This window comes from Rhamphochromis sp. 'chilingali' (assembly GCF_963969265.1).
Source record: "Rhamphochromis sp. 'chilingali' genome assembly, chromosome: 3".
NCBI classification, from domain to species: Eukaryota; Metazoa; Chordata; class Actinopteri; order Cichliformes; family Cichlidae; genus Rhamphochromis; species Rhamphochromis sp. 'chilingali'.
Genome location: NC_137931.1, coordinates 1,802,650 through 1,924,545, shown reverse-complemented (window position 1 = coordinate 1,924,545; position 121,896 = coordinate 1,802,650). Strand labels below are relative to the sequence as shown.

The 121,896-nt window shown below is 45.0% G+C and overlaps 7 protein-coding genes and 1 long non-coding RNA gene across 11 annotated transcripts; 5 read left to right on the top strand and 3 right to left on the bottom strand.

Annotated features, from left to right (window-relative positions):
* Nucleotides 1–3,533: 3,533 nt before the first annotated feature.
* Nucleotides 3,534–7,566, bottom strand: LOC308393889. The gene is made up of 3 exons (XR_013971053.1): nt 6,415–7,566; nt 3,731–3,858; nt 3,534–3,644 (listed from the first exon to the last, which is right to left on the bottom strand). It is a non-coding gene; the product is annotated as an uncharacterized lncRNA (long non-coding RNA).
* A 150-nt stretch (nt 7,567–7,716) lies between these two features.
* ddrgk1 (DDRGK domain containing 1) lies at nt 7,717–11,311 on the top strand. The gene is made up of 8 exons (XM_080877908.1): nt 7,717–7,905; nt 8,447–8,596; nt 8,936–9,054; nt 9,165–9,266; nt 9,347–9,469; nt 9,540–9,578; nt 9,654–9,759; nt 10,985–11,311. The coding sequence occupies exons 1-8, from the start codon at nt 7,818–7,820 to the stop codon at nt 11,143–11,145; spliced, it is 888 nt and encodes a 295-aa protein (XP_080734034.1). The 5' UTR covers nt 7,717–7,817; the 3' UTR covers nt 11,146–11,311.
* An 861-nt stretch (nt 11,312–12,172) lies between these two features.
* cars2 (cysteinyl-tRNA synthetase 2, mitochondrial) lies at nt 12,173–17,201 on the bottom strand. Of its 2 annotated transcripts, none has more exons than XM_080877894.1 (15): nt 16,847–17,201; nt 16,721–16,771; nt 16,509–16,626; nt 16,361–16,432; nt 16,088–16,193; nt 15,910–16,002; nt 15,690–15,819; nt 14,750–14,883; nt 14,534–14,601; nt 14,361–14,427; nt 14,112–14,250; nt 13,768–13,891; nt 13,090–13,185; nt 12,753–12,968; nt 12,173–12,677 (listed from the first exon to the last, which is right to left on the bottom strand). In XM_080877894.1, exons 1-15 carry the CDS (start codon nt 17,059–17,061, stop codon nt 12,591–12,593), a joined length of 1,716 nt encoding a protein of 571 aa, XP_080734020.1. In that variant the 5' UTR covers nt 17,062–17,201; the 3' UTR covers nt 12,173–12,590. The 2 variants fall into 2 exon arrangements, with proteins under 2 accessions (XP_080734020.1, XP_080734021.1); XM_080877895.1 differs by having other exon boundaries at nt 15,922–16,002.
* A 4-nt stretch (nt 17,202–17,205) lies between these two features.
* Nucleotides 17,206–23,527, top strand: atg3 (autophagy related 3). The gene is made up of 12 exons (XM_080877906.1): nt 17,206–17,413; nt 17,561–17,602; nt 17,696–17,745; nt 19,412–19,482; nt 19,675–19,782; nt 19,983–20,035; nt 20,286–20,364; nt 20,435–20,469; nt 20,544–20,696; nt 20,834–20,961; nt 21,458–21,526; nt 22,011–23,527. The coding sequence occupies exons 1-12, from the start codon at nt 17,342–17,344 to the stop codon at nt 22,090–22,092; spliced, it is 942 nt and encodes a 313-aa protein (XP_080734032.1). The 5' UTR covers nt 17,206–17,341; the 3' UTR covers nt 22,093–23,527.
* A 1,122-nt stretch (nt 23,528–24,649) lies between these two features.
* slc19a2 (solute carrier family 19 member 2) lies at nt 24,650–33,971 on the top strand. Its single transcript, XM_080877897.1, has 6 exons — nt 24,650–24,835; nt 26,261–26,827; nt 26,925–27,171; nt 27,282–27,471; nt 27,877–28,018; nt 28,108–33,971. The coding sequence occupies exons 1-6, from the start codon at nt 24,713–24,715 to the stop codon at nt 28,309–28,311; spliced, it is 1,473 nt and encodes a 490-aa protein (XP_080734023.1). The 5' UTR covers nt 24,650–24,712; the 3' UTR covers nt 28,312–33,971.
* A 6,163-nt stretch (nt 33,972–40,134) lies between these two features.
* Nucleotides 40,135–43,198, bottom strand: arl6ip6 (ADP-ribosylation factor-like 6 interacting protein 6). 2 transcript variants are annotated; one of them, XM_080877914.1, is made up of 5 exons: nt 43,131–43,198; nt 42,618–42,765; nt 42,055–42,108; nt 41,409–41,541; nt 40,135–40,315 (listed from the first exon to the last, which is right to left on the bottom strand). In XM_080877914.1, exons 2-5 carry the CDS (start codon nt 42,757–42,759, stop codon nt 40,222–40,224), a joined length of 423 nt encoding a protein of 140 aa, XP_080734040.1. In that variant the 5' UTR covers nt 42,760–42,765; nt 43,131–43,198; the 3' UTR covers nt 40,135–40,221. The 2 variants fall into 2 exon arrangements, with proteins under 2 accessions (XP_080734040.1, XP_080734039.1); XM_080877913.1 differs by lacking the exon at nt 43,131–43,198 and adding an exon at nt 42,879–43,062.
* A 1,327-nt stretch (nt 43,199–44,525) lies between these two features.
* On the top strand, nt 44,526–62,013 carry arhgap1 (Rho GTPase activating protein 1). Of its 2 annotated transcripts, none has more exons than XM_080877899.1 (13): nt 44,526–44,654; nt 51,428–51,631; nt 51,819–51,911; nt 52,015–52,102; nt 52,985–53,116; nt 54,062–54,148; nt 55,929–56,027; nt 56,801–56,908; nt 57,017–57,093; nt 57,337–57,414; nt 57,661–57,789; nt 57,915–58,018; nt 58,103–62,013. In XM_080877899.1, exons 2-13 carry the CDS (start codon nt 51,508–51,510, stop codon nt 58,268–58,270), a joined length of 1,287 nt encoding a protein of 428 aa, XP_080734025.1. In that variant the 5' UTR covers nt 44,526–44,654; nt 51,428–51,507; the 3' UTR covers nt 58,271–62,013. The 2 variants fall into 2 exon arrangements, with proteins under 2 accessions (XP_080734025.1, XP_080734024.1); XM_080877898.1 differs by having other exon boundaries at nt 51,813–51,911.
* A 29,605-nt stretch (nt 62,014–91,618) lies between these two features.
* On the top strand, nt 91,619–95,142 carry LOC308394479 (uncharacterized protein; the record flags this gene model as incomplete). The annotated part of the gene is made up of 3 exons (XM_080878836.1): nt 91,619–91,667; nt 91,811–91,930; nt 95,042–95,142. 3 exons carry the CDS (start codon nt 91,619–91,621, stop codon nt 95,140–95,142), a joined length of 270 nt encoding a protein of 89 aa, XP_080734962.1.
* Nucleotides 95,143–121,896: the final 26,754 nt, after the last annotated feature.

Genomic DNA, 121,896 nt, shown 5'->3' with positions numbered 1-121,896 from the left:
TTACTGCTTTCCAGCAGACTGCTCTGGTTAGCGAGTCAGTGACCCCAGCTGTGGCCGCCTGCTCATGCATAAGTCTGTGCCATTGCATTTAAAAGGAAAACTACAGCAGGCGGTTCAGCAGCTCTCTGCAGCGCTAACAGTAAGTGAGACTGCAGGCCTACACAAATGTGTCATCACAGCTGTGTGTTATCTGAGCAACTTGTGTTGCTTCGGTTTGTAACACCTGTCAGTGACAGGACACGCAGCTGCATCCACATCACAGCAGGTGATCCTCCGTTCAGTGCTAAAGCATCACATCGGCGCCTCTGGACTCTTTCCTTTAGCTGCCCACAGCTCTGTTATTCATGGGAGACATGAGAAATGCAAAGTGTGTTTTTGAGTGAATGCAAATAGTCCCATTCGATTCGATTCGCACTACAACCTGCTTTGCCTCTTATCTGTAGCTATTTCTATGTAATTGAATAACTGTACAGTACTCTCTGTATATAGTAGCCACTGTCCTTGATGTAAATATGTAAGAAAGGTTGTGTATGTTTCTGTCCTGTGTCCTGTTTGTTGTATATGTGTCTTTCTGGCTGCTGTTACAACCAAATTTCCCCTTGTGGGACAATTAAAGGATTCTTCTTCTATTATTTGTTTCTGTCTGCTCAGTCAGAAGTGGAAGTCATGAATGTGCATCAAGCCAGTGAGTGTCTGCTTAGCCCAGCTGTGCGAGGCTGCTGGGCTCTGTGTGTGTCCAGAATTCAGAAACACCACAAAGGCTCCGCGTACACTTAATCACAGCGTGTTAATCAGCAAACTTCTTTAGGTTCACTTTTGAACTTTGGACCCGCTCAGTCTCCTTGGTCTTTATGCTAAACTGTGCTAACTTTGCCCTTGAATCCAAAGGTAATGACATCCTTGGTGGATTTCTGACCTTCCCGGCCTGTCTGTAACTCCGCTCATTCCCACTGTGTGAGCATGGGATTAATCTGATTTGGTGCTCTGCAGTGTTTTCTCACAGCTAAATAAAGCGTAGTGTGAGCACGCCCTCTGACTGAGGTGGTGTTTCCTCATAGTAACCCGTGCTGCACAGGAGTCACCTTGGGCCTGCAGGACATTGCATCTCTTCCTGTCTTCCTCTTCCTGTCTCTCTCTGTCCAGCCCCTTCTTACTACTACCTCCTTGTTACATCACGCACACACAGAGCTGCTACACCTGCACCGTCTGCTGACTGGCTCAACTCCTCTTGGCTCAGCACTTTCCATGTAGGTTGCACTGACCTCTGGAGGTTAGACGTACCGTGGAACATCAGCCACGAGCCACTTTTCCCTGCCGGTCTTACCAGAAGTGGAGCTGCAGTAAACCCCGCCCCCTCAGATCACCTGAGCAGTGAAACAGGAAATAAAGACTGCAGCAAGTCAAGTGTCCTTCCATCACCTTCAACTTTAGATCGTCTCAGCTCTGTGACACGACATTCTTTGCAGATCACAGGAGAGCGTCTGATAGGTCGATTCTCTGCCAAACGCAGTGTTGTTTGTGTGCGAGCAGACGCACAACTGAGAGAGAGCACAGAGCACAACGCAGTGGAGTGAAATTCATCATCTGCTGTGGCATTAAGTCTGAGTACAGTGTGTACTATCAGTGTAATCACTGTAGTAAAGACACACACGGGCCATTTTTTACCAGCATCAGCAGTGTTGTTAGTAGCAACAAAACATTTCCGTGTACAGATGGAGCACACACAGTGCTAAGGCAGGTAAGAGACACAATATCACATTGCAGTGGGCGTTCAAGAAAGAGGATGTGCCCTCCAGATGTCACCGGCGATGGAAAAGTAGAGTCGCGCCCGGCCGAGCCTCACATCCTTCTGCGGGAGAAGGGATTAAACGATGAACCTGTCCTCATTTCACTTTGCTATCTGCTCTCCTGTTCTCTGCTCTCTCTGCCCAGAGGAAAAAGTGCTGACAGTGTTTCAGCTGCTGTGTACCCGGCGCTGTGTTTGCAGGCTTGTTCCTTCAGTCACGCTGGCTGCCAGAGGCGCCGTCTCATCAAACGCACCAGGACCATTTGTCTCTCCTGAGACATCGCTTTAATTAAACTGCAAGCACTGTGATTCAGACATCCTCCACGATGCTACAGCTCTCATCATGCAGCTCACACCGGCCAAGTCTTTCTGTTGTCACGTCCACACAGACTGTGTGTTGTGGTCTGAAGCAGAGCTGAGCTGCTAACATCACAGTGACATTGTCAGGGTTGTTTAGCAGAGCTTCCCTGGAGAAGAACCAAAACTGCTCATGTCAAACTGGTTCAGTCTAAAGTGAACATCTGAAGAGTCCATACTCAGCACCCACACCTCTCAGTTTGTGCTGGTTAACCAGGGTTTTGGTCCCATCAGATAGAGCTGAACTCTCACAGGGGAATGTCAAGAATCCAGAGGCTCAGAAACCTCCCATTTACACAACTGTTCATCAGTGCAGTGTATGACTGCTTCTTGATAACAGTGGGTAAAATATTTCTTTATTGAATTGTGACAGCTCTCTGCACCAAATACTAGAGACACAGTCCAGTATCAGCTGTCAGGGAGGGATTCACAGAGACCTATCAGTCTCCTCCGTCTGCAACCTTCACTCATCATAAAAGCTGAAGGCTTCTTCATTTCAAGGTCTACAACAGAGCCTGTGGACTGATTGTGTAACACAATCAAAGGCCACAATGTTTCCACAATCTCAGTTTCCAGGTGTGACTCGAGCAACCAGTCCAATAGTAGATGATGATGCTTTCAGGTGCACTTTATTACCGACAGTTCATCAGATAAGCAAGGGCTGCTTGTGTGCATGTGTGTGTGCATGTGTGCGTGCATGTGTGCGTGCATGTGTGCCTTCAAAGTGATCTAGTCCGCAGTGTTTCTGCCACCTAGTGGTGATCAGCAGGCTCTGCATGTTACACCTGTACAGCTGCTGCCGAGGTGCTGCAGGCTGGTTTAATCCGACCACAGCGCAGTTTTCAGTACCAGGAGCTTCATATAAATGCTTGTGTAGAACCAAAATGCACTTCCTATGTTTTTGCACCCATGCTTGTATGTAAAACGCTTCCTCACTGTACTCTAAAACATCATGTAGGCATGAATGTGTGTGTGTGTGTGTGTATTTCAGTCCGGCTGAGAAGTATTGAAGTTTTTGAAGTTTTGCTCTAAGCACTGAAGAATAAACACACAAGTCACCCAGCTTTTTAATTGGCTGTCTTCTAACATGTGACTTTTGCTAACCTTCTGCTGTGACAGATCAACAAATGCAGGAATGGATTCACCATCCACTGACCAATCAAGTCTTCAGAATCAGCCTCGTCTCTGAGCTCTGTGTGTAGACAGGAAGATGAGCATCAGGAAGAAATGCAGGTTCCTAAACACGCTTTTTAGCAGCAAAACATTTTATAGCAGTTTCGTTTTCAAGCATTAATATATAAATTAGAAGAGCTATTTGTGGACAATCAGTGGCAGGTTGATTACACCATGAAACAGTATCCTGTGACACCAGGTGCTGACAGTCAGGTACCTGATCAGCATCATCTGTGAGCATGGACCCTGCTGCAGCAGTCAGTAGTGTGTAGTATGTGTCTGACACATGCTTGGGGCACGTACCACAGGACAACTTCAGTGTGATGTTCTGTGACACATATAACAGAGGACGTCAGAGACAGGCCATGAGGTGGGCTTCAAGGAGATGATGCCACAAGGAGACCGTCCCCTCACCTCAGCACTGAGTATGTCTGTGAAGGTTCACAGTCATCCAGGTCATCGTAGTCAAAGGAGCTTGCAAAGAAAAGCGTCTGGACTTCTTTAAGTTGCTTGAAGACGTTTCACCTCTCATCAGAGAAGCACTGAGTACACAAGTCACAAGTAAACAGAGACCACACACGTTTAAACAAGAAAGGTTTGTTCATCGAAATTATTTACCATTCACCCCTAAAACACACACAAGTCACATGTTTATTAAAATAATCAAATTACAGCATTTATGTTAGACGACTTTTAATTAACTGCTTTAGCCCACTTACAATGAAAATTAAAAAGAATCTTGTTCCTGACCTGCAGCATGTTAACACTGTTGGAAGTAAAAATAACTTCAACTCCAATTTTGAAAACACAACTTTCTTTATTTTTTAATAAAGCTCTGACTGTATGATGAGTCTGTGGTCTGGGAGAGAGTCTGTAACTCTGTCTGCAAATACAGTAAATAATGACCAATGTTGGGTAATTAATTATATAGTTACTTCTTCAGAAAAGTAACTGAGTTTTGCAAACAACAAAGTTTTTGCAGCTGTTTACCTAAAAATGCAGCCAAGGTGTTTTTTAAACAAACATTTCAAACTATTTACAGAACAATCAGCTGTTCTGCATCAAATCTGATGCCACACAAATTATTTGTTTCACTCCAAAAATTATTTGTGTCCACTATGAGATGAAGGAGAACAACAGCCTGATACCTGCAGGCCTGACAGCAGCAGATGTGTCACTGCTGTAACACCTGTAACACTCAGCAGGCGCCTCATTGTTCTGACACACAACAACACTACTGACTACACTACACACTGACTACACACTGACTACACACTGACTACACACTAACTACACACTAACTACACACTGACTACACACTGACTACACACTAACTACACACTGACTACACACTAACTACACACTAACTACACACTGACTACACACTAACCAGGGCCGTGCAGAGAGGTTTAAAGGGGCGGGTGCTCAAAGTTAAAAAGGGGCACATTGAACCAGGCTGAATAACAACAACACACATTCATCAAGAATCTAATATGGGAAGGGCAGGGCTGTGCTGATCTGAGACTGTAGACATTAAAAAGTCCACAGGAGAGATGGTAGCTGATTAAACAAGTGTCATGAGATAATAACAAAATGCAAAGATTGGTGACAGCGCTTGGAACCATAAGGCAACGAAAAACTGTGAGAAATAAATTAGGCTCTGCCTGTGAATCACTCTTTGCTTCTCTTCTTCCTTCCATCATTTCATATATCACTCTCCACTTGCTGTCTATCTGAGAACAAGGCACAACTTGCTATTGCAATAAACTATAATCTAATTATCCACACCTAACAACTCTTGCACTTAATCTAAAATAAAATGATGACAGAAAAATGTTATAGCACTGCCTTTAGTAGCCTCACACAGCTCCTGCTGTTTCCTCCTCATGTCCTTACCAGGCATGTCTGCACAATGTTATATCATGAGTAATATTTTTTTTAAAAATCCATCTAAATAAAACACACACATGCACGCACAGTGATATTTTAGACCTTCTTCAGAATACTGTATATACTATGGGCATCATGGTGCTGATCCAGAATCCTTACATTATTATTTATTACTAGAGCTACAATAATAAAGCAAAGAAGAGGGGGAAGTAATAAATATGAAATAATGTATTTATGATGATTCCATTTGTTTCACTATCCACTCTGTGCAGGGCAAAGCTTATTACATCTTTAAACTGTAGAGATACAATCATTTTACTGCTGTAAAATCCAACTTTTGTCTTATTTAAAATATAAATCTAATATAATCTGCTTCTTAATGTATGTTCTTTAAAATACAGCGTGTGTTTTTAATATATTATAATTATAATAATGCATAATTATGTGGACATGCATATTAGATCGTTTTTAGTGAAATATAATCCCTCCAGAAAGGCAGGAAAAGCCCGGAAACTTCCTTTAAAACTAAATATGTTCCCTGAAACGGTGACAGAGCTACAGACCCATGACAACTATATGCTAAAGCATATAGTTAGGGCTGGAGCAGGTGACCCTGAATCCTCCCTTAGTTATGCTGCAATAGACGTAGGCTGCCGGGGGATTCCCATGATGCTCTGGGAGTTTCTACTTCACTCACTATGTGTTAATAGACCTCTCTGCATTGAATCATATCTGTTATTAACCTCTGTCTCTCTTCCACAGCATGTCTTTATCCTGTCTTCCTTCTCTCACCCCAACCAATCACAGCAGATGGCCCCGCCCCTCCCTGAGCCTGGTTCTGCCGGAGGTTTCTTCCTGTTAAAAGGGAGTTTTTCCTTCCCACTGTCGCCAAAGTGCTGCTCATAGGGGGTCATATGATTGTTGGGTTTTTCTCTGTACCAATGAAGCGCCTTGAGGCGACTTTTGTTGTGATTTGGCGCTATATAAATAAAAGTGAATTGAATTGAAAGCCAGGTAGCCAGCAGCTATGACCAGCACTACTTGTGCAGTTAATAAAAGGACAGGTAATGTTTGTCGCGCTGTTGCACACACAGCACGCTCGTTTGTTTCAGTTCGTCAGCTGCAACAAGACAGCTTACCAACGTGTACGTAATAAGCTAATACTCCTGGGTGCTACACACTACAGTGTGCGCTGTACACCTACTTACTGGTTGTGTCGCATCAGTCTGTGTCTCTGAGTTAACTTGTGTTTCTCCTACAGCTCCGGACCGCTAAAAATGCGCGTGCTCTTTGTGAGCTCGTTCCCGGCTCGTAACCAGCGCGTTCTGCCGTCAAGGGCGATCATTGGTTAAATGTGATCATGTGACTGATGCAAGCCAGATCCTTTTATTTAGCAAAACTGTGATTAATAGTTAAATATTATTGTTGAGGGGCACAGACAGGACTCCGCACACACATTAAAAAATAAATAAATATTTTTTTTTTTAAGTTGCCTCAACAAAAGGGCACTTTGGGCACCCATCAGGAAAGGGGCGGGTGCTCAAGCCCCTCTAGCCCCCCCCCCCCTGCACGTGCCTGACACTAACTACACAAGATTTGTGCTAAACGTCGCAAATCTGTCACATCTCAAACACGCCGTCACTCCTAAAACTTTTAAACTCTAATTTAAAAACTGGTATAAAGTCCACACTTTGTCCGTCAGTTGTTCGTCTGTCCTGCTCACGTCTCCAATGGTTGTACACGTTGTCATTAACGTGGCTTCACTCCACATCAGCCGCTTTGCTAAAACACCGGTGTCGCACATAAGGACGCTGTCATAGCCTGTCAGCGACGTTGATCAGCTGCGTATATACGAATGTGAATCGCATCATTGGCTGGACTGTGGGATAAGGTGACATCGTTCTGATCCCATACAGGAGCAGCCAGTCACTGACTCACACTGCAGAACAGGATTGTTGAAGTTTTAATTTTAATTTCAATTCAGGTGAGATTTGTTTTGTGGGCAACGCAGATTTTCTGTGCGCAGAGACGTGCCAGCAGTGCGCAATTGCGCACGCGCGCAGCTTGGAGCGAACATTGGTGGGCAATCATAATGACCAGTTTATCTCAACCCTGAGGATAAGCGGAGCATGGACGCGTGGATTTAAGCTGCTCTTCATATGTCGCTACCAAAGAGGACAGTGTTGAAAACCTCTTTTCAATACAAGCTTCAGTGCGCTTCATGTATCCATCACTAACTTGTGGGATCGGCTCGGGTGTGCTGTTCATGCCAGAGTGACCAGTACGACCAGTGCCATCCCTTTCGTGTGAACACAGTTCAGATCTGATCTCCGGTGTTCAGGTTGGTGGATACCGGATAAAGAGGACGACAGCAGAGGCTGCAAACAGATTTCCAGAAAACCAAATTAATGAATTGACTTCATTGTTTTCTGTGGTCATCACACAGCAGCTGTACTGAGAACTCCAACACAGCAGGTGGCGCTATGTCCCTTTTCTATCGGTTCACCAAAACACGCGAAGAAGAAGCAGAAGAAGGAAGAAGAAGAAGAAGAAGGAGCGTTAGTACTGAGCTGTCGGAACAGATTCCGTTCAGAGTATTTCCCGGGCAGCTATGGATGTAGCGCTGTATGTGATAGCTGCCGCTGTCCTCGTCGTTCTCATACTGTTTGCCGTGAAGGTGCGGAGGCAGACACGGGCAGGTAGGACCGCCTCACTGCGCTCGGTTGCAGCGGTGGGCCGCTGCCTGGATGCCGACATGCCGCAGTCCAGGCTGCTCGTTTCAGACGCTGTTTGGTAGATGAGCAGCTCGCACACGCTGAGCAGCACCTGTAGCTCTGACTGCTCGGATCTGTGCCGTGTTTTGGTGAAGCCCTAAACGTGTCGATCCGGCTCATAGCGCGCTGACAGCCGGTTGTAAATAATGAGTTCATCAGATGTTGGTGTTAAAGCTCGTCGGGCAGTGGGAATGGAAACGTCACGCGTGGTAACGACGTGCTGTCAGCGTGCAGCTGTGCAGAGCTGATGTGGGCCTGAACGTGTCATCAGCCCGTGGCTGAAGCCAGGACATGAGGACACGGCAGACTTACACCAGCTTTGGCCTGAATCTGTTTCTGATGGCGTTTAAACTCACCGAAACAGACACAAAACCCCAGCTTTATGTGGTCACCCCCCCAGTTTAAATATTTACTTAATTGACAAAGTGTGTGCATGGCTCATAGTTTCCTTGTGCTGTGTGCTCAGCCGACGAGGACCAGCGCAGGGATGTTGTGCGTGCAGCGGGGCCCCCTCAGCGAGCAGCAGAGGAGCGAGGAGCCGGCATGCCTCGCAGGAGAAGGAACCTGGCCAGTGTGATGGCAAACAGACGACCTCAGAGAGAAGCTGTGGAACGCGGTAAAGCCCCTGAAACAAACACGTTAGTGTGCTGGAAGAGTCTGCTCGGCTCGTGGTTGAGCTCTCGGAGCGTATGTTTCATGAGGGCCTCTCCGAGCAGAAGCACAGGCTTCCTGTGGGACAAATGTCCCTCATAATGTCCCTGCATGTTCATCACACAAAGATGAATTTCAACATTAAACTTTGGCTTTTCCCACAGTTTTTGCTGAGCATTTATAACGTGTCACATTATTTGATTTCACCCCCCTTTTTTCTGTTTCCACTTCTGCTGATCAAATGCAAAACACACAGTAAAGGTGCTGTTTATACATGAGAATGAGTGTGTCCTGCTGCTTTCAGAGGAGGAGCCTGTGGAGGAAGACGAGGCGGAGCAGCAGAGCTTCCAGCCGACTGCAAAGGTCGGAGCCAAGAAGCAGCGGAAGTTGGAGGAGAAACAAGCCAAGAAAGCCCAGAGGGAGGTGAGACACGCTCCACTGTCCACTCAGGGCTCGTTTCGATCTACTGGTTTTTAATGAACTCTGTTCTACTGCAGTGTCTTCAAAGTCACTTTACAGTTTACTATTTTCAGGCTGAGATGGAAGAAAGGGAGGAAAGGAGGAGGATGCAGGAGCTCAGAGAACAGGAGAGGCAGCAGGCAGAGGAGAAGGAGCGGCTGCTGGAACAGAAACAGGTCTCACCGAGTCTCCTCGGCAGCTTTCCTCGGGTGCTCACGTGATCAGATGCTGATGCTCTGTGCTGCTCTCCACTCAGGAGGAGCAGGAGCGCCGAGCTAAAGAGGAGCAGGAAAAGCGCGAGGAGGAAGAGTACCTGAGACTCAAGGCTTCCTTTATCGTAGAAGAGCAGGGAGAGGAGGAGCAGCTCTCTGAGGACCAGGTCAGACCGGAGACATTATGGTAAACATTCCTGTTTTATTTGGAGTAAACCTCTGCTTGTGTATTCTCAGTCACGCAACCTGCTGCAAGAATTCATCCAGTACATCGAGGTAAGGCCGCCCACTCCGCCGCTGCTCCCCTGCTGACATCAGTCGGCGTCTTTCTAACTGTCTCCTCTGCTGCAGACCTCTAAGGTGGTTCTCCTGGAGGATCTGGCTTCTCATTTTGGGATGAGGACACAAGATGCCATCAGCAGACTGCAGGACCTGCTGGCTGAAGGCTCCCTCACAGGTTAGCGCGTCAAGACCGTTCAAATACACTGAACATGTCAGATCCAATATGCCAGGAGGCCAGAAGATGAATTAATTACATAATTAATGAGGAAAATCAGGCTGACAGTTGCTGTTGTGAAGGATCATTCATCCTGAGTGAGCCCGACTGCACATCCTCCCACATGTTCATGGACGACTTCAGCTCGTTCCTGGCAGTAAGCACAGAGCTTCTGTGCTCGATGCTGCCACCAGATGTCCACGTAACTGTCTGAGCATTGGTTCTGGTTGCTATTATGAAGTGCTGATGCAGTATCTAGGAGGCAGATCCTACGGTGACCTGTGGGGTGGCTTTAGCTCAGGTGGTAGAGCAGGTCACCTAACCAGAAGGTTGGTGGTTCATTCCCAGTCTGCTGAGTGAACGTGAAGCTACGTTCACTCTGCAGGTCGTAATGCTCGATTCTGAGTTTTTGATCAAATCCGATTTTTTTTGTCTGCTCGTTCACACTACAAATAAAATGCGACAGCAAAGGCGCTCTAGTGTGAACGCTCAAAGCGGCCGCATGCGCAAAAGAAGACGTCACGCACGACGCGCTCTGTTTAGACCCAGAGCAACAGTGTTGTTTGACTGATGGCCTTAATATAAAGACTTCGGACTTCATGTTTCCCAATTTTTGCTTTAAGTTATTTTGTTATTCACATAATAATGTAAATAACCTAATAATGATCCTTATTGCTGTTTTAGAGCAGCGCTGCTTCAAAGGATAGCTGCAGGTTTCTGTCAGATAAAATGTTCACGTTTTCTCCAACGTTGTCTTCCCAACAGTTTCACGGGATGACCAGGAAGCGTTCGATGTCTTCTCCGGCGCTGATAATGGCGTCTGTCTTGTGTCAGTGACGTAAAAGACGGATTTAATGCGACATGACCATCAAACAGCAGTCGCTTTCTGAAACATCAGATGTGTGTCGGATTCAGTGCCACATACGAAAGTGACCCAGGTCGGATTTGAAAATATCGGATTTGTGCCGTTCACACTGTCACACCATGATCAGATAGATGGTCGCAGAGGGTCAGAAAAGTCTGATTTGATGCGCTTTCGCCTGCAGTGTGAATGTAGCCATAAATGGGAAGTGCTTAGAAAAAAGCCCTTGAATGTGTGAATGTGCAGAGCGCTTTGAGTGCTCAGACTGAGGAGAACGGTGCTGTATAAGAAACGATGCATTCACTGTTTACTTGTTGTCTGCAGGTGTGATTGATGACAGAGGGAAGTTTATCTCCATCACTCCAGGAGAGCTGGACTCTGTGGCTCAGTTCATCAGGCAGCGAGGCCGAGTGTCCATCACAGAGCTGGCTCAGGCCAGCAACTCTCTGATCAACCTGATGCCTGAGAGTCGCAGTGCTGCCTGACACTCTGTGGACACATCCTTGAGTGGCTGTTGACACACAGCTGGACTCTTCACTGCCATCCTGTGTGGCTCAGTACTCTTAATCACAGCAGACGTCAGGTTACAGTTGACCTCCCAGTATGAGGATTTCAGCCAAACTGGAATAAACAAATCCTGAGTTTTATCAATGACTTGTGTATTTTTGCATTTGCACAACGGCGTTTCTTCTTTACTGGAGTCGTGAAGCAACTCAGTGGCTCAAAGTAACACCCCACACTCATGTCTGTGAAGGTTCTCAGTCATCCAGGTCATCGTAGTCTAAGAGCTTGCAAAGAAAAGCGTCTGGACTTCTTTAAGTTGCTTGAAGACGTTTCACCTCTCATCCGAGAAGCTTCTTCAGTTCTAAGGTCAAATGGTGGAGAGTCCCAGATTTAAGCCTGGTGGGAGTTTCCCCCACAGAGGGACAAAAGGACCCCCTGATGATCCTCTACCTAATCACATGAGCCGAGGTGTGAAAACAGGTGTGGGTCACAATCAGCCAGAGTTTCAGGTGAGCTCATTGTGAAACCTGGCCCCACCCTGTCATGTGATGTCCTGAGGTCAGATGGCCCAGGATGTGAGTGGGCGTTAAGGCGTCTGGGAAGGAACTCAGAACTGGATTATAGATGGCAGACAGTTGTTGTGTTAAGCCCCGCCCTCTGTTCAAAGATGGTCGCTCACAGTGGACATAGATGGCTTCTTTTACTCCTCTTTGACCTTAGAACTGAAGGAGCTTCTCTGATGAGAGGTGAAACGTCTTCAAGCAACTCAAAGAGGTCCAGACGCTTTTCTTTGCAAGCTCCTTAGACCCACACTTGGGTATATTTATGGTGGGCTTTCTACGTGTGCTGCATTCAGTTTGTTCCACACATTTGTGTCAGCTCTGATTGGTAATGGTTAAACTACCCAGAAGCTTCGTGTGCTACTCATGAAGGAAGTTCTCGTTATTCTCAGACCGTGTACTCAGAGATGAATCCATAAAGAGACTGCGCAGTTTAAGGACCAATGCAGTACTTTCAGCAAAACTTTAATGTATCAATGCCAAATACAGTGGTGGTGGGGTATGCTGCCAGACCTCTGCAGCTCCTGGTGCTGTAGGATGGTGAGCATCAGCCTTGTGGGGTGAATTAAGGTGAGGTGGGTATCAAACCTTGATGATACTGCAGGTACAGCCAACTGTGAGCATTACAGCAGCTCAGACTTAGTCCAGTACTGGATAACCACCGGGTTTTAAAAATAAAGGAGGCCTGTAACATGACTGAGAGGTGGAGCCACAGTGACAGGCAGGTACAGCACGTGGCTCAGGAAACAAACTAAGAGTCCAGCACCCTGAGCTTCTGTTTTATGGCATCGTGCTGTTTTCTTGTTATTCCAAGTCTTTCCGTCGAGTCCACAAAGCTCAAATCATTGTTAGAAATGAAAAAACCTTCAGCTGGACGTCTCCTCGCCTTTGTCCTCCGGTCCTTGTCCTCTCGCGCTCATTTTGATCTCCCACGTGGAGGTGGCTCCTCTATCCTGAAAACACAAGACAATCCCACCAGTGTAGCCCGAAACAGGAAATGCACTGAGCTAACCTTCTGTGCGTCGTACCTTTATCAGCACACCCAGGGGCGCCAGGTCCTCTCTGAGGGCATCGCAGGCTTTAAGCAGAGGGAGTCTGTCAGGGTGCAGTCCAGCTCTGCTCGGGGATCCTGTGGATGAACCGTCCCGCCGAGCGAGCGCGAACTCTCGAACTTTGCTCCTGAACTGAGTCAGCTGTTCCACAACCGGCTGCAGACTGCCTCGGCTGCTCAGCACCTCAGCCTCCTTCAGAGGACAGAGACACACGGGAGACCTCTTCAATCAAGGATTATTATCATGATTCACTGACAGACGCCTCAGTGTCATGCTGCCCGCTGAAGGGACATCACAGTGAAAAAGTGCTGACCTTAGTGTGCAGGTCGATGCCAAACACATCCAAGACATCTCTGACGTAGGTGACCATTGCTCCGAACACGGCGGGGCTGCGGGCCGCCCCAGCAGGCTGAACAGAAACAGGCTCGTGTCTGAATGTGCAATACGCTTAGAACAAGTATCGCTGCTGCTCACTGACCACACTGTTGTCATAGCTCCTGTTCCTGATCTCTAGTGCAGGGGTGGGCCACTCCAGGCCTCCAGGGCCGCTGTCCTGCAGGTTTTAGATCTCACCCTGGATCAACACAGCTGAATCACATGACCAGTTCATTACCAGGCCTCTGGAGAACTTAAAGACATGTTGAGGAGGATTTATCCATTTAAATCAGCTGTGCTGGATCAAGGACACGTCTAAAACCTGCAGGAGCCCAGCCTTCAAGGCCCGGAGCTCCCCACCCCTGACCTAACCCGACGTCTGCTGGCAGAAGTTCAGATTTCACAACAGTGGGACTGTCCAGCTGTTGTGACAGAGGTGGAACTGAAGCTTGTCTATTCTGACCACTCAAAGCTCTTCAGACCAACATGTAACCCAACATACGACAGCATGATCCCAGAGCGCCAATACTGCCAGACCTGGTGGAGACCCAGCTGCTAACTGGGACTTTCCACCAACATCACTGACACACTGACATCAAACCTGTCAGACAGTTACCGTAGAAACAGGCTGAAGCTGGCAGTTTCCGTGATAAACCAGATTCATCAGAGCACTTATGGCTCTCGGTGTATCAAAGTCATCTGCTAGAGTGGACATCACAGTGGATTTAGTCTCAGCCAGCCTGAAAAGTACAAAAACACAGGAAGACAGTTTGTAGACGGAGCAGAACCTCTCAGGCATCAGCTGAATGTAGCAGGCAAGCGTCTCAGAATGCATGACTGCTGCCGGCACTAGCATCTGTCCTGTCCTCACTGCTTCAGCTAATTACAGCTGTGCGAGGAACAGGAGAGACAGAAATATGAGGAGGACACTCGGCCATGGGCGGAGGAGAAAGTGGGCACCTGCTCCAGAGCAAATCCTCCTGCACGTGTGAACACTGCAGCTGACCCTTCATGTAGGCCTGAGCATCGTGGCAGAAGGTGGAGATGGTGTCCAGAGTGCTGCGAGCCTCCAGCACGCTGCTGTCGCTGTAGTCGATAGCTGTGGAGACATTACAGGAAGTGCAGTTTAACATCGCAGCTATGCGACTCGAACTCCAATAACGAATGCATTCATGTATCAGACTGGGAAAACCTAATCGTGTGCCTCACCTGATCTGTATTTGCTCAAAAGACAAAACATCCGGAATTCATTGGCAGAATAAGACCGCAGAAAATCCTGACGAGGACGAAGACGTGATCATTTTCACCCACTCCACACAGCATAGCGCATTCAGGTATTAATGCAATAACACAAATAAGACAAGGAGTCAGCAGGACTGTACCTTGATGCTGATGTAGTTCTTTAAAGATTTAGACATTTTCTCTGGACTGCCCTTCAGGTGTAAGTGCCCTAAAAACAGCAACAACACGCTGAACAGAGCACGACACACAGCTGCTCCCAAACTCAGCTCTGCAACACGAATGACCCCCAAACACTTTCAGACAGCGTCTGCTTTCCAGAGAGCGTGCACGAGGCACGAGCCACGTCTGGCTTTTACCTGAGTGCAGGAAGTAGTTTGCCCATTGTCCACACTGGTGATACGCCTCACTCTGAGCGATCTCATTCTCGTGGTGAGGAAAAGCCAGGTCAATCCCTCCAGAGTGGACATCCAACTGTCCCCCAAACATGGAGCTGAAAGCACACGAACAGGAAACTCATCAGCGCTCAAACTCAGGCTAATTAAATCCTGCATTCAACTGTTCGACTGAAGAAACAAACATCACTGCTGGACTAACATGAAGTCAGTGTTGCTAACAGTTGCTAACACTGGGGTCTATTTTTTCACAGTATAACCTTTCATTTCACTTTTGCAGGTTTGCCTTTTAAAGCAGGCGCAGACTCATCTCAGCTGTTAGTACATCCCCTGAGGACAGCAGATATCCTTACAGTTGTAAGGATTTAAATTTGCTGTGGGTCCTTTATCCTGACATTGTAAGACAAGTGTTAAAACCTTGTTGTGTACCTTATTCTGTCCTTTACACTGTAGGCAGGTGAGCACACAAGTTCAATCTGACTTGTTCCATCTGAGACAGCTGGCCGAGGGAACGCCAAACCTTCCAGCTAAAGTCTGAACGTGTTGTTCATCTGTTCAGTACTTGCAGACGGGACTGCTGCAGTTCTTTGGTTTGGACCAGGCCTCTCTTTACTGCAGCTGCTCGTCTGCTGGCCGGTACGAAACAGAAGGAGCACACGTCCCTGCTGTTGGCCGCTCTACACTGGCTTCCAATTTAGAATTGTAATCAACCCACAACAAGAAAACGTGTCTACAAACTGAGGAAATGCAGAAACCACAGGTTGTTCAGTCGCCCACTTCACGATGCCACGGAGGAAACAAATCACCGCAGTAAAAGTCGCCTCATTTACTGAGGTCTGTCTGTAACTGGGCAAAGATAAGAATTCCCAAGCGTTAATGGCATTCATGACCAAACAGAACAAACCTAGCAATGGTAGAACATTCAATATGCCAGCCCGGTCTTCCTCTGCCCCACGGGGACTCCCAGTATGGTTCTCGAGGTTTCGACGGTTTCCACAGAGCAAAGTCCCTCGGGTCCCGTTTGTTTGAGGAGCCTGCAGAGCCGTAGAGTTTGCGGTCAGTAAACTCGGGCGTCTCACTAACATCGACATGGAAACAGAAATAATAAGAAAGGATTAACTCACACCAACACTCACCGGGCTCTCCCTGAGGATCCACAGCTCCCACAAACCTGCCGTACCTGCCACCAATGGACTGAATGTCAAAATACACATCGCCTGCAACCAAAGCAGTGCACAAGTGACACCTCCAGCATTTCAGACGACCAAAAACACCAAACAAAACAAGCTCCTCGATATTTACCTTCTTTCGTGGCATAAGCGTGTCCATTTCTGATGATCTTCTCAATAAAGGCAACGATATGATGCACATTCTCTGTGACCCTTAAATACACTGCAGGAGGAACCACCTCAACACAACAACATGAAGACGTGTTTATACATGAACAGGATGGTTTTACAAACGCTGAAACTCAGAGTGGAGGTAAAATTGTGCAGTGCTTCATGAAATAGATCTATCCTTTTATCCTGTGCATGCTGTAACGCAGGCTGATCTGCTGCAGGTCTAAGCTCACACCTTAAGCGACAGCATGTCCCTCTTGAACTCGTCCTCGTACACTGCGCTGACGGCGGCTGGGGAAACGTTTTCCTGTTGGACCACATGAAACACATGACGTCAGCAGGTGAGAACAGAGCAGCAGCCAGCAGGTGCAGGACGGCCTCACCTCCCAGCTTCTTCTGATGATCTTGTCATCGATGTCAGTGATGACCATGGCATGGATCACGGTGATCCCAAACAGTCTGCTGAGGATCCTCTGCAGGATGTCAAACCTCACGTATGAGCTGTGACGGAACAAACCCACAGAGCTCACACACACACACACACACACACCGTTTACCTGCACGCCATAGCCTCACCTACTGTTGCCATAGTTACCTTGCATGACCCAGGTGAGCGTGATCGTACACGGTGGGTCCACAGCTGTACCTGAGATGTAACACATAAGTGGGTTATTAGGCCGCCGTGTGCCGGCATGAGCAGCACAGTGGTCAGAGTCCGTACCAGGTCGCGACCCCCTCTCTTGTCAGGATCAGGGGCTCCTTCTGTTTGCTCAGGCTGTTAAAAGTCTTCAAGCCCGTATCAAAGCCGCTAGGCCTCACCCACTCCCTCCCGGACACACTGCAGCTGGGTCCGTGGGACGTGGATCGGACCGTGACCGCCGGTGAAAGTCCGGGGACCGGTGCCCTCCACAGCAGCGAGCTCACCTGTTTCCACATAGCGCGAGCCGCCGTGGTTTGAAGGCGAAGTCTGCGGTGTGACCGCACCGGAGCTCACGCACAGCTCACCGCAGCGGTTCCGACGCTGAAACAAACCGATCTAAACGCGGTTGTTTCGCTCTTCACGCACGTTTAAGCCACTCCTACACTTCTCGCGAGAGTTGTATAGCGGAAGTTTATAGGCGAATCATGTGACTCGGTGTAGCTGGCAGTGTGAACAGCTATGCCAAAATAGTCGGAGCTCTGACAGGAAGGTTCAGATCCCAGAGGATTCTCCGATATGCAGAACGTGATCAACACGGTGAAGGGCACGGCCCTCGGGGTGGCCGAGTTATTCACCCCGGTATTAAAGGTAAGCGCGGCAGCTAGCTGCTGGTAGCTGTAGCCGCTCGGACGTCGGGGCTTCATTTGTGCTCTCGGTGTGAAATGTTTGACACGCAGCTGCTTCACCGGAAGTGAAGCGGAGCACTAACAGCTTTCGCTTTGTTGTTAATGACAGGAATCGAGATTCAAAGAGACGGGAGTCCTCACGCCGGAGGAGGTGAGACCGACACAGCCCCGCATACACTGTTCCTCCGCGGCTCTGCTCAGGGCCTCACCTGTCCGCTCCTCTGTCTGTCTGTCTGTCTTTCAGTTTGTAGCAGCTGGAGATCACCTGGTTCATCACTGCCCCACATGGAAATGGTGAGAGGCTTAATTCATGTCAAACACGACGAGTCCGTGTCATTAAAAAAGAAACGCACGAAAGACGAAACTAGACGCTTGGTGCCGTGTTTCTGGAAGCGCGCGTCTCCGTGTGCTCCGACGGTCAAAGCTCAGTTTCTCCACTCATTCAGACGCCACATTTATACACGTCGTTCCTGTGACAAACGTTTGACCTGCAGATGGAAAATGTAAAAAAAAAAACCTGCACTTTTTTTTACTGTAGTAACACCACAAATGAGCCGTTTATACAAAGAGCTTGAAAAGGGGCCGCTTTCCCATCATCTGTGCTCATGCTTACATGCTTCACATCATCATCACCACAAAGGGTTAAAGGAAATATACTGGGCACCATAACTAACTCAAACTCCAAGTAACTGCTGCAAACCAGCACTGTAGGGGGACAGAATGACCAAACCATCAGCGTACGTTAAAAAAGGAAAGATCATACAAAGAACACGTATGTGCGATATCCTTACATGTGCGGGCTCGATTGTTAGAGCTCCTGGAAACTGTGGTACACGGTCCCATTCAGTCCATCGAGCAGTTGTCAAAGAGCGCAGAGTTGGCAGTCTTTATCAATCTGTCCAAACAAGTTTTCGATGCACAGAGTGGAGCTGAAACTGTGAGATTGCACCACACAGTGCAACGTCACCCCCACCCTCCACTAAGACAATGAAACCCAGGTGCTGCTGTGATGGGGGGCGCTGTCATAACCTTGTTTACAGCTGTGCAGCTTGGCTGCAGTCCTCGTCTTCAGTAGTAATGACAGAGCTTTCTGCCCCTTTGCTTTAGTCACAAAGTGTTGATCATCTGTGGACTTGCTCTGCTGATGAAATGTTGCTCCGCCTCTCTGACTCAGTCTTTATTAGCCACCAGCTGGCAGGTTCAAACCCAGAGCTTCTTGATGGGAGGCAGCAGTGTTACCGCTGCACCAGTGTGTCGCCAACATTGTCCGTCCTGCTGCAGTGTGGTGACGATTAATGTTGCCTGTGCTGACAGCTTTCACAGGAACGTTTGTGTGGAAAATGAGGATGCGGCCTCAGAGCTCGCATGAGTGTTGAATGTGTCCGAGCGATTTCACAGCATAATGGAAGAAGCTGTTGTGATGCAACACGGAGAAACCCAGCTTGTGTCATTATGGCACATCATCACACACTGAAACCTGCTGCCACAGAACAGAGGTCGTTTTTTATGTTTTGCATGTCAAATGCAGGACAAATGTAAAAGCTGGATGTAGTTACTGTGACCTCCCCTGTTGGAGGCTTGATTTGAAGCCATGAAGTTGATATCGGTTAACGGTCAGTGATAATGGCTTGTGATTGACAGCTTGTTAGTTAATGTGAGTTCATGCCACAGATAATCTTCCATTGTGAAATGCAGCATCGCCATGAGCTAGACCCAAACTGAGGACACAAAGCCGTTTCACTCAAGAGCCAAAGCCACAGCTGGTCCACATCTAGTGCTCTTTAGACTGAAGGACCTCGTTAGACTTCATGTTTCCAAACCAGAAGCTCAGTCCATGTTCTTCACTGTCAGAAAGATGAGAACAACTGTAATAAACTGTGGTTTGTAACCAGGGTGGAGGTCTCAGGACCTGAGCCGGGCTAAAACGGCAGCAAATGATCTGTTTTTTCTCTCCCGTCAGGGCCACTGGAGAAGAAGCAAAGGTGAAGCCATATCTGCCACAGGACAAACAGTTTCTCCTGACACGCAATGGTGAGAGGCAGACTTCAGGAATTTCAGTCAGCAAGTCTGACTCACTGCTTCAGTGTTTAGTGACACAAGACTGAACCTCAAGTGCCTTAAAGTTCAGGACAGGACTGAAGTTTTTAAAGATGATATTGTGAACAAATAATTTTGTGTGTTTCAAAGTGTCATTGCTGTGTGTGTGTGTGTGTGCGTGCGCAGTGCCCTGTTACAAGCGCTGTAAGCAGATGGAGTATTCAGATGAGCTGGAGGCCATCATCGAGGAGGACGATGGAGACGGGGGCTGGGTGGACACCTACCACAACACAGGTGTGATGCTGGTGGTACCCGCGCACAGCTAACTGTTCGTCGTGGTTCACTGTCACATACTGGAGTGGGCTACATGCTTCACATACGATCACACTGATCAATCTCATTCTGATGACGTGGCCGTGATATCAGACGTGTGCTGAGTATTTCCTGATGACTGTGCAGGTGTCAGTAAAGATCCCCTGAATGTGTCTGTGCAGGTGTGTTAGGAGTCACAGATGCTGTGCAGGAAATCTCACTGGACAACAACAAGGTTTGATTTCTAATTAATATGAATGTAAAATCCTCCACCGCTCTAATAGTTCCATCCCTCGGCTGAAGGACCGAGGGCGTGCGTGACGGAGGGATGTTTCCTCCCAGATTACTGCTCAGATGTGAATGAAACGGTTCGTTTGCTCAGTTTCGCTCCTTGCGATTGGTGGACCATCATAAAAGCCTCGATTGCGTCTCCGGTGTCTGATTGTGCGGTTACATATCTGTGCTCTTAATCTGAACTCTTCTAGGATAAGAACATGAATGCCCCGTCTGCAGCATGCTGTGATGATGAGGATGATGAAGACGGAGAAGCGGCAGATATGGAAGGTATTGATCGTGTCTTTCTGTGGTTTGGATGTGCTCCCAGATCGGCCCTCACACTCTGCTGTCTTTTCAGAATATGAAGAAAGCGGGCTGTTGGAAACAGACGAGGTACGCTCGCAGCGCTGTCTGACCTCGGCCATCATCCGCCCGACTCCGGCCTGACTCTTGTTTTCTGTCTCTAGGCAACCCTGGACACCAGCAAAATAGCAGAAACTAAAACCAAAGCAGAACCTGGCAGCGAAGACGCCATTCTTCAGACGAGAACATATGACCTGTACATCACATACGATAAATACTACCAGACCCCTCGACTCTGGCTCTTTGGATATGATGAAGTATGAACTTTATTCTTCGTGGTATAGAGATGATAAGCAGTCGATAGACTCCGAGCGTGAACATCTGCAGTCTGCTGCTTCTTGTTGAGAAGGAGCGCAACCAAAACTGAGACCAGCTTTGTTGCTTTGTCTCCCAGGACAGGCAGCCGCTCACTGTAGAGCAGATGTACGAGGACATCAGTCAGGACCACGTGAAGAAGACGGTCACCATCGAGAACCACCCCCACCTTCCTCCACCTGCCATGTGCTCGGTTCACCCCTGCAGGTGAGAGTTTCGTTTGTCGCGTTGAAAGATGCAGACCCACCACACAGCTGCACCTGTGATGGTGTCGAGGCTTATTGTGCTGAATGAATGAATCGGGAAAAGATGGATGACACTGTGGTGGGTTCGGTGATGCTGATTTGCACTGTGACTTCTTCACTGCGCTCTAAGAAGCCAAACGTTGTCACACACTAACTTCCTGTTTTCACTAGAAGCTGCTGCTCCAGCCCAAAACCTGTTTCACACGTTCAACTCACTTCTGTGTTCAGTTCAACTTGATTTCTATACCGACCGCAGATGTTATTGTAAGGCAGAGCCCCTGCAACAGTACTGAGTGATCACATGACCATTAATAGCGAGTCAGCTGGTGCTGGTATCGAGTCGCATTCTTCTGCGTCTCCGCTGAGATAAAGGAACCGTGGTCGTGTTTAAGGATGTCTGTGTCGCAAACCTTTTGACAAGAACCTTTAACCTTTGAACTCGTGACCTTTGCTTTCAGGCATGCTGAAGTGATGAAAAAGATCATTGAGACTGTGGCAGAAGGAGGAGGAGAGCTGGGAGTGCATATGTATCCTTTGATGATGTCACGCGTCACCACAGCGACGCAATGAAAGGAAAGTGGCTCCGTTGAGAAGCTTAACTTTGGGCATGTTGTGTATTTTCGGCTATTTGCAAAAGGAAAGTGTCAGAGCTGTTGGAGGTGTGGGCGCTGCAGCAGCACCCAGCAGGGGAAGCTCCGGTCAGCAGCAGAGCCAAAGGGCAGGCAGCACAGAGAGCCTGTGTCGCTCTGCTGGCTCCTAACAGCATCTCTCCAGACCAGCCAAGAAGCTGCCTGAGGAGGTGCCAGGCTTACCAGGATAAGCAGCAGGGATGGATGTTTTCACCTCTGTACACCAGCAGTTCATTGACGTATCAGCACTTCGATGTTTTATAGGAGCCGGCTGCAGCCAGGCAGGAAGAGCAGCACTCGGCGGCTGGCCTGCAGCGAGTGTTCGTGGTCAGGCAGGTGGTCGCTCTACCCCCACCTCTGTTTCCTTAACTGATGCTTTCAGGTATCTTCTGATTTTCCTCAAGTTTGTGCAGGCCGTCATTCCCACGATAGAATACGACTACACGAGACATTTTACCATGTAGGTGCCTCTGCTGCAACACCACGTGCACACGGGAAATACCAGAGATGGTCTCCGCTCTCAATACAACTGGTCTGCTGAATGTTTGTGCTACTCTAAGATGCTTTGTGTGGAAGTGTCAAGGATATGAAACGCTGTCTCTTAAAAGAACGGGCTGACGTATTAGGACACGTGCTTGTTTTCTGCTGAACCCAGAGAAACCCGATCAGCATCAGTTTGATCTGTGTGTATGCAGCACAGAGTAGGATGCTGTCATGCAAACGGCACAGCTACCCTGCTCTGTTGCATAAATTCAGATACATTGTGTGTAGTTCTGTCTCTGTGATAAGCTGGCTAAACACATCAGAGGTGAGGTCTAACCCTCGGTAACCAAGGTCCTCATCACCCAAGAGCTGGACTGCACCTGCAATGTCTCTGCGGGACAGTGAAGCTTATTGATGGTTAGTGTGATTAGGAGTGTTTAAACAGAAGCTAAGCAATGTCCTGCTGCAGGGAAGGATTGATGTGTGCTGCTTTAGTTCCCAGTCTGACACTCATTCATGTGTTGGTGTAAGATCAGGTTTGCTCCTCCCACAGCGCTGCGCTGCTTAGCCCCGACCTTAGAGAAACTAAACGAATCCTCCTCTTCATCATGGAGGCGATCCTGCAGTTAGGAACTTAAAACTGTCACATTCAAGCTTGAAATCACTGCTGCTTGGTGCGAGTTTGTGGTAGACGATTCCATCAGTCCAGCACTCACTCTGCTCTCTGGCTGCACCAGCCTGTGGAAACAACTCTGTGTTTAGCAGCTTCGGCTGCATCCACTCGTGCTCATGTCTGCCCACTTGTGTCTCAGCTCAGTGGGTGCTGAGACACAGGAAAACTGAAGCAGGAGCCCAACAACTTCTGGATGGCTACAAATAATAAAGCAGCCTTGTCTCGACGGCGGCATCGAGGGAAGCTCGTGGAGCACGGATGTTTCCCGTCAGCTGTCCTCGCTTCCATCCCAACGCTCTCTGCGGGAATCGAGGCTGAACCTCAGTTTGTTGAGAATGTGCTGATCCCGTTTCTGTGTCGGTCTTCAGTTGTGAGCAGGTTTCTAATTGATGCTTCAGAGGATTTGTTGTCAGATGTAACTCTGTGTCTAATGTATTACTGACCTTTGAAGAGGTTTGCTGTGACCTCTGCAGAGCAGCCTCACTGATGCAGTTTAACTACACGTCCATGTTTCCTGTAACCTGTCATGTTTGGCTCATTACAGTGGCAGCACTCATCCATACAAAGCATCTGCTTCAGTAATCCACAGCTTGCTTCCTCGTGTGTTGGTTGATCAAATATTCTCTTTGTATCTGTGCCTGTTGGCCCAGTCTTCTAATTTAAGTTGCTTGGTGGTGAGGCTTCACCGTTTCAGAAAGATGTACATTTATCAATAAAGAGTTTCCCAAATATTGCAAGAAAAATGCTGTTTATGGATGTATTTATTGGTGCTGGGGAGGGGCGGTGGTAAGTAAAACATCTCAAACCTAAAAATGTTCCTTCATGATACACGTTATGCTGCAGGTGGCAAGGTTACAGGTGAAGGAAAAGCCAGCACAAAGTGTCCTGGTCGTAGTTCTGAGGCCTAACAGCTGATGGCGTTCCCTCCCTACAGCTTGTACGTTTGCTCTCTGCATGACCTCAACGTGCTTAAGCCACTCCTTTGTTGCCATAGCAGCATCTGACTGATAACTGTCTCCAGCCTCCTGGCTGAGGGAGAAAGATTAGCATCTAAGATTTTCCATCACTGGCCCGTCTGCGCCTCACTGTGGTGAAGTCACAGTCAGAATATTACATGAGATCAATAAAACAAGGATTTTAAATAGAGAAATGTCAGACTTCTGGAAAGTCTAATCCTGCATGTGTACTCAGTACTGCCTCAGTGCAGCGTGACATGGATGCTGTCAGCCTGGGGCACTGCTGAGGTGTTGTTTTGTTCCGTCTCATGTCGCTCATCTTTCTCTTTTCAGTGGAAGTTTTTCTTCCACAAGCTTTCTATTAGTGTTCTTTGTACAGCGCTTTGGGGACACCAATGATGGTTTTCTGCGGAACTGTCATGTCAGCAGTCAGGATTGTGATTCCTACTGAACCAGACTGAGAGACCATTTAAAGGCTCAGCAACTCTTTGCAGGTGTTATGGATTAATTGGCTGATTAAAGAGTGACCCTTTAAGCCTACAATATTGAACCTTTTCACCATATTCTAATTTTCTGAGCTCTTGAATTTGGGCTTTTCATAATCTTTAAGCCACAATCATCAAAATGATAACAAATAAAGGCTTGAAATATCTCACTTTGCATGTAACGAGTCTCATATCATATATAAGTTTGGCCTTTTAAGTTGGATTACTGAAATAAATGAAAGTTTGCGCGATATTCTGATTTTCTGAGTTTCACCTGCATCTTTAGCGTTCGTCACACAACTGTGTGAAAAGCCTGTTTCAGGCCGGCAGGGGGCAGTAGCTGTCCATATAAACGCGGCGTTGCGATTCACACTCCAGTCCAGAAGGTGGCGGTAATGTACCTGAAGTTGTTTGGCACCGCCATAAAAAGATAGAAGAAGAAGAAAGAAGTAGAAGAAGGACCGGCGTAGGTCATGCTGCTTCAGACATGTCGGTGTTTTTCCCCACTGTGCTGCTCTGTGTCTACGGCTTCTTCACCAGCATGCGGCCATGCGAGCCCTTCATCACCGCCTACCTGATGGGACCAGACAAGAACCTGACGGAGACTCAGGTGAGCTAGCTCGCTGTTAGCAACAGCGACTCTGAGGCGCGTCTTAGTTGTGTCGTCACGCTCTGTAGCATCAGCGTGCGTTTACACTCTGTTAATGTTCACGTGAAGTAAGTTGGAGCTAAGCTGTGGACAGGCGGTGCCGGGCACGCGCAGAGGACCCCCAAAACCTCCTCACTCAGCAACCCGCTTAATCAGGATTCCGTCATTTAGTGTCATTTGGCTGATAAACAGCAAAGATCAGCAAAGCAGAAACTAAAGTTTATGAAAGCAGCAGAGATACAAAGGGCGTCCCGGACCAGCTCACCCCAGTCTGCGGGCGGGGGCTGCTGGCGTGGGGCTCAAGACATGTGATGTAACATGCTTTTAATCAGCTGCTCAGCCTGCCTGTGTGTCTCTGTCTGAAGGATGGAGTCACGTAGCTGCTTCATCCCGCTGTTACACACTCTGACTCCCTCATCAAATATCAGGATCACATCAAATGTCCTGGAGAGCAGAACAAAGACCACTGGCTCCTCCTAGATGGTGGAGCTGGGGTCAGCCCAGCAGGAGAGAGCCTGGGCTGGTTGTTGGCAGCAACTGGACCTTTAAATAATAAGAAACGACTTACTTTTAGCATTGTTTTGAAGGTTTTTTGAGACTGATTCTGAAAGTTTACCATGTCCTGGTGTCATATCAAAGTGAAAATACTTTGTTTTATTGCATGTACGTGTGGTTTATTGTCAAAGGAGCTTGCAAAGAAAAGCGTCTGGACTTTGCAAGCTCCTTTGACTACGATGACTGAGAACCTTCAGACATACGTGTGGTTTATGTTTCCCATTTTGTTTTTCGTAAGAACTGTTGCATTTGCAGTATGACAGTTATTACAAAATGTGCTGTCGCAGGGATGTTGCATGGTGCCGCAGTGTACAGCGTCAGGCAGGAAAGACTGAAAATGGCGATCTCAGTGTTGGAGCAGTAATCCCAGAGACCCTCGCTGTAGACGGAGTAATCTCCCTGAAAAATGACCAGAATTTCTGGCTAATCCTTAAATAATTACTTGTACAATGCTGAGGCTCTCAGCAGGCCTTCAGAAAGCAAACCTTGAATCTGCTTGGATGTGCCCACTGTTGCGCTGTCCAAAGGCTGGGACGACCATGTCGTACCCCGAGCCTGGCTTAGCTATTTAAGTAACGCCGATTAATGAGCAGACTTTTTTGTTTTTGCAAGGTAAGTTTACCTCTCTGTAATTCCTCAACTAAAACGTTAACGTTAGGTTTAATGTTCACAAAACGGAGCCACACGTCCGTACGGTGCTGAGCAGGATAGCTGCACAGGAGATCAGCAAGATCACTGACAGGTTTCAAATGCACAGCATCCTTGTCATTTATTGATGCAAAGGAAAGTGAAAGGAGCTCTAATCCATGCGGTGACTGTTTCTGTCTGCAGGTTGTCAATGAAATCTTTCCAGTATGGACGTATTCCTATCTGTTCCTGCTGTTCCCCATCTTCCTGGCCACTGACTTCCTCTGTTATAAGCCGGTGTTGGTGCTCCAGGCCAGCAGCTTAGTGGTCACCTATGTCATGCTGTGGAGGGCACAGGGCATGCTGGCCATGCAGCTGTTGGAGTTTTTCTACGGTCTGTCCACAGCTTCAGAGGTGGCCTACTATTCCTACATCTACAGCGTGGTGGAGCCGGAGCACTACCAGAGAGTGACTGCTTACTGCCGCAGCGTGACTTTGTTCGGATCAGCGGCTGGGTCTTTGACCGGTCAGTTGCTGGTATCCGTGGCCGAAGTTGACAAGGTCTACCTCGTCATCATTACACTGGCGTCAGCCTCTGTGGCTTTTCTGGTGCCCTGCTTTCTCCCCATGCCCAAGAGGAGCTTGTTCTTCCACAGGCGTGCAGGAGCAGAGGAGGCTAGGCCCCGCAGCAGCAGCAGAACCGCCACCAGGATGGAGAAGGCGGAGGATTCGGACAGCAGGGTGCCGCTGAACAGGCCGGATATCTCCAGGGTGAGTGAAGCTGCCGTATCTGGCCATGGCTGTGATGAGAGATTCTGAGTTTGTACGATTGTGTGAAGAGGTCACACGTCTGCATTTGTCTGTGCAGGCATCCAGGTCCTCTGAGGCAGGAAGTGGCAGCAGGGGGCTCGTGGCGGTCCTGCGGATGCTGTTTGATGACTTTGTGCAGTGCTACAGGTGTCGCACCCTGCTGGCCTGGTCGCTGTGGTGGGCTCTGGCCACCTGTGGCTACTTCCAGATCATCAACTATTCTCAGCCGCTGTGGGAGCACATTCTTCCATCCAAGGAAAACATCATCTACAACGGCTATGTAGAGACCCTGTCCACGCTCCTCGGTGAGGCTGCTCTGGTTGCTTCACAGCAGACTGTGTAAAGCTGTGACGTGAGCACACTCTCCCAGCGTGACTGACCTTTGACAGCAGCTCTGTGTTCCTCTCGTCCACAGGGGCTCTGGCGGCGCTGCTGGTGGGCTGCCTGCCTGTGACCTGGGCTCTGTGGGGGGAGTTGGCTCTGTGTGTGCTCTCCCTGCTCATGGCTGTGTGTGTGTTTGTCATGAACACGGAGCACATCTGGCTGTCATACAGCTTCTACATTCTCTTTAGAACCACGTACATGCTGCTCATCACTGTGGCCACGTGAGTACCCAATCACCAGCCACATATGATATCCTGTATCATGATATCCTGTATCGACGTCCAGTGCACGCGCGGCGATGATCCAGAAGTCAAACCAGGCCGAGACGGCAGCACTTCCATGGCTCGTTTCAGGCAGAAGTGCAAACATTAGTGTTATTCCATGAAGCAGTTCTGGCACAGCTTACTGGAAATTTAAAAGCAGAAATTGAATCCATGTGAGGGATTAACAGGACATGGGAAGATTGTTGTTTGGAATAAGGAGCACATTGAGCTGAATGCGTGGGAGCACTGCTGACTGTAGAAGTGCATGTGTGCAAACACGAGGAGACTGTTCTCCATCTGACTTCCTGTTACTGCTCACACGCTGCGACTGCTTGTCTGTTCAAACTCATCTGTCTCCCTCAGGTATCAGGTTGTGGCCAGCCTGAACATGCAGCGGTATGCGCTGGTGTTTGGAGTGAACACCTTTGTGGCTCTGCTGCTGCAGTCTCTGCTCACGCTGGTGGTGGTGGACTCCTCTGTCCTGGGCCTTAAAGTCTTCACTCAGGTGAGGAAGTATAACAAATGTAGAACTTGTGTTGTGCTTATTTAGCTTCCACGATGTAGATGTGATAACTTCTTTGTTTCCTTCCTTAGTTCTTCATCTACGGTGCCTACTTTGCTGTCATTTCTGCGATCTTCCTCTTTGCTGGGCTTTATAAACTGGTCTCCAGGCGGCACTCTGAGCAGAAGCCTCTGCCCGGCAGCCGAGCGCAATCGGAGACGGACTCTCCACCGATCGGTGGCACAGACTCCAGGACATGTGTCGGTGAAGGTTCTCAGTCATCCAGGTCATCGTAGTCTAAGGAGCTTGCAAAGAAAAGCGTCTGGACTTCTTTAAGTTGCTTGAAGACGTTTCACCTCTCATCTGAGAAGCTTCTTCAGTTCTAAGGTCAAATGGTGGAGAGTCCCAGATATAAACCTAGTGGGAGTTTCCCCCCACAGAGGGACAAAAGGACCCCTGATGATCCTCTAATCGCCTGAGCCAAGGTGGGAAACTGGGTGTGGGCCCCAATCAGCCAGAGTTTCGGGTGAGTTCATTGTGAAACCTGGCCCCACCTTATCATGCGAATTCCTGAGGTCAGATGGCCCAGGATGTGAGTGGGCGTTAAGGCGTCTGGGAAGGATCTCAAAACTGGATTATAGATGGCAGAGAGTTGGTGTCGTAAACCCCGCCTCTGTTCAAAGATGGTCACTCACAGTGGACATAGATGCTTCTTTCACTCCTCTTTCAAACCATCTGTCCTCTCTGTCCAAAATGTGAACATTGGCATCCTTGAAAGAGTGACCTTTGACCTTTAGATGCAGATGGACTGCTGAGTCTTGTCCTGTGGAGGTGGCTCTTCTGTGTTGTGCCATGCGCTTGTGAAGTGGCTGTTTGGTCTCTCCGATGTAGAGGTCTGAGCATTCCTCGCTGCACTGTACAGCATACACCACATTGTTAAGTCTGTGTTTTGGAGTTTTGTCTTTCGGGTGAACCAGTTTCTGTCTGAGCATGTTGCTGGGTCTGAAATACACCGGGATGTCGTGCTTGGAGAAAACTCTCCTGAGTTTCTCTGATACACCGGCTACATAGGGGATGACAATGTTGTTGCGTCTGTCCTTCTTATCCTCCCTCGCTGAAGAAGCTTCTCTGATGAGAGGTGAAACGTCTTCAAGCAACTTAAAGAAGTCCAGACGCTTTTCTTTCCAAGCTCCTTAGACTCCAGGACACACCACAGCGATTAGAGCCTCACACGCAGGCGTGTGGATCCACAGGCTGAGCTCAGTAATGTCCACTCGCTTTTTTATGCGCCAGAGTAGACTGTAAGTAGAAGGTAGATGTCAGACTGCCTGCACTCGCCTCGCACAATGACTTATTACTGAAGAGCTCTGACAAGCAGACACACAGCTGATGTTTGTTCCTATAAATGTACAATACGCACACAGGCTGCTCCTTAGACTTGATATAAACTGCTGAACAATCAGTAGCAATGGTACGTTATTAGCCCTCCTCCCTCTGTGCTGCAGAGCAAGTATTAAATGTGTTTGTGTGTCTGAGCTTGATTGGTTGGCACAAATTCCTAACAAATCAAATTTGAGAATTTTTTGTGTGTGTGTGTGTGTGTGTGTGTGTGTGTGTGTGTGTGTGTGTGTGTGTGTGTGTGTGTGTGTGTGTGTGTGTGTGTGTGTGTGTGTGTGTGTGTGTGTGTGTGTGAGTGTGTGATAGATTGGAGGTTTACTATACTTGTGGGGTCCCCACACGTTTGAGGGCATGTTTCACACTCAATTTAGGAGTTACGACTCAGTTCTTCCTTAAAACTTAGGCGCACCGTCCTGGGATCGGCTGCAGCATCCTGATTCCCACCGGTTCTTCTTCCTCCTGTTAACATGCTCCTCTTCTTCGTCGTTGTTTCTTATGAATGCCATTCTTATATATTGCTGATATTTTCCATCACCCCCATTTTTCTTCATATAAGACCTGCTGTGGTCTCTAATCAAAGTATGCTACAACAAACAGTCGACTCTCACCCGCTTATATTCTACCTTTATTTTTCTATTTTCTCCTCGAAAGTCAGGTCTCCCAACACCACTCTGGAGGGGATTCAGCCTCCAGGGGATCATTTCTATAGTGTCAATTTGACTTTTTCATATCAGTGTACAATTTTAAGACTGTGCAACTAGTAAATTACCAGAAATTGCAACATACGATTAGTATTCATAACCGTATTTGCCAATCCCATGCTGCCTTGCAGTTTCCGTGGCGAAAGCCTGTTTACTTTCTTTCACTTATGCTAACCTTTAACCTTTTATTTATTTATTTATTTATTTATTTGGGATGACATTCAACATGTCTGTTTAGGGCTCTCTTAGTGTTTATTTTCAGACTTTACAATACCTTAGGCAACCAAACAAGAGACAACTACAAAGAACCACACTCGACCCATATATGATGTCCTCTAAACCAAGGAGAAAAGGATGTCCAGTCCGCATCTCACATTAAGGCCTAACGGAGCATTCAATCTATCCACCCCCTCTCCATCCTTTTCAACTGACCGACCGACCAACCAGGATTCGCCTCCAATCCCATGATTACCGATGCCCCCTCTGTGCTCCTTAGAATGAGGGCCCAGTAAAATACGCGGTCCATCCGGACGGCATACAGGTTCTGTTGCAGAGGCGCTCTCAAGTGGGCCCCAGTCTGCCCCACATACATCAACCCACACTTGTTACACTGAATAGTTTTTTCTTTGTTTTCTGAACAATATGGCAGCTGCCTCCCTGCTATATATTCTATAGAACCTCAATATCTGAGATTTTACTATTCCCTGAAATGTGTGTGGCGGATGATGGCTTAATTTGTGTAGGAGCGCATGTGTATCCGTGGGTTTAAAATGTGCCCTAGTCCACAACCTCTTACAATCCTTTTCATTTTCAAAAAAGACCGTAGTGTCTAGGAAGTTTATTTCCGACTCGCCGTGTTCCTGTTTGAGCTTTATAGACTGATGGCGTGTGTTGTCTACAACTTGTTTAAACATGTCCTCGCCATGCGCCTATGATGTCATCTAAAAACCGAAAATAAAAGGGCGGTTGTAGCGGGCATTTGGTCAGCGCCTCCCACTCACTCATATCGGTGTTAGCATCAGATGGTGCATGTCTTTGGTCCAGGGCTGTTCAGTCTGTAAATGATACGTATCGTCAGTAAGGCAGATCTCCAGAAGTTGGAGGATTTCAGGACGCACAGCGTTTGGGTAACGCCGAAAGATGTTCGTCACGCCTCTCAAACGCATCCGTGTGTTTACGTTAGTGAACAAGCTATCGATATCTATTGTATATACGTGTTATCTGCTATGGAGCGAATCATTTGCAGAAAATAGTTCGTGTCCTTTAGCAGATAATCGTGCTGTTTCGCAGCGATGTATTTCTTGTGTAATGAATGGACAGTCTCCCTGTTGTTAAATCCTCCCAATTCTTTCGATCTTTGGGCTGAAGGAAGGACACTACTCGGTGTATAAATGCTCCTTCAACAGTGCTTTATTCCATACAATTCAACACTTTTGAGCATAAACCATCCGGATGGGGAGACATGCATGCAGAGGGTCACAGCAAATCTCAAACTGGTGGAGGGTGACTCAAACTCTTCTAGCCTCTGTTGGCCCCCACCTAGTCGTAAAAACCCAAACATTCACATTCTCTCTAACTCCTAGCGAGCCTGACTTATGGCCTTGGCTGCTCCCTATTTTGTCTGCCTTCAACAACGGTGGGGGTGAAGCTCCCGTGGAATGTGCTCTGTCTCCTCTGCTATCAGAACAGCAGGTCCTGACTCTGAAACCAGGATTTCTTATGACTCAGCAGTATAAACGATATCATTCATTCACACTGAAGCAGCAGTCTAATGTAATACAAATCAGTCTAATAACTGTAATAGTTACCACCTTCTTCTAATTCAGGAGAATAATACGAACTAAAACTACATAATTTCACAATCTTTAATTAGGGGTATATCATGGCTCCCCACTCCAGCTCCCAAACCGATGGTAAGACAACGGGCTCGCTACGAAAGTCATCGTCTGCAAAGTAGTCTTGTAATTTAAAGCGTCTATGATACCAGTGTAAAGGGTTAGGCTATACAGCTAGGAAAAGCATTATGTCAATGGGATGTCCCCACGAGGATAGCAAACTGTGTGTGTGTGTGTGCGTGTGCGCGCGCGTGTGTGTGTGTGTGTGTGTGTGTGTGTGTGTGTGTGTGTGTGCTGACGAGCAGACTGAGAGATGGAGAAACTAAGTGTTCAGTCCGAGCAGCTGAGCGATTAGTTCACCCTGAGTGGAGCTTGTATGTGTGATTGAGCAGAGAGTCGTTCAGCAGAGACTGGAGCTAAACATCTGAATCCAGCAGATCAGATGTTTCATTGTCAGTCTGCTTCACATTTAAACTAAACATGTGTTGAAAACTTATTTCATATTTGCATATTTCACTATCATCCATCAGCACTTGGACGGTTTTTTGAGATGAGCATTTATTTTGTGTCAGTATCAGTGTGACTGATTATACCGTGTGCGTGTGCGTGTGCGTGCGCGCGCCTTCATACAGATAATTGACAAAGATGTTTGAGTACAGAGCAGCTGGCTGACCTGATGGCTGCCTTTTTACCCACTGAATGAAATCATCACACAGACTACAGAGTCCCACCAGCCCAGGCTTTGAAACACATTCCTGCTGCTTTCCTCCAACAGCAGAAAGCTTTGTCTAAATGTGGCCACCAAATTGTGTTGCACCAACCAAAATGAATCGTGAGCAAATCGATACATAAGACATAAATGCCCGGGTGACACCCTGTTCTTCCAAGGCTGTCTGCAGTAGCTGTGAGCGGATGCAGCAAGCAAACGAGCACACTGCCGCCTCCACAGGCAGCTGTGTGCTGTAACTCAAGCTCTCACATTAAATTAATATTCATTCCACTGCTTTGGTGGGGGGGGGGGGTATAAATGTGGATGGACATTATAAAGGATTTATGTATTTATTTTTAAAGTATGAAATAATTTGAAACATTGCAGTTACTCTGTCATGCAGACGAGTAGAGAACACGTCTACCTTACAGACGGCTGCAAACCGGAGGAGCCAATCAGTGACTTGAAACATTGGTCTGGATGAACTGTGCCTTTTTCCTGTGACCGTTTCCCATGGAGACGGTCAGTGTTACACAAGCTGGAGATCCTCCAACATCTGACATGAAGTGATCAGTGTGCACTCAACGATTCATGAATGTTTGTCTACATGTGATGTGTGCGTTCGCCTGCCTAAACTGAAGGTGTCCGACTCGACTGCTTCTCCCCCACAAAGACACGGGGGATTCTTATCTGGTCTATGCAATAATAACAACATTTTATTGGTGTTTCTCTGATTCATGTTCAGACTAAAATAAACTTTAACTGTACTGTTATTTCTTTCTTTTCCAGTCTTTTTGTTCAGAATAAGGGCCTACAGCCATACTAGTCACATACACAACAGCAGAAGTCCATGGTTGGTTATGCTGTGAAACCCTCTCTGTGTGTCATACATGTCTAAAGATGTATTTTTTAATACATCTACCTTGTACATATACAACATTGGAACACGCCTCAGCCTGGGGCCGCTGGGATTGGGTCCCTGAAGTTTGGGATGGATGGCTTTTTGTTGTTTTTGGGATCTTGTTCAGGCTTCACACAGGCTCGTCTTTGCATCACTGGAAGCTGGCCCAATCACCTAACTTAACAACAACAACAGGATAGTTAAGTTGCCAAGTTCCTGTTTAACGAGTGAACTATGTCTAGGCAGGTGGAAAGACGGTGCTCCAGCTCAACAGGACAGACAGGTTATATGACTCGCTCAAACAGAGGAGCTCCTATAACTCCTGTTTTAACCCTTGTATGGTGTTCGGGTCTGTGAGACCCGTTTTCAGTTTTTTTCAAAAGAACAATTAAACAATAATTTTTTCAACCTGAAATTCATTGGCTTTGGCTTATTTTCTGTGAAGAACATAAATCCAAACTAATTTTCAATGACCTCATACTGTACCTCCCCCCACGCATTTACATTACATACAAGGTGTTCGGGTCCACTGGACCCAGGTCTAATAAAAGTGTTGAAAGTGCAGGTCCTGTGTTCCCACACTCTGTCCTCCTCCTCTCTGGTGCTGCTGATAGTGTTTTCTTCCCCTCCTGCTCCGCACAAAGTTGCAACATTGTTGAAAATTCAACTATCAACACCGTCTGCTCTGACATCTCACACATTTTACCCTCTTTCTTGAGGGATCCAAATTTTATTTTCTCATACCCTGTCCCACCTGCAAATTAGGGGCATAATACTATAAATAAGACTTTGCCATCCAATTGATTTTGGAAGAGAGAGGGGCTTCGGATGATGATGTTGACAAAGAGGTTTCAGAACATTTCACATTTCTGAAAATTCAGAGTCTGACAGTGACTTTGAAGAAGAGGATGAGGTTGAGCATCATTTAGTAACAAAACGAAGACGAGCACCCCATCTGCAGCCAGCTCCAGGACCAGAACAAGCCCACCAGACAGCAAGTGAAGAAATATGGATGTCAATAACTGGTGACATTGAATGGTCTTCTTGCACAAGAAATGAGCCACCCTGCAGAGCTGTTACTGTGATAAGCCAGGGCCAACACGGCTGAAGTTACTCATGTGCAGGACATCAAGTCTTCATTTGAGCTTTTCATCCCAGATTCCATCCAGAAAATTATTCTGGATTGCAGTAATCTAGAAGGACGGTGTGTTTTTGGAGAGAGGTGGAAGGAGATGGACCAAATTCATCTAAGAACCCCAAAGGCCTACTTTGGGGTTCTTATCCTTGCAGGAGTTTTCAGGTCCAAAGGGGAATCGACAGAATCCTGTGGGATGCAGAAACCGGCAAGAACCTTTCCGTGCATCAATGTCTCTGGAAAACTTCCACAAAATTTCCAGGATTATCCGTTTTGATAACAGAGACGACAGACCAGCTCGACGGCAGAGAGACAAGCTAGCTGCCATCAGGACAGTGTGGGATAAGTGTGTGCACCACCTCCCCCTGTTTTACAACCCTGGGCCTAATGTCACCATTGATGAGCAGCTGATCCCATTTAGTTGTGAAACATATTGCTTCACGTGTAAATGTGTTGTGTCTTTCCACTCACTCCACTTGATTATAACTTATTCATTTTTTTATAACATTTTATAAAAAAACGAGAAGCACATTAATTCATAAATGTGATCTAACAAAGGTAAAGGGAAAAAATTAACCATGTTTGCTGTTCATATGGTTTGTAATTGGGATGAAGTAAACATCTGTTGAGTAATTTAACATAAAATTGTTTGATAGTGTTAATTTGGAAAGCCAAAACTCTAGCGGGTCCACCAGACCCATGAACACTGGCTGAGTAACAAAAATATGAACACCACACAAGGGTTAAAGTCGCTACACTGGCTACCAATCAGATCTAGGTAACATTTTAACATTGAGGATATACATGTATATACATACACACACACACATATATATATATATATATATATATATATATATATACGTGTGTATATATATGTTATTAAATCTCAGTTCTTTGTATTCCCTACGGCAAAGAAAGACACGGCTCAACGTGGTCTAACTTAAAAAATGATCTTTCATGTTACATATTGTGGGATTATTATATTATAATTAAATTATATCTTATGCTATGTTAGACCCCTAATTAAAGCTTGTGAATTATTATGTAGTTTTAGTTTGTATTATTCTCCTGAATTAGAAGAAGGTGGTAACTATTACATTTGTTAAATTGATTTGTATTAGATCAGACTGCTGATTCATTGTGAATGAATGATATTGTTTTATGATGCATTATACTGCTGAGTCATAAGAAATACTGTTTTCAGAGAGTCAGGACCTTGCTTGTCTGATTAGAAGAGAACAGAACAGACTGCACAGGAAGCCAAGGTCATGACTCAGGCTCACTGAGAGAGAGAAAGAATGTGGATGTTTGGGTTTTTACGATAGCCTCTGTTGGCCCCCACCAGAGGTTGAGTCTCAAGATGGTGCAGGGTTGAGTCAGCCTGCACCATCTTGAGATTTGCTGTGACCCTCTGCATGCATGTCTCCCCATCCGGATGGTTTATGCTCAAAAGTGTTGAATTGTATGGAATAAAGCACTGTTGAAGGAGCATTTATACACCGAGTAGTGTCCTTCCTTCAGCCCAAAGATCGAAAGAATTGGGAGGATTTAACAATATTCCGGAATATGGAGACCCGAACACGAGCTCAGGTCTGATGCGTTATTCATATAGACGTCACACACACTTTAAGTTTCGATCAAACACTCTGCTTAGTTTCCCTTTCTGCCTGCAGTTACCATGCTCTGCAAAAACATGCAGTTTCCTGGCCCTCTCTTATACATAATACAATGTAATCAGCAAAATAAGCATTAATATATATATTTAAATCCCAACAATGTATGCGCCCTTCTCTTAGCCTGAGGTCATCAAATCTAAACCTAGTGGTCTGCCATCACTGCTGGTGGCATCAGCGTCCTTTAAAGTTTTAAACTCAAGTACAGACTTCTCGTCTTCACATACCAGGATCATCCTCTGCCACATCCAAGGTTTTATCTGTTTAGACATCATAAGACGAATCATCTGGTTATTACCAGGTTCTAATATGAAGTAAATACAACCTCAGGTGAACAGCATGACCTCTCAGACTCTGCTATTGTTTAGTTCACAGTAACTCGTCCAAAATGCAGAAGCAGTGTGTCAAAATGTAACCCCTCCCCACCCCCACTATGCAACAGTGTGTAGAACCACCTTTGGCAACAGTAACTTATCAGCTTCAACTCACAGAAATTCAGACTCACTTTTCTGTACAAAGTTGAATGTCACCAAACGTGGTGCACACAGTTTTTGTTAAATAATTACACAATGTGAGGATTGTGCCTTCAAGCAGCTTCTTTTGTATGTATTGTTGTACTTTATAATATAAAGCACCCTGAGGCGACTGTTGTGATTTGGCGCTGTGCAAATCAAATTGAATCTTGATGAGATGCAGTGGGAATAGGAAGAAAAGCGTGAAAGGTGCATGAAAACGTTTCACAAGAACACCAGCTGTGGCACGAGTCTGTAATGCAGCGGATGTTTGGACTTGTAAAGAGCAGCTGAGAACGTCTGTTTTCAGCCACCTTTCCTGCATTATTTCCACACTGTCTTGCAGCACATTTAGGACCTTCTAGCTGATATCCCAGCATTACTGAACTTTTAGTGGATTTCCAGTGACACAAGCAGCAGACTCACTGAGAGAACGACACCTGTGCTTTCTGGTTTCTGTGATTAATAATCTGGGAGACTAAGACTGAGGTTTGTGCTGGAAAGGAGATGGACATCCTAAAAAGATTAGGCCCTGCAGTGTTCCCACTGTTATTCTGGTTTTAAACACATAAAAACTGATTTTTGTTCTATATGAATAATTTTCAAAATAAAAGTCTTTTTACTGGCAGGAAGCATATGGCAGAGGTGAGGACTAGACTTGTGATTGAAAACATGACTGGGTGGAACTGGGGATGTTTTTCACATAGTGTCCACTTCACTGTTCCTGCTTATTGCACAAGTGTTAAAGAAAGCTTCTGTTTCTTTACTGTACAGAAAAACGTGCTGAAGTGAATTTGGTTCAGCAAGGCCACGCACAGCCAACAGGAACCTGATATCTGAGTCTCCTTTGGCACAAACCAATCAGCAGGTGTCGCAATTTTATAAGGAATGTTCTGTGGTCAGCCGTCAATTCAGATTGATGGGTACTCTTAATATCAATATAAATCCCATACAGTTTATTCTGGTTCATGACTGACCTCTAACAACGTAGCAGTGACAGAGAGGATAAGGCCGGGTGGCGTTTTTCAGATCCAGAGGGAAACGGCTCGCAGAAGGAGACATTTGTTCTGCAATATTTCAAAGTATTTCCTTGAAACGATAATTAATAAGACTCCCATTAATAGTTCATCACAGTTCTTTTCCTATTTGGCCTGTTTTTTTTTTTCAAAAACCGTATTCCTCATCTAACATTTCTTTGAGAAATTCCAAGACAATATCAGGAATTCAAAGCCTGCCTGAGGGAACTCGGGTAAAAGATGACAAATGACCAGGCAATGATGAATTAGAAGGAGAGTGTGGATGTAGAGAGACTTGTCATTTTACAGCTCTGCTTCTGCCTGCTGTGTTTCAGGGATTACACGATAATGGGGAACAAGGATCAATTATATCTGGATCACTGGAGGCCAATTCATTTATTAAACAATGATGCAAAAAGTTTTTTCTCTCATCTTTGCAAAGACAATAAAAACTGGTGCGTGTTCCAAAACAACAACAACACACTGCATCAGAAGCACCGTGTGGAGGCGTGATAGCCTCACAATGAAGCAGTGCACGTTGTAGAGCTGCTCTTCATACTGTTGGCCACCAGATGTCTCCAGATGTCTTTAAGGTTTTAAATATGACTTTAGTGACTGGAAAGTGAAAGCGCCAAAAGTATTCACTCACCCGTCCAAATCAGCGAGTTCAGGTGTCACTTCTATGGCCACAGGTGTGCAAACTCAAGCACCTGTGCAGCCTGCTTCTGCAAACATTTGTGGAAGAGTGCGTTGCTCTCAGGAGCTCCGTGAATTCCAGCGTTTTACGGCGATGGGATGCACCTTCTGCAATAAGGTGAGTTTTGACATTCCCTCGTTACTAAAGACTCCACAGAGAGCTGTGAGTGGAAGCGAACAACAAAGTGGGCGCGATGGGGAAGGACAGCAACTCAGCCACCAAGCGGTAAGCAACGTAAAACACAGATGCTGAAGTACCTAGTGGCCAACTTTCAGTACAGACCTCCAAACTTCATGTGGCCTTCAGATGAAACTGGTTCTTCATCCCAGCCTTACATCACCAAGCCCAATGCAAAGCATCAGATGTAGCGGTGTAAAGCACGCCGCCACTAGACTCCAGAGCAGTGAAGGCGTGTTCTCCCTCTGGGAATCTGATGGATGAATCATCTGTTGTGACTACATCAACCTCACACACTCACTCAGGCTCTTTCAAACATCTGAGTTTCTGCGCCCCAGTGGCCGGCCTCAGCACCAGTGCATCGGACTGCTTCTGCCCTCGACATCCCATCTGACGCTTGGAGAGCCCACAGGAAGCTGGGCCCATGTTGTTTGTTCAGGCTGCACCAGGTCATCAGGCACCCTCCCTAGACTCAGTGCTGGAGCTCTGAGTGACAAATCTGTCACAGGGGCCATCTAAATGGCTCTTTGGATCAGGTGGTGGTCAGATGATCAGATCATCGTCCCATACCATGAAAATGTAAATAATATGAAAGCATTCATAAGCTCCCTTTATTAACACACTTCAGCTAGAACATAAAAACCACATATAAAGTTCTATAGGTCCCTGTCATGAAGCGGCTCTGACCCACTGGAGGGAAAACGTGAAAACTTACACTTTCTTCACAAGCTGATCATTATTAACATGTCCCAAAACCTTTAATCTAGCAAAGCATTTACAAGTGGAAAGGCCACTGAGTTTAATCTGATAAAATGAGAGTTTGGCATTTAAACCACAAATCTTATTACATATTAAAACTGCAGAATGCACGTTGCTATAAATTGTTAATGCAATTAAAACTCTTTAAAGCTTTTTAAAGACATTGAAGAATTGTTCTGTCTTTTTAACAACTTTCAAAGCTTTGTTCAGCCTTCAGGTGAAGCGAGCCGACCCGGAGAAATAAAGACGAAAACAATTCATCAGCACTAAGAAGTTTAATTCTTTTGTTTTTTCAAATTTGACCAAAGCTGCCATGTTAGACCTGAGCATGTAACATTCCTGTTTGGGTGGTTAATCAACTGTTCACAGTCTCATCTGAAGACATGCAGTGTGTCAGAGTTTGAACTGCTTACAGCCCCACATACAGAGCTTTAATCCAAGGCTGCAGCCTGGAAGCTGCTGTGTCCATCCACCTGCAGGTAAACACAGGCTGTGTGTGAAAGCTGCAGCTTCATCACCAGTGTTACAGAAGGTGTCTTCAGTTAGTGCACAGCTGTGTGATCACGTTTTAGCAGCAATAACAGCACATTAAAACTACTGTGGTTATTTCCCTGGGCTTGGATGAGTGTGTGTGTGTGTGTGTGTGTGTGTGTGTGTGTGTGTGTGTGTGTGTGTGTGTGTGTGTGTGTGTCAGCAGAGACTCCAGATGATGGTGAGCATGGCCATGATGCCATTAAGAACAGCAACTCCATATCCCACGTGGAAGCCACGGTCAGAAGCGTCTCTAGAAGAAGAGAGATATTATTGATTAGTGTTATTTTAATATCAAGAAATTAAATGTACAGTACTGTAAAACTGTCTTACAGTACTGTACATTTAACTCATTCACTGCCATTGACGTCTATAGACGTCAATTACGTTTCCAATGGGAGGGGCTAGAATACAACCTCGGGCAGCTTGTCAGTGAACATCAGACTGCTTGAAATGTATTTTTCACAAAAAGCTCGTTTTCTCCCTTTTTGTGGTCAAAACAGGCATTTTTGGTGGAACCCACCTCTCTTCTACAGCTGATTACTAAAGAATGGAAAATGGTAGAAACAAGCTTTTTTTTTTGGATGGAAGAAGAGAGTCTGTTCTTCATTTTGGTAGGTTCAGCGTTTATATGATCATAACACACAGTTTTCTGTGGCTCTTCAAAAATGAGTAAAAATGCTCAAAAACCCTGGCAGTGAATGAGTTAAGTATAATATAGGGTATAAAAGTATTTCCCTTTTTTTCACATTTGTTAGACTTAAATGTTTCTTAAATAACCAATCGAATAAATACAAATGCAGGTTTTAAATCATTATTTCATTCATTAAGGGGACGAAAGAACACAAAGGCTCGCTGCTTCGGGAACAGCGGATGTCTGTAACTCAGGAGGTTGGTGGTTTGATTCCTCACTGTTTAGATCTACGTGTGAAATATCTCGGGCGAAATACTGAACCCCAGGTTCCTCTCTAATGCATCTGTTGGAGTGTGAAGTCTCCAAAAACAGCAGCAAGTCCACCTCTGAATGGCTCAATAACTAAATGAAGGTTTGGCAGTGACCCAGTCAAAGTCCAGACTGAAACCAGATTGAGACTGTTTGGCCTTAAACAGGCTGTTCATGCTGGAACAAGGGCCAGTTACTTTAGAAGAGTTCAGGGACCAGGTAGATTAGGATAGATTGTCTTAATAAATGAAAACTACACTTGGTATTCACTCAGGTTTTCTTTGTGTAATATTCAAATTTGTTTGATGTGAAGAACAGAAGAGAAAAAACGTGTAAGAAATCAGCATTATAAGGGAGAATTCCTGATTCTTCTGCTCATACAAAGCGTATCCCAGCGTGTTACCTGACGTGGGCCACTGTCCGCAGTGTCGGGAAATCCATACCAGGCTGGAACGAGTCAAGGTAGGTGAGCATCCACGAGAAGACGCAGCAGATGCATCCTACTAATACTGACAGGACCAGGAGACTCCAGAAGCCTGATTACACACAGTGCAGGATCAGGGTTTACAGTTTCTACAGCCTGGATCTCTTCCCTTGTTTTACACAATAAGGGAGAAACCACTGTTGGAGCAACAGCATCGTCCTTGTCACACTGAGTTTGACTGCTTCCACTCCGTACTGATAAAACATGTTTTTGTTTTGGTGTTACAATAAAAACAATATATACAGAAACACAGAACTTTTGGACAGCAGGTGACCCACAGTCTAAATAAACATGTCTATGGCAAAGTTGTTGTTATGTGCATCTCTTTTGTTACTTTAGTAAAGATTAGCTGCTAAGATTTTGCAGAATAATAAGTAATGAAAGCTGCAGCCCTCAGATATTTACACCAGTTACTTTGTACAGTACTTTTCAGAAATGTTGAAACATGGTATTAGAGCTTTCTCTAAGTATATGTGCTGCACATGGAACCAAAGACAGTGTAAACCGAGCATGATGGTGAACACAAGTATCTGGACGGAGCAGTAAATACAGAGCTTATACTTACCGAGCATCTTCTCCTCAGTGCCATCCTCTCCTGTCACCCTCTCTGCCCGCAGCTCTGAAACAATCACAACTTATGCTGACCAACACTTGTTAAAAAGCCAGATCCCATCTGGTCCTGTGCCAGACGAGCACTTTAACAGAGCTCGGAAATAAAAACAAGTTATATATATATATATATATATATATATATATATATATATATATATATATTTTATAATGATATAATAAATATTTGACATGTCAGCAGTTTTCTAAGTAAATATATTTCCTAACATGTTATAAGGTGTTACTGACATGAGATTCTCACCAGCTGTCGGCAACAACCCATCCAGTGCACACATGCAAAGAAATCATCCACAGATGTGCATTTATTCATTATTATGTGCAATAATGAAACATCATTGAACAAATGTATTTAATACTTAAAGCATTTGCTGGTGATGACTGTATTATAAACATGCCTTTGGACTGACCGATCATCCTACAGTAAAAACTGTTTTTTCCTTTTCTGATCCCACTGATCTGATCCTGATTTGCGCGTGCGGTACAGGGCCGCGCGCTTACCTTTGAGTATGGGGTAGATGAGGGCGCAGAGAAACCCGACCGCGGCCACTGCTCCGGCCGAGCCCAGCACCGACAGCGCGACCACGGGCCATGGTTTGGGGCCGTTCCGCCTCGCGCTCCTGGCGGGCTCCTGTCCGAACATGTAACGCTGCTCACGCAAACGAACAAATGAAAACGTCTGCAAATCAAACCTTTTCACAGCCGCGCTCAGCAGAACGAAGCGTTCTTATACACACAGGGACAGTTTGTGAATATACAGACCGATGACATGCTCACAGTGACGACCCGACTGCTTTTAACTTGTACCAGGAACTGCTGATTACATGTTTGAACTTTTCGCTTCCGCACACAAAACTGTCCCCGCGGGGGTTCCGTTGGTGTAGTTTAAACTGCCACAGTTAAATATGTGGAAACAAGCTTAGCTAGGCCACTTACAGTCCTTTAAATATTTTTTTATATATGTTTCTTTTAAATTCAGTTATGGTAAAGTATCAGGCAGAAAGAGCAGTTTACCGTGTTTCACTCTTCACAAAGATTTTGAGTGAGCCTCTCCTAAGACAGCTGGGATAGGCCCCAGCCCACCGGCGAACCTGAACTGGATAAGCGGAAGAGAATGGATGGAAATTTGTATGATTGATTGGCTGATATTAATCTGCACCAGTGACTGTAGAAAGCTCCGACAGTCATTGATCTGCACTGATTGTATGTTGATACGTGTTGGCCTGTTTTATCTGCTGAATTGCTCCAACAATCAACATTTTAATATTTTTATTCTAAACCGAATGCTTTCTCTTTTATTTAATAGAGTTTCCTCGAACAAATGTCCCAAAGATTATAAAGCTCCTCATACATCATAAGCAGTATATTTTGAAGTAGCCGCACAGTTGTATCCGTGAGTCCACAGCAACACCGTTAATCATTTTCATAATGGTCTGAAAGGTACTCTATTATAATATTAATAACAGTAATGATTGGATGCTCTTGTTTCAAGTTGCTTTCAAAAATAAAAAAGAACTGTTGAATTAGTTGTCTTTAAATAAGTACTTAATTAAAACAGTAATATTTTTTAAATTAATTTAAAAAAAATCATAAAAAGGTGTACTCTAACCCTCTTCTGTCTCCTCCCACAATTATGTTTTCTCACGCGCTCTGAATAAATGATTTAATTGGCTGAGCGGCATCGCAGGGATTAGTTACAGTTCACGCCATTGGTCGGTGTGGAAAATAGAATATCAGAATCAGAATCAGAATCAGAATACTTTATTGATCCCTGGGGGAAATTATTTTTTGTTACAGTGCTCCATTTTAAACCAACATTAAGACAAGACAGACAATACGCTAACTAAGAATAGTACAATATATACATATATATACATACATACATACATACATACATACATACATACATACATACATACATACATACATACATACATATGTCACTTATAAATAAATATTTGGAAAAGAAACATGTGTAGCTGTAGCAGCAAACAGTGTGTTAAGTGGATGCGTTGTACAGGGAGATGGCCACAGGCAGGAATGATTTCCTGTGTCGTTCAGTGGTGCTTTTCGGTAATCTCAGTCTCTCACTGAACGAGCTCCTGTGACTGACCAACATGTCATGTCTCCTCCCACAATTATGTTTTCTCACGCGCTCTGAATAAATGATTTAATTGGCTGAGCGGCATCGCAGGGATTAGTTACAGTTCACGCCATTGGTCGGTGTGGAAAATAGAATATTATCATTAGAATAATAGATATAGATAGACACAATAGAATCAGCTTGTCATACTTTAGTAAAAGGCCTGAGTCCGCCTGTGGAGACTCAGGCCTTTTACTAAAACACCACGGGGACGCTTTCTTTTTTTAGCACTTTTATTTTGACAGGTATAGTAAACAAACACTGAATTGATAGCTTTATTTTGAAAACAACAAACCGGAAGAGGTGCTGACGCAGGGTTGTTGCTGACAACGGTCTACGTTGACTTCAGACGCCACAAAGTGAATCGGTTGTAAGAGAGCGGCTGGATTATTACGGTAAAACAAATTTCATGATGCTGTGTTTGGTAGAAACTGAACATGTTAGAAGCACGCGGGGCTCACGCGCTGTGATGCTCGTGCGTTGTTAGTCGGGTGTTGTGGGGCTAATTTGTTGTGATGAGGTCATTTGTTAACACTGCGGTGTTCTGGTTTAGCCCAGCTAAGCGTCGTTTCAGTTACTGGAGCCTCACAGCGTATGAAACGCCATAAAATGTGCATCCGTGTGCCGAATATGGTGAATGCAGCCGAGCCAGCTTGCTAGGCGGTTTGCTAATGCGTTTCGCTGTGTGATAATGACCAGCGAGTGTGGCTGCGTTAGCCTGTTCAGCTTTTCTGAATCCGCAGCTACTGACACTGAAATGTTTCTCCCGCTGAGCCGTTTGGTAAAAGTAAAAGAGGTCAGCTGCTCACTTGTTGCTTTTATCGCTGGACTGCCAGCAGTGAAGGTGTCTGCTCAGCCCGCCAAACTCCGTTCGGGTTTAATGCTCTTCTCTCCTTCCCCCAAAATCATTCGTAGCATTTCCCCAAAGATGACGTCTCACTTCAAAAATGTGCATATATCACACATTATCATGTTATGGTAGTGCATCAGTGTGTTCATAGCTTGCAGTGATGTCCCTTCCACTTACACACTACACTGTATTTTGTAGTTTATCGGTTATGATTGGATTTTACTGGAAAACTTTACATTAGACATTGAAAAATGAGACAGCCTCTGGGTGTAGTTTCATACTGACGCAGAGGTTACAGAATCAGGCTGATGGTGTCTGTGAGCTACACCCTCTGCATAAACTGCCCTGGTGGCAGGTGGAGGTTCTGAATGGCAAACAAAATGCGAAACTATTCTGTTTAAAATAGAGGTGATCAAAAAATGACACGTTCTGCTGTCTTGTGACAGGATAAGCCAACAGTCCTTTTATGGTTGTGCCTTTCTTTCCTCCGGTTGAGCTAATTATTAGGATTGGATCATCTCTGGGCTTTAGAAAGGATTTTAGAAATATTAAAAGTAACCTCAGTACAACCCGGGACACCAGTCACTGACTGCGTGCTTCATATCTGAAAAGCATCGAGGTGATTTTCCTTAAAACTCTGGAGTGCACTGCTCCTATGCTGGACCTGATCACACTGATTGGTCTGGTACTTGTGTGCAGTCACATTAACAGACAGACACATACAGTTTTACAACGTTCAGCCACAGAATGTTTTTAAGTATAGTTGTGGCCTCAGTTATGTTATTATTACTAGCTGCAAAGTTCAGCCTCCTGTGATATTTACCAAACCTGAATGTAAAAGTGACCCTTGCCTGAATTGCCCAGTGTCATCATTTTGACTTCAAGCAGCCAGCAGTGTTAGGTGATCATGCCTGAAAAGGCCTCTAGAGTATAAACATCTTAAAATACATTTTATAAATAAATGTAACCCACCAAGAAGACTGGGGCGAAAGCTGCGTTGACATGAAAGCTGTAGCAGTGATTTCAAACATCAGTGAGTTGCATGCAGGAGATGAAATGAGCTGTTCCTTACACATATGTCATGTCAGAAACAGTGGTTGCTTTTTTGTGGGATTTTTGGTTCCCATTGTTCAGGTTCTTCTTCTTTTTGTGGCGTCCCTCAGGTAAAAAAACGTAAAATGAACTTCCCCAGCTAGAGGTGATTGGAGTTTAAGCTCAGTGTCAGTCTCTGGTCGGCATTAGAAACTGTGGAGTGTGTGTGTGTGTGTGTGTGTGTGTGTGTGTGTGTGTGTGTGTGTGTGTGTGAGAGAGCGAGAGAAATGGAGAGAGGGAATGTTGCTGCTGCTTGCATGTACATGCCAGTATTGTCTTTTTTTTTCTTTTGCATATTTGATGGTGCATGCTGCTGTTAGGGATGAACCCTTTGGTAGTATTTAGACTACTGAAGCTGAAATGCCATAAAAGCATAAAATAAGTAGAGCAGTGTTTCACATGCAGAAATGCTCAGTAATAATACTGTGTCACTCCATGGCTTTTTTCTGCACTAGAGCTTTGCTAGGAATCATTTCCTGAGCCCCTGGAGCAGGCTTTGACTAAACTGCCCTCCTCAGCTGCTCTGCAGTGCTGAGAGAGAAGAGGAATAGAGGGGGCAGGGTGCTGTGCTCGCTGGATGCTTCTGTTAGATGCTCATATGTACACAAAGTGGCCTTTTCTGTGTGTGTATATATGTGTGTGTGTGTGTGTGTGTGTGCGTGCATGCACACATGTGGGTAGTGCAGCACGATCCACAAACAATGCCTCATGCATACATGGTGTTGTGGCTGGATGCACTGCATGGGCAAAGATACACAAGATTCAGCATTGTCATCATTTGTAACATGTGTAACAGAGATCCAAGGTTACAGAGTCACCGTACGTTCTATAGCTAGTAGTTCTTGCTAATGACCTACTAACTACTGCCTGTGGCCATCTCCCTGTACAACGCATCCACTTAACACACTGTTTGCTGCTACAACTACACATGTTTCTTTTCCAAATATTTATTTATAAGTGACTTATGTATGTATGTATGTATATATATGTATATATTGTACTATTCTTAGTTAGCGTATTGTCTGTCTTGTCTTAATGTTGGTTTAAAATGGAGCACTGTAACAAAAAATAATTTCCCCCAGGGATCAATAAAGTATTCTGATTCTGATTCTGAATTCTTTTTCAGTTGTGGTGCAGCAGTGGCATATTAAAACGTTTCAGGGCACCAGCCCTCTAGGACTTGAGTTTGACACCCATGCCCTATCAGATCCAATCCTGAACTAACCTTGTCGACACTAAGGATGCAACTATCTGGTTAAAAAAACCAAGCAAACACAAAGAAAGCTACTTTAAACTGAGCAGAGAGGTGGAAATCAGCTTTCAAGGCTAACCCTTATACCCTGCTCACAAACCGTAGTCCTTGCAGTCCTCCCGGTTGTCTCCCAGTGAAACTCTGCATGCTTTGCGTTCTGGTTCCTCTTCTCCTGACCTCTGACTATTTACACTTGGGCGTCTCCTCCACCATCAGAGTGATGATCCTGAAACTTTAGCATTACATCTTTTCAGTGCTTCTCAGCTTAAAAAGCCAAATAGGCTCAATAAATTAGGCAAATAGCAACAGATCATCCAGTGCAGACAATAGGACTGAATGCCACGAAAGTAAACATTTTGAATCCAGAGCTGTCAGACCTGAAGTGCCTGGAGCGAGCTTACCTGTTTCAGTATGAATGTAACGTGTGAAACTTTGTCATAGAAATAAACTCACAGTCAGGTTTTGTGCCCCTGACCCACTGCTGTGACCTCCATTGGTCTGTTCAGTTTAGGAACTGAATGAAGAGAAAGGAAATGAGGAACCTGTTACTGTTCACATCATCATAAATGTTAACCAACATCCTCCCCGACAGCTGCATGGTTACTGACTGACATGCAGATAGTGTGCAAACAGTTGCTTTTCACTCAGTTTGTCTGTGTGTGTGTTTGGCTGCAGCAATTGGCCGACTGTGTCTGCTGGTTAGTAGCGATATTTATTTAAAGCTACATGCTGTCAGCTAGCATAACATCACAGCTGTGTGTGTACGTGTGTGGGCATGAGAGTAAGAGTGGAGTAAATAGGTGGGGGATGGTAGATAAAAAGGAAGCATGTAGAAAATATGGGCAGTTAATAAGAGAGGAGAGGAGTGATGCAGTCATTAAACTGAGGAAGTGGCTCATGCTGTGTTTGAACCTTATTGTTGGAGCTCCATTTGAAAGTCATCAGACTGATGAATCCTTTCTTCAGATATATCAGATATAAAGCTTTTTTTCTGTTTGCTGAAGCTAAAAAAACAAAAAGCAGGACCAAACTGTGGTGGCACTCTGAGACTAATCAGTCTCTCTGCTGCTGCACGTCTCAGACCACTGTTCAGCGTTTCTGGTTTGTCACCAGTGAAACTGCCTGCTGGGTTAACCCTAGCCACACTAAGAAACTCTCTCAGAAGTAGAGCTGGGCGATATGAGATTTTTTCATATCACGATATGTTTTTTTCATTTCAGGCGATAACGATATCTATCACGATATCAGCCAAATAACTATATTTGTAAGATTTAAATGTGCCGTTGCTCACAAGTCAAATGTGAAATAATCAGCAGCTTGTTTTTATTTAAATATTTATTTCCCATAATAAGTTCAACAGGGTAGATGTACTTAAGGAACATGAGACTTTTTCAGATAAATAAAGGCAAATATTGCAAACTACACAAAAGGCAGCCGCTAAAGCGTTTAAGTTTCAAAATAGAACAAACGAAACAGACTAAATTGTCAATTCCACTTAGAAACAAAATATTAATTCTAAAAATAAATCTTAGTTTGTTTTACAGAAGAACAGACAAAACTGACTAACTTTTGTCAATATCAAATAAACTGAGAACTAAAAGGAAATTCTCAATCTCTCCTTGTTGTATAGCTGAGCTTTTCAAACAGTTTTAACAGTTACTTTAGTCTGACAAAAGCCGAATGACGAATTAGCGCTTCCAGTCAGAGACTGAGGCTACGTCCACACGTACACGGGTATTTTTGAAAACGGAGATTTTCCGTTTTCGTTTTAAAAAAGAATCCCGTCCACACATAAAGGCAGAAATGAAGGAAAACGCTGCTATGAACATGCCAAAGCAGCAGGTGGCGCTAGATTCCTAACCGTGCAGAAATGTTGGCCAATCAGAAGTCTAGAAGCCTCGGTGGGAAAAAGTAAACAAAGCTGGGGCATAGAAGCAGAACCGAGTCGTATGTGTGGACGGACAGTAACTGTGTGTATATGTAAGCATTTAAACACTGCAGAGAGTAGAATTAACAGTATTGTAGAAATTCATTTCACCGAAACAATAACGTGGCGCACAGTGTGACGCATGCACCAGTTTATTGTATTTCCAGTGCACGCTACTCTGTTTTTTGTCAGACTTGAAATAGCCGAAATACCTTCACACTACGGAACTTCTATGGCTCTTCCGTTCGACAATCTCTCCGGCATTGGAACCATCATCTGTTTTCTCTTCGGTCACGCTCGGTTGATTTTTCTAGTCGGTACACTCATTTCCTCCATTACCCGCTGGCTGCTTCCCAAACAAACACACGTGCGGCTTGGCACTTGTGCTGTACGTAACAAGCCACGCGACGTGACGCTGCGGCTGTGATTGGTTCGGCTCTGCGCTACTTAATTTGGATTGGCTGACCTTTTTTTTTTTTTCTTTGAGGACAAGAGCGGCGAGGTCTATCGCGATAGCTTAATTTCTCTATCGAGTAAAAGTTATATCGCGATACATATCGTTATCGTTCTATCGCCCAGCTCTACTCAGAAGAGAATCTCAGCTTCTAGAGTTTTACTTCCTGGTGAAATGAAGGTTAGAAAAAGAAATCAAACAGATTTTTAAAAATCTCAAAAAATGTGTCCCTGATACTGTTCTTGTACACAGATCCATAGCTCCAGAAACAGAAAGCATGCAGGAACTGATGGTAAGTCACCACCTGGAGCATGGCCAAAGCTCCTGAGGGGGAAAAGGTGTCTTCATTTTTCTTGAACTAAAACTACTCAGAGTAACAAAAATCCACTGAGGGTTGGCACACCAGTGACAATAAAATCCCACAGGCTCTTTGTATCACGTACCTGTGGTGAGTGGTCTATTTTTCTCATTAACATCTCCTTCAGCTGTGGGAGCTGTCACTGGGAGAGGTTTGTGCATCAGTCAATATGCCAGCGGATGTTTTATTTATATGAATAAAACATCTGGAGCCCACCTCAGTTACCATGGCGAGAGAATCGGGGTACACCCTGGACAGCTCGCCAGCTAAACTCAGTGCACCTCCTGGAAGTAAAAAAGTACCAAAGCTTTACACAAAATGAAATCATATCAGCGCTGCTTTCGTCTTTACACTCTGCCACAGCTACCTGTAACTTCATCTTTGCAGACAAACAAGTTGTTTTTTCACCTTGTATTTATTTATCAAGATGCAAAATCTAAAGTACTTCATTCATTGGTTACGTGAGGTGAAACTCACATAGTTGTGAGATCTCCTGATATAATGCAGGTGTTGGTGAGTTTAGTGTCTTCCTGCACAGGATGCTGTACATTCTTGTCCATCGTCAGCTCAGACGAGTTGATCAAGTTGATGTTGGGCGATTCATGTCAGCACACATTATGTCGTTTTTCTTGTCTTTCATGCATTCGTCATGCTGCAGTTTGTGGTATGTTTCTATAGGGCTGAAGAAGTTAGTTGTTACTCTGCAGTGCAGATCTATAGTAGTCTTTGCTTGTGGTTTGTCCTTGGTTAACGTCACTTGGCTGAGGCAGATCTAATAAGCCAAAGGAAACTGTACGACCACCTCAGCATCGCTAAGATGTTCTGTGTAACTGTGTACACTCTTTATTTCTGGAGGTGTGATCGGAATAATTAGAGGCTGTGAGAAAGGGATCGCGCAGCATTAGCCTGAAGATTACTGCTGTTGTCTGATGTTATTTAGATGGTGCTGATGCAGCATGTCACCCACTGCAGCAGCATCAATCACTAATGGATTTCATTCTTTCATCTTTTAAACTCAGTCGAGTTGGGTAACAGTGAGTGTGATAAAGGGACAGCGTATTCTGTGGAAGTTCAAATGTCTCGTGTTTCTTAGAAACTTCACGGATGTGACTTCATGTTGCTTCAGTTGTGCAGAAATGTTTGATTTGATCTGGGTCTGATATAATGTCACAGCATCAGGTTCAAACACAGTTTGGCTGAGATGTGCTGACCTGAAGCGTTTTTGTCTCTTGCAGCTTGTGCGTGTATGTTTGAGTGAGCTGAAGAAAGACATCGCTGTGCCGTCTGTGTGTATGTGAGAGCGCACGTGTGTGCGATGTCTTCAGAACTGCTGGTAGATGTGGGCGACGACTCTGCAACGGCGCAGCTAGGACAGCTGAAGCTGACTACCATAGAGGACCAGCAGTGGCCCGCTGACGAGTCTTACCTCAGCAAGTCAGGTGAGAGGGATGTCTGTCCACACCTGCTGATGATGCCATGTTTCAAACGAAGGATTGTAAGAGCTCTGAGCGGCTGGGGTTAATCTTAAAATGTTACATACAAACACATTTACATATGAAGGACTTCATGGTGATGTAATGCTGTGATTGTTGTCTTGTATTAACTGTGTGTGTGTTTCAGAGACAGATGTTTCCCAGCAGTTTGACGCCAGCTCTCCACACCTGCCCTGGGACCACCCTTTCTATGACATTGCCAGACATCAGATCATCGAAGTGGCCGGTCGGTTCTTCAGTCACAGCTGACCTTTCAGTCTGGAAATATATGTTTTTGAAAAGTAAAATCTTGTAGTGGAAGTAACGCGAGTCCATGTCTGCGTCCGTAGGTGATGACAACTTTGGCAGGAAGGTGATCGTGTTTAATGCCTGCAGGATGCCGCCGCAGCACCAGCTGGACCATCATAAGCTGCTGATGTAAGTAGTGACCGCAAACCTTTAGGCTTTGCCAGCGTTTTTGTCATGTGACACGATGTAAGGAGAAGTGGTGGTCTTTGGTCATCACGCTGTATCTAAAGACAGGAAGTGTAGCTGCCTCCACCTGTGTGTGAATGTGAGAGTGAATGAATAGTGGCATTGTACAGCGCTTTGAGGTTCTTGAAAAGCGCTGTATAAATGCGATCCACTAATGTTAAGAGCAAGAACAAGATTTGCATCAGTGACACTGAGAGAAGATTAGTCCCAAAGACCGACAGCTGCTGCTGAAGGATCCGCAGAGCAAGCATTCGAGCCGTGGCTGAGCAGTCAGGTGTCAGTGGTGCTGGAAGTGTTGGTCGGTGGTCACCATTGTTCTACCTGTAGCTTCCACTGTGGGGCCTCTGAGGTGTACGAGTGTCTGACCTGGTCTGCCCCGCCCACTCTCGCCTTCCTGCTGACAGACTGGTTGCTTTTACAAAGAGCAGACTGTGATGGAGGTGATTGTGGTCTTGAAAAAATACGTTTTAAAGGTTATTTTAAAGACTGCCTGATGTTTCCACAGTCGGGGAGTAATCATGTTATGAAATGGTGTATTCACCACTGCCCCAGATAATCATGATTGGAATGAATGGAGAAGGCATGGCTGTGTCTATCTTTGCTGTGTTTGGGTGTAACGAGTGATGCGGTGAACGTAAGGCTGCAGTTTTTAGAAAATGTTCTGAAGGCTCCTTCCTGTAGGGACAGCGTGAAGAGATTCACTCTTTCATCTGGTATGGAAATAGTTGATGCGAAGCCCTCAGGTGCAGTAGTTACTAACCAACAAAGTTATTTGAGCAGGTAAAGATATTTCTGCGTTTACAAAGACTTGCTCATGTTTTTCAGGTATCTCAAAGGAACCCTGGATCAGTATGTGGAGAGTGACTACACTCTGATCTACTTTCACCACGGGCTGACCAGTGAAAACAAACCTTCCCTCAGCTGGGTGCGGGATGCATACAGGGAGTTTGACAGAAAGTAATCTCCAACACATCACTGCACATCTCACTTATCATATTATACCTGTTTACAGCTGGTCCTACTGCTGCTCTTTGCATTTATTAACCGGATCAATGGCTTCTGCAGACTAACCTCTGCCTGTACCGGATGCATCAAAATTCCACACCAGGGTAAACTTATCCCAAAGCCTTCAGGCTGGCACCGTCCACTTCCAACACTGGATGTTTTAAACATCATGACTTTGCATAAAAACCTTTATTTTCTTTTTAAATGTTACTAAGGTTAGACTTGTGCCAGCGTTCTCCTCTTTGAACAGAACAAATGAAGAAAAACAGGGAGTCATTTTTTGTAAGAAAGTAATTTCTCTGTACTTCCTGTGAGCACCATAGTCCACAGAGGAAGTACAGACAGGACGAGTCGAGGAGAAAGGAGCCGCGCTGCACACGTGAGAAGCTCTGACTGTTTGTTTTCCCCTCACTTCTGTATTTAAGCAGAGGTGCACAGTGTGCATCCACTGATATGGTACTGGTTTTTCTCTTGAATGCAGTGGAAACAAATACTGTGTGCAGTGTTTCATAAACTGCACAGTTACAGTAACATGTGCGGATGGCTTCAGCCATGTTCCCACTATTCAAAATAGCGAAGGAGCTGAGCCCTGCTTTTGTCTTTAATCACTTTCACCCAGTTAATTTGCACTTTGCACAGCAGCGGGCGAGCACACCCACACAGCCATTCAGTTTGGCTGATAAAGATAAAAGCAGGTCTCCAGTTACATGTCCTCGCATTATTTTCACCAGCTCATCGCTGACAGCACAGGATTCAGCCCCTCAGCAGTGCTGGTTGCCTGTGTAACCTGTGGACAGCAGATTCCACAGATGCTGTCACGTTTCTGTGTATGCTCTTGTAATCGTTGTATCAAACGTGTGTTAGCACACCTTGTGAGAACATGTGATGTGTTTGCAGGTACAAGAAGAACATCAAGGCCCTGTACATCGTCCATCCCACCATGTTCATCAAGACTCTGCTGATCCTCTTCAAACCAATTATAAGGTTAGTTTCTGGTTTCAGGGATTTTTAAAGGACCATTATGCGCAGCCCCCGTGCACATACACACAGTTTTGTGCTGATTTTGTTACAAAGCGAGGCGACTGTTGGGATTTGGTGCTGTATAAATAAAACTGAATAAGGGGGTGGGTGGGGCCTGCATCACTCTGTGATCCACTTCCTGTTGATATAGGGAGAAATCTGACGACTGATCGTTGCAGCTGTGGCGTCCTGTTACAGTACGGCCCACTCTTTGACGGATGCACGGTTATAACACGTGGTTACGGCTCGATTTTATGCAGCTGTGGCTGTCAGACTTCAAACGCCTGACTTCAAAGGTTCAGAGAGGGTGACCCAGTACTTGAACTTATTATCCTTGCTATGATGGAAAAGCCGTCTGTACTTGGAGCAACCAGTTTTAAAGTGCAACTTGATGTCAGTCAGATTTTTAATCCCTCATTGATTTTATGACATTTTCTAGGATTTTTTTATATGCTTGATGTCGGGTCAGGTGCTGCTAATATAATCTGCCTAACGGGCAGCCATGGGTACCACACGGCATTATGTACTCCAGCATTACTCCTGTGGATTGTGGGTAAACACAGACTCCACTAATGCTAAATGCTGATGAGCATGTTCCCTCAGTAAGCACAGTACAGTACAGTACAGTAGTGTCACATCAGTGTGCTTATGTGAGCTGATATCATTACACGAGTCCTTCCTGCGGTTTTCAAGAGACGTGTTCATTTAAAAAGGAAGCACATGATTAATGAATGTGAATTTTGGGCCATTGTAACTAACATTGACAGAGCTTGAGCAGCATCTAGTGGCAGCAGTAGAAAACTGCAGCCATAAATGTGTCTGAAGTTCCTGCTTCAGGTTTGGTTCTTACTGGATACCAGTTTTATTTAAATGGCAACAAATCCCAACAACAGTCGAGGTGCTTTATACTGTACACATCATCTTGTAGCTATGCCAACAGAGAGTGTCACAGTGCTGCAGCTGGAAGCAAGAACCACTCGCTTAACTTTGTAAGCTTTGTTCTCTCCATCCAACAGGAACATTTTTATGTAAGTCGCTGATGAAACAGTGTGACACTGAGCCTACCGCTAACCTTTAGACCGCCTCTGTTCAAGAAACAGAAAAAATAGCCGGTCATTTTGGGGGAATTATGATTACATAATTCCCCGTAGACGGACTCGTCGGTGAGTCGCTTGTTGCTGTTTTCCTTGGCGTATGAAGCGTTCCAGGAAGTGCACAAACGTCTTTAAATACTCTGACCAAACCAGAGGTTTTCTGTTGTATTAATCACATATTTAATCATTTCACATTAGTAATAGTAATGTCACTGTCTCACTGCATGTTCACTGCAGAGTATGCTCTACACACACAGTGAGGCCATTGTAACGGGAGACGCTAAGCAGATAGTGGGACTCCTTCCCCTTATCAGGGATGTAAATATTCAGGTGACGGGAGGAGCCCCTGTGAGAGGGGCCAGCATGTGAGAGTTGTGGCTTGTTCTTTGTTTGTATAAGAGTTCAGGGAGGTGTCCGTCCTCAGAACACTGTTGTTTGATCTGAACGTTTTCTCCACATTGCAACGTGTTAACTAAACCACTTCAAAACGAGCTCGCTGGGTTGTTGTTAAAATGTCCATAACAAGGTGCGCACATCATGTGCTACTTGCTACTTTCACTTTGTTACATTTCTGTTTTCATGGTTATAAAAAGTCTGAACCATCATCATTGCTGCTCACAGATCAACCACTCGAGTTTTCTCTCTCTCAGCTTTAAGTTTGGCAGGAAGATCAACTATGTGAGCTATCTGAGTGAGCTGGAGGATGTGGTCAAGTGTGATCAGCTGGTCATTCCTTCCCGCGTCAGAGAGTAAGTGTTCCTGCCAAACTTCAGATGTGTGCCTTTCATTCAGTCTTCTCATTGCGTGATGCCAGCAGCACGTTTCACTGAGGGTTAAATGCCGCCTCCGTCTTATTATCCGTGTGCATGAGAAGTGAGTGTTGAAAGTGTTTGACCTCCTTGAGAGTGGCGTGTTGGAGCAAACACAGGAAGTGGGATGGTATTATCTTACTGAAAGTGGCTTCATCACAATCCAAATAACCGTGCAGTGCACCCTGATGTAGCCACACTGGCACAGCTGCTGGTTTCCCAGCTGTGTGCCGACTCCTTGTGCTCCACGCTAAACGAGCTGGAGGTGAGAGAGTGCAATTTGTGAGTCGTGTGCTGGTTTACAGCCCGCTCTCTTGGGTTTTTCTTACCAGCAGAGTTTTTACATTCAAACATTTTCCCTCTCCATCTTGGCTTTCTGAATCTAAAGTCAGCATGCATTTGTTTTTTTTCAGGAAACAATGACAAATCTCAGTTTCCACATATTATTGTCACTTTAAGCATCATCATTGCATCCTGTTCCATGTGCGTCTTCTTTGGAAATGCCCTCTGCACTGAGTACTGTCAATCTTTTCATTTGATTTGGGAATGCTTCCTGTGGTTGTTCTGCTCATGCACAATGCATCTTAAAAGGTGCCACTGATGGAGTTTATTCACTGCTGTGCTGCTTCCATTCTGTGGTTTAGGCAAACATTCAGGCACAAATAGTGAAGCCCTGTGTTACTTTTTAAAATCTCCCGTTGTCTCTGTGCCAGGTATGACAACAAATTAAGAGCATCTCTGAAACCCACCACACAGCCCCCCATGTCTCCTCCTCACAGCCCTCCTCTCCCCAGCCAGGTGTTTGGTGTGCCACTAACGCTGTAAGTGCTGATTCTGTAGTTGGAGAGAGACACAGCCCTGTGAGAGAAGCTTCCAGATAAAGGAAAAAACCTTTGAATCTGCTTGTTGTTTTAATGTGTGCGTGTCAGGCTCAGACAGAGGGATCCAGATGGCGATCCAGTTCCTGTGGTGATGAGAGACACCGTTGGCTTCCTGTCAGAGCAAGGTAACAAACAGAACACCTGAGCGAACTCCTCCCTGAGCTGTGCCTGCAAGGAGCACACACGGCTGCCTCACCTGTGCTTTTACTGGCTCACATCACTGTAATTAAAGCCTGCTGCACACACACAGGTGACTTTATACCTGTGCTGTGCTCTGATGCAGACTCAGGCTGTGCCTCGTTATGTCTGAAAGAAACACTTTTCTTTCTTTTTCACTGTGTGTGTGTGCGCGTCTGTGTGTGCGTCAGGCTTGGAGATTGAGGGCATCTTCAGACGATCTGCCAACGTGACTCTGGTGAAGGAGGTCCAGCTCAGGTACAACTCAGGTATGAGCTCTGACCGCCCTGTGATGCTGAAATTCCCTGCTGTAGACTCATGATGGAGGAGTCCCCTCCACCTGCTGTGTGACGTCAGTTATGATCCTCTGTGTTATGGATGGTTCTGTAAACACCAGTTAGGCTGCAGGTGTTTATGTGCAGAGGGCCTGGTTTCTTCCACGTTAGAGCAGGGTTGGGACGCTCGTCTCTTCTCTCGGGTTTTCTTCTGTTCTCATTGAACTCGTGTGTTTGCAGGTGCGACAGTGAACCTCAGAGAGATGGAAGATGTGCACCTGGCTGCTGTCATCCTGAAAACATTCCTGAGGGAACTCCCCGAGCCTCTGCTCACCTATCAGCTCTACAATGACATTGTCAACTTTGCCTGTAAGTACGGTTAGAGGAGTCTCAGCTTGTACCTGTGTGACTGTGTGAAGCCCACACCCCCACCTGCCCTACACCAGATGAACAGTCTGCCTCAGCAGTTCACCTGATGACTGTGTTTGTTCCAGCTGTGTCCAGTGAGAGTCAGGTGACAGTAATGAAGACGCTGGTAGAGTCACTGCCGGAGGAAAACTACGCATCGCTGCGATACCTCATCACATTTCTGGCACAGGTACAGCTGATGGTCTGCACATCCCGCTGATCACAAAATATCATCTCTGTCTGTTACAACAGCATCCTGTGTGTGTGTGTTTAGGTATCGGCCAACAGTGAGGTGAATAAGATGACCAACAGTAACCTGGCTGTGGTCTTTGGTCCCAATCTGCTCTGGGGGCGGGACAACGCCATGTCGCTCAGCGCCATTGGACCAATCAATAACTTCACGAGAACCCTGCTGGACCAGCAGCATCTGGTGTTTGCCTAATGTCCAGCCCTCTGCTCTGAGCTCTTTCTGCCAATGTGAAACGCCGCCGAGACCCTCCTTCCCTGCAGCATTTAGCCTTTAGCTTACCTTAGGAGCATCATCAAAGTACTCAGACAGGCCTGACTGTCTCTTACATGCCGCGCACATTTAAAAAGATTCAGTGGACCAAGTTATTTGTGTGTCTCCGGTCGTTCTGAGCGTCCTGTTATTATGTCTGGCAACTTCTGGCATTTCTATTTGACTCCAAGCATGAAAACAAGTGGAAACAGCACACGTGTTAGAGCTCAGGCAAATAAAAATAATGTGAGCAAAAAATAACAGAAAACACTACAAAATGCAACCGATGGTAAACAAGAAAGATCCAGATCCCCAGTTTTGTTACAGCGTTAAATTAGAGGCTGTTCACGTATCACAGCATGAAACGCTGCGGCCCTGATACCACCTGCGTGAGTGGTGCTCCACTGTGAGCCGTGATAACTCTCGACATCACTTTGCATCATGAAATCCCACAAACACGTCACGAGTACAGATACAGACGTGCACGTTTCCCTTCCTTTAAGTCAGTGTAGTGCTTCCAGCAGTCTCCACGAGCACAACAAGAATCTGAACGATGACGTGAAGTCGTTTCATGCGGGTCTCAGGCCGGCACACTATAAAGAGCTGCAACACTGGGGGAGGGGGACATAAAAGCTCTCATAAATCTGAAATCACTACATGTGTGTGAATGCAGGGCTAGTCATTTGCTGCCATGTGCTTCTCTACCACCCCGAACTGCTCCGTCCATGCCTCCGTCACTCCTACCTGCACGTGTTCATATCTATATTCAGCCCTGTATCGCTGCCCTGCTTCAACAGCGGCTGGTTTGCATCTTTTATCTCTGTCAGTAGCAGCTGGTCGTGTTGTTTTCTATGTAGTGCCAAAAAGGCGTTTCACCTGTGTTACCAAATGTTCTTTAGATTCTGATTCTGCGCTAAAGAGAGGGCTGATGAGGAGAGTGGGGGCGTGACTCGGGTTTACGTCAGAATGGTGAACTCGGTACCGAACTTTGTGGACAATCTATGAAATGCTGTACTTGGAGTGGCAGAAACCAGCCACAGCTGTGCACGTGGAGTCTTTCTCTTCCTTTATATGAATTTTACTAATAGCAGTGTCATTTGGACCTGTAGCTGGTGTCCCGGGTAAACGGCACACTACAAAAGTGTGCTGAGTGACGGCTTCACACTCGGCACTCTGCGGGTTTGGTGACAAAGTGTAGATGTGACTGCGCTCCCTGGAGTGACGCCGTTGTTGTTTAAATTACAGGGAGACGGTCGGTACGTCGGGCATGTGGTGGACTCCCACAGGCCAGCGTCTCTGCTGCCCTCTGTGTGACTGATTGTGCGAGCAGACGTGATGTGTGCTCATACAATCAGTAATAATATAAGTTGTAATGGATTCATGTTTTCATTTGTAGCAGCATCACTTCAGTGTACATAATGAATGATTTTGGGTGTCTGATTTCCTGTGATTGTCCCAAATTTAATTAAGTAGAAGTACCTGATACTGAGTCTTACTCTGTGTACCGTTTCAGGCTTTGAACTACAGGAGTCTGTCCAAGTTATGTGCTGGTTTTTGGCTCGGTGTTTGTGGCTCGGTGTTTGTGGCGCAGTGCCGTGGTGTGCTGCACATAATCCACACTGAGCAGTGCAGTTAACAGACCCCACACGCCTCAGAGGGCACCGGGGCTCCAGGCCAGCTGTTCGTCCATTTGTTTGTTGAGTATTAATGTAGGATATAGACGCATTAGATCAGAGCTGTCTAGGATGAAACACACCCTTTGGCCAATCACAAGCCAGTATTCCTTTTAGCTCTTGTGTTTTCTTTTAGTCACCACAGGTCTTTAGGAGCAGGCGTATGAGGAGCATGCAGCAGGAGTGTAACCCGTCAGAATCGGCTTGTACTCTCTCCTCTGTAGTGAGAGAGGAAAGTGTGAACCCTTTGAAATGATTTAGTTCTTCCTAAACCCAAAGATGAATCAGTCCCTTATAGAGTGCAGCCAACACGAGCGGTGGTTGCTCGGTGTGATTGTTTGAGCAGCTCACAGCCTCCTGTTAGGTGAGCAGCAGCCCCCGTCCTCGGCTTTTTGAGCGCAGGCACTGGATGCACACAGGTGACTGTGGGCTCTCGCAGAGGTTCCCGGGTGCAACTGTATGGCCTCCCAAAAGCTGCATTGTGTTCTCATTTATCTCACGGTTCAGCAGTGATGCACAGACGCTGTGGGGAGTTGGTTGGGATGTCTTTGCTGTTGAGGGTTTCACAGCCTCCAGCACAGCTACAACTTTCCTTAATGAGGGTTTTAATTTCTGTGGCTAAATGAGAACTGTGTGGCCGTAACCGAGGCCTTAAGCTTCCTGCTGCATTTATCATTGCTCATGTTCTTTCCTGTAATAATCACCTGTGATTCCTGAGAAGAACATTATTTCTGCAAGTCTCAGTTTCTGTCCTCAGTCTGTTTCCAGAGTCTTCGTGTAAAGGACAGCCTCACAGTGATTACAGCAGTCAGCACCTGCAGTAGTTACCTTTGACACGTTGTCTCTTTCCTTTAGTCAGCCAGTTTCTAAAGACTCAAAACAAGCTGTTCAACTAGATGTCTTTCATTGCAACAAACTATCAGTGGGTAAATATTGGTGTTGTGGTGTTCCTGTAACGATGTGACTGAAAAGCACCAAAACAGTCAGAATTTCAGTTTGACTGAAGCTGAGAGCAAAAACGACAACAAAAAGTGTTTACCTGTTTTAATGCCACAGTGACGTGGGTGTGTGTTTGTGTGTACCAGTGCAGATGGGTTTCACTGCAGACGAGGGCTGCGTGCGTGAATGTTGTCAGGTGGTGGCATCTCCGTTTTTTAATGGTGTGACGTAGTGAGACAGACCTTCCTGTTTGATTGTGAGTCATCTTTGATCTGTGAAACACAAAAAGAGCGAGCCAAGCAGTTTCTCTGAATCACAAAAGCTAGTGGAGATGCACTTTTTAAATAGTCTGTGTGTGTTTGTGCGTGCTCGTGCCTTATTTGTTTCCCCCGCGTGGTCATGTGATTAGCCATCTAAGTGCCAGTGTGATCATTCTGCCATAGATTAAATAAGACGGGGTGCGTTCAACAAAGCTCTGGTGTTTGCTGGTGTTCAGAGCAGCCTGTGACGCGTGCGGCGTGGCCCCCACCCAAACGCTGACTTTGTTGAGAGCAGCTCAGCTGTAATGGGCGACGGCAGACTTGAGGATTTGTCTTCGTTACAAAATCGAGCTCGAGTCTGAGCTTCGAGTGTAAACCCACTCGTCTGATCTTCTTCTCACAAAACTCGGTTTAGTTTCGTTTTCAGGTTTTAAGACGGCGTAGCTGAAAGTCACCAGGTGAGCGAGACGGGTAAAAACGCTTCCTTTTCTAACCCCACTGTAAAGCTGTCAGCTGTGTCCCGTGTTCCTTTCCCGAAACGCTGATTCTTCTCAACTCTGCTGATCCGTTACAGCCTCTCTAATCTATGGGTCTTTGTACTGTAACTGTTGTCATGGTGACAGTGAACTTCTCTAAGGGAGAAATTCATTGGTTCCCAGGCTGATTTATTGTTACTTAGTGACCTTATTTTCTTAACTCCTTTTTTTCATCCTCTTTTGATATGTTGTGGATCTCAGTCTTATACATGTGTGATATAAATGGTGATATCCTGTAATGTTAATGTGTGCAAACAATAAAGAAATGATGAATGAAAGCTGGGGCTCTGCTCTTTGATCATTTTCATACTCAGCCAAGCTCAGTATAATACCCGAACTACAGTCTGCATTAGTATTTATTCATACAGATGATACATATTAATGTATCATAAATGCATTAATGAGACTGCCTGTTTGAGGCAGCGCTCCATATCGATGTGCCTTCAACTGTAAGCGGCAGGTTTCCCCAGTCTTATAAACTGCACATTTGCATAAGGCTGGAAACCTGCAGTCAGCTGAGACTGAGGACGTCACCTGGATGAGTGACGATATGAACAGAATCAACCTCTGCAGATTTACTATAAATGCACATTTAGACACTTTGTCTTGCACTAAGATTTGCACGTGTTCATTTTAAAGGCTTCGGTTCATTGGTTCCTGTATCTTACCCTAATTAAAAATCTAATCTAATTCGACTAAATCCACTGAGCTAGAGCAATGAAAAAAATGCCGTTTTGGAACATAGAAGACATTTACACTTGGACCAACACAAGAAAGAAAACCTGCTCGGCCTCTGTGCTGTCAGACTGATCGGGTTAAAGCTGTTGATATTATTATAACTACATGCAACATTAATATTAATGTCATTGCAACAGTCAGCTCATCAGAGCTCAAATACAGGCATGCAGCCTGGTGCCAGATGTTTTTTACAGACGTCATTTAGTGTACGGATTTAGATTTTGGTACATGGTCATTTGGAGCTTTTTACGTCCAATCAGATGTCCCCATCTGATGATTTGAGCTCTCTGCTGAAGACTGAATTTAAAGACACTTCTGACTCACTAAAGCCAACCAGTCCATGTGTCACGGACACGCAGGACACTCCCACAGAAACTGTGAGCGTTCCTCAGCAGAGTTCCTGACCTGCTGCCCCCTGCTGTGACCCTGTGAGTCATGCTTGGTTTATTCCAGCGGCTTTACTCACTAACACGACTCGTTTACTGGATTTCTCAATGGCACCACACTCAAACTGTTTCTGTTTTAATAGCAAATTTTAAAGATGATTTCATGCCACTGATTATACTTTTCAACATTTTGGGTAATGTGGGACAATTATGAACAAATTATAAATTACATACATATACAGATGTACACATACGAGTCCTGCTAACAGATGCTGGAGCGTCTGAAGCTGGGAATCACTCAGGGTGTGAAGATCGATACTTCACCTGACAAGACGATTTGTGGAAACCATCTTTGTTTGGCTGTATTTTCCTAACTATACTCAAATAAAACTCAGAGTACCAGTAACCAGTGATGGTGTAAGAGGGACTGGTGTGTCTGATTTACTGTGTTGCGTGTTAGATAAATAAGGACATTGTGTCCTACGCAGCTGTGTTATTTCTGCTGCTGAACAGCTTCAGTAATGGACACAACAGTGGATGTTCATGTGCAAACACCAGACAATTAAATGTAAGTGTAGAAGGCTGAGACATAGACGTATACTAACTAGGCTGCTTTAGGAACACATGTTAGGCAGGAATGACATTTGAGGACAGCTACAGTCCGGCAGGGATGAAAGGATAACAACAGTCAAATTACAGGTGAGCAGAAATGAACCTGTAGATTGACATTCTGTGTTCTGGGAAATAACAATTCAAGAATTAATAATAATAAATACATAAATAATAAAGATAAATCAACACGGTGTATTTTCACATGTTGCAAATTACAAACCACTTTAATGTAGAAGCCACTGTTTGGGTCGCTGTGCTGTACAAGCAAGGAAACACACAGACGTAACATGTGCTGCTTGCTACAGCGTCAGCTTGAACATTATTTATTTCCAGGGCAGCTGGCAGTGAAATCGTAGGTGACAGAAGAAGATGACAGAATTTAGAAGAATTCAGACAGTCCTGCTGCACTGTTCACCACATCTGGCTGCTGGTGAAGTAAAGTACAGTTTACATGGTGAATGGACTGATTCTTATACAGCGCTTTTCTACTCTGGGAAATTTTGCTTGGAGTGAAATTGTGTGTTTGCGTTGTTTCTTTGCAGAGTGGTAGCTCATTAACATGATGTTGTAATCTTCTGTAGTCGGCTTTCATTAAAATGGAATATCCAGTGTTTGTGTAACATCTCAGCAGACTATAAATTCCTGAGTGAAGCGCTCAGTCTAGTGAAGCTGTACCTTTGCTAAAGGAAACATCATCAGGTAATTCTTCACTTTCTAAATCGAAATGTCCTTTTTAACTGTTCTTTGGTGCAAGTGTGTGATCACAGAGACATGTGGGCTGTTCGTGGTGAGGGTTTGGCAGCATCAGCAGCAGGAGGACTGGGAAAGGACTGGGAAAGGACGACACAGACAGAGACGCCTGGACATGGGAACAAAAATAAGACACAATAAGAAATGAAGGATTTCTGTGTTTGAAGAAAGGGAAAAAGCCGATGTTTTCTCAGAGCCTTGTTTTTGATTCACACTCAGCAGCATTTGGTCATATGAGTGAGTATATTGTAATCCAAGTAATCTTTGCAGAGACCAACTCTCCTGCAAGAGAAGAAAATGAAAGCCTTTGCACTTGCTGTCATCCTCCTCATGATCTTCATCAGCAGTGGTAAGTTAGATTTACAGATTGCTTTTGTTCTGTTCAGTTCAAAGTCGGAGGAGTTGTATATTTACTTTACTGTATAAAGCACATCGAGGCAACTGTTGCGCTATAAAAAAAGAAAAGAAATTTTAACTTAACTAAAACTGCAAAATGTGACTGAAAACGAGCCAGTGCCACCAATCTTCTGTTAGGGGCAGTAACACTGAAGAGCTGGACTTCAACATGTTTCTCTTCTGTTTTTAATTCAGTAGATTTGCCATCAGTGTTCACTAATATTAAACAGTCATATTCATGTGTATATCTCTGTCTTTGTCTTCTGTCAGAGGCTCTGCGGTGTAACCGCTGCGTTCCAATAACAGCTGGTGGCAGCTGCACCAACACAGTGGAGACCTGCCAGAGACCTGATGAGGTCTGTGCCTATGTCATCAGCACATTTCCCAGTAAGTATGGTTACACACACACACACACACACACACACACACACACACACACACACACACACACACACACACACATTATTGTTATTTCATGTTATTTTTGATGATGGTGTTTCTTTGAATTCAAATCTGTACAGTCTGAGTTTTCACTTTGCTCTTTTGCAGGATACTCGTACTTCAAAAGATGCATGAGGAGAGCTGATGCCTTTGCTTTGAAGTCCATTTCCAGCTTTAACGTCTTCACATGTACTGATGATCGGTGCAACTGATGAGGGAAACTTCTGCATGAAGATGTCACAATGATATCAGAAGACATGGAGTCACTTTTAACCACTGTTTTATTTTCTTTTGACTGTCTGGCCTTTCATTTCAATAAAAAGGATTGAAAGGATAACAAAAGGATAATTGTGTGTGTAAGGACTGTTTTTTATTTTTGCCTGTCCTGTTTGGTTCTTTCGCCGTCAGAATTATTATCTGAAGGCCAAAAAAGATGCTCAACAGATTCACTTTACCAACTGGATCATCCCAGCCTTGCCATTCGGTCCATTTGACTGACCTTTGTTATTTTATTTTACTTTCACTTGTTACAGACGGGACAGACATGGCTGGGGATAGGAAAGGGAAAAAGAAAGAGAGGGAGGGAAAGAAAAACAGGGGGAAAGGGGACAGTGAGGAAGGGCACGAAAAAAAAAATCACCTGGATCACCTGCTGAGAGAGAACAAAAACCCCAAACAAACAAAAGGAGAGCAACACAATAAACACGACACCACAGCAATAACCTGGGTAACTGTAACTAACAGTAAATGCTAAATATTGAAAGTTATTGTGCAGCACGCAGGACCAACAGCGCACAATGTTGTTGGAGGTAGCAGCCGAGAAAGCTGTAGTTTGTGTCTGTGAGCACCTGTGTGGATCTTGTATTCAAAAGGTTTCTCCATGTAACGATCTGCTAGTGCAGGAGTCAGCAGCCTTTAAGACCCAGAGAGCCATTTGGAGCCAGTTTCCACGCAAAAGAAAACACTGGGATCCAGCAAACAAAAACTGTTGTGAGCCCTCCTTATATCGCCTTTGTGCTTTTGGAGCCTTGACCTGACTTTTAAAAAATAATTGGAAAAAAAGCTCGATGCTGCTGAAAGATGCAAAATAGATATTTGCAAAATTCTGCCCAAATATGTATTTTACCTGGTTAATGTGTGTGGCGGGGCGTGGTCTGTAGGGGAGGCGGACGCACCTGAGCGGCACCCGCAATCACGCCTCGCCGCCTTAACGTCTGTGCTGTTGTGTTGGTGTGTGTCGGGCTGTGAGCTGCAAAGCTACAGCCGGCTGTGTGCGTACAGCAGCCGTGTGTGAAAAGTGGTCAATAAAGAGAAGCTGAAAAGCGAGTTCATGCAAACATCGTGGGGTCTGCCGTGACATGTTTACAACGGGACTTCTGCTCCTGAACCTCTGCGCACAGCGTCTGCAGGTCGGGGCTGTACGAAGTCACTTTCATCTTTACAGGACTGTAAGCTGTCGTCTGTGAGGCGCGAGCGTGTTTGGTTTAACATAGTTCGCCTTGTAATCGGAAGGTTGCCGGTTCGAGCCCCGGCTTGGACAGTCTCGGTCGTTGTGTCCATGGGCAAGACACTTCACCCGTTGCCTACTGGTGGTGGTCAGAGGGCCCGGTGGCGCCAGTGTCCGGCAGCCTCGCCTCTGTCAGTGCGCCCCAGGGTGGCTGTGGCTACAATGTAGCTGCCATCACCAGTGTGTGAATGTGTGGATGACTGGATGTGTAAAGCGCTTTGGGGTTCTTAGAGACTAGTAAAGCGCTATATAAATACAGGCCATTTACCATAGTTCACGGTGGAGCTGCTGACATAATGTGGATCCAAAGATCCATAACTGACCTACCTGGGGTTGAAAGTCTCGATAAATGCAGGCGTTTCGGCGGGTACACCGGCTTCCACGAGTGTGACGCTTATTTTGAGTGATGAAAAAATAATATAATATAATTTCATTTTTATATTTCAATATCACAATAATCTTCCAGTTTAGAACTACAAGTTAAAAAAGAACATAAATAAAATACACTTCAGCTAATAGCTTCTAATTTATTTTCCCAAACCACGCAGAGCCGCAGTATAAGAACTAAAGAGCCGCAGGTTGCCGACCCCTGTGCTAGGGGGTGTGGGGAGCCATGGCCCCGCCCCCCAGGGCATGAAGCAGGCATGGAGGAGATCCAGGCCCCAGAAATCCATAGGCCCCCCAGAGCACAAGAGCCCAAGGAGGATCATCAGAGGGGCAACCGTGTCACCCACCTGGAAAGAGCAGAGGAAAACCCCCGTACGTGTCAGGAGTATCAGAACAGCTGAGACACATTTTCTCTAAACACCGGGTCTCTGTGGCTTTTAAACCCCAAAACACGCTGCGCCAAAAACTGGTCCAGCCCAAGGATCGGGTCCCCGACACAAACCGAGTAACACAGTGTACGCTGTTAAGTGCAGGAGGAGTGCCAGGATTTATACATCGAGGAAACCAAACAAGCTCTGGCTGAGAGGATGGACCAACACAGCAGAGCCACCTCGTCAGGCCTGGACTCTGCAGTCTATCTACACCTACAGGCCAGTGGACTCTTTCAATGATGCTGATGTAACATCCTGGACAGGGAGGCACGCTGGTTTGAGGGCGGAGTCAAGTCTGTCCTCTGAACTTTCTAACATGGCAATAATGTGATGAAAAAGTTGGGTAGAGTCCTTTCTTGCGTCAGTGCTGAAAAGTCTGTTATTTTGCAATCAGTCATAAACAAACTGGAGTGTCAGGGCTGCACCTGCCTTCAAAAGCAGCACAACAACAGCCACATGTGACTGTTTTATTTTGCTTTTAATGCAAAAAGCAAAGATGTGGGACAATAAACTTGTTAGTTTAAAGTTATTTTATTCCTATTTTCCTTGCAATAAAAGACAGAACAGCAGCAAACCAAGTTCTGTCTGATGGTTTGTTAGGAGGACCACAGTCTGACGTGTACTCGTGGACTGTCATAACGAGGTGATGGGGAGGATAAAATGAAGAGCGTCGTTTGTGTCGACAGGTAACAAACAAACAGAACTATTGAGTACGATAAATCGTTGCCACGGGTGTTTGCAGCACATTTTTAGGCCTATGATGATGTGACTAAAAATAAGAAATAAAATCATTGACATCAATGGCAGCACTGGACTTTATTCAGTTAAAGCGTCTCAAACTGTCGACAGTAGCTAGCCTGTTTAACACTTTACCTGTAAGACATGGCTGAGTTTAACTCCACCGGCTGGCCGGAGTGTTTCTGTGTGGAGTTTGCATATTGTCCCTGTGTGCAGGTTGTCTCAGGTACTCTGGCTTCCTTCCACAGTCCAGAAACATGCAGATAGTGGGGTTAGGTAACTGGCCTTTCTAAATGGCCCATATGTGTGAATGAGTCTCTCTGTGTTAGCCCTGCATCAGCTTGACAGTCTGTCCAGGGTGCACCCCTATGGCAGGGGTGTCCAGCTCCAGGCCTCGAGGGCCGGTGTGCTGCAGGTTTTAGATCTCACCCTGGGTCAGCACACCTGAATCGAATGATTACTTCATTCCCAGGCCTCTGGAGAACTTTATGACATGTTGAGGAGGTCATTTAGCCATTTGAATCAGCTGTGTTGGATCAAGGACACATCTAAACCTCCAGGACACCGGCCCTTGACGTTCCCCACCCCTGCCCTATGGTATCTGGGATAGTGCAAAATGCTAACTCTTGCCTCATTATTCTTCTCATTTCAGGATATTGACACCTGAAGGTCTGTACAACACGCCATGAGAAAAGCACAATGCATCAAGCATGACGACACATAGGTGACTTTAGTGGGATGTCCTGTAAAATGCTGAAGTGACCTAAATGGTGACTGCACGTAAATTTTTGAGCTTCAACATAATCAGGAACTTACTACTGGACATTATGTTGAAGCTCAAAAATTTACGTGCAGTCACCAAGTTCCTGATTTACACTTTACACTTCCAGTGTCTTACCCAGCTACACTATAGCATGTGCTGCTAGAGCGATCTATCCGTCATCCATCCCTCTGTGTACTCTTAAATCATTGCACACTCTTCAGCCTCTGCTGTTGCAACATGAACTCTCCACCAAAAGACAGAATTACTGCTGCAACTGTTGAAAGAAAGGGAAGCAGCATCTAAAAACAGGAAGATAATTAAAAGAACATTTAACAGATGAAAGCTGTTCTTTGTTTTTCCTCTTTTTAAGACTCAGTTTAACTCAGCAATGAAATCAGGTCTGCACTTCTGAGAAAAAGCTTCTGGTGCGTGATCCATCAGTGGGATGTAGTTTCCTTGTAAATTTCTTTCTTGCAACACAACTAGAAAGTGTGTTTTATTGAACCCTGTACTGACCCACCGTTACACAACAGACAGGCTCTTCTGCTTTGTGCTATGGTTGTTAAAGACAGCGCACACTTCCTTCCAACATACGGGACACACATTTGGAGCTGAGGGTCTGAGCACGAGGTAACAACTCACACGTAGATTAGTTCTTACCTGCAAACTGTGAAGCAGACTCTGTTTTGTTTATACGATAGTTCACTTGCACATTTCAAGCATCTGACATGCTGATATGAAGATGACTTTAAAGAGCTGCAAAGAACTCTGACACTTACAGGCTTAAATAATGTTGATGCTTTAAAGAGAACAGAGACAGTGAGTATTTGTGTTGGTGTGTCTCTGACAACAAAAGCTGTTTCAAAACGACTGATCAACAAACAGATTTTCTTTTTCATCTGAAAAGTCATATCACTGATGAAGAGTCGTTTCCTCGGGCACAGGAGGTTATAAATACTTTTCTGTTTTCTTGCAGATCATGAGAGCTGCGGTGGGTGCCATTCTTCTGTTGCTGACTCTGTGTCAGGGTATGTTTCTTTATTCTTGGCATACATGCAACTTATGCATTTTATTAATTCCACTTAAAGACTGAAGCACAACAGTAATCAGGTTATTTATTACAAAACAGAGAAATAATCATTTAAAGAAATACAAACAAGTACCAACTTTTTATTGTGACTTTGAAGCTTTAACAGGAGTAAAAAATGTCTCTTTTCCATTTTCACCTTTTTAGTTAACATTTTATTTTTATTATTGAAGAGTCCACATTAGTTATTTAAATCCTGTATAATGTGTTAGATATACTGTAAAAATGTTTTGTATCTCAAGCCAGAATGATCTCTTACATTATTTTCATGTGTGTGTGTGTCGTTTCCAGGAGAGGCGCTGCGATGCAACTTTTGTTTCTCAGACGACAGTGTCCTCTGCACTCCTACAAGCATCCAGACCTGCTCGGGACGGGCTAATGCCTGTGGTGCCGTGATATTCCAAGGCGCTCTGAGTAAGTACTCTGTGGAAGGTGTAGTGTGTCACATTATACAAGAGATTACTCCCATCAGAACAGAAGTTATCACCACAGGATAAGAGTTACTTGAAACAACCCACAGCAGTAACCGAGCCACAGATCCTCCGAGAGGTTCGACAGGTCATCCGTCTATACCTGTATTTGAGACTTTTAAACACTGCATAAAGATAAGGAATGATAACACACACAAAAATTACATATGCTGCATGTGCATCTGATTGTTTTTATTATTTTATTCATTGTCTTACGTGAATATATAAACACATGTCAAACATATGGCCTGGGGACCAGAATCGGTCTCCAAAAGACTCCAATCCGGTCCACTGGACAGTTTTGTAAATTTTGATGGAGGGCACTGATTTTGGACTTTTTACTGTATTTTCGTAGCTTTTACTGTTTAAATTCACACTACACCAAAGTAAGCATCATTTCATCAATAACAGTTAAAATATAGATAAAAGGGGCTGTAAGTGGCCCACAGTGTAAATGGAGTTTGACATCCCTGATCTAAACTAATGTATCATTATATGCCTGCTCAGTAAGTATGTTCACACGCTCACTTTAAGCGTCTGTTTCATTATTGTAGGGTCTTCGTTCCGTCAGTGCATGAACATGGTGGTGTGTCAGGGCTACGTCACAACACCTGGTGTGATCGCCCGATGCTGCAGCACCGACCTTTGCAACTGATCCTCTTCCTTTAAGTCCACAACCACATGATCGCTGATTCCTGAATCAAGACTGGAGGTTGTTAGCTTCACATCCTTCTTACACTGCTTCCAATCAAGTGCACTTCTGTTTGCTTTGTCTGTGATGGTATTTGGTGTCTTCTGTGAGGTCCAAAATAAACCAGTGAGCTTTGACTCTGAATGACACTAGATGGCAGTGGTACACTATAAACACCGCGAGCAGCCACTCATCAGTCTGGAAATCTGATACAGGGACAACCACATTTAATAAAGAGGAAAAAACAAAAAGCCCACACTCGCTCTTTCTTGTTACATAAACTGAATCACATAGAATGACATATTTGAAGCCTGTATCTCTATACACTGATCTCAATTAGTACCTATTGAACAGGAAATAATCCAGCCATTCCCAATCACAGTGCAGTGGATTCTCCTGTGGGAATAGTTCCTCCCTTCTGAGACTGTAAAATAAATCTGTATGAGCTTTGTGCAGTTGGACTTTTGTCCTTTTTTTAACTCGCTCAGCCTGTGTCAGGTGGCTATGAGTCCAGTCATCAACTCTGGAAAAACCCCTCAGATCTTGACACAGATAATGTGTCAGGGCTCTGTGTGCGGGCAGGCGGGGATGAGGATCCAAATGCAGGACTCTGAGACAGAATTGTAACTGGAAACCTCAGCTTTATTGCGGCACGAAACAAAAACAGAAACCAAACCGTGAACACACAAACTGGACCACACAGGCCATTCTGAGGGTTCGACACGACACTGACACAAAGAAACACTGAGCTTAAATACACTGAGCAAGCAATGAGACCTAACGAGACAGCAAAGCCAGAAACACTGACATCAGACATGAACCTTCAAAGTAAAACAGGAAACACTTAAATAAGACACGGATTAGAGAGAGAGAGAAAGACTAGACACTGAACTAAAGCTGCAATAATAACAAAATACAACCAGAACATTAATCATAATACAGAAATATACCAGAATAACTGAAACAGATTTATCATAATAATCAACAAAGCACCAGAGAACAGAAAACAATCCATCATTCAAAAATAAACCAAAACATAAGAAACTCAAAATGAACCGTGACACAATGATTTATCACACTGAGGTAATTCTGTGTCCCTGCTGTTTGCAACAGGGATTTGCAGCTGTGTGACCGATGACATAAGTTGTCTTTCTGGCCTAAAGAAAAACGTTTCTTCATTTTAGGAATAATTTGAATAAGCACTGTGAGTGCATGTAATGGTGAGAAACGCATTGTCAGTGAATAAGTTCATGAAGAAAGCTGCAATTATAAAAGATGACACAGACAAAGATATCTTTGCATGAATACTGTAAAATTCAGTATGCCTGTTGTTTGATCTTCTTTTTAGATGATAGTCTGTGGTCCCAGGACGCCTGTATACCTGCATCTCTACCAACTTGCATTGCAGTTTCTGTGCGCTCCAGCCTCTTCTGTTCCATGTGAGGATTTTCTCTAAGGCAGGAGAAATGACCTCCTAGAAAAGAAACAGACTCGGCCATCGCACAGAGGAACACATTCCCTTCTTAAATAAAAACCAAACAGGGTAACCTTTAATGCATCATGTTTTTACTTTACAAGTTCATTAGCATTTTCCCTTTCCAGTTCCCAATCAATTCTACCCCCACGTCATTATCCCATAATTTTGTCACCCACTAAAAATACATGATCAAAGCAACACAAGGGTGGCCCAATATGAGACAGAATTATCAACTCCACTCTGTAGAGTGGGCAGTAATCACGAAGCACTTTAATTTGTAGATTCAAGCTGTTCTTTATATTTGTCACCAACAGATGTCACTATTTTAACATATTGTAACGTTCCTATAACCTCTCAAGCACCAGATGTTTTGTTCTCACCACAGTTTATTGAGGAGGTACAGAAAGATGGGCCGTTAATCCTGAGGAGTCGTCTGGTACAACTCACTCTCCTGCTCCAGAACAATAACAGACTCCTGCTCCCCTTCCCGCACACACTCAAGGACTTTTCCTGCAGCACAACCAGAACATGTCTCGAATTTAATGCATATATATATATATATATATATATATATATATATATATATATATATATATATATATATATATATATATATATATATATATATATATATATATATATATATATATATATATATATATATACATACCTCCCCGGCTTGGACAGTCTTGGTCGTTGTGTCCTTGGGTAAGACACTTCACCCGTTGCCTACTGGTGGTGGTCAGAGGTTCCCGGTGGCGCCAGTGTCCGGCAGCCTCACCTCTGTTAGTGCGCCCCAGGGCAGCTGTGGCTTCAATGTAGCTGCCATCACCAGTGCGCTATACAAATACAGGCCATTTACCATTTAAGTTGTTACTGAATAGCTGGAAGAACGTTTGGAAAGAGGAGCTTTGCTTCATCTGTTGCAGTTGGATTTAGAGTAAACCATTTAACCAAAACTGGCTGCAGTATCTTTGGACTTGCACAAAGCATTTGACACATTCACTGCTTATTAAAAAGCTTCTACACCATCAGTTAATCATAAGTGTCTTAAACTGGATAAAATTGTATTTAGCCATTCACACTAAATATTCAGTCAATCAATACTTTAGTTAGATAGCCCTTTTAAAAGACCAGAGGTACTCCAAAGTGCTTCTGAAAAGTAAAATATGAAATAATAGAATGACATACAAACGCAATAAAAGTACAAAGTGTACATCCGATAAATCACTAACTAATCATTGCGCAAATATCAGCTGGAAGACTGTTCCAGATGTTCGGTGCAGCAATGACAAAAGCACGATCACGTCTGGTTTTCAGCCGGGACCGAGGTTGTACCAAGAGCATTTGACTCGATGACTGAAGTGCTCAACTAGGAGTATACAGGCTGAGTGGCTTTTGAATGTAAACAATAAAATCTTAAAATCAATCCGATATTTGATTGGCAGCCAGGATCGGGGTAATAGAATCAAACCTTGTAGTACCAGTTAAAAGGTGTGCCGCTGCATTTTGGGCAAGTTGTAGTTTATGAAGAAGGGCAGATTGGAGGCCCAGGTAAAAGGAGTTGCAGTAGTCTAATCTTGAGGTAACAAATGCATGTATAAGTTTTTCAAGATCCGTTCGCGGTATGTAATGCTTAGCTTTAGAGATTTGTCGTAGTTGGTAAAAGCTAGACTATACTACAGAGGACACTTGTTTATCAAGTTTGAAGGAACTGTCCAAAAGGACACCCAAGTTACGTACTGTATCAGAGAGGGAGGTAGCAAAGGGCCCAAATATATCGGTTAATTGTCCCCGAGGGATGTGGCTATGAAAGATAATAATTTCTGTTTTCTTTTCATTTAACAAAAGGGAGTTACTGGATAGCCAGCCTTTAACCTTCCTCATACAATCAAGAAAGCAGCATAGTGAAGATGGGGTATCGTCCGTCAGACGAAAATAGATTTGAATATCATCAGCATAAAGATGAAAAGAAATTTTATTTTTGTCAAATATAGAGCCCAAGGGTAACATGTACAATGAGAACAACATAGGGCCAAGAACAGAGCCCTGGGGCACACCACAATGAAAAGGGGTAACAGAGGAAGAGTAGCTCCCCATCGTAACAGAAAGGGAACTTTTGATACGATTTAAACCATTCAAGGGCGTTCCCTTTAATGCCTACTAAATATTCCAGTCTTGTTAGCAGAATGCTGTGGTCCACTACATCAAAGGCAGAAGACAAATCCAGTAAAACCAAGACCACAGGGCGCCCTGAATCCACAATTAAAAGAAGGTCATTAAAATCTCTCAGCAGAGCAGTTTCTGTACTATGACATGATGATGTGGTTTAGACCCAGACTGAAATCTGTCGCTAATGTGATTAGCATCTAGATAGGCCTCTAATTGCTGAAGAACGACTTGTTTGCCATAAAAGGTCATTTAGAGATCGGCCTATAATTTGCAAAGTCTTTGTGGTCAAGGCCACTTTTCTTAATGACAGGTTCCACAACCGCATGTTTAAAAGCAGTCCGAACGTGACACGATAGCAATGATGAGTTTATTAGAGATAGAATGCAAGGCCCGATTACATCAACGCCATCCTTAATAATACGAGATGGAAGAATGTCATGTAAAGAGTTTGAGCTTCTCAACTGATCTATTATTTCCTTTAGTGTTAAGAGTAGATAGGTTCAAACTGGTAAAAGGCCGAAGAGCATCTTAAAGTTGGAACTTGGCTAACCGCCGGTAAATGCAGGGCCTTTAATGATGCAATTTTATCTGTGAAATAATTCAAAAATCGCTCACAGAGAGCTGTGGAGGCCTCCCTCAGCACATCTGACCGAGGGTTGACCACTGAATTAAAGATTTTAAATAAAACTCGAGGATTGTGACCATTGGCCACAATGATGTCCGATAAGAAGGCCGCTTTAGCCATCTGAACAGATTTTTGATATGCTGTGCGACTTCGACATAGAATGTCAAAGGAAACATGGAGCCTATCTTTTTTCCATCCCCTCTCTGCTCGACGACAGGCACGTCGCCATCGTCGTCGACGATCCCACACTCTGCTTCAAGAAGTGCATGTGATGGGCAATACACTTAAATATACCTTGTGAAAAATTCATGATTCACTTATGAGAGAGACCACAAGTGTATACTTGAATGCTATTATATTTTCTCATATACTGCAACTTATTACACCTCATGTTGGTCTCAACACTGAAATCTATCAAATCTCTTTACAAACAAGCTTTAAGAGATCATTTTAAGCGCTGCTTCCTCTCGATCTGCATTTTCACTTCAAGCTACCAGTTAATGGAATACACTTCCCGAGTACTTGAAATCTAGGAAACACTTTTGTTCTTTGTTGTTTTTGAAAAACCAGATTTGCCAACACGAATTATTTCAGCATCTCATTTTTGTTTGTTCTGGGGTCTCTTTTAAGATGTAAAGCTTTGACACATTATTTAATCATATTTATGTATGTCCTATTGTCTTCTTCTTATTGAATAGTTAACTGCATGTGGATTAGTATAAAGTGGTGCAATAAGCCTCAAGGGTGGGCCGTGACCACCTCCAAGGAAAGTGGGTTGCAGTGTTACATACTTAGTAGCTTCTTGCCTCCTGTCATCCTATCTATTATTGTACGATCGACTGTGCAATATAAAGCGCTTTGAGGCGACTGCTGTTGTGATTTGGCGCTATATAAATAAAATGGAATTGAATCGCCCTAAAATCTCATCCCCAACCCCATTAATCAACTGAAAACGCAGACATTTTTCATTCATTAGAAAGCCTGACTCTTAGCCTTGTACACTGGAAACTGGAAAACTCAAAAAACAGTTTAATTTGCTGATATCTCAATTGTCCGCTTGACTCTAACGTGCTAGTTTTAATTTGCTCTCACAAACTTTTTAATTTCATGCTAAATTAATAAAATAATTATAGTGGATGATTTAAACATTTTGTAGATGCTTAAATCAACAACTTCTGCACTGCATTTCATTCATTATTTACCTCAACTCACTCCTCTCAAAATGTAAATGATCCAACCCATCGCTTGACACATGGCATAGAAATGGAAAATTTAAGCCTATTTCCCTGAAAACATTAGTTTGTTCAATTTTTTCTTAATAGCATAATTTACAAAAATGAATTAAACAGCATTGAGGAACAAATTTCATTAAAGTAGACGTCTTTCTGAAGGTGCTGTACAACAGTTTAAGGAAGTTACTGATTCACTGTTCTTGCACTTCATTAGCACGTGCCAACACAGTGCAGAGCAGTTAGCTGAACTCTTCTCCCACACACATTGTTGAGGCCAGCCTCCCTTGTGTGTACTTGACTGTGCCCTTTTGTCAGATGAGATGCAGCACGATCAGAGATGGACAGTAACACGTTAGTGTAATCTGACTACTACTTTCCAGATTACTGATACTTTCCCATAAGCATGCTGCATTACTGCGTTACTAAAACGTGATTTTGTTTTATTTATTTTTTACTGTGTTTTACTTGCTTTTATTTGAAAGAGTGAGTGTAAACAGAAAAAAATGTTTTATTTTATATGCTGGTTAGAAAATAGATTTAAATGTTAAACAGATTTCTTTAAGTCAAAGACTGTTGCACATAATTTAATTTTTGCCTGATGCAATAAAGTTAAAAGATTAAAAGTAATAAAACAATTTTTAATAAGAGACGTTTTCATTTGATTCAATTTTATATGATAGATAATGCAGAATTGGGCTGAAAGCTCTATTCCTTTATAACGTATTGAGGTTGTGCATCATGTTTTTAAAAAGTACTGTTTTATTATATAGCCAATGTTGGTAGCTTAACTTGCTGCCTTCTACTGGTCTGATGATCCCCCTGCGCTGAAGATCCTGAAGCTCCCTCTTTAACGGGTTCATCATTGTAGTAGGCACACGTCGTTTTGGTAACTACACTAGTTTCACAGTTTCATCCGAGCCTGAACTCTCCCTCCAAACAGCCATTTCCTGTGAAGACTTCGGCAAATTCTGCTTTTATCTGATCCACGTTCCACTCCTTGGCTGTTGGGTGCTCTGAAGTAACGATGCTGTCCAGTTTCAAGACTCAGTGCTGAGTGAGATGGAGGGGGAGACTTGTTTTCCTGTTCCTGTTCCTGATGCCGGCTCTTTTACCTCGAGGCCGTCGCTTAGGGTCGCATCCTTTGTTCTCTCGTAGGATCTCCTTTGGCCAGGTTGGGTCCGGAGTTAAACATGGTGAAATGTTCGTGTATTGTAGACCAATAGAAACCAAAGTGTCTCTACTGTAGCGGATTTGTGTGTTTTGCATGATGCCCATGTAAGATTATCACAGATATAAGTGACGAAAAACTGCAAAAAGTGGAGAAGTTGGGGCAGAGCATCCAGCACGGCAGCCGACCTCACCGGCGCCATTTTAAGACATCTCTGGGAGGTTCAATCCGTCCGTGCAGCTTACTCCACTGCCACCATGTTATATTCTGGTCCCATTCAGACTACAGAATATCTATTTCCTACCCAACGGGGTAGTAAGATTTATTAACATGTCATGTGACTCAGATTGAGTCTCCTGCCATGCACAACATACAGCCTAACGTTTCGGCCCACACAGTCATTCCTTGTGTCACACTAAAACACTCGTGTAGTAACACAGCACTGTGGAACACAACTCATACTGTAAACAATAATTCACATTATTACAGTAAGTAATAAAGTAACTAATTACTTTTCAAACCAAATAATCAGTAAAGTAATGGGATTACTTTCTTGAAGAAGTAATCAGTAATTAGTAACTAATTACTTTTTTCAAGTAACTTGACCAATACTGAACACGATCTATTTGGCTGTATAGCTGTTTGGACAAAGATGGGTGTAAGAGGTGTAAGAAACAAAAAATGCCACCCCACAGTACAACACAATGATATTAAGCTGTGTAAATGTTTTTTTTAATGTTCTGGAACTGCGACTCTCATCAAGGTGGAAGGAGTCATGAAGAAAAAAGGATTTTAAAAGAAAATATCTAGTAATCAGAAATAAATCTAGGTCTGGGTCATTGCTCTGTCTTCAAGCACAACAACAACCAGATCAAACCAAACCAACGTGAAGCTTTCTGTCAAGGAGAGGTAGGAAGAAAGCGAACCCAAGTGCAGTGCTCTTCAGGGCAAACTACAGTGGTTTTATTTACAGTGAAACAATACAAGCAATAATACTAATACTATAATACTTCTGCACCATATATATATATATATTAGGGGTGCAACGATACACAAAATTCACGGTTCGGTTCGGTTCGATACTTTGGTGTCACGGTTCGATATTTTTTCGATACAAAAAAATGTTCAAGCATTTTTAATTTGTCATTTATTAAAATTATAAATATATATTTTAACTCAAAAGTACAGTTTTTAAATTTAACCCTCACCCTTGTGCGTGTTTTTTATTTTGACAGCGAATGCACACCTGCGGACCACTTATGTGCAGCCCTGGTTATTTAGCTCATCATATTGCAGCCACAGAAATTCTTTTGTCCATGAAACCATAAAGCTGCACTTTCTTTTTGCCTTATAGTCTGATTTGTCATAACTTCTCCGTTTTGTGGTAAGCTTTTCTTTGGCTGTCACTTCTTCACCCTGACCTGTCTTATTTGGCTCAGCAGAACTGAAATGCTTTTACACACGCACTCACATAAGCTCAGCGATTCTCTGCGCGATCAACCTCTCACATGTTTAAGCTGCGGGAGATTTCACTTGTCATGTTTGCATAGTAAGCTAACGATTAATAAGACGATGTCAGAGGAATTGGTGCACAAATTATCATCACTCACAGATCAGTGCTGTCGCTCTCTATACACAGTTCGCACGATTGCAAAGTGAAAGCAAAAAAACAAGCGCAAATTCAAACGCGATTTCAATATGTCACATATTGACAGTGGCTCACCAATGCCAATGACATAATTACCCAGCTACATTTCTGAAAGAATGCAAAAGCATTGACATATATTTTTCCTACAATAGCCCGACAGGCAGGGAAGAGATAGAATTTTGGTAGCCCGACTGAAAAAAATCGCTAGCTCCGGGACGTCGGGCTAGCGATATTGCAAGCCCTGTATCTGATTGAGGAATCACTCATCTTTGGAAAAGAGAGTTTATTACAGAGAAATGTCTCTTTCCAAAATAAAAGCTATACTATCCGCTTCTTCTGGGCTATATTCTCAGCAGCATATTAAACAGCTGTCTAAATGACTCGGCTAAAGTTAGTAGCATGCTTGCTTTTTTTTGTCTGCTTCCACTTGTCTTTGCACTAGGATGATGTCGGCGTAAATGTGCAGTCATATTCGTTGTGTTCCCACTAGTGCTTTCAGGTTAATCTCGTTGAAATGACCTTAACGCCACAACACGGAAAATCTCCGTTAACGAGCTACCGCCGATCACTCCGTGCATGGGGCTAGACGGCCAACATGTTAACGAGCTAACTGCGCTAACACACTAGTTCACACCAATGTAATTGAGCATTGCATGGCACATCCAACATACTGTTTTACTTTAGTCCATGACTCGCTTACCTTCAGGGTCATACGTCACATGAAAACCAAAATAATTCCAAACGCCAGATCTGAATGAGGTTCAATTTGCCTGTTGCAAGGAGAGCTTAACTTCTGTCTCGCTAGCTTGCCCTGCGCTCTTCCTTCTGACTATGCTGTCTGTGTTGAGCGCTCAGTGGATCTGCGCTGGACAGTGCAGCCTAGGCGGAGTAGTCGAACACAGATTCACTGAGCGCTCAACACAGACAGCATCGTCAGAAGGAAAACAAATGTTGTATTGTTCGATACATATGCGTACCGAACCGAAAGCACTGTATCGAACGGTTCAATATCGATACGAATATCGTTGCACCCCTAATATATATATATATATATATATATATATATATATATATATATATATATATATATATATATACACAGTGTTACTTACTTTTGGTGGGGATTTCATGTTTCATGTGAAGCGAAAATTTTCAACAAGCACATGAAATTCCCACCAAAAGTAAGTAACACTGTATATATGTATATATACATATATAAAAAAAAAGAACACCCAGCACGCCCCTGCGGGCGGTTTATCCTTCAAGCTCGGGTCCTCTACCAGAGGCCTGGGAGCTTGAGGGTCCTGCGCAGTATCTTAGCTGTTCCCAGGACTGCGCTCTTCTGGACAGAGATCTCCGATGTTGTTCCCGGGATCTGCTGGAGCCACTCGCCTAGCTTGGGAGTCACTGCACCTAGTGCTCCGATTACCACGGGGACCACCGTTACCTTCACCCTCCACATCCTCTCGAGCTCTTCTCTGAGCCCTTGGTATTTCTCCAGCTTCTCGTGTTCCTTCTTCCTGATATTGCTGTCATTCGGAACCGCTACATCGATCACTACGGTAGTCTTCTTCTGTTTGTCTACCACCACTATGTCCGGTTGGTTAGCCACCACCATTTTGTCCGTCTGTATCTGGAAGTCCCACAGGATCTTAGCTCGGTCATTCTCCACCACCCTTGGGGGCATCTCCCATTTTGACCTCGGGACTTCCAGGTTATACTCGGCACAGATGTTCCTGTACACTATGCCGGCCACTTGGTTATGGCGTTCCATGTATGCCTTGCCTGCTAGCATCTTGCACCCTGCTGTTATGTGCTGGATTGTCTCTGGGGCATCTTTACACAGCCTGCACCTGGGGTCTTGCCTGGTGTGATAGACCCCAGCCTCTATGGATCTTGTACTCAGAGCTTGTTCTTGTGCTGCCATGATTAGTGCCTCTGTGCTGTCTTTCAGTCCAGCTTTGTCCAGCCACTGGAAGGATTTCTGGATATCAGCCACCTCCTCTATCTGCCGGTGGTACATACCGTGCAGGGGCCTGTCCTTCCATGATGGTTCCTCGTCTCCCTCTTTCTTGGGTTTCTGCTGCCTGAGGTATTCACTGAGCACTCGGTCAGTTGGGGCCATCTTCCCAATGTATTCTTGGATGTTCGTTGTCTCATCCTGGACTGTGGTGCTGACACTCACCAGTCCCCGGCCCCCTTCCTTCCGCTTAGCGTACAGCCTCAGGGTGCTGGACTTGGGGTGAAACCCTCCATGCATGGTAAGGAGCTTTCTTGTCTTGATGTCAGTGGCTTCTATCTCCTCCTTTGGCCAGCCTATTACCCCAGCAGGGTACCTGATCACGGGCAGGGCACAGGTGTTGATGGCCAGGATCTTGTTCTTACCATTCAGCTGACTCCTCAGGACTTGCCTGACCCTCTGCAGGTACTTGGTGGTTGCAGCTTTTCTAGCGGCCTCTTCATGGTTCCCATTTGCCTGCAGGATCCCCAGGTACTTGTAACTGTCCTCTATGTCTGCAATGTTGCCTTCTGGTAGTTCAATCCCCTCTGTTCTGACTACCTTCCCTCTCTTTGTCACCATCCGACTACACTTCTCCAGTCCGAACGACATTCCAATGTCATTGCTGTATAGCCTGGTAGTGTGGATCAGTGAATCGATGTCTCGTTCACTCTTGGCATACAGCTTGATGTCGTCCATGTACAGGAGGTGGCTGACAACTGCTCCGTTCCGTAGTCGGTATCCGTAGCCAGTCTTGTTAATGATCTCACTGAGGGGGTTCAGGCCTATGCAGAACAGCAGTGGGGACAGAGCATCTCCTTGGTAGATCCCGCACTTGATGGTGACTTGTGCTATGGGCTTGGAGTTGGCCTCTAGTGTTGTACGCCACATCCCCATTGAGTTCCTGATGAAGGCTCTTAGGGTCCCATTGATCTATACAATTCTATACAATACAATTGTATAGAATTGTTGCATACAATTCTAAGCATTCCAGTATCCAGCTGTGGGGCATTGAGTCATAGGCCTTCTTGTAATCAATCCAGGCAGTGCACACGTTGGTCAGTCTGGTCTTGCAGTCTTGGCTGACTGCTCGGTCTACCAGTAGCTGGTGTTTTGTGCCTCTGGTATTCTTGCCAATTCCTTTCTGTGTCCCGCTCATGTATTGACCCATGTGCCTGTTCATCTTAGCCGATATGATGCCTGACAGGAGCTTCCATGTAGTACTGAGGCAGGTTATTGGTCGGTACTTGGAGGGGACCGGTCCCTTCTTGGGGTCCTTGGGGATCAGGACCGTCCGGCCTTCGGTTAGCCATTCCGGGTGTCTCTCGTTAACTAGCAGCTGGTTCATTTGTGCTGCCAGACGCTCGTGGAGTGCAGTCAGCTTCTTCAGCCAGTAGGCGTGAACCATGTCGGGCCCTGGTGCTGTCCAACTCTTCATACTGGAGACCCTTTCTTGGATATCTGCCACTGTGATGGTTACTGGACCCTGTTCAGGGAGGTCGCTGTGGTCTGCCCTCAGATCCTCTAGCCACTGAGCATTGCCGTTATGGGTTGCGTCCTTCTCCCATATGCTCTTCCAGTATTGCTCCGTCTCCAGCCTTGGTGGTGCTGTTCTCTTATTGTTCCCTTGCCACTGAGAGTACACCTTTGCTGGTTCTGTGGAGAACAGCTGGTTTATTCTCCTGCCTTCTATCTCTCTGGTGTACCTCCTCAAGCGGCTGGCCAAGGCTGTGAGTCTTTGCTTGGCAGTTTCCAAGGCCTCAGGTATGGACAGTTTGCTGTATTTCTTATGCACCTTCTTTGTCGCACCTTGCTGCAACTCCGTTAGTTGGCTAACCTCCCTCCGTGCTACTTTGATCTTGCCCTCTAGCCTCCTTCTCCATGGAGGGTACTGCCCCTTGTGGCTGTTCAACTTGTAGCCAAGCATCTCACTGATCACTGTTGCCGTATTGTAGATCAGCTTGTTAGTGTCGGTAATCATGGTTGTAGGTATTGCCCGTAGTGCTGCATTAACATCATCTAGCAGACCTTCTGAGGGTACTTCACGTAATATATATATATATATTAGGGGTGCAACGATACACAAAATTCACGGTTCGGTTCGATACTTTGGTGTCACGGTTCGATATTTTTTCAATACAAAAAAAATGTTCGTGCCTTTTTTAATTTGTCATTTATTAAAATTATAAATATATATTTTAACTCAAAAGTACAGTTTTTTAATTTAATGTTGCAAAAACAAAAAAGTAATAAAATAATAAATCTATCTGCTGGAGGAATCACTCATCTTTGGAAAAGAGAGTTTATTACAGAGAAATGGCTCTTTCAAAATAAAAGCTCTACTATACGCTTCTTCTGGGCTATATTCTCAGCAGCATATTAAACATATCAGGTCCCCATAAGGAGAATCCTGTGCTAACGGCTGTCTAAATGACTCGGCTAAAGTTAGTAGCATGCTTGCTTGTTTTTGTCTGCTTCCACTTGTCTTTGCACTAGGATGATGTCGGTGTAAATGTGCAGTCATATTCGTTGTGTTCCCACTAGTGCTGTCAGCGTTAATCTGAAATGACGTTAACACCACAACATGGCAAATCTCCGTTAACGAGCTACCGCCGATCGCCCCGTGCGTGGGGCTGGACGGCGTCAACACGTTAATGAGCTAACTGCACTAACACACTAGTTCCCACCCATGTAATTGAGCATTGCGTGGCACATCCGACACACTGTTTTACTTTAGTCCATGACGCGCTTACCTTCAGGGTCATACGTCACATGAAGACCAAAATAGTTCCAAACGCCAGATCTGAATGAGGGTGGGGGAGGTTCAATTTGCCATGTTGGAAGGAGAGCTTAACTTCTGTCTGGCTAGCTTGCCCTGCGCTCAGTGAATCTGCGTTCGACTACTCCGCCTAGGCTGCACTGTCGAGCGCAGATCCACTGAGCGCTCAACACAGACAGCATCGTCAGAAGGAAAGTTGATAACATAAATTAAAAAATTTGTATTGTTCGATACATATGCGTACTGAACCGAAAGCACTGTATCGAACAGTTCAATATCGATACGAGTATCGTTGCACCCCTAATATATATATATATATATATATATATATATATATCCATAGGTCCCTCATCCTATTCATGTAGCCCCTTCCGCCGGGGTTACTTGCGTAGTAGCATTCCAACAACGCCCTGTTTTCGTCCCTTGCCCACCGATGCCTTCTTGTTCCAGTAGCCCACTTTTCGTCAGGGTGCCCTGGTTCCTCAACACCTGACGCGGACCTTGTTGATCCGGGCGACGTCCGAGCCGGCATGCCTTCATATTTATCTGTCTCGCTCATGTCTGCGGTAGGCTCGCTTAGCATTGGGGGTCTAGCCTTAGGACCCTTACTGGATACAGACGCCCCCAGGCAGGAATCGAACTTGCGATCCTCTGTTCCAAAGGCGTGTAGTCTAACCACTACGCTATCCAGCTGCTAATCCAGCGGGATCTACCAGGGAGATGCTCTGTCCCCACTGCTGTTCTGCATAGGCCTGAACCCCCTCAGTGAGATCATTAACAAGACTGGCTACGGATACCGACTACGGAACGGAGCAGTTGTCAGCCACCTCCTGTACATGGATGACATCAAGCTGTATGCCAAGAGTGAACGAGACATCGATTCACTGATCCACACTACCAGGCTATACAGCAATGACATTGGAATGTCGTTCGGACTGGAGAAGTGTAGTCGGATGGTATCAAAGAGAGGGAAGGTAGTCAGAACTGAGGGGATTGAACTACCAGAAGGCAACATTGCAGACATAGAGGACAGTTACAAGTACCTGGGGATCCCGCAGGCGAATGGGAACCATGAAGAGGCCGCTAGAAAAGCTGCAACCACCAAGTACCTGCAGAGGGTCAGGCAAGTCCTGAGGAGTCAGCTGAATGGTAAGAACAAGATCCGGGCCATCAACACGTACGCCCTGCCCGTGATCAGGTACCCTGCTGGGGTAATAGGCTGGCCAAAGGAGGAGATAGAAGCCACTGACATAAAGACAAGAAAGCTCCTTACCATGCATGGAGGGTTTCACCCCAAGTCCAGCACCCTGAGGCTGTACGCTAAGCGGAAGGAAGGGGGCCGGGGACTGGTGAGTGTCAGCACCACAGTCCAGGATGAGACAAGGAACATCCAAGAATACATTGGGAAGATGGCCCCAACTGACCGAGTGCTCAGTGAATACCTCAGGCAACAGAAACCCAAGAAAGAGGAGGGAGACGAGGAACCATCATGGAAGGACAGGCCCTTGCACGGTATGTACCACCGGCAGATAGAGGAGGTGGCTGATATCCAGAAATCCTACCAGTGGCTGGACAAAGCTGGACTGAAAGACAGCACAGAGGCACTAATCATGGCAGCACAAGAACAAGCTCTGAGCACAAGATCCATAGAGGCTGGGGTCTATCACACCAGGCAAGACCCCAGGTGCAGGCTGTGTAAAGATGCCCCAGAGACAATCCAGCACATAACAGCAGGGTGCAAGATGCTAGCAGGCAAGGCATACATGGAACGCCATAACCAAGTGGCCGGCATAGTGTACAGGAACATCTGTGCCAAGTATAACCTGGAAGTCCCGAGGTCAAAATGGGAGATGCCCCCAAGGGTGGTGGAGAATGACCGAGCTAAGATCCTGTGGGACTTCCAGATACAGACGGACAAAATGGTGGTGGCTAACCAACCGGACATAGTGGTGGTAGACAAACAGAAGAAGACGGCCGTAGTGATCGATGTAGCAGTTCCGAATGACAGCAATATCAGGAAGAAGGAACACGAGAAGCTGGAGAAATACCAAGGGCTCAGAGAAGAGCTCGAGAGGATGTGGAGGGTGAAGGTAACGGTGGTCCCCGTGGTAATCGGAGCACTAGGTGCGGTGACTCCCAAGCTAGGCGAGTGGCTCCAGCAGATCCCGGGAACAACATCGGAGATCTCTGTCCAGAAGAGCGCAGTCCTGGGAACAGCTAAGATACTGCGCAGGACCCTCAAGCTCCCAGGCCTCTGGTAGAGGACCCGAGCTTGAAGGATAAACCGCCCGCATGGGCGTGCTGGGTGTTTTTTTTTTATATATATACAGTGTTACTTACTTTTGGTGGGGATTTCATGTGAAACAACAATTTTCAACAAGCCTCAGTCACATGAAATCCCCACCAAAATAAGGAAGTAACACACTGTTACTTCCTTATTTTGGTGGGGATTTCATGTGAAACAACAATTTTCAACAAGCCTCAGTCACATGATATCCCCACCAAAACCTATTCCACAATACATCGTCTCCTTTGGCTGATTGTGCAATGGTTATAAAAGACAGCACCCACTGTAAAGCCAACACCTCCTTCCAAGATACAGGACACAGATTGGGAGCTGACGATCTAAGCACAAGGTAACAACTCACAAGTAAATTAAATCTGCAAACTTTGTAAATAGGGATGGGTATCGTTTAGGTTTTATCTGATACCGGTGCCAAATCGGTACTTTTGAAACGGTGCCGGTGCTCAAACGGTGCTCAAACCGGTGCTTAAAGAATGGAGAACACAAAATTGGTCCAAAAACCTCTCATGTTCAGCTGGTTTTTGTGAAAAGATAACAATGTTAGCCTTTTCTGCAGCTATGGGGCATATATGGCATCACTCTTGGCTGGAAGCAGTGCTTAATCAATGGGAAAAACACAAACTTTGTCCAAAAACCTCTCATGTTTAGCTGTTTTCCTCTTTTTCTTTTAAAAAAAACGCTATGCGTCGCCGGGTGTTTCATCGGATTCTTGGTGTTACCTCCTTTGACAGTATCACAGTACCAGCTTAAAGCACTTGTTGCTGCTGAGTTTGCATATTTTGCTGTGAAGTACAGCCAGACTTTTGACCGCTTCGCCTTGGACATTTTTAATCTGTAGCTCTGCTCTAAAAGAACGTACGTACCTGGCCCCGCCTACTATCCTCGGAAACGTAAAATGATTGGCTAGAAGTGTATCACAGCTCAGGAAAAAAAAGCACCGAAATAAAGCACCGAAATGTGCGCTGCTTTTCGGTCTGGTTACTACTGTTTATGTCATGATGGCACCGGACACCGGTACCCATCCCTATTTGTAAAGTAGATTCCATTTTGTTCATAACTAGGGAGGTTTGCTCATATCTGACATGCTGATATGGAAAGGTCTTCAAAGTGCTGCAAACAACACTGACACATAAAGGCTTAAATAATGCGGATGCTTTAAAGTGAACAAAGGGATTTTGCAGAGTGCAGTTAGTGGCATATTTGGTTTGTGTTTGTATGTCACTGACAAACGATCAGTCATTTCAAAATGACTGCTCATTGGGCAACAAATTAATCAAAATAAAAACAGCCGTTTTTAGTGGGACATATATATCTATATCTATATATATATAAATATATATATATATAGATATATATAGTACTGAATTTGAAATCATTACTTATCCTTATAATTGTTTATAAATAAAAACTTAATTAACTTCGCTGGACTGGACAGTGTGCAAAAAGTTACCTTGAGAAACTGCTAATTACTCTTGATACATCCTCAATCATCCAGTTTAGGAAATCCCAGGAAGCTGATTCTGTTCATCTGCACGTTGCTTTTTCTGTAGGAGAAACATTTTGTTACTCATCCAACTGACTTCTTTAGTTTTGCCTGCCAGCAGGTTACCCCAGCTTACTTTACTTTATTTATTTATATAGCACTCTTCACTGGATAAAAACCAGAAAGTGCTTTACAATAATATAAAACAGATATACATAAAACAGCACAATCGAACATACAGCACAAATCTAGGTAAAAGCCAACCTAAATAAATGAGTCTTAAGCTGCTGTTTTAAAGAATAAATACAATCAAGGCAATGTAATGATCGAGGCAGAGCATTCCACAACCCGGGGCCTCCTCTGGTCTTAAAACATGTTTGTGGGACTACCAACAGCCTTTGATTAGATGATCTTCCTCGTCTTGATCTAAGGATGTCTGATCATCCTTAGATCTGATAATTACAAAATTGATCACTGATCTGTGACCTAGGATGACCTGGTGCCAAGTGCACTTTGACATCCTTATGCTCCACAGTCCAATAACAGAACCCTATTTGGGTTCATATTAGACCACTCCAGGTCACACTGTCATTGACCCATTGAGAGTTAAAGTCCTTCAGCAAAACAATGGAGTCCCCAGACGGAGCACACTTTAGCACCCCGTCCAGTGACTCAAAGAAGGCTGAATACTGTCACTTGGCACACAAGCAACACAACAGTCAGGACCTGTTCTGTGACCAGAAGGTACATGGATGCATCCACTGGGGAAAACCCAAACACAGCGAACCGGGGAATGCAAGTGTAATTCAATTCAATTCAATTCAGTTCATGTAAAACCAAATCACAGCAGCAGTTGCTTCAAGGCACTACTATATTGTGAGGTAAAGACCCTAAAGAAGCTGCAAAGAAAACCCCAACTGTCAAACGAATCCTTTGAAGTCACCCTTGGTGGCTGTCCACTGAGGTGAGCCCGACTACATCTACATGTAGGGATGGGTACCGGTGTCCGGTGCCATGATGGCACCGGTTCTGACATAAACGGTAGTAACCAGACCGAAAAGCAGCGCACATTTCGGTGCTTTATTTCGGTGCTTTTTTTTCCTGAGCTGTGATACACTTCTAGCCAATCATTTTACGTTTCCGAGGATAGTAGGCGGGGCCAGGTACGTACGTTCTTTTAGAGCAGAGCTACAGATTAAAAATGTCCAAGGCGAAGCGGTCAAAAGTCTGGCTGTACTTCACAGCAAAATATGCAAACTCAGCAGCAACAAGTGCTTTAAGCTGATACTGTGATACTGTCAAAGGAGGTAACACCTCCAATCTGATGAAACACCTGGCGACGCATAGCGTTTTTTTTAAAAGCCGAGAAATGCGCCGTATTTGATGGCAGCAGCAGCCGTTCTTCTCTGCGTGAGGAGCTTAATGTTGTTCGTGTGTAATTTACGTTGAGTAGGCTAACCACGTTATTACATTAATGCATGTAAGGTGAACTAGCAAACACCATCATAGCTACATGCGGCTGTCTTCTTGTTTGATGGCAGATACTCCCTTCACCCTGGCCAAAAAGGCTAAAATGACCAAAGAAAAAGAGGGAAACAGCTAAACATGAGAGGTTTTTGGACAAAGTTTGTATTTTTTCCATTGTTTAAGCACTGCTTCCAGCCAAGAGTGATACCATATATGCCCCATAGCTGCAGAAAAGGCTAACATTGTTATCTTTTCACAAAAACCAGCTGAACATGAGAGGTTTTTGGACCAATTTTGTGTTCTCCATTCTTTAAGCACCGTTTGAGCACCGGCACCGTTTCAAAAGTACCGATTTGGCACCGGTATCAGATAAAACCTAAACGATACCCATCCCTATCTACATGTCTTTCAGTCTCACTCAGACTCCTTTTCCACAAAGAACTGACATTCCATGAACCACAAGCCAGTTTTGGAAGCTAACGATTGGATTGCCACGAGCTCCGCCCCTGATTGCCTCCTTATTTACAAAGCACCAAACCCCTACAAGCTCTTCCTGTGGGTAGTGGGGCAATCAATCCTGTCGAGTACTTTTCTTGGGCACAGGAGCTTACACCGCGTTCCAAATGATTATGATATTTTTCTCTGTTTTTCCTACATAGTCGATTTAAATGACAGTCGGCATAATTTTCGAGTCGTCAGCCATTAGAGTATAATTCAAATGTTACTGAACTAAACTCCCGATGAAAACAGTTTTTCAAAAATACAAAACTTGAAACGCACGCTTCCAAATTATTACGCACACACAGTTTCAAAAGATTTTACAGGTTGTAGAGAATTGAAAATGGTGATTTGTTGAATTTGCAGCATTAGTGGATCAATTTCACTGAAATCAGAAACATCCTAACAGGTCAAGTTACACATTAACACAGGACCCCTTATTTGATAGCAGTTCTACAATTCTTGGAAGTTTTTGGAAAGTTTCTGCTTGAATGTGTTTGCAGGATGTCAGAATAGCCTCCCGGAGCTGCTATTTGGATGTGAACGGCCTCCCACCCTCATATTTGTTTGCTTGAGGATGTTCCAAAGGTTCCCAATAGGATTGAAGTCAGGGAGGAATGGGGACCACACCATGAGTTTCTCTCCCTTTATGCCGACAGCAGCCAATGATGCAGAGGTGTTCCTTGTAGCATGAGGTGGTGCATTGTGTTGCATGAAGATGGTTGTGTTGCAGAAGGCACAGTTCTTCTCTTTCTACCATGGAAGAAAGTGGTCAGTCAGAAACTCCACATCCTCTGCAGAGGTCATTTTCACTCCTTCAGGGACCCTAAAGGGGCCGACCAGCTCTCTCCCTGTGATTCCAGCTCAAACATGACTCCACCTCCTCGCTGACGATGCAGCCTTGTTGGGACACGGTGGCCGTCCACCTCTGCATCCATCTGGACCATCCAGGGCTGCGCTGCACTCATCAGTGACCAAGACCGTTTGAAAACGAGTCTTCTTGTAGTTCTGGGCCCACTGCAGCGTTTCTGCTTGTGAGCATTGGTTGGAGGTGGTTTATGCACAGCTGCAGGTCTCTGGAGGATCCTACAGCTTGATGTTCGCAGGGCTCCAGAGGCACCAGCAGCTTCAAACATGTGTTTGCTGCTTTGTGATGGCCTTTTAGCAGCTGCTCTCTTAATCTGATGCATTTGTCTGAAACCTTCATCATTGTGCCTTTACCTGCACGGACCCATGTGTGCTCTGACTCACAAATCTCTTAACATGATGGTGATCACGCTGAAATATTTGTGAAATATCTCGTTACGTGTCCAAGGCATTCAACTATTTCACACTTTTCAGCAGCAGAGATCCTTTTTCATTCCTCTGTTTCTTGAAAATGGAGGCCTGCTTAATAATGTGGAACATCCTCCTTTAGTAGTTTTTCCTTTAATTGGGCTCAGCTGGCAAACTAACGATCACAGGGGTCCGAGGTTGATTTCAGTGAAACACAGAGTCCTGAGACACACTCCCATCCATGGTTTTTATCGAAGAACAGCTTATTTAATCTTTATGACACTTAAACACAATTTGCATAATAATTTGAAACACGGTGTAAACATACTTTTGTTTTCTTTAACTTCCAGACCAAAACATGAGAGCTGCACTGGGTGTCATTCTTTTCTTCCTGACTTTGTATCAGGGTATGTTTCTTTATTCTTTTTCATACCATTTGTTTATCAATTCAAGAATTCAAGAAGAATGACAAAAAAGACGTCAATAAGTGCTCAGAATGATCTCTTATATCTGCATTATTTTAATATGTGTGTGTGTGTGTGGTTTCCAGGAGAGGCACTGAGGTGTAACTTTTGTTTCTCATGGCAGAGTGACCTCTGTACTCCTACAAGCATCCAGACCTGTCCGGCAGGACAAAATGCCTGTGCTGATGTTATATTTCAAAGCGTCAGTAAGTACCCTATGGTAGCATCACAATATTTTTGCCAGCTTGAAGAAGTTTCCTTTCCAATAGCGATGCCACGGATTTCCTTTCCATAGCTGTAAACTTCAGGCTGGTATCAGCGATACTGATCTGATATCGAGACTTTGTACAAAAACGAAATGTGTTTGAAATTTAAATACAAAGTAGTGTATTTCAAACTATACATACATAATAAATACAAGACATCAGACTTCTTGTTCTTATTGTTTAATTATGAAAAATGATCATACAAGGAATAAAAAAAGTCAATTAAAAAAAGATCCCTCCCAGAATAGAAGATTGTCACCATAATACTGATCACTCGGAGCAACTTAAAGTGACTGGGAACAACCTTTACTGTAAGGTGACAAACTAGACGTAGACTTAGATGTTTAATCTAGTCAAAGTCCAATTTATTTATATAGCACATTTAAAACAACAACCGTTGACCAAGGTGCTGTACAATCAAGATAATTTAAAGAAAAAAAAACATAGGGATATGATAAGAGCTTAGAAAAAGAATCAGAAAATTAGAAGATTTGAGTGAGAAATAAGATAAATAAAAGCAATAAACTCATTCTGATTTAAAAGCCAAGGAATAAAAGTAGGGTTTCAAACGGGTTTTAAAAGTGTCCAATGTTGGGGAGCTGAGACTAGAAACAGGGAAGCTGTGGAAGCCCGGCTGGGAGGCTGTAGGCTCAGATAGTTTATCTCCAGGCTGCCTAAAGACCAGACGGGGCAGGATCAGACTTGGGTGAAGGCGATGCGGGGACCCCCGGCTTGGGCGCACACACTGGCGCTGGGGAAGCCGGTCCAGGCTCTGTCCCAGATGCTGAAGGCAATATGGAAGCCGGTGGCAGCTGTGTGGAGTCCACAGGTGGCAGCGTGAGAACCTGCAGATTGGGAGGATGCTCAACGACTGGGGCTGAGCAGGGCTCATAGCTGACTCACGGCTGCCAGCTTTGGAAGACAAACATCAGTCAGAGGTGTTACACCCCAGCCCAGGGGAAACCGGCGTGCAACACAAGGACAATAAAAAGAGGAAAATGCCCCCACACTCCCTGCTGTCAAGGAAGACCAACCAAAACAGCTACCATCTATTTACAACAAACTACTTACAACACAGCAAAAGCTTCCAGAATACAGATCCACACACAGCCACATGCACAGTTCGTTGGGAACAGGAAGTAGGCGGAGCGTGCCGGTTGAGAAGGGTCCTCATTTATAGCCGGCCTCTGCCAGTCCTCCACCAATGGTCAGCCTCCACCTGGGACTCACATAGCAGCAATAACACAGGACACAAACTATGGTGTGTCTGGTGTGACAAAGAAACACAAATATCCATAACACTGAATCATAACAGAGGAATAACCAAGTATAACCAAGCATCCCTGAATCATCGAGCTCAGAAATGCTGACAGTGTTAGAGAAAACCAGCTTGGTTTATCTGTGTTTAAGTTCAAAGTCCTCAGATAGTCGACTCAGACGCAAAGCAAACTGCACTTAGCAGTGCCGAGGATTCAGAAGCAGAAAACACACACTTATCAATACTGGCCGGCTGGGAAAAGCAATAAGAGGCTGGCATCTGTCATTATCGACCAGCTCAGGAGCAGTATGTTGTTTATAGTTGTCTCAGAAACACACAGTGCTTCGTTAATTGCACAGAAATCTGCTCCTTTATTTTCAGCTGGTTCTGGAACGCACTTTGTCCATGTCGACAGTCTCAGGAACAAAAACCTCAGTCTTACTTTTTGCTGGCTTTGAGGTTGAAAACACTTTTTCACTTCTTTGATTGTGCCATCTTAGCCACACTGAGGTCAGACCTCAAACTGTAAAAGCTTGGAACAAATGTCTCAGAACAAGAAACTTCTGCTTTGGTCAACACTGAAAGCACAAAATACAGACTCAGCTCCTGCTCGCTGAACATCACATGATTCATTAAAAAAGACAAACCTACAGACTCAGGAACAAACAACTCAGTCAAATTTAAAGCCCCTGTTTTAATTTTCTCTGGCTCGGAGAAAGCACAAGAGAAAAGGTTCTTCTAATTCACCCGGAGGAGCGTTTGGCTGCTCTGAGGTCAAACCCAGGTGGAGCTGTAGGCTCTGACGGTGTTGGGAGTGCCGGTTCCTCCTTGATGAGGGAACCAAAGGAAACTGAGGGTGCAGCGGGGGCAGGTTCCTCTTTCTGCCAGCAAAGAGACAGGTGAGGTGTGGACTGGCCATGGTGGCAAAGACGAGCAGATCTGCAGCAACGTGGGAACACATGAGACAAGGAAAGCAAAACTGAACATCATACGCATGAGGCTGGTGTATCAAAATAAAACATTGAGACCTAGACTGAGATATGTGAACTAGACACAGGGAAACCAGACAGACAGGAATATGAGCAGGGAATCAAAGCATACTACAACAAGAGGCGGTGATGACAAGATACAGACCAGAAACTAAATGTAACACAACAAAAACCAGGAACTTGAAATAACAAATGATCTAATGACTCAGATGCATTAGGAAATTAGAATATGAAAACCTGCTAAATGCAAAACACAAAACCATAATGAACTCAAATCTGCAGCACAGACCCAGGATCACCCAGCTGTATGTGTATTTGAGGGTTTTAAATACTACTAAAGGTAAGGAATGATACCAAAAAAAGAAATGTGTTGAGACAGATTGAATGAATCTCTAAAACGGGGCGATCGTGGCTCAAGAGTTGGGAGTTTGCCTTGTAATTGGAAGGTTGCTGGTTCGAGCCCCGGTTGGACAGTCTCGGTCGTTGTGTCCTTGGGCAAGACACTTCACCCGTTGCCTACTGGTGGTGGTCAGAGGGCCCGGTGGCGCCAGTGTCCGGCAGCCTGTCAGTGCGCCCCAGGGTGGCTGTGGCTACAATGTAGCTGCCATCACCAGTGTGTGAACGTGTGTGTGAATGGGTGGATGACTGGATATGTAAAGTGCTTTGGGGTCCTTAGGGACGAGTAAAGCGCTATATAAATACAGGCCATTTACCAGGCCATTTAAATCATGTGTGAAGTTATGCCTGCTCAGTAAGTATGTTCACACGCTCACTTTAAGCGTACACTCTGTTTCATTATTCTAGGCGCTTCGTTCCGTCAGTGCATGAACATGGCGTTGTGTCAGAGCTACATCACAACACCTGGTGCGATCGCCCAATGCTGCAGCACCGACCTTTGCAACTGATCCTCTTCCTTTAATCTCAGGACCACATGATCGCTGATTCCTGAATCAAGACTGGAGGTTGTTAGCTTCATATCCTTCTTACACTGATTCCAATCAAGTGCACTTCTGTTTGCTTTCTCTGTGATGGTATGTGTGTGTAGCTCTGTACACGTGTCATTTAATTCAGACCTGACACAAAAACAAACCAGTGAGCTTTGACTCCGTCACTAGATGGCAGTGGCACACTATACAACACAACGAGCAGCTGCTGCATATATGTGTGTTTTCATATGTGTGTAAGAGCTTTATTAAAAGACAAACAGTGAAGCTGAGTGACATTTTGATATCTGAGTTTGACGTCTTTTTTCTTCACATGATGAATTTAAATGACAAGCATTGGGGTTTATCACTTATTAAAGCCAGGTCGTTTCACCTGAGGTTTAATAATGGATCATACTGAGCTGAACATATGCAAATGCGACACATTTTTCAGTCACAGGCAAAGATCAGCTGAGGGAGAGATAAATGTGCTCTCCTCCGTGTGGGTTGCATGCCTATGAGCTGATGGCTTGGCTTGTCACTTGTAAGAGTAATGTAGCATCAAAAGGCTATTGTATTAGTCAGTCTGTAAATCTGATACAGTGCCAACCAAATGTAATATAGAGGAAAAAACCTCACTGCTAAAAGCAGCTCTGCTAGATGTGAGACGGGCGTTCTGTGCAATATTGGAAATATTACAGTCTCAGCAAAGCATAAACGTCGACTGAATCACATGAATGACAAATATCTGAAGCCTGTCTCTCTCTATACAATGATCTCAGTTAATTCAATTAATAATTCAGCAAATCCCAATCATAGTGCAGTGGATCGTCCTTTGGGAATAGTTCCTCCCTTGAGACTCTGAGTACATCTGTGTATCTGTTTTTAACTCGTTCAGCCTGTGTCGGGTGGCTAAGGGTCCATCAACTCTGTAAACCCTTCAGATCTGGACATAGACACTGATTTATCACACTGAGGACAGTGAAGCAGCTGTCAGCTATATTCAGTGTTGGGTAAGTTACTTTAAAATAGTAACTTAGTTACATTACTAGTTACTTCTCTCAAAAGTAACTCAGTTACTTCAAGTTACTCGTTACTTTCAAAGTAACTAGTTACTAGGGAAAGTAACTTTGGTTTTACTCAGAATTCTCTTGTTAATGTGTTGCTTCCATAACTTTGCCAGTCTTCTAGCTTGCTTACTTGCCACAGTGCACTGTGCCACCTACCAATAGAAAGGAAAAGATAATGTGCATATTTCCACGAGAGAAATCCCACGCCTGGACCATCATTGACTGCTGCCATGATTCTAGCCTACGTCACAGTGTCATGTGCACCTTTTACATCCAACACAAAAACTGCAGTCATGGTGCTTTGATTGTACTCAGAACTCGGAAATTCTGCCTTCTGAATAGGAAGATGTAGGTAACACCAGACTGCAGATGAGCTGCATACAGGGCTGGACTGGGACAGAAAATCGGCCCGGGCATTTTGACTAGAGACCGGCCCGCCATTATAGGAAAAATCATAAAGCCTTTGAATGAAAACAAACGCTGTTGTGACAGCGATGTACACTGTTCTGATGGTATATATGCATCAATCTATCAATCGTTTGTTGTAAAATTCAGATAATTATTTAATAACAGTGAGACATTTTAAATGAGAATAAGAAAGAAAAGTATTTCTTTGTGCCCCCCTCTCCCTGTTAATGCCTACCTGGCCCCCTGGCAACACTTTGCTAGACCCGCCCCTGCACAGTTACCAGCTGTCAGCTGCTTAGAAAAGGATCCTGGTGTTATTTGTCTCTCAGAAACAGCTCATAACTTCAACTCATCCATGTCACCTAAAAGGTAAACCTGTTTCTCCATCACCTGTTCAGCTCTGATGATCCAGTAAGGACGTCTCCTGGTTTCATCTTCATGTTTCCCTCTCACCAGATAACCAAACCATATCATGACCAGCAGCTTTACAGCTGTGGCTCCAGCAAACATCAGCTGATACTAGAAATTAATATTAAATAAATTCTAACAACAGCTGATCAAGCTTAAACGTGCTGCTGTTGTTTAGCACGACATCCGCTGGTTTCCTCTTTCTGGCGCAAAGTGAGTGATAAACAAACAAGAGAGACGATCAGCTGATCACTGATCAGTTTCATGATTGAAGTAGAAACGGGAGAGGCAGGGGAGAGAATGAGAGAAGAAGAGGCAGCTGTGCAGCGTAAACACAGAGTAACTCCAGCTTTGTGTCTTTTCCATTGTAGCTGAATTACGGGACAAACTGTTCCTTTTCACCTCAATAAGAAACGCGTAATATTTTCTCTGAATACCAGACGGGACGGTTGGCAACTCTAATAACTTATGAACAAAATAAAGTTCAACATCAGTAACATCATAGCACCACCCAGCTGTATAGAAACTCCGTCATGCTAGCTAGCACGCAGTACGGAAAAAGTCCGAATAACGAAAATAAACTCCACCTAAACTTGGTTCATATCTGACCCAGATAGACTGCAGGTCATAACTTCTTACCTGAAGTTCAGTTCACACTCGGACCGGCGGCTGCTTCGGGTCTCTCCTCTTGCCTCCCTTTTCGTTCATCCACCTGCTGGCCTCCACCACTTGCTAATGTTATTGAATCTGTGGAAGCTCCGCGATAGCCACCACACGAAGTAACGAGTAACGAGTCTATCTGAATCCCAGTAACGACTAACGCATTCCTGATTTTGGCATAATAACTAGTTACCGTGCTCGTTACCACAATAATAACGTAGTTACTGTAACGCGTTACTTAATAACGCGTTAGTCCCAACACTGGCTATATTAAAGTTCAGCAGCACCACAACATATTTTATACCAGCCAAATTAACATTGGAGTCAATGGTAACTGCACTTTACTAAGAATCTACTTTAACACTGTTGTGTTACAAAACATTGTTTTTTAGCTCAACATCCTCAAAATCTTGTGACCATATAGACAAACTGGCTCATGCTCGCCTCTGACATGACTGCAAGAGAAATGCATAAACAAACAACAAATAATTTTGCTCAATTATTCTTTTAAAAACAATCTAATTGTATTTATAAACCATCAGTTATGCAGATTCACTATGAACAAGCACTTAAGTCATATTTGGATGAAAGAACAAGAAGAAAGCTCTGAGAGCTGCAGGCTCAGCGACACAGTGAGTCAGAGGGTTGGAGAACTGAATGAAAGCAACCCCATAAAACCAAACCTTTTATGATCTGACGTCTCATTCTGTCTCAGATGCTGCTCACCTGACACAACGGGCCCACACATCACACTACGTCACATCATTCCTGTGAATACTTGTTCAGCGCTCTTGGAGTAATCCTTCAGTGGACTCACCTCTGTGTAGCATTTTCTAGTCTTATTGACCACCATGACCTAACCGATTGGGTAGCCATGATTTTTAAAAGCTGGTGAGGGAAGGTAAAGAGTGCAGCAGGGTGGTTTAGTTTTCAAGTTGTTGTGTAGACTTTAAAGGTGGCAGCACAACTCTGTCCTCTCTCCCTTTTCTTCTTTTTGTAGTAAAATAGTGACATATTTAGTAAGCTAAGACTGTCCCATCAAAGCCCCCAGCCAGTTCATCCTCCCCCTCGTCCGGCTCTCAGCCATTAGCTCAGCCACAACCCGGGCTTTTCCTTGGCTTTTACCCATTCTGGTCAATAATACGTAATAAATAACTTTGTATGCAACTGCTTTATCTGTTTGTTGTTCCCCGTAACAAGATTTACATAATAAACATGTTTTATTTTATTCCTACTAAGACTTAATTTGTGTATCACAATATTTGTCTCACAGCTGCATTTGATTGACAGGTTACTGTTCCTGGTGGTGGCTTGCTTTTAGATCACAGTGGTATTGTATCACTGCCTGTTCCTGTTTCCATGCACAGATGTGTTTTCAGTGGTTCAATCTGTGTAGCTCATGCAATTGCAAACCTCGTGGTTTGGGAACAGCTGTGTGAAGGACCAAAAAGCTCTCCAGAGAGTGATCCGTACAGCAGAACGCTGCTGCAGGATTGCTCTCTCCCCGCTTCAGGACACCTACACCAGGAGATGCCGGACTAGAGCAGCGCAGATACTGAAGGACCCGTCCCATCCTGGCAACAAACTGTTCCAACTTCTGCAATCTGGTAGAAGGTTCCGCATCTTCCGGGCAAGGACAGAGAGACTCAAGAGGAGCTTCTATCCCCAAGCCACCCGTGCCCTAAACACACACACCCGCCCTCTCACATCATCTATAATTGACTGAGTCAGGACTCTTCCAGACACTAAACCAAGGCACAATGTACATTTCAATTCCTTTAATTTTAAATATGTTTATATTGTCTATCCTGTAAAATATGTCTATTCATAATAACGTACGGAATTCACCTGCTTGCTGCTACTACTGCACATTCACCCAATGTATATACTACATATATATATATATAATGTTCTTCCCCTACACCCCCCCCCAATTTTTTTGCACATGTCGAGGAGCGTGTCAGGCTACATTTCACTGTGTGTTATACTTGTATAACTATGCATGTGACAAATAAAGAACCTTGAACCTTTATAAAACTTCTATATTCATAGTGTAACCTTCGTGTGTTCATCTGGATGTCAAAGAGACCCAATGCATGGCGTCATGTGAACGACAATGCGTTTATTCACAGTGAATCTTACACAACAGTTCAGAAAGCTCCAATCAGCAGCAACAGTCAAGTGTTCTTAAAGTTTTACTCTGATGAGAAAGGTGCGATTTCCTCTCATTACATCTGAGAGACGGTAAAACGTCTTAACGTCCAGCCTTTTATCTTTACAATGATACAGAGTGCTAGAACAGAGCTTCTCTGTATGTGCTTTTGCTAATAGTGAATATATATTTTTAATTAGAGATATAAATGAAGCTGCAGGTATGATTAACATGTTAAATGAGAAATGCAGTTTGAGTAATGAAAATGTTTTAATATGTAGATATTGTGTACATACACATGTTACAGCTTCGACAATAGTTAATTATGCTTAATTTCTTAATACTGATCAACGTATAATCAAGTTTAATCAATATGATGAATGAGAGAGGTTTGGATTTCCAATCAGCTCAGCACACTTGATAAGTGCACCTTTGGATCCCGGTGTGCTCGTCCTCTTTCTGCTCACAAAGATCAGAACAAGGTCACTAGATACCGTATTTTTCGCACTATAAGGCAAATTACTGTCGATGTTGGTGATGTGTTCTGGCCACATATTCTTTTCAGTGATCTTATTCTTGCAGTAGGTGCAGAAAATGACCAGCCTTTCTTCGTAATCCTTTGGCAGTTGCTGCGAGAGTGTAGTTCTTGTTACGCCCAAGAAGGACCTCCTCCAAAGTGACTGATCTTCATGTCACATGCTACCGCTGTTGCCTTGAGTCAAATACAGACTGTAGAGACGCTTCTACCTGGTGTTCTCTGTTCAATAACCCACTGTTCAATGTTGTCCTCTAACTGTGGCCATCTCGCTTTGGTCCCTCCGAAACTGTTTGATCTTCTTTGCTTGGTGCAGGTCATCTTCTTGCTTCCTCCACTTCTGTACCACTGATTCATCAATGCTGAATTCTCTCGCAGCTGCTCTATTCCCATGTTCGACTGTGTGACTGATAGAGTTTGAAATCTGCTTTGTAAGCATCTCTTAACAGGTGCTGGTCCTGACTACAGTAGCCGTAATGCTCCGACAATCCATCATGCGGTGCAGCTTCATAGCTAGCAAAGTGCTACTAAAACATTTTTGACAGATTTCTGGGCGCCGTGTTCCACATAAAATCAGTTCGAGGGCAGTGAGCACAAATAGAATTCATACATAAGGCGCAACTGGTGATGGCGCGATATGGCAGCCTGGCTTCTGTCAGTCTGCCCCAGGGCAGCTGTGGCTACACCTGTAGCTGCCTCCACCAGTGTGTGAATGTGAGAGTGACTGAATAGTGGCATTGTAAAGCGCTTTGAGGGTCTCGAAAAGCGCTTTATAAATGCAATCCATTATTATTATTATTACTTTATTATTATTAAAGTAAAGGATTTTAAGTGTGCCTTATACTCCGAAAAACATGGTGAGTATAATTCAGATGATTTGACTCCGTTTTTATTCATATTTGATCCTGTTTTTACCTTGCTACCGCTAAATTACTTTTTAAAAATCTCCTGCATTAAAAAGTATATTGTGGACATTCCCTTTTTTAACTTACTGTGAAACAGCAAAGGTAAAAACCTGAGTATTATCTACATTAGTATGAATAGCTCTTCCACTCCAGCCCTTTGAAGTAACAGACCCTTGGGGCTGATGACTGCCAGGCCTGTGAGGTTACTCAGGGACCTGTGGTGTCCAAAAACACAACGTGGGCTTTAAAGATAACTGGGAAACTTTCTGGGGGAAAAAATGGTCTTTAGGAGAGACAGCATCCATCCCACTGTGGATGGAGCAGCTCTTATTTCTAGAAATGAACTCAGACCAGCAAAAAACAAACATCAAAAAACAATTTAATCAAAATATATAAATATATAACAATATAACCTGACTCACTGCACCAAAGAGTGAAACTGTTAAATTAAATGTTGATTATGTGATGTTATGTTATGTCTCTCCGTTCTAACTCCATGTTACTAAACCATTTACTAAGTGATCAATATATTGATTTACTGTCCCAGGAAGGAGAGTTGCAGCATTCTCTCTGAACATTTAGCAATATTCCCTGAAACTGAGGACCATGGCCTCAGACTTGGAGGTGCTGATTCTCCTTCTGCAAACCGCTCCAGTGCGAGCTGGAAGCAATCACCCAATGAAGGCAAAAGAACCACAGTTGAAGCCTTCTGCCACTTGGCTACGTCTAGAAATTCTGTTCATAAAAATTATGTACAAAATCAATGACAACATCCACCGGACACAAGTCCAACTTATTGCTAGCAATGCGAACCAGGCTCCTCCATAAGGACTAAATGGTTTTTAATCACAGGACACATAACTCATACTCCGGATCAGATGACCTCTCCTGCAACCTGAACACCACCACCATCATGAAGAAAGCCCAACAACGTCTTCACTTTCTTAGGAAACTGAAGAAGGCCAGTCTCCCTCCTCCCACATCGTTTTACCAGGGAACCACTGACAGCGTCCTCTGCTGCTACATCACACTCTGGCACGGGAACTGCACCCTCGCTGAAAAGACGTCTCTGCAGCAGATAGTGAGGACACCCATCTCCCAACTCTATACACGTATGTAATAGTGTGGTAAGTCCCGTGACATATTGTGCTGCAATAACCCGAGCCACTGGAAAGAACAGTGACTGTCGCTGCCCGTCTCTTTTTCAGTACTCCGGAGCGGAGAGACTGACAGGGCGGCCGGGGACGCCACCGGGCTTTCCTTGCCCGCTCCGATTTTCCTGGACTTTATCGCCGTGGCTGACGCCACTGGACTTTTAGTGTGTTTATGTTTTATTGTTTTTTATTGTGTGTTCTCCTCGGCCAGGGCTGTTTAATAAAACACAGCAACTCATGCGAGATAAAAACGTGTCCATTTCCACCCCGTGACACATGCACCTTTACAAACACCAACATTACTCACCAAAAGACTCAAAGCAACACAATCTTCCACAAATGCACTACAAACTGGACCTGGGAACAATAGGCTTGTTTGCACACCTCAGTCACATCTGTATTATATTATATTTGCACATTTTGCACCTTGCACATGTCCGTGCACATATCCACTCCCCCCGTGGACACTGGCATGTTTTGGCTGCCGCTGCTCTCTCTCTATACTTTCCATACTTATTGCTTAGTATAGCTACACAAGTTTGTTTTATTCCCTGAACCTACATTGTCGTCCTAGGTAAAGTGCTTCTCTGCCTTACCTGTTTGACTGGCGTGTTTTTGGACATATTTACTGTCAGCTGTTAGCATCAGCTGGATTCTGGACATTGTAACATCATGACTGCTAAGGTCCTGTTCTTCCAGACTCTTCCCGCTGGGTTTGTTCTGCAGTCCGGCCTGTCTCCTCCACTCTGGGGTACACGGTACCAGAACGATTCTATCGACGCTTCCAGCACCTCCCGACCCTTCTGCTGGCTTTACTGCTGCACCCGATCCAGATGGAATTACAGGATCAACAGCTGGAACCCGATACCATCCCTGTGGTCATCTCATCGCTTCTCCGCTAAGAAGACTGGTTGATGGACTGCTGACCGCAGTGTGCTTGCTAGCCCTGCCAGGTCGGCTTGCAAAGCTAGCGGCGACTATCCCATCTCCGTCGGATTGCTTAATGTCCGATCCCTCTCCAGCAAGGGACCTCTTGTCTATGATCTTCTTAATGATCATAAACTTGACTTCATATATCTGTTGGAGACCTGGCAGCGTCCAAAGGATTTCGCCGATCTCAACCTGACCACTCCGCCTGCTTGCCTCCCCGGGGGAAAGGGTAACATCTCCTGGGTCTAGGTGCCGTTTCCCCCTCTGGGGGCGAGGGTACCTGGACCCGGGGTATAGAGTATGTTTGGGGAGTGTGATTGTGTGTACAGTGTCCATGTATGTCTATCCCTACGTTGGGTGAGTGCTGAGTATTTGTATATGTGTGCATGAGGGTGGGAATGCATGTTTGTGTCTGTGTGTGCCTGTTTGTCTGTGTCTATATGTCAGGTCGGGTCTTACACTCCACCTCTCTGGGAACTCCCAGGTGCGTTGGTGGTTCTTGGTGTCTGGGGCTGGGCGCTCAGGTATGTACCAGCTCACTCCCGGTGACTACTTGGCGGGGCCTGGTGCCTGTTGCTCGGTCAGGCCTCTTCCGGGGCAAAGGGGGCCCTCGGGCCTCCTGCGGCTCGGTTCACTCTGGCACAGCTGGCTGCCGGCAGAGCCGGCGGGCACGCCACTGCAGCCCCCTCTGGCTGCTGCTCCGTGGCTACTGGGTGACCCCTCGTCTGGGGCTCTCCTCAGCTCTTCCCAGGAGGGTGGCACGGATGCCCCTCCGGTGGTCCTCCTTGGGCTCTCGCACTCTGGGGCTTCTGGATGTCTGGAGCCTGGATCTCCTCCATGCCTGCTTCATGCCCTGGGGGACGGGGCTATGGCTCTCTACATCCTCTAGCAGACCATTACATGTGGAAACCATTTGAATACAAGCGCGCTGATCCACACAGGTGTTCACTGTTCACCTCTATTGGTGCTATTTCCAAGCACATTGTGCGCTGTCTGTCCTGCTTGCTGCACAACAACATTCAATATTTAGTATTTACTGCTGTTTACACTCAGCTAGATTAACGTGATGGTGTTGTGTTTAGTATGTTGCTCTGTTGTTTTTGCTTGTTTTCTCTTCTTTCTCTTTTTAAGTGCCCTTTCTCACTGTCCCTCTTCCCTTCTGTTTTTCTTTTCCTTCATATTTCTTTCTCCCTTTCCTATCCCTCAGTCATGTCTGTCCCGTCTGTAACAACTGAAAATAAAATAAAATAAACAATAACAACAGAGGTCGATCAAATGGACCAATAGGGCAAGGCCGTGATGCTCCATTTGGCAAAGTAAATCCATTGGGTCTCCTTGTTGGTCTTCAGACAACAATTCTGACGGCTAAAGAACCAAATGGGACAGGCACAAAGGAAAAAAATAAAAATACAGCTGCTCGTACTGCGTCCAGAACTAGATCCACTGAACATATAACACCTGTTCTTAAACATTGGCTTCCAGTTCACTCTGTGTCAGATCCTGCTTCTCACTTTCAAAGCGCTTCATAACCTCGCTCCTCCATATTTATCCGATCTTCTCCACACATACTCACCCCCTCGTACACTTCGCTCTTCTTCAGCTTCCCGTCTGTCTGTTCCACCTGCTCACCTGACCACGGGACTCAGAGTCGTTCTGCCCCGAGACTTTGGATGCACTTCCACCAGATCTCCACAAAATCTAGCGAGTTATTATTTATTTGTAATTTCAAGTTTTACATCTCTTGGAGATATATTTTTTATATTCTTTTAAATGCACCACGGGGGGCTTGGAGTGAAACGACATTTCGGTACACTGTATACTGTGTATATTGTTGTATTGACAATAAAGACTTTGAATCTTGAATCTCCCAAGGGACACAACACTTTCTCCAAGTCCACAGAACACATGTTGACTGGTTAGGTGAACTCCCATGCACCCTCAAACATCCTCAGGAGGATAAAGTTGGTCCTCCTGCTGTGTGCCCAGCCTGGAGGTTGCGGTCTGTGACCGGCTCTCGGTGCAGACGGCTCCCTGTTATAGTGTTTCCTCACTTGGCTCACTTGGCTCATGTGAACCCAGCCCAATTTTTACTCTTTAAGTGTGCGTGTATGTGTGTGTGTGTGTGTGTGCGCGTGTATGTGTGTGTGTGTGTGTGGAGGGGGGGGGGGGGATATGTGTATGTGTGTATTCACATCATTTATGTTAATGAGAGTGCGGGGAGTGCGTTGGAGGGTGGGGTGGGCTGCTTTTAACTATGTAAAGCACTTTCTGCTACATTTTTTGTATGAAAAGTGCTTTATAAATAAAGATTGATTGATTGATTGATCGTTGAGACTGAGGAGTGTGATTCCCCTATAGTTGGAGCACACCCTCTGGCTCTCCCTTCTTAAAGCTAAGAACCACCACTGCTTTGCCAATTCAGAGGTACAGCCCCAGATGTTCATGTAGCATTGTAGAAGCATCTCAGCCAAGACAGCCCTATACCATCCAGAGCCTTCAGGAACTCATCCACCCTAGGGGCCCTGTTGTCCCCCTTGTCCTGAAACGCTGCTTCTTCTATGGAAGACGTGTAAGTGGGATTAATGAGGTCCCCAATGTCCTTCAGAGACTAGGTCTCTGCTAGGCATTCCCAGGGTACCCTCACTTGTTAAGATCTGCGGGTGCAGATCGTGTATGGCGAGGTGTGGACCCACATGCAGACAACACAGGGAAGCAGAAGCTTGGAAACAAAAGACGAGGTAATACAGTCTGAACACGAGGATACAAAAAACAAAATGCAACAACAACCTAAACTGGGAAAATACTAAGAAACCTGAAAATACTAGGCCCCTTTCTCAATTCTCAAGTACGCGACTCCTTACACGCATTCTGGGCAAGTCTGGACTTGCCGAGTCCGGACTCGTGATTTGTACAGTTGGAACATCAGCGTACTTGATGATGTCACAGGTCCGGAGTTTTTACTGCAATCCCCTCTTAACTGTGATTTATATGTTATGAAGCTTAACTTTAATCTCAGCCAAACCGTTTTACTCAGGAACAAAGAAACATTGAAACAAACCAAACACGATTTAGAAGTTATCTAAGTGACTTATACATCAATCTCTCTATTAATAAAAACAGTGTACATGTAGGTCTTAATAGAAACAAACAGGTGAGATGTTAGAACACTTTTATTTTTATTTTAGTGGACACCAGAGGCGGAGCCAGACATTGTGTACACCCGGGGCTTAGCCCTAAAGGGTAATACGCGCGCGCGCGGGGGGGGGGGGGGGGGGGGTTGGAAATGACAAAAAAACCTGCTGTGAAGTTGAAGATTTATTAGGCTGTGTTGTAAGCTTTAAAAAAGAAAAGAAAAATTAATATGTGAAAAAAAAATATCACATATGCAGCTTAAAAAAAGTTTTTTACTTAAACAGCAAGGCAGAACGAAGTTAGGGCTGTTTCAAGATACGGGGACTAAACCCCATTTCAACCACACCCAGAACTGATCCGGAATGAAAACAGCAGAATAACAGTTCAAAATCAGGACTACTTTAGGACTTAACCAACAAAGAACCAAAATCAAAACTAGATGACAGTAGCACTGAAAATCATCACAGATCTGCACTACACTGACAACACCTCTTTATTGTGGTAACATGAGATTGTATCTTCGAGGCTTGAGTTTTGCAAACCTATCAATGACATTTTCGGGGTCAACATTATCCAAGTACTTTTCAATAGATAATATGGCCAAATCATTCAGCCTCTCTTGTCCCATGGTTCTCCTTAGCCACATGTGGAGACGACGCAAGGCACTAAAAGAGCGCTCACAGCTGCAGCTACTGACAGGAATGGTTAGTGCAATTCTAAAGATGACCTTCAGAGTTGGGAACATGTCCTCGTCAAGCAAGTGGAAGGCAGTTGTGATGTCGCAAATGTTCTCTTTTTCCATTTTTCTTTTCATGAAGTTTTTTGCCACAACAAGTTCTTCAGGCTTTATCGTCACATGGTAGTGTGCCGCAATGGGTTTTAAGGCATCTTTGGAAAGGAATGTTGGGGAGGATGGATTGCATGCCTGAATGCCCTCCATTATTTTCTGTCCTGCCCCAGAAAATCTGTCTGCTAGCTCCTGCAACATTCGGTCCAAACAAGGAAAGAATATCTCGTACCTAAACTCTGCTGAGCTTCTGAGATTTGGTGTTGCAGCACAGCTGGACTCAAGTGCAAATCCTTCAAGTCTTTTCTGTTTGTGTCGTGCCCCCTGAGGAATCTGGATGTTGTAGCTTCCACAAATGTCCATGGTCTTCTCAAATATTTCCTCAGCAGCAGCCTCTGTGCGCAGTTTACTTAGTGTATCAACTACCGACATCTTGTACTCCACAGCTTTGCCCATGTCTAGCCTTTCTCCCTGCAGGTAGCGGTGCAGGCCTTCAGTGATGCCAAGCAGCAGAGAACATGATTAACATGTACACAGTCTTGGGTTTTGACAGCTTGGACAAGATCCCTTTAGCAATAGGAGTGTTTTTGGCTTCAAGAGTTGCTAAAACTGCAGAAATGTTGTTGAGAAGGGCTTTGATGGAATTTACTTGGCAGGGCCATCTTGTGTTAGAGAGCTGAACAAGCTCAGATGCAAACAGTCCAAGGTCCTTTTGCAGTTCCTTAAACTTTGTGTGGTTTACCAGGGAGGTGTTAAAAAACGAGTAGACATTTTCCAAAAGTCCAAAGAAGTCAGAAGCAGCTGGAATAGCCTTGCATGTATGGCAAAGGACAAGGTTGAGCAGTGCACATATACTGCTTCACGGTGTCTCTGTCTGAAACGGGACTGCACACCACCCACAGCACCACTCATGACAGATGCCCCATCATAGGATTGAGCAACACAAAGTAAGTCACTGAGCGTGTGATACTGCAACAGCTCCTCAATAGTGTCTGTAATGCACTGTGCATCAAACCTTTCTAGTTTCCGTAGACCAAGAAAACATTCTTTGACATGGCCTTTACATGACACAAAACGTACACACACTGCAAGCTGCTCCGTGTGCCCATCTCTAGCCTCATCAGCCATAACAGAGTACATCTCAGCTTCCTTCATCTCTTTAACTATATTTCCAGTTATTTCATGTGAAATGCTGGTTATCATCTCATTGTGTGAAAAATGAGACAGATAGGTAGCATGTGAGACAGGACTGTAAGCCTGTAGGGACAGGCTTAGGGCGTCGGGGGGTTCCCTGGAGGCATATTCCTTGGGGGGCTCAACCCGGGGTAGCGGTCATGTCCGGTTGGGGGCTCTTTTGGCTCTCGGGTGACTGTTTCCTCGTGGCTGCGTGCAGCGGGGCTAGGGGAGGGTCTTTGCTGACGGACGTGGGTTACTGACCTGGTAGCCTGTCTGCCCCTGGGTGGGTCCGGGATGGGCGTGAGGTTCTGGGGGCGCTCCGTCTCTGGGCTGGGGCCCTGGCCGGGCCTCGGGGCCTTGGGTCCTGGTTTGTGTGTTGCTGGGGTTGTGGGCAGGTGGGTGCATGGGGGCCCATCCCTGGTGCAGGGTGCCGCCGGTGCGTCGAGCCACCTGGGGGGGCTCTTCAACTGGTGGGGGAGATTGTCACACCTAGCAGGAGCTTTCCTCTCCCCAGGAACTCTCTGCAGGAGGGGGAGATACAGGAGAGGTGGAGGAAGATCTCAGCCTGGGCGTCTATTGTCTCATGTAGTCTGGAAGATGAGTGGATGGTGGGGTGGGTGCAGTTTTTTCTGTGGTGGGGTTGGGTGGACTGTCCTGGGCTCTGTGGGGCCGGGGGGCGCTGCTGCACTGGGCCCCGGTCTGGATGGGCCTGGGCCCCCTTTCCCTGGCGGGTCGCGGAGTATGGCCCTGACGACCTCAGGGCCAGGATAAAGTTCCAGAGAGACATTCGGGACTGCAATCTCCTCTGCTTCACCGAGACATGGCTGAACCCAGCGGTGCCGGACCACGCCATCCAGCCGGCCGAGTTCTTCTCGGTTCACCGCATGGACAGGACACGGGACTCGGGGAAGTCAAGGGGAGGCGGCGTGTGTTTAATGGTGAACAACAACTGGTGCAACAGTGCGAACGTTGTTCCTCTCACACGCTCCTGCACACCAAATCTGGAACTACTGTCCATCATGTGTCGTCCTTTTTATCTACCTCGGGAATTTGCATCGGTCATTGTAAGTGCCGTTTATATTCCACCACAAGCGGACACGGTCACCGCCTTATGTGAGCTGCATGAGGCACTCACACAGCACCAGACACAACACCGGGACGCTGCGCTTATTGTGACGGGGGACTTTAATAGCGCCAACCTCAAACGCGCAGCGCCGAACTTTTATCAACACATCACCTGCCCTACCAGGGGTGAAAGGACACTGGACCACTGCTACACTACGGTCAAGGACGGCTACAAGGCACAATCCCGCCCCCCGTTTGGCAAATCTGATCACGCCGCCATCTTCCTCATGCCAAAATACAAACAAAGGCTGAAACAGGAAGTTCCAGTTCAGAGGAAGGTCGCGCGCTGGACGGATCAATCGGTGGCCGCGTTACAGGACGCACTCGATGACGCAGACTGGGGCATGTTCAGAAACAGCTCAGACGATGACGTCAACGTGTTTACGGAAGCGGTTGTGGGATTCATCGGGAAACTAGCGGATGATACCGTGGAGACAAAGACTATCACAACGTTTCCCAACCAGAAGCCGTGGGTGGATAAAACCATCCGCGACGCTCTGAGATCCCGCACCGCTGCCTACAACACGGGACTCATGACGGGGGACATGGACCCGTACAAAGCCGCGTCATATAACGTGCGGAGGGCGGTGAAAGAGGCAAAGCAGCGCTACGGGAGGAAACTAGAGTCACAACTCCAACAGAGTGACTCTAGGAGCCTGTGGCGGGGACTAAGGACAATAACGGACTATAAAGCACCAACAACCGGTATGACGAACGCGGCCGTGACTCTGGCAGACGAGCTGAACACTTTCTATGCTCGCTTCGAGGCTGCAGCTAAGGTCTCCAACAATGCTAGTGTTAGCGGCGCTAACGGCTGCAGACAGGAAGATACTGCCAGCACCGGAAACGTGCTCGTCATCTCCGAGCATGAAGTAAGGAGAGCCTTCAAGAGAGTGAACACCAGGAAAGCAGCAGGACCAGACGGCATCCCAGGTCGTATCCTAAGAGACTGCGCATACCAGCTAGCTCCTGTGTTCACTGAGATATTCAACATCTCTTTATCTCAGTCGGTGATCCCCACATGCTTCAAGGAGTCCATCATTGTTCCTGTCCTGAAGAAACCCCACCCTGCTTCTCTCAATGACTATCGCCCTGTAGCCCTCACCTCAGTAGTGATGAAGTGCTTTGAACGCCTGGTCAGAGACTTCATCATTTCTTCACTACCAGACACACTGGACCCACTACAGTTCGCTTACCGTCCAAATCGTTCCACAGACGATGCCATCTCTCATCTCCTCCACACATCACTCACTCACTTGGACACTAGAAGGGGGAATTATGTTAAAATGCTCTTCATAGACTACAGCTCTGCATTTAACACCATAATTCCCTCCACACTCACCACCAAGCTGGAGCATCTGGGACTCAGCTCATCTATGTGTCAGTGGATCTCCAACTTCCTAACTGGCAGACCACAGGCAGTAAGGATGGGCGGACATGTCTCAGCCTCCACCACTCTCAGCACTGGAGCCCCCCAGGGGTGTGTTCTGAGCCCCCTGCTGTACTCTTTGTACACATATGACTGTGTGGCCACTACCAGCTCCACCACCATCATCAAGTTTGCTGACGACACCGTCGTGGTGGGCCTGATCTCTGATAACAACGAGACGGCCTACCTGAAGGAGATTAGGAATCTGGAGAACTGGTGCCAGAGGAACAACCTCCTTCTAAACGTCAGTAAGACAAAGGAGCTGATAGTGGACTTCAGCACTAAGCAGGAGAGGAACTACCAGACCCCCGTCATCAACGAGTGCCCAGTGGAGAGAGTGGACAGCTTCAAATACCTCGGAGTTCACATCACGCAGGACCTGTCATGGTCCTGTCACATCAACACCGTGGTGAAAAAGGCCCGACAGCGTCTCTACCACCTCAGACGCTTGAGAGACTTCCAACTGCCCTCCAAGGTGCTCAGGAACTTTTACTCGTGCACCATAGAGAGCATCCTGACGGGAAACATCTCAACCTGGTTCGGGAACAGCACCATGCAGGACAGACGAGCTCTACAGAGGGTTGTGCGGTCAGCTGAGCGCACCATCCGCTCCGAGCTCCCTGACCTGCACTCAATCTACAGCAGGCGGTGCTGGACCAAGGCCAGGAAGATGGTGAAGGACCTCAGCCATCCCAACAACAGACTGTTCTCTCTGTTGAGGTCAGGAAAGCGATTCCGCTCCCTGAAGACCAACACAGAGAGACTGAGGAGGAGCTTCTTCCCGCAGGCGATACGGTCTCTCAATCACACCACCACACAGTCCTGACCCACACATATGGTTCTTACACACACACTGGACTTTCTGGACTTTGGTTTTGCACAACACTGGTCACTATATTCTTCATTTCCGGTTAATACTTGTACAGCTGCTGTTATTGTGTATATATTTATTTAGATTTCTTCATACATTCTTATATAGTTCTATATTGTGTATTGTGTATTTTGTTGTACAGTTATTTTATTTTCAACTTTAATTTATATATTTATCTTTATCTTATTCTTCCCAGTTAAATTTACCCTTCATTCTAATTTGTGTTGTACAGTTATTTCATTTTTAACCTTAATTTATATTTTATTCCTTCCTAGTTAAATTTACCCTTTTTAATTTTTCATATTTATTTCCTATCTTATTCATAGCCTTTTCCTTTTTTGTTCTCTTTAGGTCACGAGCAGTTGTCCAAGCATTTCACTACATATCGTACTGTGTATGACTGTGTACGTAACAAATAAAATTTGAATTTGAATTTGAATTTGCCTACTGGGGTCAGCGGGGGAGCTGGCCCCAGGGAGGGGTTACTTGCCCCTCCCTTCCTTCCCTCCCCATCTCCAGCTGCCTCCCTCTTCCCGCTCCACCACAACCACCCACAGATGCAGGGCCTTGGAGTAGGGGTATGTCACCAGGGTGCAGAGGAGGCTACCCCCCCCCCCCCCCCCCCCGTCCCCTTCTGGCTGCCTCTGCCTCAATTTTATCCCACAACTTAGACATTCACATTACTCACACTCTCATTACACATACGTATAGGATCTTGGGGGTGGGCACGCTACACGGAGTCCAAATTACCATCAGGGTGTGCACCTCACCCCTGGCGTCGTTTCCCACCTCTCAATGTTAAATACACGTAGACATTGAGGGCTAGCAGGAGGGACCATGCACTTACCTGCTGCTCTCTGGCAGGTAGCTCCATGCCCTCCTGGGTTTTAAATGCACCTTAGAACACACATGCATCAACATTACAATGAGCGGGTGGAGGGAGGTTTGGAGTCTTCTCTCACCCCCATTCTCTGCGACCTGCTGGAGCGGGGGGGCTAGGAGGAGGAGTTGGCCATCCGACTGCGGTCTGGAGTGTGGGGCCTCCCTGCTGCTGCGGAGTCGGGGCGGTCTGCCTCCCCCCACCGCAGGGAAAAGGGTAACACCACCTGGGTCTGGGTGCAGTTTCCCCCTCCAGGGGCGGGGGCACCTAGACCCGGTTTGTAGAGTACGCTTGGGGAGTGTGATCGTGTGTACAGCGTCTCTTTATGTCTGTCTCCACGTTGGTTGAGTGTGGCGTAAGTGCATATGAGAGCATGAGGGTGGGAATGGATGTTTGTATATGTGTGTGCCTGTATTTCTGTGTCTATATGTCAGGTTGGGTATCAGACGCCACCTCTCTGTGGACATCTCAGGCCCTCCAAGGTTTGGAGGCCTATCTCCCCCCACCACCACTTCCCCTGCCAGTGGCGGACTCCCTCAGGTGTCGGTGCGTTGGTGGTTCTTTGTGTCTGGGGGTGGGCGTCCGGGTACACACCGGCTCACTCCTTGGCGGCCACTTATCGGGGCCTGGAGCCTGGGGCTCGCTCGGGCCACTTCGGAGGTGGGGTGCCCCCGGCCTCTCGGCCTGGGGCTCGGTCACTCAGGCGCAGCTGGCTGCCGGCGGAGCTCACGGGCGCGTCACTGCAACTCCCCCTGGCTTCTGCTCCGCGGCTGCTGAGTGAGCCCTCATCTGGGACTCTCCTCAGCTCTTTCTGGGACAGTGGCGCGGCTGCCCCTCTGTTGGTCTTCCTTGGTCTCTTGTGTTCTGGGGGCCTCTGGATGTCTGGAGTTTTGATCTCCTCCATACCTGCTTCATACCCTGGAGGACAGGGCTATGGCTCCCCACACTCCCTAGCAGATCATTACATGGAGAAACCTTTGGAATGCAAGCATGCTGATCCACACAGGTATGCACACATGGGTATTCACAGACGCGGACTACAGCTTTCTTGGCTGCTGCCTCAAAGCACATTGTGCGCTGTCTATCTTGCGTGCTGCACAATATCGTTTATTATTTAGTATCTACTGATATCTACTGCTAGCTAGTTTATTGTGATGGTGCCGTTTTTTTTATTATGTTGCTCTTTGTTGTTTGCTTTCTCTTCTGTTTTTTTTCTCCATACAGGTGACCCAGGTGTTTTGTTTTTTTGTTTGTTTGTTTTTTTTCTTTCTTCCCCCCCTTCTCACCGTCTCTTCTCCCCTTTGGTTTTCTTTCTCTCCCTCTCTTTCTTTCATTCTTTCTCCCTGTCCTATCCGCCAGTCATGTCTGTCCCGTTTGTAGCAACTGAAAATTAAATAAATTCATAATTATAATAAAGGTCAATCAAATGGACCAATATGGCAAGGCCATGATGATCCACTTGGTAAAATAAATGCGCTTGGCATCTTTCTTGGCCTTAAGACAACAATTCTGATGGCTAAAGATCCAAACGGGACACAAAAAAATAATAAATAAATTTAAAAAAATTTAAAAAAGGACTGTAATTTTTCAAAAATAGATCAAATGTTTTCAGCAGCTTCAAGCACTCCAGGAAGTTGCCTTGATTATGACTGGTGGATTCCTGCCCACCGTGGCCACAGAATGGTATTCCTTGTTTTCCAAGGAAACTTGTTACAGCTAAGATCCTGTGGAGATACTGTCGTCTCTCTGAAATCTCTGCTGCGCTTGCTGATCTAAGTTGCTCAACAGGGTCACCTTGGTTTTTTGTGGTCTTAAAGCTGTGCCGGCAGATCATAGAAGACGAATGGCTGGAACTCTTTTCGTGCTCCCTAAAGGCATTTAAAGCCCTCTTCCAATTGCAGAACCCTGAATGACTGAGGCCATCTTTTTTTAAAGTATTCTGCTTCCCAAAAATGCGACATGAAAAACAGAAAGCCAAGTTCCTCACAACAGAATACTCCAGCCATGTAAACTGTTCAAACCAACTCTTATTGAACGCCCTCTGCTGGCCTCCAAACTGGCTCAGCGGATATTGTGGGAGGACATTGTCTTGGATCACGTTCTAGAGTTCCTAAATCATCTCCTGCTGCTCCTTCCAGTAAACCTCCTTCAGCTGTCCTTAACGATCCACCTGCTGCTTCCTGCTGTGATGCTGTTGTGTTTTGGTTTTCTCTTGCTTTCCTGATTTCCCCTGACCTCTCTGAATGATCAGAAAGAGAATCATTACTAATTAATGATCCCTCTGTATTTGTCTTTGTGAGTCACAAGTTTGTGCCATATTATTTTATTTTTTTTTCCTCATATTTTTATTGAGAGACAAGTGTACAGTGGTTTACAATGACAATTCAATCTGTTCCCCTCACATATTTTTTAGTTTTTCTTACATAAACAGATACGATAACACACACACACACAGGCACACCCACACACACGCTTAAATAAACAAACAAAACAAAACCTAATAAGAAACCCAAAACAAACACAAACAACAAACCCCAAAACACACACAAAAAAAAAAAAAAAAAAAAAAAAAAAAAAAAGGGGGGGGGGGGGGGGGAAGAGATGTGATATTAATCAGCTGGTAGAGCGTGTAATGACTTGCAATAGTCTACGAAGGGCCCCCAGATACGATAAAATTCTCTGTATTTGCCCTTCGCCACAAGGCCTATCTTTTGCAATTTAAGAAATTACATCACATCTCTAAACCAAAAAGAAACTGAAGGTGGCTTTGAAGATTTCCAAAGGAGTAAGATGCAACGTCTAGCCAAAAGTGATGTAAAGGCTAAAATTTTGAAGTGTGTAGGGTCGGTTAGACCAGTGTTGACTGGAAGCCCAAAAACAGCTAGAAAAGGGTCCATGCAGATCTGGGTCCCAAGAGCCTTGGAAAGAATAACTGAATACTGACTCCAGAAGCCATGGAGTCTTGGGCACAGAAAGAACATATGGCCTAGGTCACATGGGGTGGCATGACATCTCTCACACTGATCCATCACTTGTGGGTGAATCTCAGACAGACGAGACTTTGAATAGTAAACCCTGTACAACACCTTGAACTGGATGAGTTGTAACCTGGCACAGGACGTACTATAACGGACATTGGATACTGCCTTCTCCCATTGCTGATCCGAAAAAATTACTCCTAACTCCCGCTCCCAAGCCCCCCTAATTTTAGCAACTGAATGGACATTTAAATCCATAAGTTGTTTATATATTAAAGATATAATTGACTTCTTATTGGGTTTAAGGGATAAGAATTCCTCCCACGGTTGGACATTTGGAAGAAGAGGGTAGGAGGGGAAGAGAGCAGAAGTGCAATGCCGCGCCTGAAAATAACGGAATAGATTGGTAGCCGGAAGATTTGTTTCTGAACACAGGTCTAAAAAAGTTAAGAAAGTACCATCTTTATAGAGATCCTTAAACGTATTAATACCATGATGCTTCCACTGTACATAGGTACCATCAATGAGGCCAAGAGTAAACAGATGGTTCTGCGTGATGGGCATGTGTACTGACGCAGAGATGTACTTAAAATGACTCCTGAATTGTGACCAGACCCTTAGACTAGACTGTACCACGGGATTTTGGGTGAAATGAGAAGGCTTAAGTGGTAGTGGAGAGAACAATAAAGCTTCTAAGGATGAGGAAGTGCACGACAGGCGTTCCAGTTTGCACCACAGCAGTTCTTGAGATTCAAGCCAATGGGTCAATTTGTGAACATGAGAGGACCAATAGTAAAATAAAAAGTTAGGCAAGGCAAGACCACCATCAAATGTCAGTCTCTGTAATAATGATTTCCTCACCCTGGGGTGTTTCCCTCCCCACAAAAACGATGTAACTAGCTGGTCTAACTTTTTGAAAAAAGCTTTAGGTAAAAATATAGGAATACTCTGAAACAGAAATAACAATCGAGGCAAAATGTTCATCTTTACAGCATTGATCCGACCAATTAGGGACAAAGGTAGCGATTTCCATCTCTGAAAATCTGATTGAATTTGAGTCATTAAAGGGGAGAAATTGGAAGAGTATAGAGAAGACAAAGTACGAGTCACGTTAACTCCCAAATACTTAAAGCCGGCAGGGCTAAGTCTAAAAGGAATGTCAGATTGTTTAAGTGTAAGACTTAAAGAATTTATGGGGAAACATTCACTTTTAAGAAGATTTATTTTGTAACCTGACAGAGAGCCGAACTTGTTTAATAGCGACACAATCGATGGTATGCTAGATAAGGGATCAGAAACATATAGAAGCAGGTCATCTGCATATAAAGACAATTTTACGTCAAGGCCTGACCGGGAAATACCACGAAAATGAGGAAGAGCCTTCAAAGCTATAGATAGGGGTTCAATTACAATAGCAAAAAGTAGGGGGGACAGGGGGCAACCCTGTCTCGTGCCGCGTGACAATGAGAAGTAGCCAGAGGAAACACCATTTGTATAGACACTGGCTTGGGGTGCCTTGTACAACAGTCGAATCCATGAAATGAATCTGTCCTTGAAACCAAATCTTTGCAAGACCGCAAAGAGAAAGCTCCACTCCACACGATCGAAAGCTTTCTCAGCATCAAGTGAGATAACTACTTCTGAATTAGTGGTCGAGTGTTGGGAGAGAATGACATTCAAAAGCGTGCGGACATTAAAGAACAGCTGGCGGCCTTTAATAAAGCCATTCTGTTCATCTGAAATAATAGTAGGAAGAACCTTTTCAAGGCGAATTGCTAAAATTTTAGCCAAGACTTTAACATCAACATTCAGCAGTGAAATAGGCCTATACGAGGTGCAAGACGTAGGATCCTTACCCTTCTTTAAGAGAACAGTAATTAGTGCTTGAGACAATGTAGGGGGCAATAGACCACGTACAAAAGATTCATTATACACTGAAAGAAGTAGTGGGGCTCACTTGTCTACAAACTTGTCTTATTGTATATTTATTTTATTTTATTCTACTGTATATAGTATTTTATTTTATTCTATTCTGTACAGTTGTGTACTGTATTTATTCTTATTGTATTCTAATTTTTGCCTCATAACTTTTGCACTGTCCACTTCCTGCTGTGACAAAACAAATTTCCCACGTGTGGGACTAATAAAGGTTATCTTATCTTATCTTAAATGTTTTTAAAAATTCAACTGAAAACCCATCAGGTCCTGGTGCCTTACTATTGTGCATGGTCTTGATTGCATGCACAATGTCATCCAACCTAAAAGGGGCATCTAATTGTTCAGCTATAACAGGATCGACAGTGGGCATTATAAGACCGTTAAAAAAGGAATCCATCTCAGAGGCGTCAGCAGCAGATTCAGATTCATATAGGGAGGAATAATACGTCTTAAACACCTCGTTGACTTCCTTTGAATCAGAGACCAAGTTGCCTGCCGCATCTTTAATTTGAGAAATTAATCGAGAAGAGGCCTGACGTTTTAACTGATGGGCCAAAAGCCTTCTGGGCTTATCACCATGTTCATAATAAGTCGCACGCGCACGAAGTAAGAGATGTTCAGCATCTGCCGTAGAAAGTAAATCAAATTCGGTCTGCAAGTCAAGTCGTCTTTTATGCAAATCAGGAGTGGGACTGTCAACAACCTGTCTATCTATGTCACAAATTTGCGTAGTCAAAGTTTGAAGTTTGGCTTTGTGGCTTTTAGTGGAATGGGCAGAGAAAGAAATTATTTGCCCACGCACATATGCCTTAAGAGATTCCCAAAGTAATGACCTCGTAACAGTATCGCTGTCGTTAAACACCATAAATTCATCAATTGCGGATTTGATAAAGGTAACAAACCCCTCATCCGAAAGCAACAAAGAGTTAAATCTCCAGGGTGAGGAAAAAGAGGACCGGGCTATGAGCTTGATGTCAACGCTAAGTGGTGCGTGATCGGAAATGACAATAGGATGATATGTAGATGACAGTACTTTTGGAATAAGGGAACCGTCCACAAAAAAATAATCAATCCGCGAAAAGGACTGATGTACCTGAGAAAAGAAAGAGTACGCTCTGGTAGTAGGGTTAGAAAACCTCCAGGGATCTACAAAACCATTCTGAGACATAAACTCTGAAATAGACTTGGACATAGAGGATTGGGTCAGGGTCCGAGGATTCGAGCGATCTAAGGCAGGATCAATAACACAGTTTAAGTCACCACCCAATATCAAAAGATGAGTATCAAGGGAAGGGAGACTACTCAAAAGTGCATCTGTAAAACCTGGATTATCAAAATTTGGCGCATACACATTGACTAAGAGGACGGGTACATTGTACATGGTGCCTACAACAACCAAATATCTCCCGTTTTTGTCAGCTTTAATCTCAGAGGCTGTAAACTGTACCCTTCTGTTTATTAAGATCGCCACCCCCCTGGCTTTTGAATTAAACATTGAATGGAAAGTATGACCCACCCATGGGCACCTGAGCCTAAGACGATCCCGATTTCGCAAATGGGTCTCTTGCAAAAACATTACATCACTCTTTAAACGTTTAAGATGCGAGAATATTTTAGATCGTTTAATTGGGCTATTCATACCTTTGACATTCCAAGTTAAAAATCTAATCCCACAATTGCCTAAGGACTGACCTGAAGTACTGGTCATTGCAGAAAGATAAAAGAGAAAATACTTATTTCTTCACCCCCAAAGAAAGAACAAGTGGGAAAAACACACTCACACAAACACACAACGCAAACCCACAACAACAGAAGTACAGCTTCAGAATAAAAATAATAATAACACGTCAAACACACCCACCCGCCTCCCCCCTGCACAGCAAAAGCCCCCATCCCCAAACGATGGAGACGGCAGTGCACGCTCCCACCCGGAGCAATCTAAACAAAAACGCTCCCGACTACGAAACGAACCGTGTCAAACCAAAGCTCCAACAGAGTCTTTTCTCAATAGATTAAAAGGCACAAATAAAATAAAAATAACCCAATTATATTTTACTATTAGACAGGTAAAACAAAACAAGTGTTTGGCAGAGTAACAAACTTAGCTTACCACAATGAGGTTTGGATTTGGATCATGCGCTATTTCAAACAAACAAACATTGTCCCGCTATATTTTTTATCGCGTGGTTATTGTCTTAATATATTCCTTGGCCTCATCTGGCGAGACGAAGTCGCGCTGCATTCCTTGATAAGTGATCCGCAGTCTTGCCAGATAGAGGATCCCAAATCGGACTCCCTGGATGCCGTGAAGCTGGCGACGGACCTCATTGAAAGCCGCACGGGCCCGCGCTGTCTTAGCGGTGTGGTCGGGGAACACAGAAATGGTCATATTATTTATCTGCACCCTCTGCAGCTCCCTGGCCTTCTGGAGAATCCTAGCACAGTCCGCGTAATAGTGCAGCTTCACAACCATAGCACGGGGGCGTTCACCGGTGTTAGGTTTGGGGGCCAAAGTTCGGTGGGCTCTGTCTACAAGCGGCTCCTTCCCAAGCTGAAATGCCTCCATCAACAGCACGGACACATCTGTAGCGGACAGGACGTTCTCCTCTGGCACACCAACAATGCGTATATTATTGCGGCGAGACCTGGACTCCAAATCCTTGCATTTATTCTCCAATTTGGCCAACTCCTTTGACATCGCATTGTTAAGGTTCAAAAATATTGGGGATGGACACCAGAGGAAAAACCCACAATAACAACACTGGTCCGGTCGGGTTGAGTCAAACGATGATTTAATGATCACACACACGTGGGAGATGGACACTGTATGCAGACAGTCTCAGATCTCATCTCAAAAAACACATCTCCATAGTTTTATGAAATCAGGGTATTAGAACGCCCCCTCATGCGTAGTGACAGGTGTAATACAATCAATGTTGACAATTTTATTTAACACAAAGAATAACATTGTCTCCTTCCCGAGGGCAGACGCTGACTGCCCCCGTCTCCTGGAACCGTCTGTACCCTGCTAAGACACAACATGGCAGCTACAAGGACTCTTTCATTTGTTAAGACCATCAGTGTGTATTGCTCTAAATCAAGTCAAGTCTATAATATTAAATGAATATTGCTGGATCAGCTACTTCTACTTAAAACATATTAAAACATGACTAAGCACAAAATCACCAAGAATAACATCTTATAAGTGCTGTGTAAGCGCGTGCGGCCTTCCAAGCTCAAAGCCTTTGCCCTCCATAGATCAGCCAGACTCGCGCTGGCTGTAGCTTTTAACCTTTAATTACCTTGAGCACAACTCTAGAATAAGCAACAAACTGCAATGTGTATGGAATGATCATGGTTACATCTGCAATGGAAAATCATGTTATTATTCTGGTACCTGTAAGAAAAGATCAAACTAAAGTTATCACCATCACTGTAATGCAAAGAATAATGTAAGGTCAAAAACTTCAATTTATGCTTAATGCAAAGCTGGTTATATACTTCTAATGAACTAATAATGCCATATTAAAATATTAAATGATAATGAGAAAAACATCCCCTCCTTATTCTACAATTCCCTCTGTTGACCTCTGGAGAATCCAGAGGTCACAAACAGTTGTGTCCCTCCTTGGCCTACACATTCAGTTCCACATGCATCATTGGCATCATGGACATTGGAGTAATGACTCCAGGGTCCACTGCCCTCACAGACATACTTTTGAACATTCTTCTGGCACAAGGGATGAGACAACAACAAATAACCATAATACCCACCCACAACAGACAAAGAAGACATGACCGAAGTGATGACCCCCTTCCACCGTCCGAACACTGAGGTCAGCCAGCCTTCTAACGGATTACCAACACCGGAGTGATCATGCATAGTTTCAGAAAGGCTCTTTAGGCCCTCCAGAGCCTTGGTTACCGACCCATCTGGAGCAGTATTGTTTGGAATAAAGGTGCAACACTGGTCGGCAAACATAGAACACACGCCCCCTTTTTCCGCTAACAACATGTCAAGGGCCATTCTATTCTGCACTCCCATTAACGAGGTCGGACCCACCTGCTCCGCCAACCCCTCCATGCCGTCTCTGGTCAGGTTAGAGAGCCTCAGTACATTGTAATGAACATAATTAATCCTATCTACATTCTTGTTTGGGGTCACTGGAAAGAAAGCAGAAATTATTGGAATATTTTC

What these genes read in the sequence shown, in the direction of transcription:
- ddrgk1 (XM_080877908.1), top strand. Translation starts at nt 7,818, where the DNA reads ATGGATGTAGCGCTGTATGTGATAGCTGCCGCTGTCCTCGTCGTTCTC. An exon ending in GGCTGCTGGAACAGAAACAG is followed by an intron (nt 9,267 to 9,346) that starts GTCTCACCGAGT and finishes CTCTCCACTCAG; the next exon opens with GAGGAGCAGGAGCGCCGAGC. An exon ending in GGCTGAAGGCTCCCTCACAG is followed by an intron (nt 9,760 to 10,984) that starts GTTAGCGCGTCA and finishes TGTTGTCTGCAG; the next exon opens with GTGTGATTGATGACAGAGGG.
- cars2 (XM_080877894.1), bottom strand. Translation starts at nt 17,061, where the DNA reads ATGTGGAAACAGGTGAGCTCGCTGCTGTGGAGGGCACCGGTCCCCGGA. An exon ending in GAATGTTCTACCATTGCTAG is followed by an intron (nt 14,884 to 15,689) that starts GTTTGTTCTGTT and finishes GTGTGCTTTCAG; the next exon opens with CTCCATGTTTGGGGGACAGT. An exon ending in AGCTTCAGCCTGTTTCTACG is followed by an intron (nt 13,186 to 13,767) that starts GTAACTGTCTGA and finishes GTTTCTGTTCAG; the next exon opens with CCTGCTGGGGCGGCCCGCAG.
- atg3 (XM_080877906.1), top strand. Translation starts at nt 17,342, where the DNA reads ATGCAGAACGTGATCAACACGGTGAAGGGCACGGCCCTCGGGGTGGCC. An exon ending in GTTTCTCCTGACACGCAATG is followed by an intron (nt 19,483 to 19,674) that starts GTGAGAGGCAGA and finishes GTGCGTGCGCAG; the next exon opens with TGCCCTGTTACAAGCGCTGT. An exon ending in TGCTCGGTTCACCCCTGCAG is followed by an intron (nt 20,962 to 21,457) that starts GTGAGAGTTTCG and finishes CTTTGCTTTCAG; the next exon opens with GCATGCTGAAGTGATGAAAA.
- slc19a2 (XM_080877897.1), top strand. Translation starts at nt 24,713, where the DNA reads ATGTCGGTGTTTTTCCCCACTGTGCTGCTCTGTGTCTACGGCTTCTTC. An exon ending in ACAGGCCGGATATCTCCAGG is followed by an intron (nt 26,828 to 26,924) that starts GTGAGTGAAGCT and finishes TTGTCTGTGCAG; the next exon opens with GCATCCAGGTCCTCTGAGGC. An exon ending in GCCTTAAAGTCTTCACTCAG is followed by an intron (nt 28,019 to 28,107) that starts GTGAGGAAGTAT and finishes TTCCTTCCTTAG; the next exon opens with TTCTTCATCTACGGTGCCTA.
- arl6ip6 (XM_080877913.1), bottom strand. An exon ending in CATCTACCCCATACTCAAAG is followed by an intron (nt 42,109 to 42,617) that starts GTAAGCGCGCGG and finishes TGATTGTTTCAG; the next exon opens with AGCTGCGGGCAGAGAGGGTG. An exon ending in CACTGAGGAGAAGATGCTCG is followed by an intron (nt 41,542 to 42,054) that starts GTAAGTATAAGC and finishes GTGTGTAATCAG; the next exon opens with GCTTCTGGAGTCTCCTGGTC.
- arhgap1 (XM_080877898.1), top strand. Translation starts at nt 51,508, where the DNA reads ATGTCTTCAGAACTGCTGGTAGATGTGGGCGACGACTCTGCAACGGCG. An exon ending in GTCTTACCTCAGCAAGTCAG is followed by an intron (nt 51,632 to 51,812) that starts GTGAGAGGGATG and finishes TGTGTGTTTCAG; the next exon opens with AGACAGATGTTTCCCAGCAG. An exon ending in CTCTTCAAACCAATTATAAG is followed by an intron (nt 54,149 to 55,928) that starts GTTAGTTTCTGG and finishes TCTCTCTCTCAG; the next exon opens with CTTTAAGTTTGGCAGGAAGA.